The sequence below is a fragment of the Anabrus simplex genome, chromosome 1 (assembly GCF_040414725.1).
Source record: "Anabrus simplex isolate iqAnaSimp1 chromosome 1, ASM4041472v1, whole genome shotgun sequence".
Taxonomy (NCBI): domain Eukaryota; kingdom Metazoa; phylum Arthropoda; class Insecta; order Orthoptera; family Tettigoniidae; genus Anabrus; species Anabrus simplex.
Window position 1 is genome coordinate 967,393,767 of NC_090265.1, and position 144,179 is coordinate 967,537,945.

Below are 144,179 nucleotides of genomic sequence, written 5' to 3' on the forward strand. Positions count from 1 at the left end.
AGCTGGCCCGGCTGGTAGTACCTTGTGAGGGTCCCTACCAGGGTTACGGTGAAGATAGTCAACTGTTTGGAAGGCGGAAGACGACAATCAAGTCCCAACGGTGGATAAAGTGGATGAACTATCTTCATTTAGCAGCGTCTGTTCTTCAGTGAAACGGCTGCGAAAGGCGTCTGACTCCAGAGGAGCGACCTCTTGTTGAGCTCCAGGGCTTACAACCTTGGTTCTACTATCAGGAAGGAGTTTTCCGACCCATACTGGTTTGAACAACCAAGCATCATGGAATGTCGTCACAAAAAGGACACTACCTCAGGTAGTACCTCGTTGAGGGAATCTACCGCTCCTAAGAGCGCAATCAGGCCTGTGGATTCTGGGGAGCCTGAACCAAGATGCTTTGAGGACATTACTACACGTACAAAATTCAAGACGAAACAGATATACTACTTTGGGACGCTGAATGTCAATTCACTACTGAAAGTGGGAAAACACAAAGAATTGACGATGATGATAGACAAACACAACATAACCATCTTAGCCATCCAAGAAACAAGATACCTAGATGAAGACATAATGGACATTGAGGGGTATAGGATTTATAAAGGCAAAAGGGCTATGAAAATAGGTAAGAACATGCCTTTACTTGGCACAGCTTTTGTTGTTCATAAGAAGGTTGTTAGTTCAATCGTGGACTTCTTCAGCCCCTCTGAGAGACTTTCCATTCTAACTCTCAGCTGCGGTAACAAAGGATACAGACTGATCAATGTGCATGCACCGATCAATGAGGACAACAGACGTAATCCTGAGAAAGTAGAACAGTTTTGGGACGTTCTTGAAGAACAGTTGGAGAAAATACCATCTATTAGGCGACTTTAGCTCAGCTGGGAATAGAAACACAATTCAGATCAACAATTGGAAACTATCCTGCTCACAAAATGACTAATAGAAATGGTATAAGACTTGTCAATCTGTGTCGTACCTTCAATCTTCAGATAATGCCAACATTCTGCAAACACAAGCCAAGCAAACAAAAAACTTGGCGATCACCAGACAATGTGTGGGGAGAGAAACAGATTGATCATGTAGCAATATCCAGGAGAGCGATTAAGGAAATAATGAACGTTAAAGTGCAGAGAGGTGCCCAGTTTGATTCAGATCATTACCTCTCCAAGATCAAAATTAACTTCATTCCTCTCAATAAGGCCCTGAAATCAAGAAACAGAATTTATAAATACGACCTTGGAAAGTTAAATATCAATCAAAATGTCTTAGAACAATACCACCAGCAACTGACATTTGAATCTCATGAATGGACGAACATCGCCTCCAAGATCCGACAAGCAGCTAATACTGCAATCCTGACAGCTAAGAAGAGAAAGCATAGATGGTGGAATGAGGTGTGAGATGAAGTGCTGACCCAAAGAACAAATGCCTGGAAAAAATGGAACTCGACCCGAAGATCTAAAGATTTCGATGTGTTCCGTGAAGCTCGAAAAGAAGCAGCCAGAACTTTCCGAAGGGCCAAGCGACTATAGGAAAAACAGCAGTTAGAACAGATCGATCAGGATTTCCGGAAAAACAATTCTAGAGACTTCTATCAAGCATTCAAGACTAATTTGAGAGGGTACCAAGCCCCCAGCCTTTGTTTTAGGGATGAAAATGGAAAGCTGGGCTTGACCAACAAAGAAAACTGTACGATCATATCTCGGTACTTTGAAAACCTTCTTAATTGTGATGAACCAAAAGAAAGATTCTCTGTGTGCGACCCGATCCACAAACTACCCAACTCAACCCCTCCTTGTAAAGAGGAGATCAAACAGATTATAAACATCTTAAAGAATAATAAGGCAGCTGGTGAAGATTCGATAGTAGCAGAACTACTGAAGCTGGCAAATGATGAAACTCTACATGTACTAGTCAAGCTTTTTGAAGATATCTGGAGAACTGGGGTGATACCAACTGAATTGCTGTCAGCACTAATCCACCCTTTGCACAAGAAAGGTGATAAAAATAATGTCAATAACTATAGGGGCATCTCATTAGTATCTCTTCCCTATAAGATTTTCTGCAAAGCAGTTCAGAACAGAATAGAAGCTCACCTTGACCAACAGATTGGGGAATATCAAGCTGGCTTCAGAAAAAGCCGTTCGTGTCCAGAACAGATATTTAACCTGAAGAGCATCATCGGGTACAAGAAGACAGGAGGATACAGTTACGTGGTTGTGTTTGTTGACTTTCAGAAAGCATATGACTCCATTGACCGCGAGTCATTAATGAATATTTTGGAAGAGTTTAGAGTGGACGATACGTCAAGAAATTTGATCAAACAAACTCTAACCAACACAGCGTCGAAAGTAATTTATGGGTGAGATCTCAGAACCGTTTACAATCAGAAGGGGTGTCAGACAGGGAGATGGACTATCCCCACTCCTCTTCAACTGTGTTTTGGAAAAAGTCATTCGAGAGTGGAGGAAGTTGTTAGACCAAGAAGAAACAAAGGAAGATCAGTTCAGGCTTGGTCCTAAGCACAAAGGGGTGTACGTTGACTGCCTGGCCTTTGCGGATGATCTGGCAATATTTGCTAACAACATACATTCAGCAGTCAACAAGATCAATAGGCTGTCAGAAGTTGCTGAAAAGGTAGGACTCCAGATTTCTATTCCGAAGACAAAATATACGACAAACATCTGTGATGGACCTGAATGGATGATCACTAATCTTGGAAAAATTGGTCGAGTCAAGAATTTCAGAAATCTTGGTGAAGTCATCCAGCAGAATGGATTAGAAGAGGAAGCAATCAATGTCAGGATGAGGAAGTTAGACCAGGCATACCAAATGACAAAGAATATCTATAATAAAAAGTTTATGAGTATAGGGGCCAAGTTCCAACACTATAACACAGTTGTAAAACCTGAGGGATTATATGCGTTTGAAACTTTGACGTTAAGTTGTAAAGGTCAAGCTGACCGGCTGGAAAAAAGAGAGCGCAGGATACTAAGAAAAATCCTAGGTAATAGGTGGGTTGATGGACAGTGGCGAATGAGACCAAATGAGGATTTGTACAGCAAGACAGAACCTCTCACAGCGTCAATTAAGAAGAGACGGGTATTATTTTACGGTCATCTCTTGAGGATGACCGATGATCGGCTAATAAAAAGAATATGGAATTTTATTCAATCTAAGGCAACAAGGCCGAGATGGTTCCAGGAATGCGAAAAAGATCTGAAGCAGAATGGTATTTCAGACCAAGAAATTCATGACAGAAACGCATTCAGAAGATTTGGTGAACAACTATCAAGGTTTCCAAATGGCATCAAGTTCCAGAAGACGGAAAGGACCTTTTGTCTGATGAGCATAAACAGGCACTCGTCGTTGGGCTCAGAAGATACTGCCAGGATGTCAAAGCCGGAACAAGAACAAGACCTAGACACCGAAATGAAGTTGGTTGTTACCACGCAGTCCATAGAGGCTCAACTCGATGAATTAAAATAATAATAATAATAATAATAATAATAATAATAATAATAACTAGAAGACGCGTGCTGCTCCGCAGCATTTGTTATAAACAGGTCAGATAACTCGTCCTGATATGCCTGTCATAGTACTAGCCTATTGTTTTGTCTACCCTTTTCAATGGTATGCGGCAGTTCGTAGTCAGAACTTATCCAGTCTGACGTCATCATGCCGTCTATTTGGTGTACATCTATCCATATATTCGCTTCTTTATCCTGCTGTTCTTGATGTAAAGCTTGGTATTGTGTCATAGAAGGCAATGGTATTTTTAATCGCACTTCTTTTATATAGAACCGTTGTCTTGTGAGCTCATAGGTTAGTCACGAAGGAGCGTTTTTTGCAGGGCAGATGCATTGCCTTCACTCTTTCTAGTATAGCTATGTTACCCTTCGATAGGTATTCCCAGATACGAGTTAAGGCGTATGTCATTATGGGGTCTGTTTGTACGTAGACTGTTTCCTCTTAGCAGCATGTACGTTATTAGGAACGCTCTGCCATCTGTTGAATATATTTGGAAGCTGGGAAAGGTTAAAGAATCAAAGAGTATCTAGCAGGGAATAGTATTCTTCTGTGATCAGAGGAAGGGTATACTCTCTGGCAGTATTAAAACATGGCTGCTTGCAATGTCATTACTAAGAATCAGAATATTAATAAAAGTGTTAGTCGCTTAGCAGCCTGTTAAGTATAGAATGTATTGCGGGTTAGGATAAGCCTTCGCCTGCAATTATTGGAATGATAATTTAATGATTTTTTTTATTATTACTCAAAGTTGGCTGAACTTAGAGATCTATCAATGTCTCATGATTTACGGGCAGGTAATTCCGGAGGGAATAAAACAGAAATGAAGCAAATTGGTCCAGTAGAACGGACGGAGGGATTTACCAAATCTGTTTTACGAAACTATTTTAATATAATAATAATAATAATAATACTAATAATAATAATAATAATAATAATAATATTTTTAAACCACACTAACAACTTTTGCGGCTTTCAGGGAAGCAGAGATGTTGGAATTGTATCATCCAAGAATTCATTTACATGCCAGTAAATATTTTGATACGGGGCTGACGTATTTGAGTATTTTCAAAATACACCGAACTGAGCAGGAATTAGCTCAAATCAGTAAAAATCTGTTTTAGCGCGACTTACTGCATTTACCCTAAGGCTGTTGAATCCCCGATAAATCCACAATCAGCTGTCACTGATGATCTAAACTACGGAGAAATGAGAAGTGAGGCTGTTTCCCGTTCAACGCAGGGATTGGCTGCAGAAACAAAGATATTACTAGCAGCCTTTCTACCTGTACCACCTTCATACTGCGAAAGCCAAGGATGAGAATGAGATAGGTAAATGGAAGTAACAAACTTGTTCTAATCCATACCAGGAAATACAGTGTAAGATGAGCGCTATATCTCATCAGAGATGCATCTGGTCAGACGTGCAACGTTAAACAGAAAAGAGGAAACGATTCTCAGTCACGCTACGGTCCTATCAACTGAATTCCATCTTATGAAAAGTTCTTTAATAACTTTTAAATACCACGAGGAATGCTGACCATAGGATGCCGTCAGTTGTTAACTTGTTTAATTGTTCCTTCAGGTTCGTAAGCAAAATGAAATTCGTCGCGTCTCTTCTCTACAAGTTGTTTTACGTCGCACCGACGCAGGTAGGTCTTATGACGACGATGAGATAGGAAAGGGCTAGGAGTGGGAAGGAAACGACCATGGTCTTCACTAAGGTGTGAAAGTGAGAAATCACGGAAAACCATCTTCAGGGCTGCCATACAGTGGGGTTCGAATCCACAGTCTCCCGAATGCAAACTCACAGCTGCGCGTCCCAAAGTGCACGGACATCTCAACAGGTGGGGAGCTCTGTTCAATCAATCAGTTGCTACTGATCTGCGTTTAGGGCAGTCGTCCAGGTGGCAGATTCCCTATCTGTTTTTTTTCCTAGCCTTTACTTAAAAGAGTGAAAAGAAATTGGAAATTTATTGAACATCTCCCTTGGTAAGTTATTCCAGTCCCTAACGCCACTTTCTACAAAGGAATATTTGCCCCAATTTGTCCTCTTGATTTCCAGCCTTATCTTCATATTGTGATCTTTCCTACTTTTAAAGACACCACTCAAACTTATTTGTCTACTGATGTCATTCCAGCCATTTCTCATTGTGCATCTGTTCATTGGAAGCTGAATCGACAGTCGCTCAAGAAAAAAAGGAAAGAAATAAGTGCATGGAAGTTTTTTTTCTTCGCAGGTATACTTTTCTCAGAGCCGGGCTGAGTAGCTCAGGCGGTTGAGGCGCTGGCCTTCTGACCCCAGCTTGGCAAGTTCGATCATGGCTCTGCCCGGTGGTATTTGAAGGTGCTCAAATACGTCAGCCTCGTGTCGACAGATTTACTGGCATGCAAAAGAACTCTTGCGGGACAAAATTCCGGCACCTCGACGTTTCCGAAAACCGCAAAAGTGGTTTGTGGGACGTAAATTCAATAACAATGTTCTTCTTCTTCTTAATTCCCTCAGAAAATATTGAACCTTTTCATATATTGTGTGTTGTGAGTATACACAGGATTTGTATTCACGTAGGCCTACATATTGATAATAAATAAAATAAAGTCTGATGAAAAATGGAGTGCGAGGAAGATACAATAAGATGTGCTATTTTTTCTCTTGAGCGAATATATGCATTGTAAACAAATCAGTGAGACTAAAAGTACGCCACTGTTTTTCATTTAATTTTAGTCGGCTAATTATACCGACCACTGTTTACTTCAAGCATAGCGATGCTCTGAAGAAGTCCCTGTACCATACTGAGTTAATGTTAACATCACGCGACGGGGACGTTAGCTTCATATGTTCGTCGTCTGAACTTCCATTCCTATTCATTTGTGCTCCAGCACTAGCAACTGTCAACTCCATGAGGCTACAATTAGTTGGCCGTTTTCGTTGTCCAATATTGAAGTTTCTAGCTGTAGAAGGAAATAAAGTATTATCATGCTATCAAATGACCAGGTGCAAAGCCTATGTTAAGATTGGTGTGTATCGATGATTTGTGAGAGTAACCAAACTACAACTCACTCTTAATACCCGACCAGGTATATACAGTAGTAGTATACCCAATAAAATGGATAAAGAATTTGTATAAGCTAATTCTACGCAGATCTATCTCCGGTGAGATAACTGTGTGATGAGTACTTTGTGTATCATTATCAGTAGCGGCTCGTGGCTGAAATGGCAGGTGGGGCTAATATGTGGGTATTTTTTTTGCTATTTGTTTTACGTCGCACCGACACAGATAGGTCTTATGCGACGATGGGATAGGAAAGGCCTAGGAATGGGAAGGAAGCGGCCGTGGCCTTAATTAAGGTACAGCCCCAGCATTTGCCTGGTGTGAAAATGGGAAACCACGGAAAACCATCTTCAGGGCTGCCAACAGTGGGATTCGAACCGGGGGGTATTATTATTATTATTAATGTCTAAATTAAATTAAAGAACTTACTTCTTAGATAACTATTAAAGGAACCGCATGCCTCTTTTTACGAGATATTTTGCGTTTTTTAATTCTCCTTCGCAATCTGTAGAATCTGTAATATTAGCAACCATAATAAATTACCGCAAAAAGTTCTGTAATTGGTTTAAATTCTTGTAATTTTTGTTCGGTTGGTTTTATTTTATTGCCTAATAACTCTGTAATAGAATATTTATTTGTTGCAGTAGAATTTCTGTGTTCAACTTCTATTTATTACCGAGAAAAAAGTAGTTGGAATATTTTTAGAATCTTATATTAACTTGTATTTGTTAGAACTTTTAAAGCAACCTGCAAAAATAGAGGTACCTAGTTGAAATTGGGCAGTTGAAATAAAGTAAGGTGCTTTTCGTACCTATATGATAGCGACTTATCTTCTTTTTGAATAGTTTCTATGGGATGTTTAGTGCTACTGTATTTTGTTGTAAATGGGTATATTTGGCGTATTTTCCACTTTTCGATAGAATCCCCTTTTGGCGGTTTACCTAAAATGGGTCATTTCTGCGGAAAAACAGGCGACTTTTTTTGGAGGCTGCCGGGAGTAGAATTTCGGAAAATGGAAAAAACTTACTATTAAAAGTGATTTCTGACGACGGAAAATTTTATTTTAGAAATTTAAAAATCACTTGTATAGGCTAAACAATAGAATAATAGGAAAAAGAAACTGGTTATTTTCCTCTGAAACTTCTAAGTCTATTTATTTGCATGTATGTAAACTTTATCTTGACCATAAACAAACGTTGATGGATTTTCTGATGGATTGGTCCCGTACATATAATGTTTCAAAAATTCACAAATTCTCCAAATCTCATTTGACTGTCATGATCAATATGAATGCAAGGAGTAAATTATCCGGGAGAGTTGATTCACATCTAATGACACAAACTGTAAAAGAGATGGGCTATTGGGGGCAAGTACTATATCGAGTAGTGGCCACTGTGAAACTACTTCAAAGACTCAGATTACAACTAAGAAGTCACAAGGAAATGAGGTAGAGGTGCACAGGCAACCCACTGAAAATACCCTGAGGGGATAGGGTTGAAATTCAGCAGCAGAGCGAAGCGACTGAACCCGGAGGTGACAGCTCACACCTCACGATACACTATGTACTCCGCCTAACTCTGATGAGGTAAAGAAGTTTAAATGTTTGGCTTGTAATGGAGTACCTTGCAGAGTCTGATGACAGTGAAATATTACTTCCAGAAGTATGAGTGTTGTGTTTCAGGCAGGACAAACTATTTTCCTTACCAAATGTATGGCGAGATTTTAACTGTAATGGCAGAAAATCTGAACAATGTTGTGACGAGGTTAGCAAGGCACAGTACTTCTCAGTTATTGCCGACTCCACTCCTGATGTGAGTCACCTGGCCCAACTAAATTTTGTTTTCAGGTATTTAAAGGTTGATGGAAAAACAGTTGAGCGTTCCTTTGCTTTTTTTGCCGATAAAATCTCACAAAAACCGGGCGAGTTGGCCGTGCGCGTAGAGGCGCGCGGCTGTGAGCTTGCATCCGGGAGATAGTAGGTTCGAATCCCACTATCGGCAGCCCTGAAGATGGTTTTCCGTGGTTTCCCATTTTCACACCAGGCAAATGCTGGGGCTGTACCTTAATTAAGGCCACGGCCGCTTCCTTCCAACTCCTAGGCCTTTCCTATCCCATCGTCGCCATAAGACCTATCTGTGTCAGTGCGACGTAAAGCCCCTAGCAAAAAAAAAAAAATCTCACAAATCAGACGATTTGAAAGATAGCCTTGAAAAATTGCTTTTTTAAAATGCTATTTACTTTACGTCGCACCGACACAGATAGGTCTTATGGCGACGATGGGATGGGAAAGGCCTAAGAATTTGAAGGAAGCGGCCGTGGCCGCACTTGTCTGGTGTGAAAATGGGAAACCACGGAAAACCATCTTCAGGGCTGCCAACAGTGGGTTTCGAACCCACTATCTCCCTTCTTCCGTATTTTTTCGTCATATAAAATAGAGTTACAATCATTTTAATTTTAGGTACATGATCGAAATTCGTTTAAACGTTCGAGAGCAGGCGCAGACTTTTCTATCGATTTTCTAGTTTATAAATGATCAATCAATGAGTTTAAATCTCCTTGTCTGTTAAATCAATGAATGCGTACTTTCTTTCTTTCTTTCTTCCTTTCTTTTTTTGTGTTCTCAGCTGGTGGTGCTTTGGCGTGATTTTGTTTCAGCAGTTTTACTCTACATCACCTGTGAGCCGTATAATAGGGGCAAGAGGTGTATAATGGGCAGTGATGACGAAGCTAAAACGCCGCCAAAAATAGAAAATGAAGTATATGTGCACACATCTTTCGAAATGGGTAAATGTATATCCCTCGACTGGACCTGCACAGTACAATGTTTATAATACAAAGTGTTCGATTTGCAAACTCGAGTTTAGCATCGCACATGGCGGCAAGAACGACTGTGTACAGACAGCATGAACCGTTGCTTACGCTATTGTACAAGGCTGGGAAATACAAGGCTTCGCTGGTCGTGAAACTGGTTCCCGCTCGGGCTTGCGAATCGCATCGTTTTGCCGCTAGGTGCGCGCTTCTTAGACATAAAATTGCGCGGGTGAGGTACTCATTCAAACATTCACGAGCGTGTCAAGACGTATTTTTGTATTTTATGAGCTTTCTTTTGCTAGTGCGGGTGATTATAATTGAGTGATTGAAATTAATGACCGTATTTACGTAATGTAAACATCGCATAAACTTAAAAAAAAAAAAAAAACATGGTATACTGTAGTGTTCCTTATTGCAAATCAAAGATCTCAAAAGGGTGTGGTATTTCATTTCATAGATTTCCGAAAGACGAGGAACTTAAAACTTAATAGTGTTTGGCAATTTCTCGTCAGGGAAATAGACTGGGATCTCTGTGGAAACCTAGTGTACATTCCACTGTTTGCAGTAGGCATTTTAAAGACTCAGATTACAGTGTGAGTACAGCACTAAAAATCCTACTTCCGAACGTCATTCCATCCGTATTTCAAGACTTTCCCGGACACAAACAAACACAATCACATACAGGAAGACTAGGCCTACTTAACGGGAAGGTGAAGAGAATGACCTTCCACCTGTACTTATCAGTGAACCATTATATAAAACCACAGCCACACCTCCCTGTGGGTGGGGGCGGTAGAATAACACCCACGGTATCTCCTGCCCGTCGTAAGAGGCGACTAAAAGGGGCCTCAGGGGCTCTGAACTTTGGAGCGTGGGTTGGCGACCACGGGGCCCTTAGCTGAGTCCTGGCATTGCTTCCACTTACTTGTGCCAGGCTCCTCACTTTAATCTATCCTGTCCGACCTCCCTTTGCCAATTCTTGTTCTTTTCCGACCCCAACGCTATTAGGTTTGCGAGGGCTAGGGAGTCTTTCGTTTTCACGCCCTTCGTGGCCCTTGTCTTCCTTTGGCCGATATATTCATTTTTCTAAGTGTCGGACCCCTTCCATTTTTTCACCCTGATTAGTGTTATATAGAGGATGGTTGCCTAGTTGTTCTTCCTCTTAAAACAATAATCACCACCACCACCACCACCACAGCCACACAGTGTTCTATTAAACATAAACTACCAGTATACTGCACTAAATTAGGTTTGAAACTGAAAAGAATAGCCAGGAAATGTAGGAAGCAAAGAGCACTTATAGCAAAGCAGAAACATATTATTACAACTTTAAAAGAAAGGGAGCATCAAATCAAAAATGAAAAAAAATAAACATGGACTGGACAGGTCAGTCAACTAAATTTACAGGACTAGCTGAACAAGGTGATTTGAAAGCAAATTTCTAGATTGAGCAGATTCAGGCTTTTCTTTTTTTTAAACAAATGTGTAAATTCAGAGGACACTATAAAGGTCTGCATATTACTGTCCAACAGGTCATCTACAGGCTAATTTAACAAACATTTTAAAAAGCGCTTACAAATGATTTTATCCTTAACTCAGCGGTGATAATTACTTTATCCTATTTTCAAAATCTGTAGTTACTCTGTCATCAATTTCACTGGCAATGATAGCTGGATATTTGATACTTGTAGCAGAAGAAGAAACTAGCTGTGACAGTTGTCTACAGATAATATCATTTCCTGCAACTGATAGTCCTGCAGTATGCTTAATTCGTTTTCAAGACAGGGAAGGGTTAAGGTACCCTAACGCATTCTTCAGGGCTTTGATACAAATGTGTTACGATTTTGTTATTGAAGCAGTACACTATCTCCCAAGAAAACACTGTCTACCGATCTGTACCCTCTACCTGAAAGACAAGCTTTTAATGGAACTCATGTGCAGGACCTGCAATAACGAAACATTGCCACTATTGTTGCTGCAGAAATTACTCAAGCCTTTGTTGGACAGTATTGCAAGGAATATTTCATCAAAGTGCCAAAATATTTCGAATGGTGACCAAAAACTTTGAACAGAAAAGTGTTAAATTTAAGTTAGGCTAGGCAGTGATGTAAGATTCAAATGGTGACTCTGAACTGGAGACCCATTACAAATGCTACATTTTAAGTAATAGCTATTACGTTGGTATAAACTGACTATATATTTCCCAAACACTTTAAAACACCTTTGTAAATATGTATAAATTCGTGTTGACTGTCGGTCCATACTACGACGACTCATAACCTCAAGATACTGATGTAAATAAGTTTCCAACAGGACACGTTATATCATATTGACGGAATTATTATTATTGCACTACAACAGAACTGGATCACGAGCAACATTCAAAACACTTGGTTTCTCCGTAAGTATCATAATTGGCTATATATTAGCGAATTTCCACAAGCACTTGTCACAAAATCCATGCTGAACATAGGAAGATATTCAAAACTTGTGTCTAAGAAAAGCGATCCTAGCGGGAGAACTGAAAACTAAATTCGGTGACCTCACTTCTCATGGCTTATTTCCCAGCCTTGTATAACAGCGTAAGCAACGGCATGAACACTTCAGATAATAAATTAGTATTATTTATTCTAAAATGTTATATGTTATTCTTCAGTGCGTAAAGTGTTCGAATTACGTAAGGTGGCCGTTCTAAGTTAACTTCTTGTGGTTTCTTGTAGGTCACAAAAACAAAGTAAAAGATGTCAGCGCTTCGTCCAAGATTTCGCCTTCAGTTCTCCCCACCTTAGCAGAGGCAGAAATAATGACGATGTAAAAACTATTGCTGGCGAACTTTCATTAGTTTACCACACAGTACGACACAATCTCAGCCACAGGAGCAGGGACTGTGTGGTCAAACTTTCAAAAAATATGCCCAAAAATTCTGTTGTGGGCGAACAAAGGTTGAATTGTTTGTAAAGAACTTATTATCCCAAAGAAGTGAAAATTAATTTTTGGAAGTGTTTAATAACCCAAAAAAGTGTAGCACGTTCTTTTCTTTAGCAACATATGCCTCCAATCACCTGGACAGCAAAATGTTTTTAGTTGTAGTGTGATATTTTGACCCCTTTAGTGGAATCCAGAAAAAATTGTTGTATTTCATAAAACAGGCAGAAGAAAGTATAATTTATGTCCAAAGGTTATTAATTAACTCACTTAAGTCAAACAATTAGAGTGTCAGTAATATATCATCATACTGTGCTGGTGGTGTCAATGTGAAATACGGCGACCATTATTCAGTCATGAAACTGTTTAGTATTGAGAACGGAAAAATCCTTAAAGCCAGTTTGTTCTAACCACGTGCTTCATAATGCCATGCAACGTGCATGTAATTGTATATATTGTGTAGATATTTAAGTGTTAGCGTTAAAGATTAATTATCATTGTCCTGTTCTGCTAAACGAAGGGAAACATTAAACTAATATTAAGCTCACTTTTTTAATTTGTTGATGTTGAATGGACTGAAATCCTTCGTCATGTAAGTACTAGAAGGTTACCTCTTACACATGCCGTAGAAATGCTTTTAAAATGGGTAGGCTTTAAAACCATAGATGATTCAGACTGTCCAAAAGTTTTGAAACGGTATTTCAGCAATGAAAATCCAGAAGTAGAAACAATTGTTGAGGCTCAAATTAGTTTCTTTGTGAATATTGGAGACGTTTTCATTCAAACAGCAAAATATTTGGAGTATTCTGACCTTAGTATTATGGAGTCCCATGAAGCAGTACAATTACTTATTAGTAAAGTTGGACAGAGAATTAAAGATAGATACTTCGGTAGTGCTACTCAAGAAATGTTAGCTACTGTTCTCAGTTCAAATTTGAAATCTACAGTACATGTGGAAGCAATTTCCTTGAATTTTCTGATCTTCGTTTTCTTACATGCTTTTAAAGTGTTTAATACCACTGTGTCTTAAAACAAAATTAACATTCAATGACATACGAGTACATGACGTTGTGGAGTGTATCCAACTGAATTGTGTGAATGAAGATGAATTGTATGAGGAATTTTGTAGTTGTAAGGATGCAGGAACATGGGTTGTGTGTTTAGAGGTTAACGCTAACCAGAAATGGGTGGCGGTTCTCAGCAGCTTAAAATCGAGTAATATAACTTCTGAAAACTTGGGAAAGTTGGCAGGCTAAGTTATGAGCATACCAGGTAGTAATGCTCATACAGAGAGAGTATTTTCTCTTATGAATAACCTGTGGACAGATTTTAGGAATAAGAGCCGTTCAAAGCTGATCAAATCAAAACTGAAAGAATTTGCAAAAAGTAATTGCAAACTATTGTATGAAGCAAAATTTATTGTAAAATATATTTAGGTCTTCTTAAAGTATAAAATAAACTTACTTTTAACTTTTATTTACAAACACTGTATTGCTTTTTTCCTTTTTTGTGAAATTTTGCCCTATTCTAAATGTCCCTTATTTTGGTTAAGAATAATCGCCCTTATTTTCTTCCAAAATATTTGGTCACCCTACGTTCAACCCATTCTTGAAATTTAATATGCAGCAATGCTGCTGAATGCTGCACACCTGCCGCTTATTTACTTTACTTTCTTTCAGTCTCCACTCATCGTTGGGAAATGCTCAAATCTAGCCACCAACCACATCAACACATTGTGAAGCAATTGAGTGATACTCGTTGGTGATCAACGGCTGATGCTATATCAGCCTAACGAGAAGCTTATAATGAAATCAGAAAATTATTCCCCCATATTATAAGTGTGGGAGTGAAAAACCTTTAGCCAAAACAGAGGCAAAATCATTGCCAAGAATGTTCGACAAATCTGAGACTGCGTTCATGACTGTTTGTGGAATCGGCTATTGCAAAAGAATCAACAAAGTTAGCAAAAATGGCAACTCGAAGATGACAATAGATCTATTCCAATCTCTGAAACTCTTCGTTGATGATGTATTGTTTCCATCAAAATAACGGCATATTTGTAATTGTAAGTGTTTGAACAACCGAGCTATATTTAGTCGCATCAGGGGAGATATCATATGGCATTTCTTTTTGCAGGAATGGCCTTGACCGTGTTAGTCAGGCAGTTGGATTATTTTCTTGCCGGAAGAGAAGTTTTATCTTCTTGTCAGGTCTCCGTTAAGGAAAGCAGAACGCCACGTGATACGAAGGGAACATTTCTTGTGTAAAGTCTGAAGCCATCTGTTTTTAGTTTCAGTTTTAACTGTTAGGTTCTTCAGTCTGCCGAAACAAATTTTGAGTGACAAATTTACAAACTACGTGAAAATAAATTGGCTGTAGGGTGTCACTATTGTAACGGCCGCAGGGTTTTGACGGTTTCGTAGACTTACATATTAGAAATAAAAGACAAATACTATGTGGATAATAAATTTTATTCAGTAGAATAGGGTACACCTGGAATGTGGGTTATAACTCGGTGTAGTGTGGGTCTGTGATATGAGAAACACGAAACATAATTTAAGAGTTAAAAGCAAAGTCACCTCCGTACAGGTCATGAAGGTCCTTGGAGGAGTGGAAGGTAGAGGCTTCCACCATTGTTAACCTCGGCACGTGATGGAGTAGAGTGGTTAGCTCTACGCCCGGCCGCCTTTTCCCCCAGGAATTAACCTGGTACTCATTTTTAATGTATGCTGAGTGAACCTCAGGGCCATATGCACCTCTGGAAGTGGAAATCTCATTTCTTAAATTTTACGACTTCCTGACGGGGATTCGAACCCACGTCCTTCCGGGCGAATTTAAGAGTTGCTTATTGTAAATTGTTTTCGTTGTTTCAATTTCTCATAGTAACGCGTATTACGCTCTTTCCATTTCCTTTCTTGTATTCTTTCATCATTCACTTTTTTCGTTTCACCTCTTTCTTTTGCACGTTTTGCCGAACCCTAATAAAATCTTTCTTGTTATTCTATACAACCGACCACGATGTATTCACAACGACAACTAACCTCCAACGGAGCCAAAGTAGGTCAACACAGCGCCATCTTTTAACAGAGACGTCACATATTTCGCACAACTTTTACCTTATTTTGAAGCGATTTTTCCGTGGAAACTACGTTTCAGATTTTCATTTTTTGCAGCAGGTAGAAGTTAAATATGCTCGGCGAAATACGCGTTCTACCCCAACAGTAAAGCGTCTTAAAATTTTCTTTCCATGTACCCTTAGTCGAGGAACGTAAGTCTACGTTAAAAGAAAAGCACATGGTAACAGTGTTGTATACAAGGAACATAAAAGTTTATTGCTTCAACACATTTATACAATATGTACATGACATAGAAGGAAACTCTTCTTGAAGCTTGTTGAGTTGCACACGTTTAATGTTAATATAAAGGTAGTAGGCTGCGGGCCTGAATAATATTTACAAATTGAGATTCCTATATACATTCAATCCTGTCTTGATGAGACAGTCTGTTCAAATGAGAGAATGTTTTTGAAAGTCGAAAACTATTGGTCATGTATAATAACAAGTGGAACTTGTAGAGAGAGTTCGTATTAGCAGAATGCTAACAGGAGGCGTATAACTTGCAAGGAACTTGCGTCTAGTGTTCATAAATAGCAGAATGCTATAATTGGAGTCGGAGCACTGTAGAGGACTTGAGTGAGTAGCAGAATGCTTGGATGGGTGCTCGACATGGCTACGGGATGCAGGATGAGTGAGGCAATGTCCAGAGGTGAAACCTCACGGCTAGGAATCAGTCCACCTATTCAGAACACATTTTTAAGAGGGTACCTCCGTGTCTGACTTGCGGTGTAGTCTGGTCGTTGGACACTGTAGGAGTCCTGGAGAGGCGAGAAACGTTGCTCCCGTTCATAGCGCTGGCTGACGTCACCTGGCGATCACGTCAGCTCACTGCAGTCTGCCTCGTGGTCTCTGGAAACATCCATGTGTCGGGCGGGCTGCGGAGATAGTAGGCGCGGAGGACACACGCAACATACTTGGGAAAGAAACAACTTCATTTAATTAGAATGACATGTTTTGTTCTTGAAAGTACCATACTTCGAGTTCATGAGTATTTATACAGAAATAAACATAACCGTTTATACATGTCTAAATATTTGAGTGCGATATGATTGAATCTGATGATGTTATTCCTCTGTAATTGTCTGGATTAATTTTATCTCCTCTTTTTAAATAATGGATGGATTACGCCTGAGGTCCAATGTTCAAGGATTTTTCTATGATCCACATTTTTACTAGATGCTGATGTAAATTTATGATTGCTGGTTTCCCTGAATTTTTCCAGATTTCTGCAAATACTCGGTCTTCACCACTTGCCTTATAACTTTTTAGTCCCTTAATTGCGAATTCTACCTCATTGATAGCTGGAAGATCTATTAGATCTGGGATGGTTAAAACAGGTGTGGTCAGTATTTACTTCCAATATATCCAGTGGGTCATCGCAATTTAAAAGTTTGTTGAATGTCTATGCTAGGATCTATGCATTTTCTTGATTACTATGGGCTGACGTTCCTTATTTATATCTGAGCATTAGTATTGAGGGCTCATATTTTTTAAGGTATTTGTAAAAGATTGTATTATAATCTCGTGATTGTCTCTTGTTAAAACTCTCTTTTATCATTTGTAATATATTTTTAAGGTGTTTGCGTTTGGTTTGTCTGATAATTTTATGGGTTGACTTTAATTGATTTATTAGTTTTAAATTTTATTTGTCTGATTTTTGGGCTTGATGATTTATCCAAGCTTGGTCTCTTCTTTCAATTGCCTGGTCACATTCATCATCCCACCATCCATGCTTTTTTCCTATGATTTGTTGGAGCTAGCTCTTCTGCTATCGATTTTATTTTGGTGCTCAGTTCTTCTAATGTATCAGTGTTGACAAACCCTTTTCCTATTTTCCTATAGTACTCCCTATTATTTATTAAGGTTGTAGGGTAGAATTTGTTTCAATTTTTGTTTGGAGGTCTTTTCTTAACCCTTGGAGTTAATATTATTTTGATCTTAACAACATAGTGATCTGACCCTGAGTCTCCCCCCTTAGGACTTTGAAATTGTAGATTTCACGAAGGTGACATTTATCCATGCAAGCGTGGTCCAGTTGCCATTCACCTTTTCGGAAATCAGAATGTTTCCAAGTTTTTAATTTGTGAGGTTTCCTTTTAAAGTATGTTGATTTTGAGATAAGATTGTGGTTTCTGCATAATTCAACAAATATTTGACCATTTTTATTCGTCCTCTTATGTGCTGGCCATTTTCTAATGATATCTCGGTACATTCTTCCTTGTCCCAGTTGTGCGTTGAAATCACCAAGAAGAATTTTAACGTGTGATGGAGGTAGGCCAATGTTGATTAAAGTTTGATCCAGGAGATCCCAGAATTTTTGTGCTTCTTCTTTATCCTTTAGAGTGTTATTTTTCTGATTAGTGGGAGCATGTACATTGATAATTGTGTAGATTTTATTTGCAGATTTCAGAGTTAATGCTGCAAGTCTGGGGGATTGAGATTTAAATTCCATGACTGAATCTATGACTTTGAGATTCATTAGAAATCCATTACCAAACTGCGGACAGTGTTTCATCACTCGTTCTCCAGGGATTCCCTTATACAGTCTATACCCTTGTGATTCTATTGGGTCTTCATCACTATTCCTTATTTCTTCAAGGGCCATGATCAGAATTTTTTGTTTGTACATGATGTCAGTGACAATCTTTAATTTTCCAATTTGGCACAAAGAGTAAACATTGTGTGTAAGAAGAAAGAGATTTGTTTAGGTTTAATTCTTTGAAGTTTTTGTATAGATGCTAGCTGTTGAGTTGTCAGATGCTCCGATCCATCACGATATTCCGAATGACAGCCCACCGCATCCGAATGCTATCTTTTCTGTAATATATGATTGCTATCGGTGGAATTCTTCTTCAAAATACTTTCGACTGTCTAAGGTGTCACCTTGAGATTTACAATACTAAATGTTATTTAGAAAGGTGAAAATGAGAGATGAAGGATGATTTTACGAGACTGTGAACAAGGCTTTCAGCCTTATTTCAGCCTAGTTGCTCAGGACTGGGAGTAGGAATTTCCTCCATACCGCGAAAATATTATGGTTTTCCCGCCAATACTCGGGTAGCTGATTGCAGTGGTTTCCCACCGGGCGATGGGGTCGCCACATCCCTACGCCAATAGGATAATAATAATATAAATAATAATAATAATATAATATATTATATAATCAACTAGCAAGATACCCGTGCTTCGCTACGGTATTATACTGAAGTTTATAATTGAATGCTTATTGTTTTAGATATAATCGGAGGAAAACATGGCTGTTGAAAACAAAACCAGGAAAGATTAAAAATGTTCGGTTTATGATCAGAATAAGTACATCGAAAATCTACAGCCTGTTTCCAGTCATTCGACAGGGTCAGGAATGGAATGAATAACGCCCCATCTAGCGGCGACAATAGGAACTGTGCCGGCTGCCGAAGAACTCCTCTGGGGCAATGATCGATGAATGACAAATGAAATGAAATATTGGACAGTGTTGCTGGAATGAATGATGACAGGGAAAACCGGAGTATCTGGAGAAAAACCTGTCTCACCTCCCTTTTGTCCAGCACGAATATCACATGGAGTGACCGGGATTTGAACCACGGAACCCAGCTGTGAGAGAACGGCGCGCTGCCGCCTGAGCAACGGGGGCTCCTTATAAGTACATTATGAACAGTAAAATCAATTGCTCTCACCTACTTTTACACCCCACCGCCGTTAAGTTTATTTACCCCCACCCCCAAAGAAATTAAAAGAAGGCGTGTTTCTTTATTTTTAAAGGAGATTCCAAACACCAATGTTCACGTCTATTACCTTCATTTTTGAGATATAAGTATCCCCATGAAAATAATTTTTTTTCACTTCCTTTCACATTTCTCCCCCCCCCCCCCCAAGTGAATTTTCCGGCAAAAAAATACTTGTTTCTTTAATAGTAAAGGATCTTCTAAATACCAACTATCACGAGTCTAACTTCTTCAGTTTTCGATTTATGTATCCTCATGAAAGGAATTCAACTCCTTTTCACTCCCGCCCCCCAAGATGGTTTCTCCCCAAAACGCGGTTTTCTTTGTTTTTAAAGCAGATACAAATACCAATTTTCACGTCTGTAAAACTTTAGTTTTATTTAAATGTATGGATTCTCATAGAATTAAGTCAATTAATTTTTCAATTCTTTCACCCCCCCCCCCCCCGACCTCATTGGATTTTCCGAGAATACGTGTTTCTCTACTTTTAAAGCAGATTCCAAATATAAAAATTTCACGTCTGTAACATCTTCATTTTTGAGATATCAGTAGTCTAATTAAAAGAATTCAACAACATTATCAGTCATAATTACCCCTCTCCCCTCCAACCAAGTAGTATTTCCGAAAACTAAAAATATACGTTTCTTTCTTCTTAATAGAGTTAAAAATACCATTTTTCTCTTCTGTAACATGTTAAGCTTTTTGAGATATACTGTAGAAATTCTCATTTTAAAACCCCTTTTTAGTTCCCCTTAAGTGGAGTTTCCAAAAACAAATCACCTAAGTTTCTTTACATTTACAGGAGATTCCATATACCCACTTTTTACGTCTGTAACATTTTACGTTTCTCAGATATTCTGTAGATATAGTCTTTAAATAAATTCACCCCATTTTGTCACTCCGGTTTAACCGCCATTAATTGGATTTTCTAAAAACATAAAAGTACGTGTTTCCTTATTTTTAAAGGAGATCCCATATACAAATTTTCAGTTCTGTAATATCTTCAGTTTCTGAGATATATGGATCCTCATTAAAGGCATTCACCCATTATTTACCCTTTTGCACCCCTCCTATTGGGATTTACAGAAAACAAAAAAAAAATATGTGTTCCTTTATTATTAAAGATGATTCTAAATAACAATATTTACATGGATTCTCCGTGTTTCTTTATTTTTAAAGGAGATAGCAAGTTAGTTGGAATCGAGGTGCAGTAAAGCTAATGCAGTGAGGACTAATTTAGGAATGAACTCAATGGAAGAAGCGGTACGCATAAACCGGCTTCGGTGGTGGGGTCATGTGAGGCGAACGGAGGAGGATAGGTTACCTAGAAAAATAATGGACTCTGTTATGGAGGGTAAAATGGGTAGAGGGAGACCAAGACGACGATGGTTAGACTCGGTTTCCAACGATTTAAAGATGTATAGAACTAAACGAGACCACAGAACTAGTTACAAATAGAGGATTTTGGCGGCGATTAGTAAATTCACAGAATCTTACAGACTGAACACTGAAAGACGTAACAGTCTATAATGAAGATGCATGTATGATGTATGATGAAAGATGCGAAGTTGTGCTCAGTTTATTGTCGGATTGTCGGTGAAACGGTAGCCTTGAAAGCCCATATTTATGAATACCGGTATTTAAAACATATGCTTTGATTGTGTACCTATGGGTTAGGAATATAAAGAGCACATGTTGCGTTGTGGAAGGCAACAAATTATTAGAGATAATAATAATTCTAAGACACACTGAACACTTCTTTAACTGATATTTTATTAACCATGTGAAAGTCCATGCTATGATTGCTGTGAGATAGAACTTGCTTAGCGTTCTTCTATTTTATTTCACGTCTGACGTAGACGAGGTTGCTTAAATGATTAGTGCTATCAAGTGATTTATATATTATTTAATTACGGAGTTCACATTCAGACAAGGACGCCCATACCCGGGGGCAAGGTGTGCCGCTCCCCCCCCCCCCCCAGCCCTCAAGGAATGGCTAAAATCTAGTGTATTCAGGTGTTTTCCTTTCAAGAAAATGATTTAAAAGCCAGTATTACGTAGAAGCGGTAGTACCGTCCCCCACCAACAGACAGGGGATACCGTGGGTTATTCTACAAGTCACCATTTATGTTCCAAAATATTAAAAATACTATGTGCCCCCAGGTCTGCCCCCCCGCCCTACAAACTGACATATGGGTGCCCCTGCATTCAGATGCTGCATTTAGGGCGTGTTAGTGAAGTGTAGGTCATCAACATGATCAATCACCGACGATAATATCTTAATAATCACTGATTAAATAAATAAGGCTTAGGAACGTGTAAATAATGTTGTAAATACCTTGTACCTTGTGTTCTTGTGGGTACAGATTTGTATGAGCTATTATGTGACGTTTATTTTACCATATGAATTAATGTCTTTGTGGGTTGTGATATTTCCCGTGTTCCGGCACGGAGGAGGATCATTGTTATTTCCACTGTTTGTGTATGTTGGATATTCAGCCCGAAAGCTGGTTGGATCCTCAACAGGTTCACCATTAGCTGCCATAGATGGCCCAGGTGTCACTGAAGAGTCGTACTAGGTAAATGAGGAGTGAGGTAGTTTCCCGTTTGCTTTCCTCCCTGAGCCAGAAGTTGCTTGTTTATATTTTTATTAATCCGAAATCGCTACCTGCCTTACAAATAAGTGACCTTTGAGATTCAGGATTACAAGACAGTAAAATATATCACACTTATTATGAACGTAGGTTTTCGTGGCTCGTTGTATTAAAATAAAGAATTAAATGTGTTAACTGGATTAAAGCCACTATATATATTTATTTAATAAAGCTGAGCTTCCAGGCAAATTGCATTGGCCTTCATCAGGACATGTGAAGGCCTGCCTCCGACAGTGAGCAAAGAAATTCTTCGAAGGAACGTGGAAGTCATGACCGTACTATCCACGGCTTCCCCGTTAACTGGACTCAAGGATCGTCGTGCTGTGATTCACCGCCCTCTGTCGACAGTTTCGTGAGTGCGTCCCCGCTGTTCCATGGTGGTGTTATGCATGTACTGTATTTCTGCAGTACAGGTTTCCATGTATTTAATAACTTAAAGCTGTCTTCCCTGTTGATGTTATTTGGGCGCAGCTCTATCTCTATGGCTTCCCTTACAAGTCGAGTATGGAAGTCTTACAGGCGCGATGACCTTCGCCTGATCAAAGAGGATTTCATGGTCTGTACTGTAGAAATGTTCTGCTAAGGCAGACTGGCTTATGGCATTCTCCGTGGAGGATGAAAGAGCGACATCCTTTACCGACCTGATGTGTTCCTTCACCCTGGTGCTGACAAGCCTTTTCGTCATGCCAATGTATGAGCAACTTCATAGAACTTCATACAAGCCCGGTGTTTCAAGATGTGGTTTTTCTTTGAATGGTCGAAACAGGGATATGAGCTTCCGGTCTGTGGTGGAAACTGGAATTATATTGTACTTCCTAAGAATGCGCCCTATTCAATCAGTTATACCTGCCACGTAAGGAAGGAATAATTTTTTTCCTTTTTACTGTAGTTCTGGTTGGTACTAACCCTGTTAGGCTTCTTGATATTCACAGCTCGTGAAATGTCTTCTGACGTATAGCCGTTTTTCTTCATGGATGTAGTCAGTTATCTTCATGAACTTGAGCGGTTATCAGCGTCTGCAACGTTATTAGCCCTAGTAAATAACGTTCGAAGGAGAGCTGCTTCTTGGCAGGGGCCGTGATGTGAGGACTTATGAAGGTATCTTTCAGAATGTGTAGGTTTCTTGTACATTGCATGGCCTAATGTGCCACCATTCTGTATACTAATACATCAAGAAAAGGTCATTTACCTTCATTTTCTACTTCCATTGTAAACTTGCGATCTTATTCTTAATGAAATTTAGGTGCTCCAAAACTTCATGTAATGTTTTCCTTCCATGTGGCCAGACCGAAAATGTGTCATCCACGTAACGAGAGAAGCACTTAGGTTTCAATGGCGCTGTAGTTAATGTAGCAGACTCAAAGTGTTCCATAAAAATATTAGCAGCCACTGGTGATAGAGGTGAACCCATTGCTGCTCCTTCTGCCTGTTCGTAAATATCCCATTTGTAGTAGAAGTAAGTAGATTTTAAACAAACTGCTGCCAGATTTGTCAAGTCCTCAGACAGGCATTGTCTGATACAAGCAAGCGTTTCTTCTATTGGTATATTAGTAAAGAGTGACATAACATCAAAGCTTACCAGGATGCCACCTTCTTCCACCCGTAGCTCACGTAACTTCTGCAAGAAATGTTTCGAATCTTTAACATGAAGTTATGTCTTGCTTGTTTCTGGCTGTAACAGCGATGAAATATAGCAGGCTAACTCATGGGTCGCAGAACCAATGGCACTCGCGATTGGTCTTACAAGGGAACATACACAAAGGTGAAGTCGCCGATCGCGATGAAACTTAGCAAACACATTGAGGTACATGTAAAAACAAAGCCAGCATCAATTTTGGGCGCCAACATTCATTAACGCGTTAACTAAGGGGCCTAAAAGTTGCGACATTTCAAGTTCCGCGCGAACAGCGATGAATTCCTCCTGACCAATGCTTAGCCGGAACACTGCTTTGTGCCACACCTCTGCTCCTCCTCCCCGCCGCACGGCCTGGTTCAGCACCACTCGTTGCCCTCTCCCCGCGCTGCCGTCTGCTTAGCTGTCGAACAGAACCTGTGCTACACTGCGTACGCTATCAGCCGTCCTCATAGCTCTCCCTTGGAATTTCCACATTGTATGGGCAGTGTACATTTTATGAAATATTTATGAAAACGTTTGCGACGAGTCCTTAAGGGCAATGTCACTGAGCGTGTCAAAAATTATTTTTCATCTTCAAGCAAAGCACGGAAGTCACGGTGAAGACGGTCCGCTGAACTTTCGGGAGCTGCAGCTTTATGACGCGATTGAGGGTGAGTGTTAAGCAGTCAACTATTGTCAAATAGGTTTTGACGCTCACGGGGAGATGTCACACTGCGGACATAGGCCGTAATAACGTAGCTTGAAGCGTGGTCTTTTGCGCTGCATGTGAAATTGTAGGTTTATGATATGTTGATACCGATAACTCTGTCCGACTCGCTGGCTGAACGGTGAGCGTACTGGCCTTCGGTTCAGAGGGTCCCGGGTTCGATTCCCGGCCGGGTCGGGGATTGTAACCTTAATTGGTTGAATCCTACGGCACGGGGACTGAGTGTATGTGTTGTCTTCATCATCATTTCATCCTCATCACGACGCGCAGGTCGCCTACGGGTGTCAAATAGAAAGACCTGCACTTGGCGAGCCGAACCCGTCCTGGGATATCCCGGCACTAAAAGCCATACGACATTTCATTTCATTACCGATAACACTCTCGTTGTTTTTAAACGAACAGTTGTGTTCTCCGTTGTTCCTGTCAATACATATACACATAACAACATGTATTTTAGTTATTTGTTTAATTTTTTTTTCAGAGCTTATAAGTTGCTGTCTTGAAGGTGACAGTCTCTATTTGGAGGACGTTACAAGTTTGACGTACAAGTCTGATCAGTCGGAGGAAACCGAAAAGGATATTGAATATAGCGAGCCAGAACCGGGACGAAGCCAAGACAGTGCCAGTTGCATTAAGTAAGGCACAGTCCCAGCATTTGCCTGTGCGAAAGTGGGGAACCACGTTTACCATCCTCAAAGCTGCAGACTGTTGGAATCAAACCCACTGCCTTCCGAATGCAAGTTCACAGCTACGTACCCCAAACCCGTGGCCACTCGCTCGGTAGTTTTTCATATTGTACTTTAGCAGACCGATCTTAATTAAATACAGATAATTGCCATGTGTTGGGTGATTATTATTGCCTTATTTTAATATTAGCTGGTCCCATGGTATAGAGTATCGAGCCTGCCTCTTACCTGGAGGTTCTGGGTTCGATTACCGGCGTGGTCAGGGAATTTTTAACTGGATCTGACGGTTGTTTCGGGACGAGAACAACTGAGGAGCTATCTGATTGTGAGATAGCGGTTCCGGTCTAGAAGGACAAATATAAGGGCCGAGAAGATTCGTTGCGTTGACCAAGCACACTCCGTAATATTCGAGACGGTGGGCTTTTCAGCGGTTGCTTGGTAGACCAAGTATATCGGAGCTGTAACGTAATAGAGTTTGATTTGGTCTGCGTTCTGTTCTAAAATTTCCTATTGTAGAAATATTCGTCTAAATTTCCCAACTGTAAGCTTGTCTAATACAACTTTTTACTATCTGTTTTACCTCCCACCGACACAGATAGGTCTTTTTAAGGCGACGATGGGGTAGGAAAGGGCTGGGAGTGGGAAGGAAGCGACCCTGGCCTTATTGAAGGTACAGCCCCAGCATTTGCCTGGTGTGAAAATGGGAAACCGCGGAGAACCATCTGCAGGGCTGCCGATAGTGAGGTTTCAATCCACTATCTCCCGAGTGCAAGCTGATAGCCACGTGACCCAAACCGCACAGTCACTTGCTCAGTGTCTATCTTACAAGTTATTATAATTTTCCTTAGGGTAGGTTAGATTAAATCAGTGTAGATTTCAGCAAGAAATAATATATCCTTAAAATGATAGGCATTGAGATATGTTTCTATATCTGTAAAAACATTTAAATGCGTATATTTGTGAAGCTCTCAAAGTGCTGAAAATAATGGAAAATGCTGTTGTAATTAATGTCCAACTTTTTCCAGAAAGTCTTTAATCATTTTCCTGCACCATGAGCTGCAATTTTAGTGATCAGTTCTCGCTGAATGAAACTTATTCATGGGTATGAATTGAAGACCTTGAATGTTACTTATCAATGATGGAATACAATTAGCACAAAGTAGTCACAGCCATATGGCAGATATGGCTGTACAAACTACAACCTGTGACAATGCTGACAATGCACTGCTGAGATCGGTGATACATGTCCTGGAAACTTTGCAAGAAAGCTTCCTTTGGGATGGTGTTCAAAAGCCTCGTCACCTTTCGTTGGATGTCAGGAATATCGTCAAATCTCTTTCCTTTCAAAGCAAGTTTGAATCGTGGGTCTAGGAACAAGTCTGTATGACCTTTTTCCGACGAGGGGATCCTGGATAACACCATTCCATGCTTTGCCGTTTCGTTTCAGGGTCGTACCTGAGACACCGGGTTTCATCCTCAGCGACAATACAGTTCAAGCGCTTCGGTGTCACATCCGCCGTTTCGACAAAATCCTGTGAAGCCTCTAAACGTGAGTCAAGTGATGTGGCACGAGACGAGAACACGTTTTCTTCTTCCGTAACTTCTGGGTAACGATTTGTCTCACGGATTCACGGTTAATCTGCAGCTCATCCGCTATCATGCGCACAGTTAATCGCCGATCGTTCGTGATTAATGTCCTCACCTTCTCAATGTTTTCATCACTGACGGCGGTCGCCGGTTTTTCGCTACAGGGATTGTCAGAAACACCTTCCCGGCCTCCTCGAAAACAGGCGAAACACTCGTACACACACTCCAAGGACAGTGCTTGATCTTCATAAACACGTACCAGCATCGCATGCGATTCTTTCGGTGTCTTGCCAAGCTTAAAAGAAAACTGTACATTGATCTTTTGGCCGTTCATGTTCCTGTTCGCAGTTCAGAATCAACGCACTAAATACGCACTGTGTCAAACACGTCTTACACGGCACACACACGATGCTCAACTGAACAACGTTGGGAGCAGGTGGTCAAAACCTGCTGCTACGCAGGTGCAGCGTTGTGTCGCCAGTGTTCGCGGATCGACCGTTCTGACTTCATTCACCGAACTTTACTGTCAATGACAGTTAGTCATAGATTGTGCGTTGGAAGTTGAGGCTTACGTCTTCTTTTGCTACCGTTTTTTTCCCACACCTGTGGGGTCGTGGGTGCAAACTGCGTCCCACATGTTGATTCGGCCCTTTCTCACGGCCAGATGCCCTTCCTGATACCAAACCTATATGGAGGAATGTAATCACTATTGCGTGTTTCCATGGTGGTTGGTTGTGTGGTATGTTGTCTGAATATGTTGAGGAGAGTGTTGGGACGGACACATACTCCCAGTTCCCGAGCCAGAAGAATTAATCAGAATCGATTAAAATCCCCGAAGCAGCCGGGAATCGATCCCGGGACCCTCTGAAATGAAGGCGAGTACGCTGACCATTCATCCAACGAGTCGGGCAAGTTTAGGCCTACATATAGTAATAATATGGCATCAGCTACAGTGTACAGGCTTTTGTTCTAGGATTACAAATGAAAGAATGTAAATACCAAATTTATAGTACGTCAGTATCACTTTCAAAATTACGCGAATATCATAAGTGATAACACTATCATAAGCGAACCGTACATTACAGATATTCGATGTGGGAACAGAATGTCACTCGGCAGATGCCCTAGGTCAGGGATGGCGAACCTATGCCACGCGTGTCACTAGGTGACACGCGAACAGGATTTCGGTGACACGCCACATGAACATATTAAAGTCTTTATGTACGTCTTGTGCTACAGACTATACAATATCACATGGTTCGTATAGTCATAGTGTTTCACATGTAAGAAATAAATATCGAAAACCTGGCCGTCAGTCATTCGGTGAGTGAAGTTTGACGTGTGTGTGGTAGCCAGTAGCGCGTAATTATTCGTTGTGTGTTATTTATTGAATGTCGTTTGTATACGGACCTCACAAACATGTTTTCGGTGCCGAAAAAACAGAAACTTAACAAAAGTAGTAACTGGATTCTTCAAGAACAGTGGACAACGGGATTCAGAGTGATAGAAATAAACAATAACGCTTTGTGTTGCCTGTGACTGAAAACCGTCGTGTCCCGCATATTTAATGTAGGCCAAAAGCACCATTTCCGGACGAATCATTTAAATGTTCGTTCCATGTCAAATGAAGAAAGAAGAGAGCTCGTTTCACAGAAAATCGAAGAACACACAAAGCAAACTATTTGTTTTGTATCATCTTTCAGGCCAAGGAATATCAGTGCGGTTGTTTCCATTTGTCTCACTGCATATTAGAGCATGGGAAGCCGATTTTTGACGGTGAGTTCTTGAAAGAGACTTTCTTATCGACGTCCGATACATTAATTAAAGACTTTCCTAACAAACAGCAAATAATTAGCAGAATTAAAGAAATGCCAGCCAGCCGAAATACTGTCAAGGGTAAAATAATAAGAATGAGTGAAGATGTTTCGGAGCATTTAAAAGCTGATTCGGATAACTCCCAGGTGTATTCAGTATGTCTTGATGAAAACACGTATGTGACCTTACAAGAAAGGATTGCTGTTCTGTCTGATTTCCTTGTGAAAATATGATGAGGGGAGGGAGGAATTAGTAAAATTGTTGAGTTTACGAAATACGACAATAGGTAAGGATATAACTGAAGGATGTGAAGCAAGAACTTGTATTAAAAATGGGCTTTGACTTACAGAATAGCCTCAAGTATGGTGGGGATTAATAATGGGTTTGTGCAATTTCTTAAAGACGTTAAACACCTTACAATGAACGTTGTGAAGTCAAGAATCCGTCTTGGTTCGGACCTATGTCCTTCTTGTGTGTTACTGAAGACAAGAAGTTATGAACCTAATATAAATGACATGGGTACTAAATGTGAGATCGATATTTCACTCGAAGTTCATTAGCAATATTAGTATTTTAATTGTTATATCTAATAATATTTAATGACGAGGTGTGTTACAATGGGAGCTTATTATATATTTTTACAAGTAATGTTAGGTATTCTCGAAATACTTAAAAATGTATTTTTGATGTTTAAAAAAAATACAACCACGAAACATGCAGTCAAATGTATTTACGAGTAAATAAATCACTAAAAGAATAACTAACATATTATGAAACATAACTGGGAATTAAGAAACGAAGTCGTACGGGAGGGGGGGGGGGATAGCCATTCCTTAAAAGAAAATAACAAGTGGCACAGTAAACAGTTGAGAATAATAAAACAGACTTAAAATGGCACACTAGCTGGAAAAGATTCGCCATCCCTGCCCTAGGTAATCTAACTCTCGCCACACCCTTCCCAAAAAAACCTTCTCTGACTGTAGCAGTTGCTTATTAAGTTCGCTTCTGGAGTTATTCCACATCACGGAGCAAAGACAGTACAATCATACAGCCCTTTGCTTATCTCCACAGGATGACTGTTAATTTTATGTCTTGCGGTCCAATTTAATGCTCAGAAAGACATACGTTCAGAATAGCACACTGGCGGAAAATGAAATCCTAACACCAAGGAGGAGTTATGCTAGGTAGACGAAATTCGGGAGGCGTTTCTGCAAATCTGAAAGATGGCGCCTATTCAAAGTTGAGCGCTAGTCGACGAAGGGTGAAGCTAGAAACGCCACTATGACCTCCCAAAGCAAGTTTGCTGGAAAAATGTGTTGTACACTTCGTGAGCGCTAGTCATCTTCCGGTGTTGACGTTGTGAGGTAGGTGGGAGTCAAATATGCCTTTAAGAAGGCTAAAAAGGCAATATCAGCAGCTTACTGAGTTTGAAAGAGGTCGTGTAATGTACTGCGAGAAAGTGAATATTGCAGAAAGACTTGGCAGGAATATATCCATAGTGCATCGGTGTTGGTAAAATAAAAATGGCCACTGGAAGGCACTGTCTCAGAAAGACCGAGGTCCGGCCGCACACTGGCCACTACGGAGAGGGAAGGCCACCGTATTCGCCGCACGTCTATGGTGAATCGTACTGCATCTCCAGCAACCATTAGAGCTTCAGCTAGTAGCAGTGTGACACAGCGAACTGTAAGAAATCGGTTACTTGAGGGAGAGCTCCGAGCCAGTCGTCCCGTACCATACATGTTACTAACTCCGAATCACTGCCATCTTCAACTTCAGTGGTATCAAGCTACAGCTCATGGAGGTGCGGAGTGGAGATCTGTTGTATTGTCAGATGGAAGCCGTTTCTGTCTTGGTGCCATTGATGGCCGTAGGTTGGTAACCAGGTAACCAGGAGGCCAGGTGAGCGCTTGGAACCAAGCTGTCTGCGGCGTTGACTGCTATTTTGTGATATGGAACGTTCATTTTCCCGGTATAAGTCAGGGTTTCGCGATAGCTATCGTCGGTCATTTGTGAGGGGCAACTTGACGAAGAATCTCATTGTGTATTGTAATTCTTCAGCAATCAGCGAGGCATAACGTAAACTTCATTCGTGTGTACAGCATATTGTTTATACTCACATAAATAATTTGAAATATATTTTAACTTCTTGTCACATATTTCAAGTATTTTCCTAGGTTTCTTTTGGCAATTAAAAACCCGAGTCCTAGTAATTACCGATTAGCAATATCCTGTGCTTAATGTTGACCCTACTAAGATATCGCTCAGTGCTCCATAAAACTTGTCAACTGCATCCCCATCTGCGCTTGTGATAATATTGATTAGTGTCGAATTAATAATTAAAAACGATAATTGTATTTCTGGAAATATAGTCAAAGAAAGCAAATATTATGCCTATGGGACATGATTATGTCACGTACGTTGAAATGGAAATGGTAAAGTTTCCGACACGACTCTGCTCAAACAATATTCACCATCGACGAATCACGCTCATATACGACGAATATGGAATGTTTCTGGGCTAGCAAAATTAAGCTTGTCACTTAATCGCTGAAAACTGAACGACTGATGAAATCACCACTCTTCTCTGCATGTTCACGCACAAGACAAGAAAAAAACTAGATGTGGTCTTTTTCTCAGCTTCTGTTACTTTATGCTGTGGCTGCAATTTGAATAGTTTTATCAGATCCTACCCAGAATCCCCCTGTGGACGTGGTGGTGGTGGTGGTGTTGTTGTTAGAATAAATCCACGGTATTCCGTATTCGTCGAAATAAGCGACTAAAAGGGGGACCGGGACTCCAAAATTGGGACCGTGGGTTGGCGACCATGGTTCCCCAGCTGAGTATGGTATTGCTTCCACTTAACTGTGTCGCTTTCAACTTTCATATCAGACCTCCCTTGGTCAAGCCTTGTTTGTTCCGACCCCGACGGTATTAGGTTTGCGAGGTCTGGGGGGAGGGTCTTTCATGTTCACGCCCTTCGTGGCCCAGGTCTTCCCTTCCCTTTGCCGATACCTTCATTCTTCGTAGTGTTGGACCTCTTGCGTTTTCCTTCTGATTAGTGTTAATACAGGATGTTACCCATTTGTATTTCTTCTTAACAATACCGAGCTCGATAGCTGCATTCGCTTAGTGCGGCCAGTATCCAGTATTCGGGAGATAGTGAATTCGAACCCCACCGTCGGCAGCCCTGAACATAGTCTTCCGTGGTTTCCCATTTTCACACCAGGCAAATGCTGGGGGCTGTACCTTGATTAAGGCCACGGCCGCCTCCTTCCCATTCCTAATCCTTTCCTGTCCCATCGTCGCCATAAGACCTATCTGTGTCGGTGTGACGTAAAGCAACTGGAAAAAAGTCTTTAAACAATAAACACCACCACCTCCACCACCACTACTCTTACGCAGAATCCTACAGTCCCAAGTTTGATGCTAACTACTCAGCCATAGAGTTAGCCCTCCTGAACTTTCATGCTGTACTAATTGACCCACCAGATAGGTAGATAAATTTTCCTGAGTTTAAGTTGGTCTCTCTCAGAGCTCTTTTCCCAAAGTAGTAACACCAAAGTGTTGATGAGATAATATTCACAGCAGAAGTTATTCTTGACAAATCCAGTACTTTTATTGCTATCAAAACTTGGAATAGTAGCAGTTGAAATAAATAAATAAATAAAGCCGAAGAAATGAAGTGAATAGTGTGTCCAGGATGCACCAAATGTCGGTAATGAAGTATCTATATATATAAAAAGTAAGAGTTTTGTCTGTACATTACTCAGAATTTAAAAAGGATGGTATTTCTGTATCGGTCGTGTCCATAGTAGCAAGGAAATGCACTTTTTAATTTTCCGTAATGTCTGTCTGTCTGTCTGTCTGTCTGTCTGTCTGTCTGTCTGTCTGTACACGCATCACGAGAAAACGGCTCAAGAGAATTTAATGAAAATCGGTATGTAGAGTAGGGGGATGAGCCTCTACAATCTAGGCCATAAATAATTTTATTTACGCTGAGAGAAATGATAGTTTAGGGGAAGGACTAAAATTTAATTCTCAAATATTTATGTTATTAGTGGTTATATCTTCATGAAAATCGGTATGCAAAGTCAGGAAATAAGCCGCTATAATCAAGGCCATAAATAAACTTATTCAAGATGAAGGAAATGGTAGTTATGGAAAGGCCTAAAATTTAATTCTCAAATATTTATGTTATTAGTGGTCCTATCTTAATGAAAATCGGTATGCAAAGTCGGGAAATAAATCGCTACAATCTAGGATATAAATAATCTTATTCACGCTGAGTGGAAAGGTAGTTTAGGGGAAGGGCTAAAATGTAATTCTCAAATATTTGTGTTATTAGTGGTCCTATCGACAAATACTACATTACTAATGTTATATAGTATTAAATTTCCGATCATTTATGTCTTATACATTTTTACCGTACCGGCTATAATAACAGAGATATTCATGAATTTGGATTTTTTTTTTGCTAAGCCCGTATCAGCGCCAAGTCGCGAGAAAATGGGTAAACATAATTTAATGAATATCGTTATTTAAAGTCGGGGAATAAGGAACTACAGTCTCTTTTTTGCTATTGGCTTTGCGTCGCACCGACACAGATAGGTCTTATGGCGACGATGGGACAGGGAAGGGCTAGGACGGGGAAGGAAGCGGCCGTGGCCTTAATTAAGGTACAGTCCCAGCATTTGCCTAGTGTGAAAATGGGAAACCACGGAAAATCATCTTCAGGGCTGCCAACAGTGGGGTTCGAACCCACGATTTCCCGAATACTGGATACTGGCCCCACTTAAGCGACTGCAGCTATCGAGCTCGGTAAACTACAGTCTAGGCTATAAAATTTTTTCGTAAGACGCCCTAATATCACAGAGTCTAAAGAAAACTAAATTTAAAGGCCTACAATACGGAAAGCTTACAAGATTGAACTACAATAACATTACATTGACCATTGTTTGTTGTGATGTGCTTTGTGTCTTCTGTTGCCAGTCATGTCGGATGAATGGAATTACTGCTGTATACCGAGGTTTTTTTTTTTTAATTGCTTTACGTCGCACCGTCACAGGTAGGTATTATGGCGACGATAGAATAGGAACGGGCTAGGAGTGGAAAGGAAGCGACCCTGGGGTTAATTACGGTACAGTCCCAGTATTTGCCTGGTGTGAAAATGGGAGACCACGGAAAACCATCTTCAGGGTTGTCGACAGTGGTTTTCGAACCCACTACCTCTCGAATGCAAACTCACAGTTGTGTGCCCCTAACCACACTGCCAACTCGCCCGGTCATACCGAGTATAACAGCCTGCCTGAATATTGACGGGAAGTAGCTGGGGAGTTAGATAACTTTCTTCTTTAGCATGCCATTCCTCTGGTTCTTAAATTTTCTGATACTACTGGTACGAAACAAACTGGTTCATCATAGTATTACAGCTATTCAGTCCCTACCTGAGGCACTTATTAGAATGAGTAGTGTGTATATTTAACGGAACAATGGCAGAGGAGTGTTCACGGCTGTCTGCGGCCTGATCATTCCAGCTCTGGAAATTTGCACTTAGATCGGCACCGTAGTACTGTTCGTTAATAGTGAGAAAATGTGCGGTTTTTCATTTGAGCGAGTATTTTGTATGATAACATTGTTTTTAATCCCTACATTCCTACTGACAAGAGCCTCCGTGGCTCAGGCGGCAGCTCGCCGGCCTCTCACCACTGGGTGCCGTGGTTCAAATCTCGGTCACTCCATGTGAGATTTGTGCTGGACAAAGCGGAGGCAGGACAGGTTCTTCTCCGGGTACTCCGGTTTTCCCTGTCATATTTCATTCCAGCAACACTCTCCAATATAATTTCATTTCATTTGCCAGTCATTAATCATTGCCCCAGAGGACTGCGACAGGCTTCGGCAGCCGCCACAATTCCTATCCTTGCCGCTAAACGGGCGCTTCATTCATTCCATTCCTGACCCGGTCAACTAACTGGAAACAGGCTGTGGATTTTCATTCTTGCTGACGTTGTTGTAATGGCCTAAGTTAACTGTAGTTAGGAAAACCACAAAGATAGTGTTTCTGAGAATCCCGTAGCGAAGCACGGGTACATCAGCTAGTTAATAATAATGCTATTGTTTTTACGTCCCACTAACTACTTTTGATGGTTTTCTGAGACGCCGAGTTGCCGGAATTTTTGTCCCGCGGGAGTTCTTTTACGTGCCAGTAAATAATATAGTATTAAATTTCAGGAATGGATGTATATAATAACTTATCAAACTCCTATTTAAAAGTTTCAGATAGCCAATGATTTGACAGTCGTGTTCCCACTTCTTCTCTACCTGAAACCCATTATCGTTCACTTGCCTTGAAACACCCCTGTTCTAGAGCGCAAACACAGGTGAGACACACAACTGTGTCAACAGAGCACTACTATATAATGGAGACCGAGCAGATTCAATTTGCGTTCATCAAGATGCGTTTGCTGTGTATCTCCGCCTTCCTTCTGTGCAGCTTGTACGCTGTACGCGGTGAGTATAGCCATTTCGAGAATTATAAATACCCTCTACCGGTTGTTCTAATGTAATTATTTTATCATTAACAGGCTTTCAAATAGTCTGTAAGTGAGTGAGAGAAGGTTTCTGTGAAGGCTTCCTGTCAATTATTAGTGTTAAAATGTAGACGTATTGTAAAGAAGGGGATAGAATTTAGTGATGTAATAGATAAATATTTATTTGATACTGTAATAGGAGTTTAAATCGTGGCTTAGAAGTGATATTATGGATGTGGAAATTTTCTCACGGAGCTAGAGTGTTTATCGTAGAGACAGTAGGTCTATAGGAACGGTGTGAGGTAGAGTATTCGTACCGGTGAAAGACGAGTTTGCAAGCTACGAATATGTCGAGGATGAGAAACATGAAATTCGAAGTCAAGATCAGGCTCATTTCTAAAGATAACAGACAACTGGATGGTTTTGGAGTGTACAGAACTGGAAAGGGTAACGCTGGCGCTGACGCGGACTTATTTAATAAGATAAACAGGTATGTGGGGAAAGACACAGAAAGGATAATCTCATTTTAAATTTAATGTTTACTAGGAAGGAATGCGAATGACAGAAAGCATAAACAACTAACGGTAAATAAGGGAATCAGAAAGTGATGAAACCAACTAGAGGAGAAAATATTATAGACGAGGTGCTGACTGAACAGAAGTAATAACTTAGAACATGTAAACGATCACGGAGCAGTTTTCTCGTAGCTAAAAATAAATGCGATATAAAGGAAGGTTGTAAAAGCTGGACTATTAGACAATACCACATGGCTAATAATAGAGCCATGGGGGAGATTTTAAGACGTAGTTATGATCAGTGGAAAATGTAAACAGCCTACGGGATGGGTTTCAAGCAATTATTGAGGAGTATGAAAGCAGGTGCCGGTACGTACCTTTACAGGAGGTAAGGAATGGTACGGACGCATTATAACAGAGAAATAAAAGGATTGAGAAGGAGATAGAGATTAGCAAGAAATATAATTAGGGATTGTTGTGGAAGTAAGGATGAATTAAAGGAACTTGCAAGGATTATTTTTTAATTCAGCAAAGGATAATATAATAGCAAATACATATTTAGTAATCATATGAATTTTAAGGAAGAAATTGAAGGTTATGTATAGGTGTTCTAAGGCAGAGACAGGTGCCAGGAAGGACATTCCAGGGATCATTAACGAACATGAGGAGTGTATTTGTGAGGAATTACAGAAGGAAGAAGTATTCAGTCAGCAGTATGTAAAGACATATGAATTTAAGGATAATGTACGGGTAGAAGAGGTGACTAATACTGGCGAAGTACTGAAATTTACCTATGAAAATAAAGACATTTACATAAAGATACAAAAGTTAAAAGCTAGAAAGGCAGCTAGGATTGATATGTGTTTGAGGATATTTTAAAAAGTATGGGTTGGGATATAGTGCTATATCTGAAATAACTCAATTAGTGTTTGCATGAAGGAGCGATACCAACTGAATGGAGAGTTGCAATAGTAACCCCAGTGTACAAGGGGAAGGGAGACAAACATAAAGCGGATAATTACAGGCCAGTCAGCTGGACATGTGTTTGCACGAAAGCTCTGAAAAAACATTATTTCTGATTGTTTTAGACGCGTTTGTGAAATTACTAACTGGTTCTATAGAAGACAGTTGGAGTTTCGGAAAGGTCATTAAGTGAAGATCAACTTGCAGGTTTCCAGCAGGACATAGCAGATATCTGCGATTCAGGAAGTCCAACGGACCGTTTTGATGTTGATCTATCTAAGGCTTTAGTAGGGCAGATCATGGCAGACTAGTGACAAAAGTGAGGGTTATTGGGCTAGCCAGAAGAGAAATTTCTAGAAAATATAACTAGGAGAATTAGAGTAGATGAAGAATTACAAGTTATCCAGTAACGATTAAGAGGGGGTTCGCGCAGGCAGTATTATTGGAACTATATGTTTTCTTATGTATACAAATGATATGCGTTAAGAACTGAAATCACGTGTAAGGCATATTACAGCCTACTGTATAGTGTACTAAATAAGTTATTGGATTGCGAGCGGTTGCAAGAAGACCTGGATAATGGTGTGAGATGGACAACAGGCAATGCTATGATGGAATTTCAGGTTTATGTTTCATCAAGAGGGAAATACTCTCAGTTTTAATTACTGTGTTGATGGGTTAGAGTACCTCACTGTAAGTAGCTAGATGTTAATATGAGGAAATATCTTCACTGGGGTAATAACATAAATGAAGGTTATTGATCTCTTGATATCGTTATGAGGGTATTTAGGGGTTGTAGTAAAGGTGCAAAGGAGAGTACGGTTCCAGTGTATGGGACCCGCACCAGGACTACTTGATACGAGAACTGGGAAATATCCCAAGGTAATCAGCGCGATTTGTTCTGGGTGATTTCCGACAAAGGAGTAGTGTTACAAAAATGTTATAAACTTAGGGCTGGTATACCTCGGAGTAAGGAGACGAGCTGTTCGACTAAGCGGTATGTTCCGAGCTGTCAGTGGAGAAATGGCGTGAAATGACATTAGTAGTCGGATAAGCCTGAATGATAGAAAATATCATAAAACGAACATAAAGTTGTACTGCAAGAGGATAAATTAGGGTAAATATTTATTTATAGAGAGAGGAATAAGGGATTGGAATAATTTATCAAGGTAAATGTTCGTTAAATTTCTAATATTAGGTAAACATTTGATAGGGATCTGTCACCTAGGCGATAGCCCTAAATGCAGATCAATGATTGATTGATTGATTGATTGATTGATTGATTGATTGATTGATTGATTGATTGATTGATTGATTGATTGATTGATTGATTGATTGATTGATTGTACATGATAGAAGTCCTAGCTCCTGGTTAACTCATATCTTACCTCGTAACTCTTTTATGTTAAAGGTCTGAATGTATTAAGTGCAATAAGAAATACAGCTTAGTATAACTGAGTTATAGTGAAGCGGGGATGTTCCTGAACTGTGAATAAGAGGTCGCTGAGCTATAAGGAATGTGTCATGGGGGTACCATGGAGGGTTTCAGGAATTCCGATTCAGATTTATTCATTTGTTCATAAATTAGCATAACTGAAATATCCACCAGGGAATCGAACCGTTGATTGTACGTCATTTCGGGTTCGCTCGCAATAGCTGCATTTTTGTCGTCCGTTGTTGTTTTAGTGGAACAGGCCAGAGTAAAATGGAGCTTCCAGTGAAGTCTTCGTTTATTTCTGTCTGGGACAGTATGGATTTGCTGAATTATAATATTCGGAGGATTCATTACTAAGATAGCAGAGCTACAACAGCAATATTTGGCCCAGCCAGGAAAGCAATGACAAACTACCTCACTCCTTACCATGCCTTGTACTCCTCATTATGTCAGCTCCTACGGTGTCTGCCGTTTCACTATAACCGCATTAACCTTTGATGGCGCTATTTGAGGATCTCACCGGCCTCCGCGCTAATGATCTTGCACAGTGATATGAGTGAGATTTTGGGAGAAAAGTTAAATATTACTATTTTATTTTTCTCCTTGAGTTATTGCCCAATTTATTGGGGTCGCTACTTGATGAGGATTTGGCCTTACGAATAGATGCTCTTTCACTATTGCGTGTTTCTGTGGTGGTTGGTAGTGTAGCGTATTGTATTTTGAATATCAAGACGAACAGAAACACTCAGTCCCCTACCCAGCGGAATTTGTTTGTCGATCGCGATCTGTAATATATCGGGATATATTCCTCTCCATTGCTAGAGGCTAGAGGTCATATGCTCGTTACTGATTAATCCAGTTCAAGTACTCAAATGGATTCCAAGCTGACAGGATTAGAAAACCAAGAAATTAAAAATGTTTAAATCATGAGGGTGATGAGAAAGGGGAGGGGGGAAAGAAGGCGATTCCAAGTTTAAATGTGGGCTTCTTTTGCGTCATTTAACTTAGTAATTGGTGTAAGTACTTCATTATGAACAGCAACGCACTTGAGGACAAGAATATATTGAATAGCGAGGGGCTAATTACCAAGTGGACATGTTGTTGTGTTATCTCTGAACTCAGGAACATGTTTTAATGGTGCAGCATGGTCGTGTAAATAAAGTGCTGGGTGCACCCGAGAGGACTGATGGTGTCCGAATCTGAAGTCGGTCATCTATTTTTCGCTACTGCCTGTAAAACCAACTGTTGTGTACAACATTTCCATTCACGGTTTTTGAATAATAATGCCATTTGCTTTACGTCCCACTAACTACTTTTTAAGGTCTTCGGAGACGCCGAGGTGCCGGAATTTAGTCCCGCAGGAGTTATTTTACGTGCCAGTAAATCTATCGACACGGGGCTGTCGTATTTGAACACCTTCAAATACCACCGGACTGAGCCAGGATCGAACCTGCCAAGTTGGGGTTAGAAGGCCAGCACCTTAACCGTCTGAGCCACTCAGCCCGGCCACGGTTTTTGAGCAGGAGTGTGTCCGTCTATCTTTGCACTCCCTTGTAGTTATATAACTTTATAACCCAGGTGTTGGAGAACCATTTCTTTAACGTAACTCGCGTATATAGTGGTTAGCGTATCGATCTGGTGGCTCCACGTATAGAAGTTCGATTTCCATTGGGCTGAAGAACTTTTACTCCGTAATAAGAAGTACAGCTTAGTATAACTGAGTGTCAGGGAAGCGAGGATGTTCCTGAGCTGTGAACAAGAGGTCTCTGAGGCCATGGTGGCACCATGGTGGACCTCAGGAATTCCGCAGAAATGTCGAACATACAAGAACAGGAGGGATAGAAATGAAAAATTCCAAAGAAAGGTAAGTCGGTGGGTGAGGTAGGAGGGAAAAAGAACAAGATCGAGGGAGAGGGTTCTAGGGTTGGGTAAAAATTCAGATTAGCACCTGTGTGATAAGCAACCCACATCGGTAGGTTGAATGACCTATTTTTAAACAAACCGACATAGAGTTCCCCCTGTAATTAAGAGAGCTGGGTGGCCACGGGGTACTCGACAACCTCTAGCTTTGACGTGTTCTCAACCACTAAACCACTAACCCACCCTTGGCCCTTTCATCGAGAGACCAGAACCTCCATGATTTGTTCCCGGATGTTGATTCGCTGTCAAAGTCGCATGTCCACGCATGCGCTCTGATGCAGAACTGGAATTTAGGATTTTTTCATTTGTACCTTCTTTCGAGTCTTTAGAGTCTATGAAGATATCATAATGGTATGCTCCACTTAAATCGGTAGGCCTTGTAAGATCTCCCATTTCTGTACTGATCAGTTTCTCTTGCTATCAGGTAACCACAGGATTTGAATACCACCCAGTGCGTAACACTTGGTGAGTGCGCATCGAGGTGTTGGGGGGGGGGGGGGGCAACCATACCCACCACTTCCTTTATCCCACCCCGGCAGGCAGTAAATGGACCTCCCTCTAAGAACTGTCAGAATGCATCTTTAGATACTAGAGTTATAGACTCTCCGGTAAGCTGTAGCTGGGAAGGCAGGCGTTCGGTTTCATTGAGCTAATGTAGTTGGAAACTAATGCATTTCTTTTGCATCAAAGCTCTTGTTGAAAATGATGTACGTCGTTTAAAACAGATCCTGTTTCTCTCCATTTTCCCAGTAGCTGGGTTATGTACTGACTTGAAAGCATTGGAGTGCCATGGAAACGGCGTAGAAATTTGCGAACGATTCTGCCATACGATTTCTCATTTAGGTGAAATACTTCAGCTAGAAATATCCGTTGTCCAAACCATACCGATAGCTAACACAAATAACGTTCAACAAGTGTAGGAAAGCAACACTAATAACACTAATGGAGTGCGCTCAGCAAGAAAACCACTCGGAAACTAAATTTTCATTCTGTACGCTTACTACTTGCCATGCACGCTGCACTGCCTGACCGCGCACTCTATCCTGTCACTCAGGGAAAGAGCAAGCATTTCCCCAGTGCATATGCGCGGCAGCACCGGCTTAATTGCTAGTAACTTTTTGTGGCCTCTCCCTGTAGAATGATTAATTGTATTTCAACTTGTCTGTGTGCAAGGTACGATCTGTATCGCAGGGCTCAGTGGCTCAGACGGTTGAGGCGCTGGCCTTCTGACTCCAATTTGGCAGATTCGATCCTGGCTCAGTCCGGTGGTATTTGAAGGTGCTCAAATACGTCAGCCTCCAGTCTGTAGATTTACTGGCACGTAAAAGAAATACTGCGGGACTAAATTCCGGCACCTCGGCGTCTCCGAAAACCGTAAAAGTAGTTAGTGGGACGTAAAGCCAATAACATTAAGGACTGTATCGATATTAGTGACTGTTTGATGTAGTCAGGGTACGTATTCCGGTACATCGCCATATTGAACAGACTGAAAGTCAATGTAGGTAGTTCAGTACAGAACAAACAGGTACAGACATTACAATAACTAACACTGTTTTTTTATCTTTCTGTCGTATGGTACAGGAAGGTGTTAAACGCATCTTGAGGGCGTGTGCTGATATATTTCCCTTCAAATAAATTCATCAATATATTCGGTGTTTCTTATTCTTCTAGATGACGTAAGACGTATCAAATTCTGATGATGCTTCATTTCTATGTTTTTAAAGTACGTAAACTTCTAAACTTCTAAAACATATCGTAGCCGAAACTTTCATTTCCTGTTCAATTCTTGTACACCATGCCGCGCAATGCTTGACATCAGCTGCTTTTCCTTTCTCGCTTAAAATAACGTCCACCCTGTCTGCTCACAACAATTATGTGAGTGGTACCTCTTTGATCTCAACGTCCATTCATGCTCAACTGAAAGTCGATTTAACAAATTTCTCTCTGGTACCGAAACACATCGCCGTTGCATCAAGAGAAACCGCTGTGTGAAATATTTCAGCTTATAATTCTGGCTAGAAAGGTTCTGTGATCTAAGATTCAGTGTTGTATTAAGTAAATCAAATATTTCTCTCAGTGATATAATTATGTGCTAAGGGTGCGACAAAAATGTCACAAAGTGGCCTTTTCAGGTGCATCGACCACGTGTCGAAGGTGCAAATAAATTATTATTATTCTAAATAAAACCAATTCCCTTGTCAATCATATATTTGCACAGAATTTTAAATTACTTTTAGTTGAGCTTACCTCGACGTATTGCTGATACCTAGTTGTAATTTGAATAGATCCTAATATCGTAGCTGTATATGAAGTAGTCTGTATTTCCTTTTTTTTCAGGCTATGACTATAGTGATGTGCTGCGTAAGTCATTACTCTTCTACCAGGCACAGCGCTCTGGTAAGTTGTCGAACATGGATCCTCTAGTGTCATGGCGTAAGAACTCGGGTCTTAACGACAAAGGAAACAATGGAGAGGATCTCACAGGAGGGTACTACGATGGTGAGTTTACAACAACCTGCCAGAACCGTAACATTTTTTTCTAATGGTTACCAAATATTAACTTTGATATAAGCACTGTATGTTACATTGTTTCTAGCGACAGCATGGGGAAGACCCCCTGAAATAAGGGACAAAAACAATACTTCATCACTACGTTGTATCTCATTACACAGAGCGTTAGAAATGAATCTCCGCAGCAAACAGTGCAGCTACAGCCTATCCGAGTGCACAGTTCAGGTCTACTCAGGGTGAGATGCGAGTGGACAGCTATAGAAATTGCGCGACACAGTGAGTCGAGAGATTAAAAACATAACGGTTCTGTTATAATGCATTACACAAAGAGGGCTGTTAACAAAGCAATTAACAAAATGAGTGAACTATAAGCCTAATGATTTTTGTTAACTTATCAGGTTAAAGGTAGATGTTGAAAATATTTACCATGAGGTTCCAAGCAACGCGTTGGCATTTATCAAACCCTTTCACCAAAGTTTCACGACACACGGAGGTCACAAAATTTCTTATGGCTACTTATAATTCCACACTTGCTCTAGAAGTAGACTGGTAAGCTGAGGACTTGGTAGCACCACACAAAAAAGTCCGGGCTACGTGATGGACAGAGCCCTCGTGAAATTATTCGTCTCCCCGAATACATCAATTAAAGATGCGTGGAGCGATTGGAGGTATGAGCTGTGGCTCCATCTTGTTGGAAGAATGAGCACACAATTTCTGTTTCTTTCGAAAATGGCACCGCAGTTACGAAATTTACTTATTGAATCTCGCACTGTATCACGATGTGGTAGAACTGAGTGGGGAAACCTTTCGCGAAATCTTCTTTTCACCACGTCTGAGTATTTGTCATATTCCCGGAAAAAACAGTCCACTAAAGAGGTTGCTCCTCTGTAGTAAGTATCTTTAAGTCTCGCAAGCTACTGACCAGCCCCCGACCCCGACCTTCACTTTGCATTTTGCTTGGTTCGGCTGAGCGCTGCCATCACATGCAGTATCATTGCCAGCCAAGGTCACTGCGCAGACTCATTTTTAACACAATGTACTTCGTTATCATATAAACCAAACTAGCAAGATACCCGTGCTTCGCTACGGTATTATACTAAAATTTATAATTGAATGCTTATTGTTTTAGATATATAATCCGACGAAATTCGCGATCTGACTCGTTTTCTGCGAGAATCCACCAAAATTCCCGATCTGACTGGTTTTCTATTATTTTACGGCACGTTTACTCCCATTTTTCAATCTTCCTTTCCAGCAATCGATTTCGTACTTCCCGGGCTAGGCTCAGGTATTCCTCCCGGTCAGATGGGTCCGTAAATCTTTGCCATCTTTTCCTATAATCATTTTTAATATGGATAAAATCCTTCAGGAGATCCGGCGTGGTGTCATATTGGGTGCCTTGGCGGCACTGAACCCGCGGCCGGACTGCATTCTTAGTCATTACCCGTCCAGGAGCCGTTTCCAGCGCGGTCCGCACATTTGACGACGGTCCGGAATATTATTATTATTATTATTATTATTATTATTATTATTACTATTATGTGTTGCTGGAATGGCTGATGACAGGGAAAACCGGAGTATCCGGAGAAAAACCTGTCCCGCCACCGTTTTGTCCAGCACGAATGTCACATGGAGTGACCGGGATTTGAACCACGGAACCCAGCTGTGAGAGGCCGGCGCGCTGCCGCCTGAGCAACGGAGGATCCTTATAAATACATTAATAACAGCTAAAATCAATTGGTCTCACCTACTTCTACACCCCACCGCCGTTAAGTTTATTTACCGCCACACCCCCCCCCCCCCAAATTAAAAGAATGCTTGTTTCTTTATGTTTAAGGGAGATTCCAAACACCAATGTTCACGTCTATTACCTTCAGTTTTGAGATATAAGTATCACAATAAAAATAATTTACTTTCTGCACTTCATATCACAATACTCCCCCCCCCCCCCCCAAGTGAATTTTCCCGCAAAAAATACTTGTTTCTTTAATAGTAAAGGATCTTCTTAAATACCAATGATCACGACTCTAACTTCTTCAGTTTTTTATTTATGTGTCCTCATGAAAGGAATTCAACTCCTTTACACTCCCGCCCTCCAACATGGTTTCCCCACCAAAACGCGCTTTTCTTTGTTTTTAAAGGAGATCCAAATACGAATTTTCACGTCTGTAACAACTTTAGTTTTTATTAGATGTATGTATTCTCATACAATTAAGCCAATTAATTTTTCAATTCTTCCCTCCCCCTTCATTGGATTTTCCAAGAATACGTGTTTCTTTACTTTTAAAGCAGATTGCAAATATCAAATTTCACGTCTGTAACGTCTTCATTTTTTTGATATCAGTAGCCTAATTAAAAGAACACCATTTTCAGTCACTTTACCACCCCCCTCCACCCAAGTGGTATTTCCGAAAACTAAAAACACACGTTTCTTTATGTTTAATAGAGATAAAAAATACCTTCACTTCTGTAACATGTTAAGTTTTTTAGATATACTGTAAAAATTCTCATTTTAAAATTTCACCCCTTTTCAGTTCCCCTTAAATGGAGTCTCCAAAAACAAATCAAATATGTTTATTTACATTTACAGGAGATTCCAAACACCCACTTCTTACGTCTGTAACATTTTACGTTTCCAAGATATTCTGTAGATATAGTCTTTCAAAAAATTCATCCCAATTTGTCACTCCTGTTTAACCGCCATTAATTGGATTTCCCAAAAACTAAGAATTACGTGTTTCTTTATTTTTAAAGGAGATCCCATATACAAATTTTCAGTTCTGTAATATTTTTCGTTCCTGAGATATATGTATCCCCATTAAAGGCATTCAACCCATATTTCACCCCTTTTACACCCCTCCTATTAGGATTTACAGGAAACAAATACGTGTTCCTTTATTTTTAGAGGAGATTCTAACTACCAATTTTTACATCTATAAACTTTAAAAGTTTTGAGATATAGATACACTCATTTTAAAAAATCACCCCCATTTCACCCCCCCCCCCATTAATTGGATTTTCCACAAACAAAAAAATACGTGTTTCTTTATTTTTAAAGGAGATCCCAAACACCAATTTTCAGGTCTGTAATATCTTCAGGTTCTGAAATATAAGTACCCTCATTAAAGGCATTCAACCCATTTTTCACCCTTTTACACCCTTCCTATTGGGATTTTCCGAAAACTTCCGAAAACAAAAAATACGTGTTTCTTTATTTTTAAAGGGGATTTCTAAATACAATTTTTTACATCTATAAACTTTAAAAGTTTTGAGATAGAGATACACTCATTTTAAAAAATCACCCCCTTTTCACACCCCCCCCATTAATTGGATTTTTCCACAAACAGAAAAATACGTGTTTCTTTATTTTTAAAGGAGATCCCAAACACCAATTTTCAGGTCTGTAATATCTTCAGGTTCTGAAATATAAGTAGCCTCATTAAAGGCATTCACCCATTTTTCAGCCCTTTTCACTCCTCCTACTGCGATTTTCCGAAAACAAAAAAAATACGTGTTTCTTTATTCTTAAAGGAGATTCTAAATACCAATTTTTACATCTATAACCTTTAAAAATTTTTGTGATATAGATACACTCATTTTAAAATATTACCCCCCTTTTCACCCCCCGCTTAATTGGGTTTTCCAGATACAAAAAAATAAGTGCTCCTTGGTTTTTTAAAGGAGATCTAAACACCAATTTCAGGTCTGTAATATCTTCAGTTCTGAGATATAAGTAGCCTCATTAAAGGCATTCAACCCATTTTCACCCATTTTCACTCCTCCTATTGCGATTTTCCGAAAACAAAAAAATACGTGTTTCTTAATTTTAATGAAGATTCTAAATACCAATTTTTACATCAGCAAACTTTAAAAGTTTCGAGATATAGATTCACTCATTTTAAAAATTCACCCCCTTTTCACCCTCACATTAATTGGATTTTCCAAAAACAAAAAGATACGTGTTTCTCTATTTTAAAAGAGATCAAAAGTACCAATTTTGAGGTCTGTAATATCATCAGTTTCAGATATATAAGTACCGGTATCCTGATTAAAGGCATTCAACCCATTTTCCCCCATTTTCACCCTTTTCACCCCTCCTATTGGGATTTTCTGAAAACAAAAAAATACGTGTTTCCTTATTTTAAAGAAGATTCTAAATACCAATTTTCACATCTATAAACGTTTAAAGTTTTGAGATATAGATTACACTCATTTTAAAATTTCACCCCCCCTTTTCACCCCCTTACCGAAGAATATCCAAAAATCCTCTCTTAGCGAGCACCTACATCATAATGTGAATATATCCCCAAAATTTCATTTCTTTATGTCCAGTAGTTTTGGCTCGGCGATGATGAATCAGTCAGTCAGGACAAGCTATTTTATAATATATACTAGCAAGATACCCGTGCTTCGCTACGGTAATTATACTAAAATTTATAATTGAATGCTTATTGTTTTAGATATATAATCCGACGAAATTCGCGATCTGACTCGTTTTCTGCGAGAATCCACCAAAATTCCCGATCTGACTGGTTTTCTATTATTTTACGGCACGTTTACTCTCATTTTCAATCTTCCTTTCCAGCAATCGATTTCGTACTTCCCGGGCTAGGCTCAGGTATTCCTCCCGGTCAGATGGGTCCGTAAATCTTTGCCATCTTTTCCTATAATCATTTTTAATATGGATAAAATCCTTCAGGAGATCCGGCGTGGTGTCATATTGGGTGCCTTGGCGGCACTGAACCCGCGGCCGGACTGCATTCTTAGTCATTACCCGTCCAGGCGCCGTTTCCAGCGCGGTCCGCACATTTGACGACGGTCCGGAATATTATTATTATTATTATTATTATTATTATTATTACTATTATGTGTTGCTGGAATGGCTGATGACAGGGAAAACCGGAGTATCCGGAGAAAAACCTGTCCCGCCACCGTTTGTCCAGCACGAATGTCACATGGAGTGACCGGGATTTGAACCACGGAACCCAGCTGTGAGAGGCCGGCGCGCTGCGCCTGAGCAACGGAGGATCCTTATAATACATTAATAACAGCTAAAATCAATTGGTCTCACCTACTTCTACACCCCACCGCCGTTAAGTTTATTTACCGCCACACCCCCCCCCCAAATTAAAAGAATGCTTGTTTCTTTATGTTTAAGGAGATTCCAAACACCAATGTTCACGTCTATTACCTTCAGTTTTGAGATATAAGTATCACAATAAAAATAATTTACTTTCTGCACTTCATATCACAATACTCCCCCCCCCCCAAGTGAATTTTCCCGCAAAAAATACTTGTTTCTTTAATAGTAAAGGATCTTCTTAAATACCAATGATCACGACTCTAACTTCTTCAGTTTTTTATTTATGTGTCCTCATGAAAGGAATTCAACTCCTTTACACTCCCGCCCTCCAACATGGTTTCCCCACCAAAACGCGCTTTTCTTTGTTTTTAAAGGAGATCCAAATACGAATTTTCACGTCTGTAACAACTTTAGTTTTTATTAGATGTATGTATTCTCATACAATTAAGCCAATTAATTTTTCAATTCTTCCCTCCCCTTCATTGGATTTTCCAAGATACGTGTTTCTTTACTTTTAAAGCAGATTGCAAATATCAAATTTCACGTCTGTAACGTCTTCATTTTTTTGATATCAGTAGCCTAATTAAAAGAACACCATTTTCAGTCACTTTACCACCCCCCTCCACCCAAGTGGTATTTCCGAAAACTAAAAACACACGTTTCTTTATGTTTAATAGAGATAAAAAATACCTTCACTTCTGTAACATGTTAAGTTTTTTAGATATACTGTAAAAATTCTCATTTTAAAATTTCACCCTTTTCAGTTCCCCTTAAATGGAGTCTCCAAAAACAAATCAAATATGTTTATTTACATTTACAGGAGATTCCAAACACCACTCTTACGTCTGTAACATTTTACGTTTCCAAGATATTCTGTAGATATAGTCTTTCAAAAAATTCATCCCAATTTGTCACTCCTGTTTAACCGCCATTAATTGGATTTCCCAAAAACTAAGAATTACGTGTTTTCTTTATTTTTAAAGGAGATCCCATATACAAATTTTCAGTTCTGTAATATTTTTCGTTCCTGAGATATATGTATCCCCATTAAAGGCATTCAACCCATATTTCACCCCTTTTACACCCCTCCTATTAGGATTACAGGAAACAAATACGTGTTCCTTTATTTTTAGAGGAGATTCTAACTACCAATTTTTACATCTATAAACTTTAAAAGTTTTGAGATATAGATACACTCATTTTAAAAAATCACCCCCATTTCACCCCCCCCCCCATTAATTGGATTTTCCACAAACAAAAAAATACGTGTTTTCTTTATTTTTAAAGGAGATCCCAAACACCAATTTTCAGGTCTGTAATATCTTCAGGTTCTGAAATATAAGTTACCCCTCATTAAAGGCATTCAACCCATTTTTCACCCTTTTACACCCTTCCTATTGGATTTTCCGAAACAAAAAATACGTGTTCTTTATTTTTAAAGGGGATTCTAAATACCAATTTTTACATCTATAAACTTTAAAAGTTTGAGATAGAGATACACTCATTTTAAAAAATCACCCCCTTTTCACACACCCCCCCCATTAATTGGATTTTCCACAAACAGAAAAATACGTGTTTCTTTATTTTTAAAGGAGATCCCAAACACCAATTTTCAGGTCTGTAATATCTTCAGGTTCTGAAATATAAGTAGCCTCATTAAAGGCATTCAACCCATTTTTCAGCCCTTTTCACTCCTCCTACTGCGATTTTCCGAAAACAAAAAAAAATACGTGTTTCTTTATTCTTAAAGGAGATTCTAAATACCAATTTTTACATCTATAACCTTTAAAAATTTTTGTGATATAGATACACTCATTTTAAAATATTACCCCCCTTTTCACCCCCCGCTTAATGGGTTTTCCAGAAACAAAAAAATAAGTGCTCCTTGGTATTTTAAAGGAGATCTAAACACCAATTTTCAGGTCTGTAATATCTTCAGTTTCTGAGATATAAGTAGCCTCATTAAAGGCATTCAACCCATTTTTCACCCATTTTCACTCCTCCTATTGCGATTTTCCGAAAACAAAAAAATACGTGTTTCCTTAATTTTAATGAAGATTCTAAATACCAATTTTTACATCAGCAAACTTTAAAAGTTTCGAGATATAGATTCACTCATTTTAAAAAATTCACCCCCTTTTCACCCTCACATTAATTGGATTTCCAAAAACAAAAAGATACGTGTTTCTCTATTTTAAAAGAGATCAAAAGTACCAATTTTGAGGTCTGTAATATCTTCAGTTTCAGATATATAAGTACCGGTATCCTGATAAAGGCATTCAACCCATTTTCCCCCCATTTTCACCCTTTTTCACCCCTCCTATTGGGATTTTTCTGAAAACAAAAAATACGTGTTTCCTTATTTTTAAAGAAGATTCTAAATACCAATTTTCACATCTATAAACGTTAAAGTTTTGAGATATAGATACACTCATTTTAAAATTTCACCCCCCCTTTTCACCCCCTTACCCGAAGGAATATCCAAAATCCTCTCTTAGCGAGCACCTACATCATAATGTGAATATATCCCAAAATTTCATTTCTTTATGTCCAGTAGTTTTGGCTCGGCGATGATGAATCAGTCAGTCAGGACAAGCTATTTATATATATAGATTAATAACAGCTAAAATCAATTGGTCTCACCTACTTCTACACCCCACCGCCGTTAAGTTTATTTACCGCCACACCCCCCCCCCCCAAATTAAAAGAATGCTTGTTTCTTTATGTTTAAGGGAGATTCCAAACACCAATGTTCACGTCTATTACCTTCAGTTTTGAGATATAAGTATCACAATAAAAATAATTTACTTTCTGCACTTCATATCACAATACTCCCCCCCCCCCAAGTGAATTTTCCCGCAAAAAATACTTGTTTCTTTAATAGTAAAGGATCTTCTTAAATACCAATGATCACGACTCTAACTTCTTCAGTTTTTTATTTATGTGTCCTCATGAAAGGAATTCAACTCCTTTACACTCCCGCCCTCCAACATGGTTTCCCCACCAAAACGCGCTTTTCTTTGTTTTTAAAGGAGATCCAAATACGAATTTTCACGTCTGTAACAACTTTAGTTTTTATTAGATGTATGTATTCTCATACAATTAAGCCAATTAATTTTTCAATTCTTCCCTCCCCCTTCATTGGATTTTCCAAGAATACGTGTTTCTTTACTTTTAAAGCAGATTGCAAATATCAAATTTCACGTCTGTAACGTCTTCATTTTTTTGATATCAGTAGCCTAATTAAAAGAACACCATTTTCAGTCACTTTACCACCCCCCTCCACCCAAGTGGTATTTCCGAAAACTAAAAACACACGTTTCTTTATGTTTAATAGAGATAAAAAATACCTTCACTTCTGTAACATGTTAAGTTTTTTAGATATACTGTAAAAATTCTCATTTTAAAATTTCACCCCTTTTCAGTTCCCCTTAAATGGAGTCTCCAAAAACAAATCAAATATGTTTATTTACATTTACAGGAGATTCCAAACACCTACTTCTTACGTCTGTAACATTTTACGTTTCCAAGATATTCTGTAGATATAGTCTTTCAAAAAATTCATCCCAATTTGTCACTCCTGTTTAACCGCCATTAATTGGATTTCCCAAAAACTAAGAATTACGTGTTTCTTTATTTTTAAAGGAGATCCCATATACAAATTTTCAGTTCTGTAATATTTTTCGTTCCTGAGATATATGTATCCCCATTAAAGGCATTCAACCCATATTTCACCCCTTTTACACCCCTCCTATTAGGATTTACAGGAAACAAATACGTGTTCCTTTATTTTTAGAGGAGATTCTAACTACCAATTTTTACATCTATAAACTTTAAAAGTTTTGAGATATAGATACACTCATTTTAAAAAATCACCCCCATTTCACCCCCCCCCATTAATTGGATTTTCCACAAACAAAAAAATACGTGTTTCTTTATTTTTAAAGGAGATCCCAAACACCAATTTTCAGGTCTGTAATATCTTCAGGTTCTGAAATATAAGTACCCTCATTAAAGGCATTCAACCCATTTTTCACCCTTTTACACCCTTCCTATTGGGATTTTCCGAAAACAAAAAATACGTGTTTCTTTATTTTTAAAGGGGATTCTAAATACCAATTTTTACATCTATAAACTTTAAAAGTTTTGAGATAGAGATACACTCATTTTAAAAAATCACCCCCTTTTCACACCCCCCCCCCATTAATTGGATTTTCCACAAACAGAAAAATACGTGTTTCTTTATTTTTAAAGGAGATCCCAAACACCAATTTTCAGGTCTGTAATATCTTCAGGTTCTGAAATATAAGTAGCCTCATTAAAGGCATTCAACCCATTTTTCAGCCCTTTTCACTCCTCCTACTGCGATTTTCCGAAAACAAAAAAAATACGTGTTTCTTTATTCTTAAAGGAGATTCTAAATACCAATTTTTACATCTATAACCTTTAAAAATTTTTGTGATATAGATACACTCATTTTAAAATATTACCCCCCTTTTCACCCCCCGCTTAATTGGGTTTTCCAGAAACAAAAAAATAAGTGCTCCTTGGTTTTTAAAGGAGATCTAAACACCAATTTTCAGGTCTGTAATATCTTCAGTTTCTGAGATATAAGTAGCCTCATTAAAGGCATTCAACCCATTTTTCACCCATTTTCACTCCTCCTATTGCGATTTTCCGAAAACAAAAAAATACGTGTTTCCTTAATTTTAATGAAGATTCTAAATACCAATTTTTACATCAGCAAACTTTAAAAGTTTCGAGATATAGATTCACTCATTTTAAAAATTCACCCCCTTTTCACCCTCACATTAATTGGATTTTCCAAAAACAAAAAGATACGTGTTTCTCTATTTTTAAAAGAGATCAAAAGTACCAATTTTGAGGTCTGTAATATCTTCAGTTTCAGATATATAAGTACCGGTATCCTGATTAAAGGCATTCAACCCATTTTCCCCCATTTTCACCCTTTTTCACCCCTCCTATTGGGATTTTCTGAAAACAAAAAAATACGTGTTTCCTTATTTTTAAAGAAGATTCTAAATACCAATTTTCACATCTATAAACGTTTAAAGTTTTGAGATATAGATACACTCATTTTAAAATTTCACCCCCCCTTTTCACCCCCTTACCGAAGGAATATCCAAAAATCCTCTCTTAGCGAGCACCTACATCATAATGTGAATATATCCCCAAAATTTCATTTCTTTATGTCCAGTAGTTTTGGCTCGGCGATGATGAATCAGTCAGTCAGGACAAGCTATTTTATATATATATAGATAGACTAGCAAGATACCCGTGCTTCGCTACGGTATTATACTAAAATTTATAATTGAATGCTTATTGTTTTAGATATATAATCCGACGAAATTCGCGATCTGACTCGTTTTCTGCGAGAATCCACCAAAATTCCCGATCTGACTGGTTTTCTATTATTTTACGGCACGTTTACTCCCATTTTTCAATCTTCCTTTCCAGCAATCGATTTCGTACTTCCCGGGCTAGGCTCAGGTATTCCTCCCGGTCAGATGGGTCCGTAAATCTTTGCCATCTTTTCCTATAATCATTTTTAATATGGATAAAATCCTTCAGGAGATCCGGCGTGGTGTCATATTGGGTGCCTTGGCGGCACTGAACCCGCGGCCGGACTGCATTCTTAGTCATTACCCGTCCAGGAGCCGTTTCCAGCGCGGTCCGCACATTTGACGACGGTCCGGAATATTATTATTATTATTATTATTATTATTATTATTACTATTATGTGTTGCTGGAATGGCTGATGACAGGGAAAACCGGAGTATCCGGAGAAAAACCTGTCCCGCCACCGTTTTGTCCAGCACGAATGTCACATGGAGTGACCGGGATTTGAACCACGGAACCCAGCTGTGAGAGGCCGGCGCGCTGCCGCCTGAGCAACGGAGGATCCTTATAAATACATTAATAACAGCTAAAATCAATTGGTCTCACCTACTTCTACACCCCACCGCCGTTAAGTTTATTTACCGCCACACCCCCCCCCCCAAATTAAAAGAATGCTTGTTTCTTTATGTTTAAGGGAGATTCCAAACACCAATGTTCACGTCTATTACCTTCAGTTTTGAGATATAAGTATCACAATAAAAATAATTTACTTTCTGCACTTCATATCACAATACTCCCCCCCCCCCCAAGTGAATTTTCCCGCAAAAAATACTTGTTTCTTTAATAGTAAAGGATCTTCTTAAATACCAATGATCACGACTCTAACTTCTTCAGTTTTTTATTTATGTGTCCTCATGAAAGGAATTCAACTCCTTTACACTCCCGCCCTCCAACATGGTTTCCCCACCAAAACGCGCTTTTCTTTGTTTTTAAAGGAGATCCAAATACGAATTTTCACGTCTGTAACAACTTTAGTTTTTATTAGATGTATGTATTCTCATACAATTAAGCCAATTAATTTTTCAATTCTTCCCTCCCCCTTCATTGGATTTTCCAAGAATACGTGTTTCTTTACTTTTAAAGCAGATTGCAAATATCAAATTTCACGTCTGTAACGTCTTCATTTTTTTGATATCAGTAGCCTAATTAAAAGAACACCATTTTCAGTCACTTTACCACCCCCCTCCACCCAAGTGGTATTTCCGAAAACTAAAAACACACGTTTCTTTATGTTTAATAGAGATAAAAAATACCTTCACTTCTGTAACATGTTAAGTTTTTTAGATATACTGTAAAAATTCTCATTTTAAAATTTCACCCCTTTTCAGTTCCCCTTAAATGGAGTCTCCAAAAACAAATCAAATATGTTTATTTACATTTACAGGAGATTCCAAACACCCACTTCTTACGTCTGTAACATTTTACGTTTCCAAGATATTCTGTAGATATAGTCTTTCAAAAAATTCATCCCAATTTGTCACTCCTGTTTAACCGCCATTAATTGGATTTCCCAAAAACTAAGAATTACGTGTTTCTTTATTTTTAAAGGAGATCCCATATACAAATTTTCAGTTCTGTAATATTTTTCGTTCCTGAGATATATGTATCCCCATTAAAGGCATTCAACCCATATTTCACCCCTTTTACACCCCTCCTATTAGGATTTACAGGAAACAAATACGTGTTCCTTTATTTTTAGAGGAGATTCTAACTACCAATTTTTACATCTATAAACTTTAAAAGTTTTGAGATATAGATACACTCATTTTAAAAAATCACCCCCATTTCACCCCCCCCCATTAATTGGATTTTCCACAAACAAAAAAATACGTGTTTCTTTATTTTTAAAGGAGATCCCAAACACCAATTTTCAGGTCTGTAATATCTTCAGGTTCTGAAATATAAGTACCCTCATTAAAGGCATTCAACCCATTTTTCACCCTTTTACACCCTTCCTATTGGGATTTTCCGAAAACAAAAAATACGTGTTTCTTTATTTTTAAAGGGGATTCTAAATACCAATTTTTACATCTATAAACTTTAAAAGTTTTGAGATAGAGATACACTCATTTTAAAAAATCACCCCCTTTTCACCCCCCCCCCCATTAATTGGATTTTCCACAAACAGAAAAATACGTGTTTCTTTATTTTTAAAGGAGATCCCAAACACCAATTTTCAGGTCTGTAATATCTTCAGGTTCTGAAATATAAGTAGCCTCATTAAAGGCATTCAACCCATTTTTCAGCCCTTTTCACTCCTCCTACTGCGATTTTCCGAAAACAAAAAAAATACGTGTTTCTTTATTCTTAAAGGAGATTCTAAATACCAATTTTTACATCTATAACCTTTAAAAATTTTTGTGATATAGATACACTCATTTTAAAATATTACCCCCCTTTTCACCCCCCGCTTAATTGGGTTTTCCAGAAACAAAAAAATAAGTGCTCCTTGGTTTTTAAAGGAGATCTAAACACCAATTTTCAGGTCTGTAATATCTTCAGTTTCTGAGATATAAGTAGCCTCATTAAAGGCATTCAACCCATTTTTCACCCATTTTCACTCCTCCTATTGCGATTTTCCGAAAACAAAAAAATACGTGTTTCCTTAATTTTAATGAAGATTCTAAATACCAATTTTTACATCAGCAAACTTTAAAAGTTTCGAGATATAGATTCACTCATTTTAAAAATTCACCCCCTTTTCACCCTCACATTAATTGGATTTTCCAAAAACAAAAAGATACGTGTTTCTCTATTTTTAAAAGAGATCAAAAGTACCAATTTTGAGGTCTGTAATATCTTCAGTTTCAGATATATAAGTACCGGTATCCTGATTAAAGGCATTCAACCCATTTTCCCCCATTTTCACCCTTTTTCACCCCTCCTATTGGGATTTTCTGAAAACAAAAAAATACGTGTTTCCTTATTTTTAAAGAAGATTCTAAATACCAATTTTCACATCTATAAACGTTTAAAGTTTTGAGATATAGATACACTCATTTTAAAATTTCACCCCCCCTTTTCACCCCCTTACCGAAGGAATATCCAAAAATCCTCTCTTAGCGAGCACCTACATCATAATGTGAATATATCCCCAAAATTTCATTTCTTTATGTCCAGTAGTTTTGGCTCGGCGATGATGAATCAGTCAGTCAGGACAAGCTATTTTATATATATATAGATTAATAACAGCTAAAATCAATTGGTCTCACCTACTTCTACACCCCACCGCCGTTAAGTTTATTTACCGCCACACCCCCCCCCCCAAATTAAAAGAATGCTTGTTTCTTTATGTTTAAGGGAGATTCCAAACACCAATGTTCACGTCTATTACCTTCAGTTTTGAGATATAAGTATCACAATAAAAATAATTTACTTTCTGCACTTCATATCACAATACTCCCCCCCCCCCCCAAGTGAATTTTCCCGCAAAAAATACTTGTTTCTTTAATAGTAAAGGATCTTCTTAAATACCAATGATCACGACTCTAACTTCTTCAGTTTTTTATTTATGTGTCCTCATGAAAGGAATTCAACTCCTTTACACTCCCGCCCTCCAACATGGTTTCCCCACCAAAACGCGCTTTTCTTTGTTTTTAAAGGAGATCCAAATACGAATTTTCACGTCTGTAACAACTTTAGTTTTTATTAGATGTATGTATTCTCATACAATTAAGCCAATTAATTTTTCAATTCTTCCCTCCCCCTTCATTGGATTTTCCAAGAATACGTGTTTCTTTACTTTTAAAGCAGATTGCAAATATCAAATTTCACGTCTGTAACGTCTTCATTTTTTTGATATCAGTAGCCTAATTAAAAGAACACCATTTTCAGTCACTTTACCACCCCCCTCCACCCAAGTGGTATTTCCGAAAACTAAAAACACACGTTTCTTTATGTTTAATAGAGATAAAAAATACCTTCACTTCTGTAACATGTTAAGTTTTTTAGATATACTGTAAAAATTCTCATTTTAAAATTTCACCCCTTTTCAGTTCCCCTTAAATGGAGTCTCCAAAAACAAATCAAATATGTTTATTTACATTTACAGGAGATTCCAAACACCCACTTCTTACGTCTGTAACATTTTACGTTTCCAAGATATTCTGTAGATATAGTCTTTCAAAAAATTCATCCCAATTTGTCACTCCTGTTTAACCGCCATTAATTGGATTTCCCAAAAACTAAGAATTACGTGTTTCTTTATTTTTAAAGGAGATCCCATATACAAATTTTCAGTTCTGTAATATTTTTCGTTCCTGAGATATATGTATCCCCATTAAAGGCATTCAACCCATATTTCACCCCTTTTACACCCCTCCTATTAGGATTTACAGGAAACAAATACGTGTTCCTTTATTTTTAGAGGAGATTCTAACTACCAATTTTTACATCTATAAACTTTAAAAGTTTTGAGATATAGATACACTCATTTTAAAAAATCACCCCCATTTCACCCCCCCCCCCATTAATTGGATTTTCCACAAACAAAAAAATACGTGTTTCTTTATTTTTAAAGGAGATCCCAAACACCAATTTTCAGGTCTGTAATATCTTCAGGTTCTGAAATATAAGTACCCTCATTAAAGGCATTCAACCCATTTTTCACCCTTTTACACCCTTCCTATTGGGATTTTCCGAAAACAAAAAATACGTGTTTCTTTATTTTTAAAGGGGATTCTAAATACCAATTTTTACATCTATAAACTTTAAAAGTTTTGAGATAGAGATACACTCATTTTAAAAAATCACCCCCTTTTCACACCCCCCCCCATTAATTGGATTTTCCACAAACAGAAAAATACGTGTTTCTTTATTTTTAAAGGAGATCCCAAACACCAATTTTCAGGTCTGTAATATCTTCAGGTTCTGAAATATAAGTAGCCTCATTAAAGGCATTCAACCCATTTTTCAGCCCTTTTCACTCCTCCTACTGCGATTTTCCGAAAACAAAAAAAATACGTGTTTCTTTATTCTTAAAGGAGATTCTAAATACCAATTTTTACATCTATAACCTTTAAAAATTTTTGTGATATAGATACACTCATTTTAAAATATTACCCCCCTTTTCACCCCCCGCTTAATTGGGTTTTCCAGAAACAAAAAAATAAGTGCTCCTTGGTTTTTAAAGGAGATCTAAACACCAATTTTCAGGTCTGTAATATCTTCAGTTTCTGAGATATAAGTAGCCTCATTAAAGGCATTCAACCCATTTTTCACCCATTTTCACTCCTCCTATTGCGATTTTCCGAAAACAAAAAAATACGTGTTTCCTTAATTTTAATGAAGATTCTAAATACCAATTTTTACATCAGCAAACTTTAAAAGTTTCGAGATATAGATTCACTCATTTTAAAAATTCACCCCCTTTTCACCCTCACATTAATTGGATTTTCCAAAAACAAAAAGATACGTGTTTCTCTATTTTTAAAAGAGATCAAAAGTACCAATTTTGAGGTCTGTAATATCTTCAGTTTCAGATATATAAGTACCGGTATCCTGATTAAAGGCATTCAACCCATTTTCCCCCATTTTCACCCTTTTTCACCCCTCCTATTGGGATTTTCTGAAAACAAAAAAATACGTGTTTCCTTATTTTTAAAGAAGATTCTAAATACCAATTTTCACATCTATAAACGTTTAAAGTTTTGAGATATAGATACACTCATTTTAAAATTTCACCCCCCCTTTTCACCCCCTTACCGAAGGAATATCCAAAAATCCTCTCTTAGCGAGCACCTACATCATAATGTGAATATATCCCCAAAATTTCATTTCTTTATGTCCAGTAGTTTTGGCTCGGCGATGATGAATCAGTCAGTCAGGACAAGCTATTTTATATATATATAGATTAAAGCGTCGAGAGGTGCCCTACAGTGGAACTGGAGAGGAATGATCGAACGGTTTGACCTCGAGACAAGATAACATTTTATGTTTATCTTCAGAGACGTACTCTACGATAGCTTCCGATCTTTCCGGGCAGTTTCTCCATATTCGGTGGTTCTTCGCAGTCGTCTTCATTTCCACATAGCTGTCTACTCCCAGGTATTCACTGTTCGTTTGATGGAGATGTATCTCGGCCGTGCACATGGTGTATCTTCTGCTATTGTTTGTATGAATTCTCAATAGCGCATTCCATATTCTCACGAGAACATACGTCGCTTGCATATCCTTCCACGAGATTTTCATTATCCTACGGAAGCATCACATATTAAATGCCTTCCGGTGCTCGATTTATGCCTTCTGCAATGTCCAGGTTTCAGATTAATACAATGCAACACTCCAGGAAAATTTATGTTGCAATCTAATTCATGTGTGGAGACTTAATTTACCAGCACCAAGTAGTGAGCAGTGGTGGTGATGGTTATAGTTTAAGAGGCACAGGCTCCAGTTTCACACAGAATTCTAACTACTGGGAAGTAATTTTTCATTTCAAAAGTCCCACATGCATTGGCAGGGATTCGAACCGCACTCGCCTTCTTATGAACTCAGCTATCACGCCCCTGCTGGAAGTTCGTGACGATCATGTCATTCATTCTCAACTCTCTCCTTTGAAAAATTTTGAAAAATTGTGCATCTTTCAAAGGCTGTCAAATACTCGAATTCGAGATGGCTTTCTTTTTCATGCTGTTATTTTAAGTCTCAGCAAAATTTCCAATGGATAGACGCTTCCTCCTTTGGAATGATAATGCATTATTCCACGCTTCCCGGTGCTTTCTATTCACATACCACTCTTGTGAATCCATGACAAGACTAGATATGTTTCAAATTATAGGAATAGGAGGCTGTGTTGTGAGTTTAGTCTCCCAAGGATGTAGACTTACTACACTTGATTGGGTTTGAGCAAAGTAATGTGTCGATCATATTTGAATGACTTTCTAACCTTCAATAAGTAAGTTTCCTACTTTCTTAACAAGAATGTATTAATTTCTCAGCATAACTCAGTGAAACGAAAATACAAAAGGTGTAAAGTAAATGTCTGTGCTGAAAATACTGCCAATGTTAAAATATACTATTTTTCATCCCACCAACAGATTTCAGTTACGCGTTTCTATTTACTGTGTGTTTACATTATTTTGCTGTGCTGAATGAAAATTGTATCACAGGGGTAGAGAAATAGTTTGAACTCTATAGATGTTGTTGTTGGTGTCATCAGTCCACAGACTGGTTTGTTGTAGCTCTCCATGTCACCCTATTCTGCGCTAATCTTTTCATTTCTACGTAACTGCCACATGCTACATCTGCTCTAATCTGACTTTCATCTTCATACCTTCGTCTATCCTTACCATTCTTACCCCCCTACACTTCTCTCCAAAACCAACTGAACAAATCCTGGGTGTCTTAAGATGTGTCCTATCATTCTATCTTTCTTTCTCGTCAAATTTAGCAAAATTGATTTCTTCTCATCAATTCGATTCAACATCTCTTCATTCGTGATTCGATCTATCCCTCTCACCTTCAGCATTCTTCTGTAACACCACATTTCAAAAGCTTCTATTCTCTTTCATTCTTAACTAGTTATCGTCTATGTTTCACTTCTATACAATGCCACGCTCCACACGGAAGTGTTCAAAAACATCTTTCTAATTCCTGTATCAGTGTTCGAACTGAGCAAATTTATTTTCTTAAGAAAGGCCTTCCTTGCTTGTGCTAGTCTGCATTTTATGTCCTCCTCCCTTCTGCCATCGTAACAATATTTATCTACTTCCTTTAAGACTTCATTTCCTAATCTAATATTACCTACATCACCTGACTTCGTTCGACTGCAATCCATTGCTTTTCTTTTGGACTTATTTATTTTCGTCTTGTACTCCTTACCCAAGACTCTGTCAATACCATTCAGCAATGTCTACAGATCTTCTGGAGTCTCAGATAAAATAACAATTGATGATGATGATGATGATGCTTGTTGTTTTAAGGGGCCTAACATCGAAGGTCATCGGCCCCTAAAAATAACAATTATTATCCAGAATATACCGGGTACGTTATTTTAATGAACCTATAATGACCAACTGGTTCCATATCGTGGGTTTAAAAAAACATATTGTAATTATTTTTTTCATATTTACATCACCCTACGTAGTTCTTTCCGCTCCATTCACTGCTGATATCCATTAATGTGTACGCGGTCATTATGATTACTCAGTTTTTTATTTGCATTTTCTTACTAAGTCTCGAGAGAGGAATTTCATTAAAGTAATTTAATACAATTTCAGCTACAACAGCGCTTATTCTGAGAGCAAAGTGCTTTTCTTGTTCACCAAATATATTTACTATCTCAGTCTGCTTTACTCTCGCCGAGTTTCACGAGAGTTGTGAAGCACAGAGTAGTGACGTCATGGATCACTTAGCTGATGGCATATGATTGTGGAAAGTTGATATGAGGCTATTGATTATCAGTTAAGGTTTGATCATATGTTTTGTTTGCAGCTGGAGACTTCGTGAAGTTCGGATTCCCTATGGCTTTCACAACTACGATGCTGGCATGGGGTGTCATTTCGTACGAGAAAGGATACACTAAAGCTGGACAACTGGATGAGGCTAGAAGGGCCATCAAATGGGCTACAGACTACTTCATCAAGTGCCATGTGTCCGCCAACAAGCTGTACGGTCAAGTTGGCCAGGGACAAGTCGATCACGACTACTGGGGTCGACCTGAAGACATGAAGATGGCGCGCCCGGCATATTACATCGATGAGAGTCGCCCAGGTATTTTACTCATTTGTCCAAAAATCTGATTTTGCTTTAAAATTTTCTAAAAGACCGAATGTGTAGGTGTTAGGTGCACAGTTATTACTGTGTAAAACGATATTGTTGACACACACTCTTCTTTCTGCCATGCTGTACGACGCGTTGCAATCATGGATCTCGGAACGTACTTAATCTGCATTCTAATGTATTTTCATTCATGCTAGATACCGACTTTCAAAACACTGGATAGGATGAAACTTTGTCACCCCTGTGTCTATTGCACACGTGATAATCTTGTTGAAGAATTCCCACCCCTAAACCAGTGAATGAATTCCTTGAGAACGTCTTCCGTTAGATCAGAAAGAAAGTAGGCAAGTTTAGAGTTCCCGTAACTGTTCGAGGTGGTGATAGTGGTCGGTCTATAGATAATCTAATAAAGGAGAGAGTCCCATGTGTCACATGGAGACTCTACGAATGAGATGTAGAACAAACACAGCGATCATTTGTAAGGATGTCGCCAGTATCCAAATATACACAAATAGTGACGTAACATAAATCACAATGCACTGAAGGTGGATGAATAATGTAACCGATAGCTCGGAATTCCTTGTTTTCATACTACCTAGGATTGTGGTCAAATTAAGAAACTTCACTTTAGACAAATGTGAATAAGCTAAACAAGGGATATTCATTAGACTGAGGGAATTGGCTATGCGATTAGGGTCGCGTTGTTGTGAGTTTGTATTTGGGAGTTGGTGGGTTCAAGTCCTACCGTGGGTTGTCTCCGTGGTTTGCCATTTTACACCAGTCAAATGCTTGGACTATGCCTTAATTAAGGCCATGGTCACTGCCTTCCAAATCCTAGCCCTTTCCTATCTTTCGGACACCGAAAACCTTCGATGTGTTAATGTGACATTAAGCCACTATCAAAAAAGAAAGATATCCATTAAGAGTACTTCATATAATTTTGAAAATTCCTATTTCTGTAGATGCGTATATGATAGGAACTTAAGGTTAAGGCAGAACTTTAGGTTGACTACTTTGCAAATTACATTTGAAATATGACGTAAATAAAATATCAATGACTGAGAGAAAATCTTGATGTAGCAGTTGCTGACTATTGACTTCACATTATTTTATATTTTAGTGAGCAATATAAAGGAACAATGTTCTCTCTTATGCTGACATACGAAGCACGCTACAGAGTTTGCTGTTTTCTAAGAGATGAGGAAGATTTAGGTGGTCTCCTCAACCGAGTGCTAGCTGTAGTCCGAAGTAAATGAATTGGAACGCAATTATTAACACAGTAATTAATGTACTCACTAACATCCAATATGAATCCAATCGAAGGGTAAGAGACCTTTAAACAGCTTATAAAGAGGTATTGTAATTCTCTCACCCAGAATAAACCCATCCACTTTCGGAGGATATGTGATTTTTTATTAAAATATTGCTCCTGCTGTAGAACGCAGTAAAATGATGAACATACAGTATATTCTGTCATAGGCTGGAACGATCTCGACTTGAATTAGGAGAAATTAAGGGAGTTTAGATAGAAACTTCGTAGAATAACGCGCAGGAGCAAAAGTGTGAACTTGGAGCACCGGTGCAATGCGCAGTTTACGGGCAGTGCCCGAACCTTGAAGCCAAGTTTTCGCATCATTTTAACTCAACGTTCGTTTCAAATAGGATGCTTAGAATCCATTCCGACGAGAAATAATGGATATTTGTAATAAACAACGAATGATGTAAAATGTGATGCTTGTTGTTTTAAGGGGCCTAATATCGAAGGTCATCGGCCCCTTGTAAAATCTAATGTGTGTATGAATGTATATTACTGTTGAGTAAAGTAACGGCAAACTACATACCTCGCTCCTCGTTAAGTCTTGTACACCTCATCAAGGCACCGCCATGCTATTTCCTATAACCGCATAACCTTTGGGAGTGCCATTTAAGGATCCAACCAGCCTCTGGGTTGAACACTTAACAGATTTATTAACATAACTCCAAGTCTGATTTGTCTAATTATTCTTGTTTTATCTTAGACCAACACTTAACTTACTTACAGAAGAACGAGTCTAATAAACTAAGTCAACTTTTCCTATCTAATTTAATATATTTAACTCTTATATCTGTATAATTCTTTGTAGTTATGATCGTTGCTGTATTTTCACCTACCTAATAACTGATTGTTATTAATTGTTGCTTGCTTTCAGGGTCAGATTTAGCCGGAGAAACTGCTGCTGCTTTGGCCGCTGCGTCCATTGTGTTTTCTAAAGTCGACGCCAAGTACTCCCAAACTCTGCGCAGCCACGCAGCTCAATTGTTCAGCTTCGCTACAAAACATCGCAAGGTTTACTCTGATTCGATCACCGACGCTGCAAATTTCTACCGGTATTATATTTGATTTACTTTCTGCAATTTATATTAAGTTTCTTTACAAGTAAGTGAGTTGTCTAGAAAGTTCTGAAGATTTTCTTGCGTGCAAGGAAATGCAGCAAGGTTTGAATATTCAAAGCAAATCTTGTTCATCAATGTGTCTTCCAGGTTGTCCATTACTTTAGTCTATCTTTCCATTAAGTAACAGTTAGTCCACGTAGAGTTGGGTGGCGTTGGGGACGACGGGGTTCAAAATGGTTTGTGACAGTTTTGAAAGCGTCATATGATTTCCATTCAAGTTGTTGAACTCGCAAAATACCTCAGATAATTCCATCAACCTTTTTTGCAGGTGACAAACTCTTCCGTAGGCTTTCATTGTTTTGATAAAACAGTCTTGCTATTCGCTATTTCTGACTTATTTTGTTGAATGGTTTGTTTCTTTAACTGATTGCAGCACTGTATTGAGTTGGCAATGTGACTGTGCTGTAGCTCACAGGAGGGAATGTTTTTTGAGATTGCATAATACACCTTATTTTAATGAATATTTTGCAGAATACATCCCCACTGTTAATTCATACGGTTAATTGTAGTTCAGACGGTAAAGCAGTGGTTTTCTGAATCCAAAACGGTCGTTTTGACCCCTGCTCATTTCGGAGGTATTTGAAGTGACTCTAATATAAGCCAGCCTTGTGTCGTTAGATTTACAGGCATGTAAAAAGTATTCCTAAGGAACAAAATTCCAACACCTTAGTATAGAGGTGATTAGCGGGACTTAAAGCCAATAACATAATAATAATTCATCAGCAGTATGCTCTTCGTACACGTCAGATACTTCGTTGGTTTTTTTCAAATAGTATCAAACGCGGAAATTACAATTTCTTCTCATCATATTCGAAGTTCAATAAAAAGACACAATTCCTACCGACCGCGCTCGGACTTAGCTGAGAGATACAGCCAAACAAGTGAAGACTTACACATTCTGCAGGACTACTGTAAGATACTTTTTCACAAAACATGAGTAATAATATTTACATGATCTATGTCCAGGTTAGAACACGATAATGCAAGAACTATTTGATATTACGCATAGAAATTATTAAAATTAAGTGTAAGAAAGAGTAAAACTATTTTCACTACACTTGTCCTGAAGATGTTGCTTATACTGCATTCAAACGTACTGTTACTACTGCTTCTACAAATGAAACAATATGTCTGAACAGCACTTTGGGGTGCACGCTTTGGAAACATGAAATTGATCAATTCACCTTTTAGTTAATATCACAAGGACTTGTTTAAGCTCTTATCTCCTTTACAAAATGTCTTCACATGTCTCGTAACAAAGCACTGCATATTTTTAGCCAGCACGATTACATACGAGACGCTAAATCATCAATTCCCAAACACAGCGTTGGCAATGGAAAGAGTTGGGACGTTTCTGACTAGGAGTTACATTAGAATATGCATATAATTGATAACTGTATTGTATCAGTAGAAGTGATTGTATAAAATAGCCATGTTGAAGACCATCTGTTCTCAAAATTCACCGAACTTAACTGCTTTAAGTTGAATAAGGGAGAACTAACGAAATTCAGCAGTAATATTACAATAGGACTTGGCATGATGAAATAAATTGAAAAATACATCCTTAAACGTATTTGTATATACTAAATACCACCGATATCATTGCTACAAAGCATCAAAGACTCGACTTGCATCAACAACACCGAACAACTCTTAAAGTTAGCTAAAAAGAGGGCTGTTTTCTCCACGGTGATTGCCATCGTCTTGGGGACCGGATATGGCACTTGAATAATAATAATAATAATAATAATAATAATAATAATAATAATAATAATAATAATAATAATAATAATAATAATAATAATAAGAGGAGGATGATGAAGAAGAAAATAATATTTTAAAACATATGTAAGAGATCGAAAACATTATGCGATTGTTATGTGTGATTTGATAACCGTATAATAATTCTGACAAAGAAAATTTTATAATGGAGATCAAATTCAATGCATAATGACAGTTCTATTAATAGATCCAGGAATTCAAATAGAACAGATGACATGCTGGTACGCTCCACTAAGAGCAGCAACCGTATATCTTCAAACCATAAGTGTTTAGAATGGGAAAATGGGTACCTTCTGGTTATTTGTTTATTTCGTGTCAGAAGCACTTACAATGATTGAAGTTAATATGGTGATATATTAGGAAAGTACACAACCATTAAAAGAAATCATACTAATAAACCTTTAATAAGGAACGTTACGTACAGGAAAGACAGATTAAATGCTGTATTTATTTATGAACACTTGCTCTATAAAGGTCCTGTCATTGTAACTGAACCCTTGACTTAGAAATTGATAATTTATGAAAAAGTAGTAGAGAGTATAGTTTATATTATTTTAATCAGTCTAGCTTGAGCAATCGGCGAGTGCGGACGCGTGGTGTGGTGCGTGTCGTGAAATGTGGTGGGAGTGGAACAGTACCGGGCCACAATTGGGAGGTGGCACTGGAAGCAGAGGAAGGAGTTCAGGAATGGTTTGGTAAAAAAAGAAGAGATGGTAAAGATGGGTGAGGCGGTGCTGGTAGCAGCAGTGTTAGCTGTGTTTCTGGTCATTGGTGGGGGGTGGGAATTATATTATTTTAATGACTGGGTAGTATTATTGGAATTGAGTAGACTTGATTCAAAGAGGATTACATTCTAGGCACTAATAAGTGTCTCAAGGATAAAGATTTATTTGCAATGAGAATCTATCCTCTCGCTTTGCGTCTGAGAGAGATATAGGATATGAAAATGGAGAAATGTCGCTTAAGACAGGCGTTAACCAGCTGATGAATTATGAACAATTAAACCATGATTTCACTCAAGAAGCTCTGTGTTATTTTAGGGACAGAGTCTCTCGTAATTAGAAAATTCTGTAACTGATATGCCTATTAGATCTTGAATTCCCTCTCTGATTCACTTCGTAGGAAACATCAGATTTCAGAACAATATGGCGACTTGAACAACTACTCAGTATACATCGAGAACAACAGGCTGTGGATTTTCATTTTCAGTAAAATTTTAATCAAACGTTGTGGCATTATTAGAATGATTGTGGTGAGGTCCGGTTCCTCAGTGATCAGCCTATAGTTCATAGGGTCCCGGGTTCGTGCATTTTAGCCGCGTCTGATTAATTCATCTGGCTCTGGGACTCTGTTTGTCTCAATACACACATTTTGCATTCACACACACACATCACACCACGCTATCATCAACCACAAAAAATAAAGCAGTATGTATTATTAATTTATCGACAGCAATAGCAATCCCTCTTAGGTTTTACATCAAGAAGGGCATTTGACCAAAACCTGGACGAAGTCTACATGTATCAGCAGAATATGGGAAGGGTAGCAGAAGGAGAGAGCGGTTATGGTGAGGAAACGAAGTAAAAACTTTGTGAAAGTCAGTTTTACTAGCAGTGTATATCATTTTACGTTGGCATAAAGCCAAAAAGACTGTCATATCTACAAAACCATAATGCAGTGTCGAGAGATTTAATTTGCAACTCGTACGCGATGTACTCGTACGCGTACATGAAGGTTGTCATTTATTTATTTATTTATTTATTTATTTATTTATTTATTTATTTATTTATTTATTTATTTATTTTTAAATTTTTTTTGCTATTTGTTCAGGGCGCCGGCCTATAGAGATCTTTTGCCCCTGTATTTATTTTACATCCTACTATGTTCCAGATCCTCCGGCTACGGCGACGAGCTGGCGTGGAGCGCCATGTGGTTGTTCAAAGCTACCAACAATAAGAACTACCGTGAGATGGCGGAACAATTGTACAATGAATTCGGTCTGCAGTACGCATCTGGTCTAGGCTGGGATGAGAAGAGATCCGGAGTCGATGTGAGTAGGCCTACTGTGCATAAGTGTTACGTAGCTGACTTTCAGTTGAAAGCTCAGCGCACTTGGCATGTGATGTCAGGTTATAGACCGAAATAATTGTATAGAAAGAAACGACTAATATACATTAGGAGATGAACATGTGAAGCAAGTGAAACAGTGAGAGGAATAATGTTTCTCACTACTTATATTCTCCGGAAAGCCTAGCGTTTGAAAATTAAAAATCCCCACAGAAACCAAATACTGAACATACACTTGTTCTTCAATTGTTGAGCCATTTATTTACATTGATATTGTTTGATTGTCCCTTCACTGTGCACCACCAAACCCAGTTTTATTAGAGAGGCACAAAGAATATGGGGCCGGCAGAGTTTGCATCGTTCAATGTCAAGTGCTTATGAAAGTTCATTTTTCCGTTAATCAAAATCGAAATGCTTTTCTAAAGATTCAGTTATTCAAATAACGACCAAAATTGTCAGTTACATAGTAAAAGTAAAGTCAAAGTCATCTCCCTACAGGCCATGAAGGCCCTTGGAGGGGTGGAAGGTAAAGGCTTCCACTATCCGTAACCTCGGCACTTGATGGGGTAGAGTGGTTAGCTCTACGCCCGCAGTTACATAGTACTGTACATATATTCGTGTGTGTTCAGGAAAAATCAATATCTGCAGTTTTTTCACAACGGTGTGCCCAACTAAGAAGCGCGATTGAATTTATTTAGCAGATGAATTCGTTCTTTCGTCCTCCCAGAATCTCTTCACCCTCTCGCTGTGTTTTTGTATGTACGAGTACTTAGAGGACACCTGGTCCCTATGTGGATGAACTAAATTAAGAGAAAACATTTCCTGCCATTTAAAAAAATGTTAGTGAAGAACGGAGACATGTCTGTAGAGATAAACAAAAACGCCTTCTACACCCCTTCGATCCAGCCGTCCGGCGAGTACAGTCAGCTTTGACCAGTAGTCTCGACGCAAGCGAGTACCGTTCACATACCACACCCGTACGGAACTTCTGGGGGACGTAGAATGGGGTTTTGTCTCTATCTCATAATAAATTATATCCCCGTACTTACTTACTAGTTACTACAGACGGAAGAGTAGAGGAAAGCCGGGGCGTATTTTATATAAAGGTATTAACGATATAGTTCATAAAGATTTGGCACCACCTTCTTAAGTGACTATGACACGTGTTTCTATGAACGAATACATCGAAGTCATCTCTTAGATATAGGCCTAATCCAAGATTACAACCCAATTAGCTCAGAGACGAGGCAGACACTACAGGGAAATCTACGGATATTGTTAGACGCAACTATTGGAGGAGCTTCATCACAGGCCTAGGAACTGGATCATTCCTTCCGAAGAGGCTTGGCTAAATTTAGTGACCTTTCTTAGTGTTTTTCTCATTTGCCTCGTGCAGCATTGTTGCAACCACCTTCAGAATTTCTTTAACTGATAGCAAATATATGACGTTCGAAAAAAATGGAATGTTCCTGAAGAAGAGAAGGTTCCAATTGACGAAGCATTCTACTGTTCTTCATAGATGTAGCAGTCGGAGTCCACACGACTACGGAACTCTCTGTATATGTGGGTCAGAACGGGCTTAAACAGAGGGCCAAAAATAATGCAGATCTGCCTACGTGCTAGGCGCTCCCCTGAAGGACGAAGACGTTGGGTATGAGGGTGACTCGCTCATCTCTACGTGGTTGGATGCGGATTTCAATACTTGCTAATAAGCAGAGGGAGACCTGCAATACAATGGAAATACTGCTTTTTAATGTTGTTAGGTGGAGCAAAGAGTCACGATACCAACATTGAATAGGAATATGAAGGTGAATAAATAATTCACAGTCGATAATGAAACTAGATACCCGTACTAAGTGGCTCAGACGATTAAGGAGCTGGCTTTCTAACCCCAAGTACTGATTTGTCCGGTGGTATTTGAAGGTGTTCAAATACGTCAGCCCCGTGTCGGTAGATATACCGGCACGTAAAAGAACTCCAGGGGAATTAAATTCCGGCTCCTCGGCGTCTACGAAAATCGTAACCGTGGAACGTAAAGCCAATAACATAATATATAATAAACGCTTTTTACTATTTGTCTTAGCACCGACACAGAAAGATTTTACGGTGACGATGGGATAACTGAGCACTTGGTTTGTGACTGGTGCCGTTGAGGCTAACTGGGCGAGAGTATTGAACCGGAGATTTAGTGGTATGGTAGCCAATTCACTGCCATTCGCTCCCCTGACACACTATTAGACAGGCTGCCAAATATGCCAAAGGGGCTGGATAAACAGGCGGAAAGAACCTCGAATAGAACCGTGGCCCTACTTCACGCCACGAAGGCGATTCCTACATAGTGCACTCTACTGTATATACAGTTAACGTACTGTCACCATGTACGGAAGTAGCCTAAATGAGACTAATATCTTGTAGTACGCTTGTGTCCGGCTCAATTAATGCACGGGCAGCGTCGCGGCTTTCGGTTCAGTGAGACCTAGGTTCTATTCTCTGTCAGGTTGGGGGGTTTTAGTCGCCTCTAATTCATTTTGCATGCTTGGTGATTGGATGTTTACCAGGTGTATGCATACGTTTTTGCCAGTTTTGTGGTAATTTTCAAGGGAATTTTTTTTTGTTTACTCAAAATATTGGCCATCTACTTCTACATCGACTTATGAATACCACGCCATTAAAACTGCTTGTCTTCTGCGGCAAACCATTCGTCGAGCCATTATCCAACTTCCTCGAAATTGCTGAAGTGCTGCTCTGAGAGCGGGTGCCCCATTGATGCGATAGATGGTGCCAGGACGGGGCAGTACGGCGGGTGCGGAAGGATGTCATATCCAAGCGATTTCAAGGTCCCTTTCACTGGTTTTACTGTGTGAGACGGCGCATTGTCGTGTAACAAAATCACTTTGCCATGTCTTCTGGCCCATTCCGGTCATCTTTCGATCAATGCGTGATTTAAATTAATCATTTGTTGGCGATAGCGTTGTGCATTAACGGTTTCGCCTGCAATTGCTCGTCTTCGCACTTCTGTGGTCTACCAGAGCGTGTACTGTCTATCACATTGAAATCACCACGTGTAAATGGTCGAAACCATGTCTCACATGTTCTAATCGAAGGAGCGTGTTCACCATATGTTTCTACCAGCAAACGATGACTTTCCACAGTCTTTTTCCTTTGATTAAATAAGAAAAGCAATGCGTGCCGCAGATGTTCTTTTTCAGGCACAAAGGTCGACATGATCACTGAACAATACAACACAGACGCTAGCGTTTCGCGGACTCAACATGAGTGTGTTAATACCAGACGAACAAACAAACTTATATGTCAAACTAGCAAGATACCCGTGCTTCGCTACGGTATTATACTAAAATTTATAATTGAATGCTTATTGTTTTAGATATATAATCCGACGAAATTCGCGATCTGACTCGTTTTCTGCGAGAATCCACCAAAATTCCCGATCTGACTGGTTTTCTATTATTTTACGGCACGTTTACTCCCATTTTTCAATCTTCCTTTCCAGCAATCGATTTCGTACTTCCCGGGCTAGGCTCAGGTATTCCTCCCGGTCAGATGGGTCCGTAAATCTTTGCCATCTTTTCCTATAATCATTTTTAATATGGATAAAATCCTTCAGGAGATCCGGCGTGGTGTCATATTGGGTGCCTTGGCGGCACTGAACCCGCGGCCGGACTGCATTCTTAGTCATTACCCGTCCAGGAGCCGTTTCCAGCGCGGTCCGCACATTTGACGACGGTCCGGAATATTATTATTATTATTATTATTATTATTATTACTATTATGTGTTGCTGGAATGGCTGATGACAGGGAAAACCGGAGTATCCGGAGAAAAACCTGTCCCGCCACCGTTTTGTCCAGCACGAATGTCACATGGAGTGACCGGGATTTGAACCACGGAACCCAGCTGTGAGAGGCCGGCGCGCTGCCGCCTGAGCAACGGAGGATCCTTATAAATACATTAATAACAGCTAAAATCAATTGGTCTCACCTACTTCTACACCCCACCGCCGTTAAGTTTATTTACCGCCACACACCCCCCCCCCCCAAATTAAAAGAATGCTTGTTTCTTTATGTTTAAGGGAGATTCCAAACACCAATGTTCACGTCTATTACCTTCAGTTTTGAGATATAAGTATCACAATAAAAATAATTTACTTTCTGCACTTCATATCACAATACTCCCCCCCCCCCCCAAGTGAATTTTCCCGCAAAAAATACTTGTTTCTTTAATAGTAAAGGATCTTCTTAAATACCAATGATCACGACTCTAACTTCTTCAGTTTTTTATTTATGTGTCCTCATGAAAGGAATTCAACTCCTTTACACTCCCGCCCTCCAACATGGTTTCCCCACCAAAACGCGCTTTTCTTTGTTTTTAAAGGAGATCCAAATACGAATTTTCACGTCTGTAACAACTTTAGTTTTTATTAGATGTATGTATTCTCATACAATTAAGCCAATTAATTTTTCAATTCTTCCCTCCCCCTTCATTGGATTTTCCAAGAATACGTGTTTCTTTACTTTTAAAGCAGATTGCAAATATCAAATTTTACGTCTGTAACGTCTTCATTTTTTTTATATCAGTAGCCTAATTAAAAGAACACCATTTTCAGTCACTTTACCACCCCCCTCCACCCAAGTGGTATTTCCGAAAACTAAAAACACACGTTTCTTTATGTTTAATAGAGATAAAAAATACCTTCACTTCTGTAACATGTTAAGTTTTTTAGATATACTGTAAAAATTCTCATTTTAAAATTTCACCCCTTTTCAGTTCCCCTTAAATGGAGTCTCCAAAAACAAATCAAATATGTTTATTTACATTTACAGGAGATTCCAAACACCCACTTCTTACGTCTGTAACATTTTACGTTTCCAAGATATTCTGTAGATATAGTCTTTCAAAAAATTCATCCCAATTTGTCACTCCTGTTTAACCGCCATTAATTGGATTTCCCAAAAACTAAGAATTACGTGTTTCTTTATTTTTAAAGGAGATCCCATATACAAATTTTCAGTTCTGTAATATTTTTCGTTCCTGAGATATATGTATCCCCATTAAAGGCATTCAACCCATATTTCACCCCTTTTACACCCCTCCTATTAGGATTTACAGGAAACAAATACGTGTTCCTTTATTTTTAGAGGAGATTCTAACTACCAATTTTTACATCTATAAACTTTAAAAGTTTTGAGATATAGATACACTCATTTTAAAAAATCACCCCCATTTCACCCCCCCCCCCCCATTAATTGGATTTTCCACAAACAAAAAAATACGTGTTTCTTTATTTTTAAAGGAGATCCCAAACACCAATTTTCAGGTCTGTAATATCTTCAGGTTCTGAAATATAAGTACCCTCATTAAAGGCATTCAACCCATTTTTCACCCTTTTACACCCTTCCTATTGGGATTTTCCGAAAACAAAAAATACGTGTTTCTTTATTTTTAAAGGGGATTCTAAATACCAATTTTTACATCTATAAACTTTAAAAGTTTTGAGATAGAGATACACTCATTTTAAAAAATCACCCCCTTTTCACACCCCCCCCATTAATTGGATTTTCCACAAACAGAAAAATACGTGTTTCTTTATTTTTAAAGGAGATCCCAAACACCAATTTTCAGGTCTGTAATATCTTCAGGTTCTGAAATATAAGTAGCCTCATTAAAGGCATTCAACCCATTTTTCAGCCCTTTTCACTCCTCCTACTGCGATTTTCCGAAAACAAAAAAAATACGTGTTTCTTTATTCTTAAAGGAGATTCTAAATACCAATTTTTACATCTATAACCTTTAAAAATTTTTGTGATATAGATACACTCATTTTAAAATATTACCCCCCTTTTCACCCCCCGCTTAATTGGGTTTTCCAGAAACAAAAAAATAAGTGCTCCTTGGTTTTTAAAGGAGATCTAAACACCAATTTTCAGGTCTGTAATATCTTCAGTTTCTGAGATATAAGTAGCCTCATTAAAGTCATTCAACCCATTTTTCACCCATTTTCACTCCTCCTATTGCGATTTTCCGAAAACAAAAAAATACGTGTTTCCTTAATTTTAATGAAGATTCTAAATACCAATTTTTACATCAGCAAACTTTAAAAGTTTCGAGATATAGATTCACTCATTTTAAAAATTCACCCCCTTTTCACCCTCACATTAATTGGATTTTCCAAAAACAAAAAGATACGTGTTTCTCTATTTTTAAAAGAGATCAAAAGTACCAATTTTGAGGTCTGTAATATCTTCAGTTTCAGATATATAAGTACCGGTATCCTGATTAAAGGCATTCAACCCATTTTCCCCCATTTTCACCCTTTTTCACCCCTCCTATTGGGATTTTCTGAAAACAAAAAAATACGTGTTTCCTTATTTTTAAAGAAGATTCTAAATACCAATTTTCACATCTATAAACGTTTAAAGTTTTGAGATATAGATACACTCATTTTAAAATTTCACCCCCCCTTTTCACCCCCTTACCGAAGGAATATCCAAAAATCCTCTCTTAGCGAGCACCTACATCATAATGTGAATATATCCCCAAAATTTCATTTCTTTATGTCCAGTAGTTTTGGCTCGGCGATGATGAATCAGTCAGTCAGGACAAGCTATCTATATATATATAAAATAGCTTGTCCTGACTGACTGATTCATCATCGCCGAGCCAAAACTACTGGACATAAAGAAATGAAATTTTGGGGATATATTCACATTATGATGTAGGTGCTCGCTAAGAGAGGATTTTTGGATATTCCTTCGGTAAGGGGGTGAAAAGGGGGGGTGAAATTTTAAAATGAGTGTATCTATATCTCAAAACTTTAAACGTTTATAGATGTGAAAATTGGTATTTAGAATCTTCTTTAAAAATAAGGAAACACGTATTTTTTTGTTTTCAGAAAATCCCAATAGGAGGGGTGAAAAAGGGTGAAAATGGGGGAAAATGGGTTGAATGCCTTTAATCAGGATACCGGTACTTATATATCTGAAACTGAAGATATTACAGACCTCAAAATTGGTACTTTTGATCTCTTTTAAAAATAGAGAAACACGTATCTTTTTGTTTTTGGAAAATCCAATTAATGTGAGGGTGAAAAGGGGGTGAATTTTTAAAATGAGTGAATCTATATCTCGAAACTTTTAAAGTTTGCTGATGTAAAAATTGGTATTTAGAATCTTCATTAAAATTAAGGAAACACGTATTTTTTTGTTTTCGGAAAATCGCAATAGGAGGAGTGAAAATGGGTGAAAAATGGGTTGAATGCCTTTAATGAGGCTACTTATATCTCAGAAACTGAAGATATTACAGACCTGAAAATTGGTGTTTAGATCTCCTTTAAAAACCAAGGAGCACTTATTTTTTTGTTTCTGGAAAACCCAATTAAGCGGGGGGTGAAAAGGGGGGTAATATTTTAAAATGAGTGTATCTATATCACAAAAATTTTTAAAGGTTATAGATGTAAAAATTGGTATTTAGAATCTCCTTTAAGAATAAAGAAACACGTATTTTTTTGTTTTCGGAAAATCGCAGTAGGAGGAGTGAAAAGGGCTGAAAAATGGGTTGAATGCCTTTAATGAGGCTACTTATATTTCAGAACCTGAAGATATTACAGACCTGAAAATTGGTGTTTGGGATCTCCTTTAAAAATAAAGAAACACGTATTTTTCTGTTTGTGGAAAATCCAATTAATGGGGGGGGTGTGAAAAGGGGGTGATTTTTTAAAATGAGTGTATCTCTATCTCAAAACTTTTAAAGTTTATAGATGTAAAAATTGGTATTTAGAATCCCCTTTAAAAATAAAGAAACACGTATTTTTTGTTTTCGGAAAATCCCAATAGGAAGGGTGTAAAAGGGTGAAAAATGGGTTGAATGCCTTTAATGAGGGTACTTATATTTCAGAACCTGAAGATATTACAGACCTGAAAATTGGTGTTTGGGATCTCCTTTAAAAATAAAGAAACACGTATTTTTTTGTTTGTGGAAAATCCAATTAATGGGGGGGGGGTGAAATGGGGGTGATTTTTTAAAATGAGTGTATCTATATCTCAAAACTTTTAAAGTTTATAGATGTAAAAATTGGTAGTTAGAATCTCCTCTAAAAATAAAGGAACACGTATTTGTTTCCTGTAAATCCTAATAGGAGGGGTGTAAAAGGGGTGAAATATGGGTTGAATGCCTTTAATGGGGATACATATATCTCAGGAACGAAAAATATTACAGAACTGAAAATTTGTATATGGGATCTCCTTTAAAAATAAAGAAACACGTAATTCTTAGTTTTTTTTTTTTTTTTTTTGGTAGGGGCTTTACGTCGCACCGACACAGATAGGTCTTATGGCGACGATGGGATAGGAAAGGCCTAGGAGTTGGAAGGAAGCGGCCGTGGCCTTAATTAAGGTACAGCCCCAGCATTTGCCTGGTGTGAAAATGGGAAACCACGGAAAACCATTTTCAGGGCTGCCGATAGTGGGATTCGAACCTACTATCTCCCGGATGCAAGCTCACAGCCGCGCGCCTCTACGCGCACGGCCAACTCGCCCGGTAATTCTTAGTTTTTGGGAAATCCAATTAATGGCGGTTAAACAGGAGTGACAAATTGGGATGAATTTTTTGAAAGACTATATCTACAGAATATCTTGGAAACGTAAAATGTTACAGACGTAAGAAGTGGGTGTTTGGAATCTCCTGTAAATGTAAATAAACATATTTGATTTGTTTTTGGAGACTCCATTTAAGGGGAACTGAAAAGGGGTGAAATTTTAAAATGAGAATTTTTACAGTATATCTAAAAAAACTTAACATGTTACAGAAGTGAAGGTATTTTTTATCTCTATTAAACATAAAGAAACGTGTGTTTTTAGTTTTCGGAAATACCACTTGGGTGGAGGGGGGTGGTAAAGTGACTGAAAATGGTGTTCTTTTAATTAGGCTACTGATATCAAAAAAATGAAGACGTTACAGACGTGAAATTTGATATTTGCAATCTGCTTTAAAAGTAAAGAAACACGTATTCTTGGAAAATCCAATGAAGGGGGAGGGAAGAATTGAAAAATTAATTGGCTTAATTGTATGAGAATACATACATCTAATAAAAACTAAAGTTGTTACAGACGTGAAAATTCGTATTTGGATCTCCTTTAAAAACAAAGAAAAGCGCGTTTTGGTGGGGAAACCATGTTGGAGGGCGGGAGTGTAAAGGAGTTGAATTCCTTTCATGAGGACACATAAATAAAAAACTGAAGAAGTTAGAGTCGTGATCATTGGTATTTAAGAAGATCCTTTACTATTAAAGAAACAAGTATTTTTTGCGGGAAAATTCACTTGGGGGGGGGGGGAGTATTGTGATATGAAGTGCAGAAAGTAAATTATTTTTATTGTGATACTTATATCTCAAAACTGAAGGTAATAGACGTGAACATTGGTGTTTGGAATCTCCCTTAAACATAAAGAAACAAGCATTCTTTTAATTTGGGGGGGGGGGGGTGTGTGGCGGTAAATAAACTTAACGGCGGTGGGGTGTAGAAGTAGGTGAGACCAATTGATTTTAGCTGTTATTAATGTATTTATAAGGATCCTCCGTTGCTCAGGCGGCAGCGCGCCGGCCTCTCACAGCTGGGTTCCGTGGTTCAAATCCCGGTCACTCCATGTGACATTCGTGCTGGACAAAACGGTGGCGGGACAGGTTTTTCTCCGGATACTCCGGTTTTCCCTGTCATCAGCCATTCCAGCAACACATAATAGTAATAATAATAATAATAATAATAATAATAATATTCCGGACCGTCGTCAAATGTGCGGACCGCGCTGGAAACGGCTCCTGGACGGGTAATGACTAAGAATGCAGTCCGGCCGCGGGTTCAGTGCCGCCAAGGCACCCAATATGACACCACGCCGGATCTCCTGAAGGATTTTATCCATATTAAAAATGATTATAGGAAAAGATGGCAAAGATTTACGGACCCATCTGACCGGGAGGAATACCTGAGCCTAGCCCGGGAAGTACGAAATCGATTGCTGGAAAGGAAGATTGAAAAATGGGAGTAAACGTGCCGTAAAATAATAGAAAACCAGTCAGATCGGGAATTTTGGTGGATTCTCGCAGAAAACGAGTCAGATCGCGAATTTCGTCGGATTATATATCTAAAACAATAAGCATTCAATTATAAATTTTAGTATAATACCGTAGCGAAGCACGGGTATCTTGCTAGTTTTATATATATATCTAGATTCATACACTGCGTACTGTTCGCTGGCGCCATCTCTTAGTGAAACCGTAAAAGACTTATGCATACACTTACTATGTTCGTCTTAATACAAAATCCTTCACATACATACATAAACACACACAACACACCACACTACAAACTACGCAGAGACACAATTGTGACGCATTCCGCCACATAGGATTGGCGTCAGGAAGGGCATTCGTTCGTAAAACCAGGCTAAATACACATGTAGTGATGATCCTTAAATTAATAGTGCACCATCCCGCGTCCAGGTTGACTACACGAGTTTCCAGACTAGCTCTTGATAATAATTTCATCTGCCGAATATTCTTGGGTTGTGAGTTCCGCGTGAGAAAGAAACACCGACGGCCTACGGTAAATACCAACCTACGTAGATGAACGTCTTCAACACGCTATTAGTCGGTTACCGTATATTTTCGACACCAAAATTTATCGCAAAAATCAGATTACCGTGGCTTGCCAAGAACATCGTACATGACATCATCATGATCGCAACGAAAATCAGTCATTCCAAGCCTATATCTAGTACTTACTCTAAGCAGACATTGAATGAATTCAATATTATTCTACTCAACTTTTATTCATAAATTGATTTATGGATGAATTTGAATAAACGTTGATTACCTTGAAAATCATTTATACAGTATAGCAGGTTTCCTATTCAATCAGTTTCTCAATAAATATATTGATGTTGTCTTGAAGAAATAGGTTTGGGAAAACCTCTGATAAATAAATAAATAAATGAATTTAGGCCTTATTCATCTGACTCATAATCTTAGCCTATCGAAAAATTGTATTCTAACTAAGTAGTTTCCAAGGGATTGAGATGAAAAGAAAATAATTAAATTACATAATAAGTAAAATTACTCAACATAATTGAAAAAGTTGGATAATTGCAATAATTATGATTATTATAATGTTTGTAATGAAAGAATTATTTGGATGCATCCGAAAGTTCTAAGTAAAATAAACTATATTCCTACTATATACAATTCAAATTAAAGTTCAATTGGAAAATGAGGAAAACGCAAGGAAAATGGCCAATAATTAATGACTCAATTAATTAATTAATTAATTAAGATCTGGAATCTCTGAATATTTAGCTAAGTTGTTTCTCGAAATCATCAAGATTCAATTGCCTGAATTAAATTCACATACAATTACAGAAATGTATATCACTCGGTTGAAAACAGTTCATCTCAATGTCCACGCACAGTAGAAAAATCGTGTGAAAAGATTACTATTTGATCCTTAGGTATTTACTCTATTCGAAGTTTCAATTTGTTCAATGTTTCATATTTTGTACCACTTAGCCTCCGTATAAGCAAAACTAAGTCCACTTTAAGTCGTAAGCATTTTCAAATTATTTCCATCGTAAGGATTACATTGCTAAATTATTCAATTATTCCTTTAATTCATGGTTAAATTTCAGCTAAAGTGCGTATATGACTTACCATAACATTTCCAAGTATATTACGATTAATATTCCAACGAAATACCATGTGTGGAAAAACTGACACATAGGAAGACTCTATCCTCATCTAAAATCCACATATGAAAGTCTAAGTTACCAGTGAGGACTAATATTGCTCCAAGAGAAAACAAATAAATCGTAAGCTGACTTGCCGTAAGTGAGAATATATGGAAACAGTCGTAGTTATGTCAGTGAAGGTCTAAATGTTTATGTAAGTGATCTCTCGGCTCTTCGAAGATCCTGCTTATTCAATTAATTCTTTAGTGATGGCATTACGATCGTATTCTAAACTGTATCATATATATATTAGGGAATAAAATAGCAATCAGAAACAGTACGTTTCACCTCCGACACCTTAGCATGTGCAACCCACACATACTACCATTTCTCGAAGAAATACTATGACCGACACCTTAAATAACAGTAACTATCACCATCAAAATACACTAGCAATTCATATGCTAACTATATTCATTATTTAACACTTCCATTATCGCGTAGCATTTATAATTGAAGCACTCATTCCATCAAAACACAACATATATACTATCACCTGCACATATATATATTCATTACCATTACTGTCATAGTATCAAATAAATAGTACACTGTAACCTTAAAATTGTGCCATCAAATTTCCTTGTAATACTCCCTAAATACGATCTTTACGCTTGCTATTAGTCAAAACCATCATGTATATAAATATTAGGTTCCTCATAATACTCTAATATTTCACTGACAACAAATTATGAAAAATATCAATCACTTCTCCACTCTCATATTGACAGATTTACGAACGGCATTTCACTGGTACTTTAACGCCTATGTTTGGAATTTACGGTAACTTTGGATGAATACCTATTTCCTTGTGAACACACACACGTATATTAATTACGCACACAAAATGTTACTACATATATTATACATTAACCCAAAGAATAAGGTTTTCTACTTACGATACGACTTAAATGGGGACTTATCTTTGCTTATCGGATCTGGCTTCCATCTCGCTGTTGATCGTCATGGGATGGTAGGTCTTGCTCCCTGGTTCGGCTTAAGTAACAAGGAATCATCTCGTCATCACAGCTGACTACTATCCTCCTGGATCATCCATCTCGTCAAGCGTTACCATAGCCAGAGTAGTCCTCGCCTCAGCTTCTTAGAACATCATGACGGCCTCCATTGCATCAAGGACAGAATAATACAAGGCATTAGTGGATTTATACATGGTAATCTGCTTAGTAATGCTAATGTGGTCAGTATATTTGTTTTCTGTTCCGCTTAATTTGCCTATAAGACTCTAAATATCGTCTTGTTTCAAACTGCCTTGCTCGCCGAAACGTTATGAATTTTATGTGCTTTAAGGATTACACTCTGTTCCGTCTACTTCAGTTCTCTTGATGTTATGCAGTATCGGGCAAATAAAATGTTCCGAGCCCAACCGTGACGTAGTGAAGCTCCAACTTGACGTTTCTTATCAGCTGGTCTTTTATCTCACGTATATGTCAAATACAGCTGGTGTTCGGCGGGTTATCGTTAACTTGATCTTATCTCTAACAGTAGACTAAATTCTCCAATTATTACTGGGTTTCTTTACGCGATTCCGTCTTTCTTGGTGTAGTGCTCAATTAAGAATCCTTTCTTTAATGGAAGATTTTTTTTCAATAATTGATTTAAATAATCCGCTCTCGTCATTCTTTCGCACTGCCTTCTAAAAAAAAATTCCTTCTGTGATTGCCGGTTGAATTTATCATCTCTTCAGTTCATACAGCTGTTAATTGTTTTTATTCTGACCCGCTAATAGCCGAAGCGCCATTTTTGTTCCAAATATAGTAACTATAGAATGGTGAAATGGCACAATAGGGTAAAGGGCGAGGAAGGAGGAAAAGAAGGTGTTGGCTTGCATTTGAGATATGATGGCTTCGATCCCATTGTTGATAGCTTAAAAATAGGCCTCTGCATTTTGCAGTTTTCGTAGGAAAATGCCACGCACGGCATTAAGAACGCGGATAGTAACTTTCCAGTGCTAGTATTTTCTTATATCGAAATCGTCGAAACGACTTACCTGTGATAGTTGAACAGATGCAATTCCTCCAGAAGAAACGAGGTCAGTGAAAAATTCATACCACTTACATGATGTTGCCATATGAGTGGATCCAAGCTGATTTTCAGCTCACTTGGAAATGATAGCAGAAGAAAATATCAAGGATTATTTAGCCCATGGTTCCAATGGCCAATCCAGTATAAGAATATCATGAACTTCAATCAATCAATCAATCAATCAATCAATCAATCAATCAATCAATCAATCAATCAATCAATCAATCAATCAATCAATCAATCAATCAATCAATCAATCAATCAATCAATCAATCAATCAATCAATCAATCAATCAATCAATCAATCAATCAATCAACAGCTGTTTATCGCCATAATTTTATCTTTTTCGTGTTATCAGTTTTATTTTATCCTTCCTACGTCCACTTGATGATATACTGTAGAAATTCACCAGAATAGCGCCCTGAAACACCTTCAACAATAGATTTGACCATAGAGCATACAATGAACAGAGCGTGACTCTGTTATTCTGATGAAGCGGACAGCCGATATATTGAGAGACTGTGGCCCAAAGAGATTAACTGAAAAATAAAACACTACATTTCCGGGCTGAAATTTGTGTTATATGTACAGGTTACAAATATTCGGGTATTTCATTAGTTTATACATAGTTATTAATTTTGCAGTTATCCACTAAATAGTCGTAATAAATGCTACATGAGATCCATATTTCCTCTAGATAAATTCTGCATCCCTCGTTATATTAATACAGAAAATATTTGGATTAAATATTAAATATTAATTTGAATACGATCTAGATACTGTCGAAACTATTTATTCTCGAAATACTGTATAAGCTCATTTCTCTAAAATGTTATGCAGACGACAAAGTATCAGATAAAATAGGAACTGTGGTTTTTGTGTTTGTTCGGTAGAGAAGTTTTGGGAACACACCCACCATCTTCAAATTCATGGACCAGCTCGGACTATGTGTTAAGTGAATCGTCCTTATTCATATAAAGAAATGACTTCCTCTTGAATGAATTACGACTTCGTTTTTTTTCATTAACTGGTGTATAAATGGCAACTAACTGTCCACTCTTTTTTACAGCTTCTGCTCGCAGAAGCTACTGGGAAGAAAGTCTACAAAGACAAACTGAAGGGCTACTGCGACTACATGGTGAACTCTCAGCAGAGAACTCCAAAAGGACTCCTTTTCCTTGGAGAGTGGGGCTCTCTTCGCAATGCTGCCAATGTAGCGTTCATCCTCATGAAGGTGAGTTTGGGTAGGTCTATTCTGATTTATACGGTCATATTTCTTTTATTTTTGGTCGCATAGAGTGTGTTAAATTCTTCAAAAACAGTTATTTTATTTCTAGGTCCTTAACTCGTTCATAAATATTTCCATCAGGCCTAAAACTTTTCAGATTCTGTATTGTCAGATTAATACTAATGTTCATGTCCTGCATGCTTTTCAGGCCATTCCGTTTGCCCACTAGTTCAACGACCATTCAAATTGTTCACTTCTACTTCTCTTCTATACTTAATGTTACCGGATCGAATCATTGCACAGTAGATTTAAATGCGAAATATCTGTGCAAGTAGATTTACTATGGCTTTAAAGAACTCCCTTTGTCAGCGCAATATTCCGACATTCCGGCATGAAGAAAGAAGGCACGCACCAAGAAGGAGTTGTTTTGCTGCTAAACTCGGCATGCAGTTACAGCGCAGTCAGATAACCGAATGATGAGTGTAGTGACGTGATTAATTGAACGGTCTTACCACGAGAGACCGTGAACGTGCTACTACCCGTGGCATGTGTAAAGGCTCGTCCAGGTCGGCGGATTCAGAGTGGGTCTCGGTCCACAAGTGGCCACGGCTGGTCCGTGGTCCGACAGCTCTGCACAACAACCGGCCAACCGAGCAGAGGAAGGGTGGCCACGGGTCTACCGTGGCTCTACGCCTCTGTATTCGCGAGATGGAGAGGGGCTGGTCCCCACCGTCAGGTGTCCTGAGAATGGTTTTCCATTGCTTTCCATTCTCCTGCACTACGGCGAATGCCGGGACAGTTCCTAGTATAGGCCACGGCCGCCAACCCTCTCACCTTCTCCGAACATCTCCTTCACCGTAACAAATCTCCTGGCCTGAGAGACGGCGTCACCGTCTAGAAAGCCCGCCTCCCCCCCTTCAGGGAAGGAATGAAAACCTAGTTGTAGGTAGTAAAAAGAAGGTTTTGCTAGTGGAAAGCTTGTCGATCTCTTGACATGCCTCCACGACACAACTGAAGATATTTTGCCAAGTTATCGAATTGAGATGGGGCGCATTGTCGGAATGGATGAGGCTGGATGATCGTATTTATGAATCGCTCGTCACCTAAGCCATCCTGACCAGACTGTTAGGGTGCGTTGGTACCAGTGGATGCACCAGGGCACGTATACATAGCAAGAAGTGCGCGTAGGACGCCCTCAACTAAAACATTAGGAGAGAGGATCATCTGATTTCCCGGTAAGAACGAGCAGATCGAACTGTTGAGGTGTCTACTACCCAAATACGTGCAGTACCATCTGCCCGAGCAATTTCCAAACGCTTGGCTGAAAGAAATGTTATCTCACGGCGCCCATTACGCCTGCCATTGACTCCTATCCACTGTCGTCTCTGTTTAAAGAGGTACGGTGAACGACAAACCCAGACCAGTATGAACTGGAACAGGTTGTCTTTAGTGAAGAGTTGAGGTTCTCTTCACGCATTGACAACGACCGTGTCCTTGTCTGGATGCCTTTTTGTGAGCACCTCAAGCCTACCTTTACTATGGAGTGACACACCGACCTCCATTCTATAGTCCAAGTACTTAGTAAACGTCCATCTGAGTAACCGGCGGGACGTGGTCATGTAGGTAGGGTAGGAGGTCTGCTTAGCGCTCTCTCTCTCTCTTAAGGCGACACTCCGGATATAAAAAGATATTTTTACCTGATGCATGTATTTTAACGAAACTTTGTGGGAATGTAACCTACATAAAAGTAGAGATATCACGAACATTTATTTCATATAAAACTAACAGTTTTTCCAAAATAATTTTCTTTTGAAATTGTTATTCCATTTTTTCATGAAATGTAATTAACATGTTAATGTAAATTCGTAATTAGGAAGATAAAACTTCTTTTAAAAGCACTACGTATCGATTTTTCTGTACATAATCAAGGAGATATGTCGTACTAAAGTTTGTATAATTTTACGTTCTAAAATTTTGGACTTAAAATCCCTACTACTTGAAAAAATTCTGCAATCAAGAATTTCATACGCAGGTTTCTTAATATAGCTGTGATACATATACCATACAAATTTTGTTACATTTGGTAGAATATTATGGGAGAAAATGGGATTTAATTTTAAAATTACAATTCGCAAACAAAGCATTGTTACAGTGATAAATTGTTTGAATTCAGCGGAATAACTTCGTGACAAGAAAAATAATCCTTTCAATTTCAGTCATAAAAATCACATAAATGACCAAAATATCGATTTATATCTCCGGAGTGTCGCCTTAAGCGGGGATCAACACCTTCGACCGACCAAAAATTCGAGTTTTAAATTTATTTGTCATTTAATATCTTTTCTCTTTATAAAATTGCAAGATTTTTGTTAATGTCGCAAATACTTTCGAAGTAATGACCAAAAACGTGAAGCCCTGTAACCCAAGCAAACCCTTTATCGGCAAGTTTGTTGCTCTTTTCCTGTAACTTTCGTTTTTCAGAACCGTTTCCCTGATATCTCTGAATTTTGTTAAGATATTAAAATGAGATTTTACATGCATATTTCATTGAGAGGAAGAATAAGACATACTAGAAGTATTGAGCTAGCTTCAAAGTTAAGTTTTAAAAAATTCAAATGAAAATCACAGATTGACTACCTGGAAATAAATTCATGAACAAAGTATTTACGCTTGATGGACTTCACTGACTCTAATACATGTTGTAGCTATAATGTTACTAATCATAACAAAAAAAGAATCATAGGAATATATTCATGTCGTTGGAAATTATCAGGGAAACGGCAAAATAGTGGCCATGATACACCGCTATTATGTCCGGCTCCATGGTTAAATGGTTAGCGTGCTGGCCTTTGGTCACAGGAGTCCCGGGTTCGATTCCCGGCAGGGTCGGGAATTTTAACCTTAATTGGTTAATTTCGCTGGCACGAGGGCTGGGTGTATGTTTCGTCTTCATCATCATTTCATCCTCATCACGTCGTGCAGCTCGCCTACGGGAGTCAGATCGAAAGACCTGCATCTGGTAAGCCGAACATGTCCTCGGACACTCCCGGCACTAAAAGCCAAACGCCATTTCATTTTTCATACCGCCATTTTGAATAAATTAATGGCAGAGGTTCGTATGATTTCTAAACCAAACCGTATTTCTTGGCTGCATGAATCTGAATAGGGAACATGCATGATCCGGGGTTTTAATTAAAAATATGCTAATCTGATACAAAATTACATGCAGAATTCAAAAATGTGATCAGAATGTACAAATAATAACTCCAAACATGATAAAAATCTACGAAAATGTCATGTCACGCAAGTACGCGATCTCATTGGCCTGACGTCATCGTACAGGTTGACTGAATTAGCAGACGAAATAACACGTAGTGTGCTGTGAGAAGCAGGATACACTTCGCGTATTTCTACTTTACGTTAGTGTCTAGTATGGTTAAATTCGAGGTCTATACATTGGATAATAATCTGGTGGTATATTTTAGACTTAAAATGAATCCTGCGCAGACAGTGAGGCAGAAAACTTATAAATGGTGTAGAGTTCCGATGTGCAATAACACATCGCATACCATCCCAAACAAATTGTTTATAAACGTTCCAAAGACGCTAAAACTAGGGAGAAATGGATTTTGGCGAGCTGGAGAAATGCTGGTGATATATCGGAAAAGTCTACAGTTTATTTTTTTGAAGATTTTAACGTAAGATGAATTTGTTTGAATTTTCAAATAACTTTTCCATGTCAGCTGTTCTAGTGGTAAAACTTTAAATTTTAATGTATGATGCTTTATTTAAATGCTTCAATTACATCTTGGAATATGAAAGTAATAAATGGTGCATTAAATAATGCTGATTATTAAAGTATTCTCCAAACCTAACCTATGTTTTGGGTGATCCATGTCAAGATAATAAATCAAAGGGGTTATGAACCATTTTGACAGCTCTAATTCTACCAATATATCTTGGCATGGGACAGTTATGTATGTCTTTATTGAAGAGCTTAATTGGTAAAAACAAAGGGTAAAAATACCGCGCGAGTTGGCCGTGCGGTTAGGAGCGCGCAGCTGCGAGCTCGCATCCGGGAGATAGTGGGTTTTGAACCCCACTGCCGGCAGCCCTGAAGATGGTTTTCCGTGGTTTCCCCATTTTCACACCAGGCAAATGCTGAGGCTGTACCTAAGGCCACGGCCGCTTTGTTCCCATTCCTAGGCCTTTCCTGTCCCATCGTCGCCATTATGTGACGGTGTGACGTAAAGCAAACAGAAAAAAATTAAAGTCACAGCACCCAAAGACATTCCTGTATTGAGCGCCTAAAATGTCACCAGGACACTTTTCTTTCCTGATATGCTCAGCTTGTTAAAAGCCAAATGTAATTAATGTTACTGGCTTCACGCCCCGCTAACTACTTCTACGATTTTCGGAGACGCCGATGTGCAGGAATTTAGTCCTGCAGGAGTTATTTTTACGTGCCAGTAAATCTACCGACACGAGGCTGACGTATTTGAGCACCTTCAACTACCACCGGACAGAACCAGGATCGAACCTGCCAACTTGGGGTCAGAAGGCCAGCACCTCAACAGTCTGAACCACTCAGCCCGACTTGTGAAAACTAGATGAAGTCATATTTACCTTTATCATGTTTAACTTTTTCCCTCCACAAAGATATTTAATTCTCTTTCATGGGCCCCGGTAGTGGGTAGGCCAGTTGTCCCAACCATAAATATATATTTTTTGGGGAATGATAGATTATAGCCCTATAGTACTATGATCTTTCTTTCTTTCCTTCTTTCTTTCTTTCTTAATCAGTTTATCCTTCAGGGTTGGTTTTCTCTCGGACTCAGCGAGGGATTTCACCTCTACCACTTCAAGGGCAGTGTCCTGGAACGTGAGACTTTGAGTATGGTGATGAAACTGGTGAGGAGGGCCATTACCTCGCCCAGGAGGCCTCACCTGTTATGCTCAACAGGGGCCTTGTTGAAGGATGGGAGGATCGGAAGGGATAGACAAGGAAGAGGGAAGGAAACGGCCGTGGCCTTAGGTGCCTGGAGGAGAAGTAGGAAAATACGAAAAACCACTTCGAGGATGGCTGAGGTGGGATTTGAAACCCTTCTACTCAGTTGACCTCCCGAGGCTGAGTAGACCCCGTTCCAGCCCTCGTACTATTTGTTTTCAACTTTCATGGCAGAGCCGGGAATCGAAACCGGGCCTCCGGGAGTGGCAGCTAATCACATTAACCACTACACCACAGAGGCGGACTAGTACTATAATACTACCTATATGTTTATGTTAGTGCTGAAATCCGATTTCTTACTTTACTAATGCTGAAAGCCCGAAAATGTAATGTTATTCTTTAATAGGGGAATCAGTCTAGAAGGAAATGTTGAAAGTGATGTGATATCTATCCAGGTTCAGTTGTTATCCTAATACTATGGGTTACAGTACATTGCACGTATATAAAAGATGCCACTTACAAACTTGTTTTTTATCCGCGAAATTCTGCGGCCACAAAAGTCACTATTTTTCAAGAATGACGACGTCTACACATGATAGATTGTCTGATTGTGCTGTTTTGAACCTTCTTTCTGTCATTTTGAAGTTATTCGCGATCATGAATAATAAACAATCGGCTTTTAGCAACGGCTGATGCATAACGGCTGGTTGAGCTCCATGCGGTACTGGATCGTGACGTCACAGCGCGCCGCTTACGTCAGAGGCCGTTTCACTCGCCTTGCGGAAAGGCACTATTAAATATTTTTTTAATGGTAGAAAACAAGGCAACATACCACAATGTAATACGTTTACATACTATTTCATTGGTGTACTTTTCAAAAAAAATATTTTTGAAAATGATGCATGTTCCCAATTAGAGAACATGATGATGATAACAAATTTACAAATATACTCCATAAACCCATATTTGTACAATATACATTTTAGCAATAAACTTGCACAGTTATAATATGGTAGGAAAGTGATAATTAGCTTGTAAACCAATTTGTAGTGAATGCTATAATTTAAAAACGATCTAAATGCATAACACTGATGCACTCTTTACTTCGGACAGTGTAGATAAACCTCAGTGTATTAACTAGTCATAAAATATCTATGACAATGTTCCTTTCTCTTTGTACTCTGGGACCTAGAAATTTTCAGTCGATTACTTGTTTTAGTACGTGCAGGACTCTTCTTGTAAGGATAGGCTGTCACTGAATATGATCTTACTTTACATTCCAGACAGCTGACCTCGGAATCAACAGTGCAGCTTACAGAAAGTTGGCAAAGAGCCAAATCGACTACATGCTGGGTAATGGAGGACGTAGCTACGTAGTGGGATTCGGTAACAACCCACCGACACACTACCATCACCGTGCCAGGTATGCATCTCATGTTTTCAACTTGTCTGAAGAGGGAGACTGTGGGGAGATGAACTGCATTCTTCTTCGTGCCAATATTTTTTATGTTCGGCTCCTTGACTGAATGGTCGTCGTTGCGACCTGCGTTTCTAAGGATGCCGTGTTTGACTCCTGGTCTACTTAATTCCACAGGCTTTAAGAGTGATTTTTTTTTTTTGCTAGGGCCTTTACGTCGCGCCGACACAGATAGGTCTTATGGCGACGATGGGATAGGAAAGGCCTAGGAGTTGGAAGGAAGCGGCCGTGGCCTTAATTAAGGTACAGACCCAGCATTTGCCTGGTGTGAAAATGGGAAACCACGGAAAACCATTTTCAGGGCTGCCGATAGTGGGATTCGAACCTACTATCTCCCGGATGCAAGCTCACAGCCGCGCGCCTCTACGCGCACGGCCAACTCGCCCGGTCTTTAAGAGCGAGTGTTTGTGTTTGTATTAATGCATACAACACACTACACTACAAACTACCAGAGAAAATGAATGAAAATCCACAGCCTGTTTCCAGTCATTTGACCAGGTCAGGAATGGAATGAATGAAGACCCCAACTAGCGGCGAGGATAGGAAATGTGCCGGCTGCCGAAGCCTGTCGCACTCCTCTGGGGCAATGATAAATGAATGACAGTTGAAATGAAATGATATTGGAGAGTGTTGCTGGAATGAAAAATTGCAGGGAAAACCGGAGTACCCGGAGAAAACCTGTCCTGCCTCTGCTTTGTCCAGCGCAAGTCTCACATGGAGTGACCAGGGAAAATTCAAATAAAAATAACCCTCAACATAGGGTTGGAATATAGAACGGTATGCGGCCCTAAGACTGGGCCAAGTTCACAGTGTGGTACTAATCCAAAGTAACTGAAAATAAAGCCAAGAAAGACAGAACATAAAAAGAAAGGAAGAAATCAAATGCGATTCACGTACTGTAGATTTCAAAAAACATAATGCGTTCATGTAAAGCTGTGGTTTCGAACTTGAGTGTTTGGATTGGCAACAACGGGTTCCTTGGTTGAATCTGGCATTGCTTTCACTTACTTGTACCAGGCTTCTCAATTGTATATTTTCCATTCGACCTCCCTTGTTCAAATCCTGTTCTCTTCTGACCCCTGTGGTAGTACTTTCAGATATCCTTGGAATATTTAATTTTCCTGCCTTTTATGACCCTTCCTTGTCATTAGTCTGCCATTGCCTTCCTCTTTCTTATCTGAGTAGAGTGACTGGACAACTATATATCGTTTTAAAAGTGTTTCTCCTGAAAACGATAACCATAACCACCCATTCTTTGCCAACAAATTATTCTTCAAAGGTTTGGATTTCTTCCTTTATCTTCTCTGATTCAAGTTAAGGAGATAGTAGATATTATTTCCCTTAAAACAATAACCACAACCACTAGCACTTCTTTTTTAGCCGCCTATTTTGTCTCTTCCCTCCCTTTGGTCTTAGCCGATACCTAATTCCTCTATCTTATAAGGGCCGATGACTGAGATGTTAGGCCACTTTAAAGAACAAGCATAATCATCATCATCATCAATTCCTCAATCTCTTCGTGTTTCTCCTACGACTGAAATTAAACCAGTCATTTACCACAATGAAAACTGCACCACTGATATATGTGCATAAGAATGAAGTTTAGACATCAGGTATCTGTAATGTCTAATGAGCCATCGTATGGTCGTCCAGTTTGCCTTTCCTACAAGGTCCAATATGAGGCGTTTCCAATACATAGGGTGAATTCCACGAATTTATGTTTTGAGGAGAAAACATGTGATTCTGGTGGCCTCAATAAAAAACTTACAACACATTTTCCAGATAAAAGTATTTATTAAGAAGACGTACAAGTGTATAATTTTCTGTTTCCTGTATTCTATATTTTTAAAATAATTTCGATGACTGATAACACATTAGAAAATAACATAAATTTTCTCGAAAAGAATCTTCTCCTATTATAAAAATCAAGCGATATGACATTCATAGTCAATGATGCTTGTTATTGAACAGAAGATTCGAAGTCACACTTCAAGATGAAAAAAAAAAGTCGTTGGGGGAACTAGATAATTGGTCTCCCGCAGGGTAGTGCCTTAAACCAATTCTGTTTTACACTAATTAACACTAACGATCAAACTATTGGATTGTATATCAAGCATTCCCTGTTTGTTGACAACCAATGTGTTGGAACTTAGTCAAGATCATTTTGGGAATTATAATCCAGTCTGCAGAACTGCCGCAGTGAATTGTCCACATATTACAGGGACAACTGTCTTAAGCCGAATCATAAGAAAACGCAGGTTACACTTTTCCATCTACGTAATCATGCTACAAGACATAAATTTACCATCAGTTGTGGAGGAAGACAACTTGAGTTCACCCCTCTTGTCAAATACCTTGAAGTTCAGCTTGATCGGTCTCTTAAAGAACATTGCCATGCGGTCAGTATAAAGGTCAGGGACAGGAGTAGTTTACTACGCATGTTAACAGAGTCAAGCTGTGCTGCACATCCAGCAACTGTACGAACTACAGTCTTGGTATATTTTTCTCTGCAGCCGAATATGTTTATCCTGTGTGGGTCAACTTTGTACATTCCAAGAAAGTGGATACTGCTTTGAACGATACGTGCCGTGCAATTTCTGGCTGCCTCAAACCAACAAACGTCGGAAAGCTGCACCACACTTGCGCCATATTTCTACCTTCAATCCGACGGCAAGTAGCAGCTGAAACTGAGAAACTCAAACAAGAGGTGGACAACCGCCACTCTCTCTGTGGTCATGAAACAGTACAACATCGTCTCAGATCACGGAGGAGTTTCATTAACAACACCAGGGCAGCTCCAGCAACACCAAGTGTTCTTAGGAATCAGTACTGGCAGCAATAGTCCACACTATCCGAGTGGAATCGGCCAACAAAAGGAAACTCAACTTGAAGACTTCATTACAGTCAGTATTAAAGCTATTGTGGCTGCTTCATACTGGAGAGCTTTGAGCATCATTTGAGGATACTTAGATACGATCATAATAATAGTCAATGATGTCGTCATCCCTGTTGTCATTCTCTTGTTTTTATTCCTGTGTTAATTTTGAGCGTTGATGATACCGAAAAAAGGTCTACTCCAAGGTAAAGTGACATAAACTCACGCAGGTCTTTTAGTTTTGCAGGAGGTTTGGTTATTAGACAGTCGTACAATTTTTGCAGATTATTTTCATTTGCAAGACGGAATTTCTCAATACCGTAAGTTCCGTTTTGAAGTTTAAATGGTGTTTTTATTTCTAAATTATATTCGCTGGCATACTTTGACTTGAGCAGCGGTAGAGGAAGGAGTAGGTACCCTCGAAAACTCACAGGAGGAGAGCTGTTGAGTTCGCCCTTCATACTCACAGCCACGTCACCCAAAACGTTTACTCAATATTCTTTAATACATATATTGAAAAGGGGAGAAGTGTGAATTCAATAAAGTTGACTTATATCACTGTTCTCTACGGCTTATAATCCAAAAAATGACATTAGAAAACGTTCATCAAATGTTGAGTTCATCCTCTTCCTTCGCAGTGTCTCATACCGGCTGTAACGAGATTCAACTTTTAGGAATGATAGAAGGGACCGTGTTTTAATAAATAAACATATGTGTCGTAAATCAATCAATCAATCAATCATCATTGATCTACAATTAGGTCTGTCACCCAGGTTGATAATTGAGGTACTTTTTGTCGCGATTAGGAATGAAACTATTACTTCTGAATTTAACTGTAATTATTTACATTGTATGGCAGACTCGTTCTTCCGACCTCACTGGACTTGACTTTTGTGTAGAGGCACTTGAAGAGAGTGGTGTGTGAGACCGAAGTTGAATCGGAAGAAGAGCTCGTCGTTCGGGATCTTGTAACTGCTTACTATCAACAGCACATGTGTGGGGGTTTTGAACGTGTATGACAGACAATGGCATGTCGTTGCAGAGCGTTTATTGAAGCAGGAGGCAGGAACTGTGAATAGTTTTTTTTAAGTATTAAAATAAAATTGAAATATAATCATTTCATTCTCAACCACTCAAAAAGTACCTTCATTATCTATTTCCCATTTATGAGCATTTAGTGAAACATGTCTCTTCTATCATCCCTAGAGAAAGTAAGCAATAATCGCATGGCCTCAGCTACCGTGTGTAGACATTTTAATTTGACGCCATCTGGATGTCTGCTCGGCAATTTCGACGTTCCGTTTTACCCTAGGCCTACTAGATGGCAAAGTACACCGAATCTCTCTTGTGCGTCTATGGCCGATTTTTAATTAATTTTGTTAGGTGAACACCAAATGTATCACCATACATATCGACATCCTACGACATGGAGTGTCGAATGGACTTTTTCCACCCCTTCAAAAATCCGTCTACCTCTGCCGTATCTGAACCCGCTATCTTGGAATCCGGAGTCCCACACTCTACCACTGATACACACAAACTGGCACATACTCGCTCACACCATTGTGCTCTCGTTGAACTACGGAGCTCAAGAGCACAGTGGGGGCTCTTTGCCAACAGTGATGTTGCTAATACTTTATTTCACCGGGCGAGTTGGCCGTGCGCGTAGAGGCGCGCGGCTGTGAGCTTGCATCCGGGAGATAGTAGGTTCGTATCCCACTATCGGCAGCCCTGAAGATGGTTTTCCGTGGTTTCCCATTTTCACACCAGGCAAATGCTGGGGCTGTACCTTAATTAAGGCCACGGCCGCTTCCTTCCAACTCCTAGGCCTTTCCTATCCCATCGTCGCCATACGACCTATCTGTGTCGGTGCGACGTAAAGCCCCTAGCAAAAAAAAAAAATACTTTATTTCTGATTTTATAGAGCTCTGTTCTTTGCCCACAGTTCCTGTCCAAATGCTCCAGCCACCTGTGACTGGAACACGTTCAACGGTGGTCAAGCTAACGTCCACACCCTGTACGGAGCACTAGTTGGTGGACCTGATGCTAATGACAACTACTCGGACGTCAGAAACGATGCCACCCATAACGAGGTGGCCGATGACTACAACGCCGGCTTCCAGGGAGTTGTTGCTGGCCTTAAAGCACTTGGTTACTGAGGACTACCTGCTCGTCTCTGGAAAACGTTCGACAACTGTACACAGTACTTAAAAGCAGTCTATCAATGCATTCTGCTCGGACTAGCGTCCTGCTTCATTTTTCAAACCAGAACACATTACAGTTATGAATATATTTTATAAAAATAAATTATAAATACATTACTACATAATTGTGGTTGTTTATAAAAAAAATCCAATTTTTAATAAATACAGACAGTTCCCGAGTTACGTAAATTCAACACACATAAAATTTTAATTACATAAGAAATTTCCGATATAGGTAAAATTTACGAGTGGAACTTACATATGAAGTAAGCAGTAATATTACATTTCTAAATTCTATTTTGAAAGCTGTGTAGTGAGTGAGGCTAATTTGGCAACGCCGCATATGCTGTACGAAACATGCTGGGGAACGCTGTACCTGGGATACCATCCGCGTTGTAAGAATATAAGGTTCTGTACCCTAGTTAAAAAGCATAATATGTAGTAGAATATTTTTGCATTTAGTTTTACAGATTATTTCTGTTTTTCGCATTTTTCATACGCGTTTATGACAAATCTCAGTCTATGGTAAAACTTCTACGTGCGTAATTATTTACAAGCCCAAAGATACCTGGAATGGCCTATTTACGTAAGTCGAAGACTGTCTGAAATTGTACTCGTCCTTTCTTATATAACAGTCATTAGAGCCTGGACTCATAAGTCCGGCTCCATGGCTAAATGGTTAGCGTACTGGTCCTTGGTTACAGAGGTACTTGATTCGATTCCCGGCAGGGTCGGGAATTTTAACCATCATTGGTTAATTTCGCTGGCACGGGGACTGGGTGTATGTGTCATCTACATCATCATTTCATCTTCATCACGACGCGCGGGTCGCCTAGGGGCGTCAAATCAAGAGACCTGCATCTGGCGAGCCGAACACTCCCAGCACTAAAAGCCATAAGCCATTTCATTTCAGTAATAAGCAATAAAATATATTTTCCTCTATGATCAAGATCGGAAAAAGCAATAAAAATGGAGACAATTCATATTGAAGGGGACTTTATATCCGAGTTTCATATTAAATATCTCAGTACTATATATTTTCTTAGAATAACACATATATGACATTGTAGCCGTACAAAATATAAAACAAATGTCTGGCACTAGAAAATAAATTTACGAATAAATATACATTCAAAACTAAAATTAATCAAGTCACAATTGAAGTTAATAGACCTCAAGTCGAGCCTTGATGATAGAGGAATCAAACATGTGCTTTTGAGGGTAGGTGATCTATTTATTAAACAAGTAACGACACAAAAATATCTAATCTACCGCTTATTAAAAATGAAATAAAATACGATATTTACTCGATTAACAAATACGCCATTAGGTTTCTCTTGGCTTAATCATAAGGCTTACAAAACATTTGCTGTGAGTAAATTGAGTTTCTTAACTGACCTGCCCAAGCCCAAGGGAAAACTCAGTTTGAAAACGAGTTGCTACAGAACAGTAGCCTGACGAACAGCTAGATTGTCTTTCTCCTTCTATTTGACGATATTGTTGTCTTGAAGATGTTAAGTAATAATCTCAACACACCAAATTATAAAAGACGTAAAACGTGCAAATGGGTAAATCTGTGCCCTTTGATACCAGCACGCTAAAATTTTTGATAAGCTAAAACTTGACTTTAAATACTTCAGCTACTCCAAATAATCACAGAACTGGTTGCTCTCTCTACAGAGAAATTAGATGGCCTACTTATTACATGTTTTTCAGATGAAAAGGTAAGTATAGGACTGAGGTATGGTCCAGTGACAATGGCGAAATTCTTGAAGTTGTTCCACCTCCTGTAGGAGCCTGACAAACAGTCCTCAAACGCACATAATGTTGGCGAGCGTACTGATGGCAATTCTTAACAAATATCGATACCAAACCAGTACCAGACAAACAGTTCAGCGAAATTCCAGCGTAGTCCAGTTCGTCAAAAGACACGATATTTGCACATTCCAATTACCTTTCGCTTGTTATTTCCAACACTAGCGGACCAATAGCAAAAGGTATTATCCTGAAAATTTTAGTCCCTGTGCTCTGAAACATACGAAGCTACTGAATATCACGATATTATAAGTTATAATTTTACAATGTACATGCTACATATAAATTAAAAACAAAACGCTAAAGAGATTCTTTCACAAAACTCAAACTACTGAACTGTCAGAGGAATACCAATCACAGTGTCATTTAAAGGAGCGTTAAGAGATACAGCAGAATGCGAGTGAATTGTGCAATTCTAGTCTTTCATTAATCGTGTTATTACATAATAATAATAATAATAATAATAATAATAATAATAATAATAATAATAATAATAATAATAATAATAATAATAATAATTTATTATTAAATTAAATAATTTTGTAATTTGGTTACTAAATAATTTTGTTAGTAGGAAATGTCGGCTAGCCCGCTCTAACGTAGTGTAGTAGAAGTAACATGAATTTTAGGGGTTCTAATGGCCGAATCCCTAATGTTTATGCAAACCTCATAACACTACCATCGTGCGGGTAGACTTTATTTATTACTCGCTTCGGTAAGTTTGCATTCTAACCTATTACTGCATAAACATCCGGGCCCTACTAATAACACAGCGTCTGTTTTGTTTCTCTAATTTATTTCAGGATGACCAGTAAATATGTGCGCACACACACACAATTATATTCAACGATGAATGACCACACTCACTAATTGCTGTCTACTTACAAGTCTCCGTTCTTTTCACACAGTGGGGAGTCCCAGCTCGTTTGAATTAGCTAAGAGGTTTTTAATCCTATTCACTGGTTCGCCTTACTTTCACTTCTCTAAGTCCATTCCCCTCGTACAGCAACTGCGTACAGACAGGTTTGAACACAGGGCTACTCGCCACACAACAACACACGATTGTTCCTTGGTTCGATTCCAGAGAGAGCCCAGTAATTCACACAGTCAATGCAGTGAACATCTAAACAGCAACAGCTAAACAGTATTCAACAGCGACTATTTTTTTCGCTAGTGGCTTTACGTCGCACCGACACAGATAGGTCTTATGGCGACGATGGGATAGGAAAGGCCTAGGAGTTGGAAGGAAGCGGCCGTGGCCTTAATTAAGATACAGCCCCAGCATTTGCCTCGTGTGAAAATGGGAAACCACGGAAAACCATCTTCAGGGCTGTCGACAGTGGATTCGAGCCCACTACCTCCCGAATGCAAGCTTACAGCCGCGCGCCTCTAACCGCACGGCCAACTCGCCCGGTACAGCGACTGTTAACAATGATCCAATTACTCACAATAGCAACTTCAATCGCTGACTCACGGCGGTCCTCACACACACACACACACACACACACACACACACACACACACACAGTACTCTAACGCAGTACACAGTCTTCTGTCCCATATGCCGTCTTCAGTCCATTTACCCGCTGGACACTCCGACACAATAATCACAACTCCTCGTTCAGACCTTGGGCGGGACACTAGCGACAGCCAACACCTCTGTTGCTCTCAGCCCAGCCACCGAACCCTAACACACTGAACCTCACACTGACTCCGAGTCCAGCAGCAACAAGGACTGATAATCCGCGGCTAGCCTCCTTCTTTGTAGCTCGGGTGATGTGTACCACAATGTTCGTGACGTGCTTATTGACGGAATATTCTCGTTGCACCTCCTAGAAACTGACAAGTAAACCAGTCGAGGAGAACAATACACAGAAAGGCCAGTCCCGTCCTACAGGCCGGCTGGGAACTCCCCGGTCGTCTGACCCATTATCCCCTTCCAGGAAGTAACGAAACGGGCTACTACAGGGCTGGCACTTAACTGCGTTGGAGTGACTTATTTAGTATTAATTACGATAGGATTAATCGTGATTATATTGTACAATAATGGTTTAGTGTAAGAAAAGGCCTAATGGCCTTAACACGCCAATAAAGACATCTATCTATCTATCTATCTATCTATCTATCTATCTATCTATCTATCTATCTATGCTACCTGACCAAAAGTATACGGACACCTATCTGACATTGCACTTAGGTTTGACCCGCGTCACGTTCCTTATTATTGAACATTAATATGGAGTGGTTCCACCCTTCGCCTTTATGTTGGCTTTAACTCTCCTGGGGACACTTCCAATTAGGTGTCTGAAAGACTGCGTAGGAATGGCAGCCCATTTTTACTCAAGAGCCGAAACTATAGAAGGTAGTGATGTGAGACGCTAGAGTCTGGAGCGAAATCGACGTTCTAACTCACCCTAAAGGTGTTCCATTGTGTTCATTTGGGGACTCTGGGCAGGCCAGTCCACTTCAAGAATGCTATTGCCCACAAACCATTGCCTCACAGATCTCTATGACAGGGTGCATTGTCATGTTGATACAAACATTCATCGCCTCCGAACTGATCCTCTTCTGTATGCAATACACAATGGTTTAAAATGTGCTCGTATCCTTCCACATTTAGAGTTTTCTCAAGCGCGATAAGGGGAACACATAATAACCATGAAAAACACCCGAATGCCACAACAACACCTTCTCTGTACTTCACCGTTGGCTCTACACATGACTGCAGGTAAAGTTCTCGGGGCATTCGCCGAACATAAACCCTTCCACCGGTTCGTCACAGTGTATATACGGATTGATCACTCCAAATCACTCTTTCCGAGTCATTCACCGTCCAGCAGTGTCACTCTTTACACCACCTCCAGCGTCTTCATCTGTTTATCCTCCAGAGTCGGTTTTTCCCTCGGACTTAGCGAGTGATCCTACCGCTACCGCCTCAAGGGCAGTGTCCTGGAGCTTCAGATTCTGGGTCGGGGCATACAACTGGGGAGGATGACCAGTAACTCGCCCAAGCGGTCTCACCTGCTATGCTGAACAGGGGCTTTGCGGGGGGATGGAAAGATTGGAAGGGATAGACAAGGAATTGGGAAGGAAGCGGCCGTGGCCTTCAGCTAGGTACCATCCCGGCAGTTGCTTGGACGAGAAGTGGGAAACCACGTAAAACCACTTCCGGGATGGCTGAGGTGGGAATCGAACCCACCTTTACTCAGCTGACCTCCCGAGACTGAGTGGACCCCGTTCCAGCCTTCGTACCACTTTTTCAAATTTCGTGACAGAGTCGGGAATCGAACCCGGGCCTCAGGGGGATGTCAGCTAATCACACTAACCACTACACCACAGAGGCGGACATTTTCCATTTTCAAAGTTTGTAAACCTTAAGTTTTTGTAGATTGTTTTTCATGTGCTAAGGTTGTATACACTCCTACGTCTTCCTTCTTCCTTAGTTGTTAAAAAAATCAGGAATTTTGTGTATATTTCTCTAGCCAATTAAAATCGGGGGTGTGTACAGGCATTCTCCCTAGCTCAAGAGAGTACTGGAACCTTCCCCTCTGAGATGCTATAAAAGCTGGGCGCTTTAGGGCCGTATTGTCATATTCATCACTCCGGTCTACTGTGTGTGCGGCGTAATGGGAGGCAGGGGCTGCAGGCCCGCATTCGGAAGGCTCAACAACTGAAGGTAATGGCAGACATTTCTAAACATGTGATAGCCCCAGGCAGATACATTGAGGAGAAGGTTTCAAACTCCTTTGATTAATGTAAGGTTCAAAAATCACTGTTTAAATGTAAACTTTCGGCAAGTCTGAGGACTTTGTTCAAAATCGCTGCTGGGAAACATGTAATTTAGGGAATAACGAGTGTTCACCCCATTCAACTTGGTAAGGAGTGACTAAACCTCTATATTCTTCATACTGATTTGGTACTTAATATTTCGCATCTAGTCGCCCCTTTGTAGTATAGGCTTAGCCTCTGCAACTTCGGGGCATAAAATTTATCAATCAATCAATCAATCAATCAATCAATCAATCAATCAATCAATCAATCAATACTGATCTGCATTTAGGGCATTCGCCCAGGTGGCAGATTCCCTACAGTATCTGTTGTTTTTTTCCTAGCCTTTTCTTAAATGATTGCAAAGAAATTGGAAATTTATTGAACATCTCCCTTAGTAAGTTATTCCAATCCCTAACTCCCCTTCCTATGAATGAATATTTGCCCCAATTTGTCCTCTTGAATTCCAACTTTATCTTCATATTGTGATCTTTCCTACCTTTAAAGCCGCCACTCAAACGTATTCGTCTACTAATGTTATTCCACGCCATCTCTCCCCTAACAGCTCGGAACATACCATTCAGTAGCTCGTCTCTTTTCTCCCAGTTCTTCCCAGCCCAAACTTTGCAACATTTTTGTAGCGTTACTCTTTTGTCAGAAATCACTCAGAACAAATCGAGCTGCTTTTCTTTGTTTGTTTTTTTCGAGTTCTTGAATCAGGTAATCCTGGTGAGAGTCCCATACACTGGAACCATACTCTAGTTGGGGTCTTACCAGAGACTTATATGCACTCTCCTTTACATCCTTACTACAACCCCTAAACATCCTCATAACCATATGCAGAGATCTGTACCCTTTATACACCTTGGTACTTACAATGATCCCCAAAAGGAACTCTCACCTCATCATCGCAGTAATTAAAACTGAGAGGACTTTTCCTATTTGTGAAACTCACAACCTGACTTTTAACCCCGTTTATCAACATAGCATTGCCTGCTGTCCACCTCACAACATTATCGAGGTCACGTTGCAGTTTCTCACAATCTTGTAACTTATTTATTACTCTATACAGAATAACATCATCCGCAAAAAATCTTATCTCTGATTCCACTTGTTTACTCATATCATTTATACATTTAAGAAAACATAAAGGTCCAAGAATATTGCCTTGAGGAATTCCCCTCTTAATGTTTACAGGGTCAGATAAAGCTTCGCCTACTCTAATTCTCTGAGATCTATTTTCTAGAAATATAGCAACTCATTCAGTCACTCTTTTGTCAAGTCCAATTGCGCTCATTTTTGCCAGTAAGCCCCTATGATCTACCCTATCAAATGCATCAGACAGGTCAATCGCAATAAAATCCAACTGACCTCCTGAATCTAGGATATCTGCTATATCTTGCTGGAATTATACAAGCTGAGCTTCAGTGGAATATCCTTTCCTAAACCCAAACTGCCTTCTATCAAAGCAGTTATTAATTTTACAAACATGTCTAATATAATTAGAAAGAATGCTTTCCCAAAGCTTATATGCAATGCATGTCAAACTTACTGGCCTGTAATTTTAGACTGTATGTCTATCGCCCTTGCCTTAATCACAGGGACTACTATAGCAACTCGCCATTCATCTGGTATAGCTCCTTCAAGCAAACAATAATCAAATAAGTACTTCAGATACGGTACTATATCCCAACCCATTGTCTTTAGTATATCCCCAGAAACCTTACCAATTCCAGCCACTTTTCTAGTTTTCAACTTTTGTATCTTACTGTAAATATCATTGCTGTCATCCCTTGGTTACTCATATCATTTATACATCCCTTGTAAATTATTGTGTCGATGATTTTGTCTATTGTACCTGATTTCTGGACTTATAGTACACCCTTGTTACCCTAGATGACGAGCTCTTTAATTGTTATTTGTTGTTGCTTGCTCAAATTATCTATCAAATTTTTAAACTTCGGGAAAAACGAAAGAAATAAAATTTCAAAATGTAGTGCTTTAACTCATGTCCTGCTCATTTCTATGTCCACCCATTCACCCCTGAACCTTCTTATATCTCTCTGTTCCACAACATTTCGGTAACAGTCCCCACAAGAAGAAGTCTAACTGTGTTAAATCCGGTGATTTGGCGGGCCAATGAACAGGCCCTCCTCGTCCTATCCATTTCCCTGGCAGTTCTTCGTTCAGATGGTTACGAATGGGAAAAGTAGACTGTGGTGGAGCTCCATCCTGTTGCAACCACATCGTCAAACGATCACCATGGAAGGGTACATCCTCCCGCAGCAGAGGGAGCTCCTGACGCAGAAGGTCCAGGTAGCGTGGGGCCGTTCAATGACCCTCAAAGAAATAGGTCCACTCAGGCGATCCCCAAGATTCCACACCAAACATTCACTCCCCCATCGTACTTGATGGGCCGCCTGTCGCACCCAGTTAGGAGAGTCCGGACTCCAGTAGTGCATGTTGTGGCGATAGACGTTCCCATTATTGTGGAAGCGAGATTCGTCCGAGAACAAGGATATGAGATACGAATGCTGCATCATTGTCCAGTCTGCCCAAAAGCCACCGACAGAACTCTATTCGAGCTTCGAAATCCCGCCCATGGACTCTTGGTGTAGCTCAAGATGGTATGGGTGAAATTTATGTTCATGCAGTATTCGCCAGACGGACGGCTGACTGGTGTTCACCTGTCGTGCAGTCGCCCTTGTACTGATGTGTTGATTATTATGAGCTGCCTCTAGAACGGCCTCTTCTGTTTCACCCGATGTTACAGGCCTATCGCGGACTAATGTCTGGTTTGAAATCACGCCTGTTGTCCTTAGGCGTCTTTCAACAGGGCGGAATGTCGTAGCAGCCGGATGTTACCTGTCGGGATACCGTTCCTGGTACAGACGTAGTGCTTCGCACGCGTTTTGTCTTGCTTCCCCATAAACGAGGAACATTTCAAGGTATTCCTCTGTGGAAAACCTGCCGAATGACAGCAGAGATTACAGTGCATTCAGCGGAGTATGCGCAGGGCACAAGATGATCAACGGCGTCATTCTACCTTTTGAATGTGGCAAACGTGGGCCTGTGTTTACGTATTCAATCATCGTACCGATGCAAACATATTTGAACGATCCAGGATTCGAGCCGCCGGCAGCAAATTCCTTCAATTGCTGGGGGAACGCGTAACCACATCCGCTACGCTACACTGCTGGAAACGTGCTAGTAGTATGATTAGAGCAGAGTACATACGCCATTAATTACTGGACTGTTACCTAGTTTTATACATTGATTCCTTTCTTCGTTACACCCGGTCACGAGGCACGACACATTAACATAGTTACATGGTAAGAGGACGTTGGTACATGATTTCAAGGTGTCATGTTTTGCGAGCGGATGATACAACATTTCGCTAGGGTTCGGAATCGTATGCAAAATGTGCTCACTGAACATTAGTACCATACAGTACGTCTGCAGGTGAATAGCACCCCTATTATTAAAACCATGTGCACGTTAGTTGGGTTGCAGCAAGCGATATCGGTAGGGGCCGCTGAATCACACTGTATTGTCGTTTCTGCAAGAGGCCGGCACTACAGGCACAAGTTTGCAACGCTCTCGTAGCCGTTTCCTTCGTTCTGCAGATGTACTTTTGGTTTTATTCTATCCCCTATTGAGTCTAGTGTTCTCCTGCATACATTTTCTACAGGCTTTTACCCACTTATCTATATATATAAAATAGCTTGTCCTGACTGACTGACTGACTGACTGACTGATTCATCATCGCCGAGCCAAAACTACTGGACATAATGAAATGAAATTTTGGGGATACATTCATATTAAGATGTAGGTGCTCGCTAAGAGAGGATTTTTGGATATTCCTTCGCTAAGGGGGTGAAAATGGGGGTGAAATTTGAAATGAGTGCACCTATATCTCAAAACTTTAAAAGTTTACAAATGTAAAAATTGGTATTTAGAATCTTCTTTGAAAATAAGGAAACACGTATTTTTTGTTTTGAGAAAATCCCAATAGGACGGGTGAAAAAGGGTGAAAAGTGGGTTGAATGCCTTTAATCAGGATACCGGTACTTATATCTCAGAAACTGCAGATATTACAGACCTGAAAATTGGTACTTTTGATCTCTTTTAAAAATAAAGAAACACGTATTTTTTTGTTTTTGGAAAATCCAATTAGTGGGAGGGGGAAAAGGGGGGTTAATTTTTAAAAAGAGGGTATCTATATCACAAAACTTTGAAAGTTTACAGATGTAAAAATTGGTATTTAGAATCTTCATTAAAAATAAAGAAACACGTATTTTTTTGTTTTCGGAAAATCCCAATAGGAGGGGTGGAAAGGGGTGAAAAAGTGTTGAACGCATTTAATGAGGATACTTATATCTCAGAAACTGAAGATATTACAGACCTGAAAATTGCTGCTTTGGATCTCCTTTTAAAATAAAGAAACACGTATTTTTTTGTTTTTGAAAATCCAATTAATCGGAGGGTGAAAAGAAGGTGAATTTTTAAAACGAGTGTATCTATATCTCCAAACTTTGAAAGTTTACAGATGTAAAATTTGGTATTTAGAATCATCATTAAAAATAAAGAAACACGGATTTTTTCAGAAAATCCCAATAGGACGGGTGAAAAAGGGTGAAAAAAGGGGTTGAATGCCTTTAATCAGGATACCGATAAATATATCTCAGAAACTGTAGAAATTACAGACCTGAAAATTGGTACTTTTGATCTCTTTTAAAAATAAAGAAACAGGTATTTTTTTTGTTTTTGGAAAATCCAATTAATGGGAGGGGAAAAAGGGGGGTGAATTTTTAAAATGAGTGTATCTATATATCAAATGTTTAAAAGTTTGCACATGTAAAAATTGATATTTAGAATCTCATTTAAAAATAAAGGAACACGTATTTTTTGTTTTCTGTAAATCCGAATAGGAGGGGTGTAAAAGAGAATAATGGGTTGAATGCCTTTAATGAGGATATATATATCTCAGAAACTGAAGATATTACAGAACTGAAAATTTGTATATGGGATCTCCCTTAAAAATAAAGAAACACGTATTTTTTTGTTTTTGGAAATTCCAATTAATGGCGGTTAAACAGGAGTGACATATTGGGGTGAATTTTTTGAAAGACTTTGGAATCTCCTATAAATGTAACGAAACATAGGTGATTTGTTTTTGGAAACTCCTCTTAAGGGGAACTAAAAAGTGGGTGAGATTTTAAAATGAGAATTTATACCGTATATCTCAAAAAACTGAACATGTTACAGAAGTGAAAAATGGTATTTTTTATCTCTATTAAAAATAAAGAAACGTGTATTTTTAGTTTTCGGAAATACCACTTGGGTGGAGGGGGGGGGGTAATAGTGACTGAAAATGGTGTTGAATTCTTTTAATTAGGCTACAGTTATCTCAAAAATGAAGATGTTACAGACGTGAAATTTGATACTTGGAATCTGCTTTAAAAGTAAAGAAACACGTATTCTTGGAAAATCCAATGAAGGAGGGAGGGGGGGGGGGAGGTGAAAGAATTGAAAAATTAATTGACTTAATTGTATGAGAATACTTAAATCTATTAAAAATTAAAGTTGTTAGGGCCTAGAGACGTGAAAATTGGTATTTGGATCACCTTTACAAACAAAGAAAAACGTCTTTTGGGGGGCAAATCATCTTGGGGGGCGGGAGTGAAAAGGAGTTGAATTCCTTTCATGAGGACACATAAATCAAAAACTGAAGAAGTTACAGAGTTACAGTCGTGATGGTTGGTATTTAGAAGATCCTTTACTATTAAAGGAACAAGTATTTTTTGCCGGAAAATTCACTTGGGGGGCGGGGAGGAGTATGAAAGTGAAAAAAAGTGAATTATTTTAATCTCAAAACTGAAGGTAATAGACGTAAACCATGGTGTTTGGAATCTCCTTTAAACATAAAGAAACACGCCTTCTTTTACTTTTTTTGGGGGGGGGGGAGGTAAATAAACTTTACGGCGGTAGGGGTGTAAAAGGAGGTGAGACCAATTGATTTTACTGTTCATAATGTATTTATAAGGAGCCTCCGTTGCTCAGGCGGCAGCGCGCCGGCCTATCACAGCTGGGTTCCGTGGTTCAAATCCCGGTCTCTCCATGTGACATTCGTGCTGGACAAAACGGAGGCGGGACAGGTTTTTCTCGGGATACTCCGGTTTTCCCTGTCATCATTCATTCCAGCAACACTGTCCAATATCATTTCATTTCATTTGTCAGTCATTAATCATTGCCGCAGAGGAGTGCGACAGGTTTCGGCTGCCGGCACAATTCCTATTGTCGCCGCTAGATGGGGGCTTTATTCATTCCATTCCTGATCCTGTCGAATGACTGGAAACAGGCTGTAGATTTTCGATGTACTTATTATGATCATAAACCGATCATTTTTAATCTTTCCTGGGTTCGTTTTCAAGAGCCATCTTTTCCTTCGGAGAACGTTCTTAGATTACAGTAGATTCTCCTGGCATATAAATAAAAATGTAAACACATTTGAAATAAATGATAGGAATGAGATTGACCGTCCAATTTTTCGCCTCCATAATAAGGTCAATAATGCACGGAAGTATGTCATTCGTATGGCCAGAAATCCCGCACACTTGCCTACGCGCGACAATGGTGCTGGTCACATTCTCAACACGGAACGATGTAATTTACCGGCAAGTAGCGGTCTTGCATCTTGCTGTGGGGTCCAGAAATCTATAATAATAATAATAATAATAATAATAATAATAATAATAATAATAATAATAATAATAATAATAATAATAATAATGTTCTGGACCGTCGTCAAATGTGCGGACCGCGCTGGAAACGGGTCCTGGACGGGTAATGACTACGATTGCAGTCCGGCCGCGGGTTCAGTATCGCCAAGGCACCCAAGACGACACCACGCTGGATCTCCTGAAGGATGTGATCCATATTAAAAATGCTTATAGGAAAAGATGTCAAAGATTTAGGGACCCAACTGACCGGGTGGAATACCTCTACTTAGCTCGGGAAGTACGAAATCGATTGCTGGAAAGAAAGATTGAAAAATGGGAGGATACTTGCTATAATCTATTAGAAAACGAGTCAGATCACGAATTTTGGCGGATTCTCTCAGAAAACGAGTCAGATCGCGTATTTCGGCGGATTATATATAAAACAATAAGCATTCAATTCTAAATTTCAGTATAATACCGTAGCGAAGCACGGGTATCTTGCTAGTTAGTAATATATTTGGACATTATTTTCATGTATTCCGAAATTCGATATTTTTTAGTTACAATAAACTTTCAGTAGATTTTTACGATTACATTTTAATTTTTCTGGCATTTTCTGATAGAGCTCATTGAGAGAAATCAAAATCTCACTCGCCTCTGTGCGGTATTGACTTTCGACTACCATACAACAACTAATTTTGGCAACCATCTTGTGAATGCTTCATGCGCATTAGGTCGTGGTCACGTCTTATCCTTTCGTCTTTCTAGTGTAAAATAACATGAAAACCATTCCCGTATAGGCTACGTAATAGTTTTTGACTTACAATACCTTTTTGTGTTTCATAAAAAGCGTTACATCGGATTTTCGCAGGAGACTCCCCATCCCTAGTTTAAAAACGTTTCACGTCAAAAATTTTCAGTTCAAAATTTTACGGATTTGTTATATTCCACTTCATATGTTATCGATTTCTCTTAAAGTTTATACGTATTACTAGCAAACGAAAATAGAAACAAACATTGGGCAGCAGAGAGAGAGAACCTGTTGCATATAATTTTAAAATGAAATTATATATATATCCAACTCTGCCTGCTGTCATTTATTGATGGATACAGTACTTTTGCATCCATCTCTTGGCACAGGTCAGAGTAAAGTGTAGCTTCCACCGAAGTCCCTGTCCCATCCATGGCTGTGACAATATGGACGCTGCTGGGGTATGGGTAGTGCTGAGTAATGACATTCAGAGCACGACTAGTGCATCTGAGTGTTATGAAAGGTGCTGCTCATAGGGAGAGTCGCACTGCATTGTTACTTTCTGACCCAGTGAGGAAAGCAATGCCAAACTACCTCACTCCTCATCTTGCCTAGTACACCTCATTTTGGTGCTGCCATTGGTTTTTGGGGTTTTCTTATAACCGCATAACTTTTGGTGGTGCTATTTGAGGATCCAACCAGCCTCTGGGCTGATGACCTAACAGACAGACATATATCCAAATTGCCTGTGATTGTATAAAATCGTGTCCCATGATTCAGGTACCAATTTCGGCCATACGCCTAACTCAGTATGACCCGAGGACGTGCAGCCGCGATGAGGATAAACTGGTAATCGAACCAATAAAAACAATGGAAATATATAATTTACCGTTTATATTAAAAATATAACACGCACTGAGTGATATTAACTAGTGCGCCACCAGGACAAGTAAGACTTGATATTGTTTTTAATTTAGAACACATCTATAGTTTCGGAACTGTACGTGGGTCCGTCAGCGGTACAAAAACATAGAAATAATTTCTATACTGCTGATAATAAGAGTTGGTGTGTGACATTTCTTAGAGGGAGGTCCGTTTTCTGCCTGCCGAGGCGGGATAAAGGGAGTGGCTGTGTGGTTGCCATGGAAACGAGGGTGGGGCGACTGCGGCTGCCATGGAGATAAAACTTCAGGGCAGCTCGTCTTGCTGGGAGTTGCCAAACCTGTCACTGTCACTGATAAGAACCTGATTGTTTGTATAAGAGTGATCGCAAATGGGACGACACCGCCTGGCCAGGTAGTCTACAACAGATCACAGCGGTCAGAATGAAGGAGGGAACAAGTGAGCCGGAAGCGAGGTGTAAGAGCAAGTAGAAAGGAATGCTGGAATGTGGCAACATCGTGAAATGGCACGTGCAGTGCTCCTCCCTCCAACCTTACCTGTCAGACGCCAACTTTAGTTAAGTCTAGTATAGACTACATGTGCGACAAACGTGTAAAGAGAAGACCAGTGTATCTAGTAATGACGTCGGCATGACCCCATCGGGTAATGCAGCAGCGGAGGTACCGAAATGGCTGTGCCGCGCGCCTAGCAATTACTGTAGGTCTGGACTAGGGCGTAGTACGTTGTGTGCAGTGTCATTTGAATCGTCTCAATGATTTATACCCCTATACGCGAAATGTACTATAGATAAAAATTGTGGTGTGAAAGAGTGAGAACATGTTTCTCTTTCGCAATACGGATATACTTGGTGAACCACCAGCCCCTTGCGATCCAGTTTTATGCATCCCTTCATATTTACTGCAATTCTGAAAGACATCTGTCCCTCTCCCTAAACCGGGGTAATATAACGAAATGTGTGTTTACAGGCTAGAAGACAGCAGGAATCGTGAGCGCCACTATTAATTCATTATGTGCACCTCGACACTTGACCTACGGTGCCCACTTCCCAGCCTATACAGTACCGTGCTCCCGGTCTGTGCGTCCACCTTCTTTTCTAAAGTTTTTTTCTGCGTATCTGTACTCGTTTTATGGGTTCATTCGAGGTACCCATATTATTGGAGAGGATTGCCAAGTCATCTGCAAAGGCCAGGCAATCAAGGTGAATTTTGTTTATGGGAAGTCCACCAACATTGATCCCTTTAGTTTTAGTTTTCCATTCTTGAACCACATTTCCAGAATTTGATTGAGTAGTAGTGGTGATAATCCATCGCCTTGTTTGACCCCTGTTGTAATTTCGAATGGCTCTGAAATTTCTCCTAAAAATTTAACCTTCGCTGTTGTGCTGCAGGAAGAACGGAAGAACGCAAAATGAAGCACAGCGAGAGGATGAAGAAAGTTTGGGAAGCCAAGAAGAAACGTTGTGCTAAATCACTTCACACGCGCTCCTTGGTTCGGCATAACGAATCAAAAAATAATCATCATCATCATCATTATCTAAAGGCTTCGCCTTGTCGCTGCAATCTCTCTGCGATCCTTTTCATCTCTCCATAACCTTGGCATCCCATCATCTCAACTACCTCTTCAATGATCTTCTTCCGTGGTTTCCCTCTGCCATTCTTTCCCATCACCTTGCCTTCGAACAAGTTCGTTATGAAGTTATTATGCCGGAGAATGTGACCGAAAACTGACGATTTTCTCCTTTTTATCGTTGTTATTAAATGTCTCTGGGTGTTTATTTCTCTAAGCACTGCTTCATTAGTTTTCTTCTCAATCCAGCTAGTTCTTGTCATCTTCCTCCATAGCCACATTTCCACTGCCTCTAGTCGTTTCACGTCCTAGTTCAAGAGAGTCCATCCTTCACAGCCGTATAGCAGCACACTCCAAATGAACGTTTTGATAAATAATTTCTTTTGTTCAGTATTTAAGGATTTATTAGTTAAGAGCTGCTTCTTCTCCTCAAAGGCTTTCTTACACAGGGAAATCCTTCTTTTTATTTCCACAGGTTTATTTAATAATAACATTGAGGGAAGAAACTACAAACTACACTCACTTGATTGAAGTTTAAATAGAGAAATTTAAATATAACATCACAATCTTTGAGATAATTTACCAGCCGCAGTTCTGAATTGTAATTACCACACGAAACATGTATTTGTATATTCCTTATATTTAATAAAATATTACTTGTTTTAAATCCGCAGCTGAAGCAAGAAATCTCTAGTAACACTGTATCGGACGAACCGCACGTTTTATGTTGCTACCTTTTTAAATGTTGCAGTGGATATCAGAATTCATCTCCCGATGTATTATAATTTCACAGGAAAATGAAGATGGATAGCGATCACAACAAGTCTTGTTGAAGTTTACAAAATGTAGGTAGTACTCAAAAACTGTACTCACATAACGGTACGGACAGTTGGCAAAATTACTTACAGTCCTTTGCTAATCGTCTCCACAAACAGTTACATTATGCATAAAATGATAAGACAAAACAGTGACTCCCTCGACGTCAAGTAGTTTTAAGATTTTGGATTTACGGGATTCATCCCGTAACGAGAACCATCCAAGTGTCTACGGCTCCATGGCATTCCTTTACGCGATTCTTCCGCGCTCACGGCTCGCTCCAGAGTGGCGACGAAACAGGCAAAGCGCCCCAATACGAGCTAGAGCAGTGCTATTCAAACTTTTTGGTTGGCGTACCCCCAAAATCCAATTGTTTTACCTTCGTACCCCCGAAGTAAGAATATATTGCGATTACAACAGAAACAATGAATGACTGTTGCTGGATGCAAAATAATATTGACCATAATAATAATAATAATAATAATAATAATAATAATAATAATAATAATAATAATAATAATAATAATAATAATAATAATAATAATAATAATAATTGTACCGGGCGGTACACCTCCGCTCCGCTAATATAAACATTGCGCCAGTTGAAACTCCTCTACTGGAGGAAGCCTAAACTTTAACTACTGTGTTAATTCTCAAGTTTCTCAGAAGATGTCCCTACTTGTAAATTTTGAAGTTTTCTGAACTGTGTTGTTTTCGATGTAGTTTTGTTTTGCCTGTAGTAAGAAGTGTGGACATTCTCGTCTAGATGGCACTACTGAAGGACTACAATTATGCACCCTAGTGCGAAGTGAAGGAACTGTATTTTTGGAGAAATTTTGGGTTCATAAGTTTGTTCTTTGTTAAATTTCTTTCAGTCATTGTTTAAGTTGGCAATATTAACCCTTTCTTTCCGCCAGTTTTGAATTTGACCAATAAGGAATTTCTGTAATTAATTTTCCACCAATAAGGTGTTTCTTCTTCGTCTAGTGTAGTAGTTTTTGCCATTGTCCAATAAAATGCTTGTGGGCGGGTGTTATTATTCACGAAACGCCTCGAACTTTCCACGAGGGTATATAAACTGCTGATTTTCGGATCTCCGGGCCACTTCAGTAACATCTATCATTGTGTAAATTATGTAGCAGGGGGCGGGAAGCGCCTCGTTCTTCGGGCAGCAGTTCAACCACCAGGTAATGGCCTTTTAATAACTTCTTTTCTTGCTAGCTCAGCAGTTTAACTCTCGGGGCAGGTCCTAAGCCTTTTACCATGTAACTTTCCTCTAAATGTAAAGACACTTGGTATCTATTCTATCTTTTTAAATTACAAATTGGGATAGAGAGTGCTTAACCCTCTCGAGCTCCCACTCATATTGCTTTGAGGTGAACTTATTTTCACAACCGTTTCTTCCCTTCTAATGTAATGTAAATCGTTTTCTTATATAAGTCACCTCTTTAGGATGGGATTAGCCCTTGCATTAACGGCCTAGTGCCAAGTAGGTTTTAAATAAAGTGTATTAGGAGTGCAAGGACGCCTCCTCTCAAGTTGGTATTTTAGAGGCCATGTAATTGACCTGTTTCTTTACTTAATAGGCCTCAGTAGGTTGGGTACTTTTACCCCTGTTTTCATGTAGTTGGAGGACAGCTTGAAAGTAGAATTTGGTGTGGCCTTTGATAGGCTTGAACTTTGAGAGCGTGTTGCTCTTTCTTAAAATTTGGTTTCTGTGTGCCTCGAGCAGGCTTTTCTGAGTAATAGAGAGCGAGTGCTCCTGGGCATGATTGGGGTTTTCGGCCCCTTTCTTAAACCTTATGTGTAAGTAAAGTTGGGCTCATTGCTCAAGAATTATGTGTCTGGCTCTCGGAGCCCAAATCCTGTAACACTGTAATTGTACATTCTCGATTGGTTGCTTTGCTACTCTGTACCTGCCATTCTTGTTATTTCTTGATTTTGCAAAGAAAATATAACCTTGTTAAATTTTATCTTAACTTTAATTTCGTAAATTGAGACCCGTTCACCCCAGCACCTTCTTTCACCTCTGCTAATCCACCAAACCACGGTAACAAGTGGTAGCAGAGCGTGGTTGAATGGGTCTCAAATTAGCCCTTTTTGACGGCTAAAAATTGCTTGGCTCTCGAACTCTAACAATTTTCTCTGTCGCTGGACTTTTCCTTTTCTTTGTTCAAAATTGTTAAATTTTGTCATCATGCCCGGCCCTCGCGATGTCCTCCATCTCAACTATTTGCGCAAGGAGGAGTTGATCTATGAATTAACTATTAGAAACGTGCAATCTGGAGGCATGGTTGCGGTAGACACCAATAAGCTTAGAGAGTCCCTTGATTTGCCGATTTCCATCCCAACCTTGGGAGAGAAAGAAATGGACGACTCTCTCTCCACGATCACTGACAATACTACTGAGCTGGCATCTGTAATTACCTTTTTTGAAGAAAATGACACGTCGGCTAATCAAATTAAACGTGTGCAAGCTAGGCTATTTCATTTTTCTAATAGAGTTAACGATCTGTTGTCTCTGAAGTTGAATGACGTTCAGAGGAAGGAAGCTAGTGTTGTTCTCGAAAGTCTTTCGGAATTGTCCAGTAAGGTTACCCAATTGTTAACTGGGGAAGTTCCTCCCAATACCGACCAACCTGCTACGATAAACGTAGTTCAAGAGGAGGAGTCTTCCAAAGGAGAAGGAAATAGGAAAGCTGTTGGAGCGCAACAAATCTCTGCCCCATTAGATAACGAACCCGAGCGTCATACCCCGTTGAATAACGCACGTTCTGAATTAGCTTCCTCGCCACTTAAACCTCTACCTACTATGTCACCAGGGTTCAGTAGTTTGCCTCATCCATTAGCCATGCTGCTTAGAGGTATTTCGAAGTTTTCTGTTAACACTACCAGTGAAGTTATTTCATTCTTAAGGTTTTTAGTTGAATTTGAGGATCATGCCCTTGTCTTTTCTCTTTCTCCGTGTCAAATTTTGCAAATCATTTATCCCTATGCAATTGGTGTTCGCTCAGACAAAATTGTTAGGGCAATAGCGGAACAGTCATCTATTGAAGACTTTCATGCACACCTTCTTGCAAATTTCATTCCTGCTCGTGCGAGGTCATCCCTGATTCAGAAGTACTATTATCGTGTACAGCGGTTGGATGAAAACTTGGCAGATTTCATCCAAGATATTAAGTTCTATACTAGGGTATTTGCTCTTCATTTTCCCGAAGACCAAATCGTTCACGCTATTGTGGAAGGTATTTCACCATCCTATAGGTCATATTTGTGTTTCGCGGCGTGCCCGCAAACCTTCGCTGAACTTGAAGCATTGGCTGTATCGGCCGAAGGAGTTAGATACGCCGATTCCTTGCGTGTCGCGAAAGAACCCCCTCCTTATTTTAGTAATCCTCGGCCTCCACCTCGCCGACCAGTCACACCCCGTAAATGTTATGCTTGCGGGTCGCCTGACCATCTTCGCAATAAATGTCCATTGATCAAATCGAGTAGGACAAATAGTGGAGCAGGTTCATCACAAGGCTGTTTTAAATGCGGCGCGATCTCCCATATTGGCAAGAACTGCCCTAATACCAACAGCACCCCCGGGTGCAACTTCCAACAACAATCAAAAGTGACTAGTGGCTTCGGCTGAGTCGGCGAACCCACCTTCCCGAGGCTCAGCCCCAAGTAAACATGTTGAAGGATCGGGGAAATGTCAGTCTTCTAATCTATCATTTGAAGGCCCTAAGGAATGTCTTAGGATTGTGGCGGACTCCCCCGCACCCGTACCTTTTCTCAAAATTGTTTTAAATAATGAGCATATAACAGCTCTATTAGATTCAGGCAGTGTTTGTTCTATTATTTCGGCTGGATGGTATTCAAAATTGAAATCTGTTTGTAAACTTCCTGACTATTGCTCATCTTCTGTTCAATATGTTTCGGCTAATTCTTCTCCATTAGAAATTTTAGGCTCCTTAAATGTCAAAATTCGTATTTCTAAATTTACTTGGAAAGTTAAATTGTTTGTGGCTAAGCATTTGTCTTGCCCCATTATATTGGGAGCCGACTTCATGTCCCATACTGGTCTTGTGCTCGATCTTCAGAGTAGGTCGTGCACTTTCAAATTTGCTTTTAATTGTAAAATCCCCTTATTGAAATGTAATTCTGCACCATGTTCGTCTATTTCGCCTATCCAGGACGAGATGTTGTTAGATCTTAGACATCTACCTGAGGAGCAGGCTGACAGTATTCGTAAGTTGTGTCAGTCGTTTCCAGAGGTGTTCTCTGATACTCTTGGTGTTACTGACCTGATCGAATACAAAAATGAGGTCACGGATTCGATTCTTGTCCGTTTTCCACCTTACAGGCTATCTCCACCTAAAATGAAGGCATTGAAAGAAATCATCGATCAAATGTTAAAGGATGGTATTATTAGGCCCTCTAAGTCGGCGTATTCTTCGCCTATTTTTCTAGTCCCGAAACCCCAAGGTGGCTTCAGGCCTGTCATTGATTATAGGGCTCTTAATCGGAAGGTGGTGTTACAATCTGTGCCCTTCCTGACCTTCATTCTTGTTTTTCATGGTTTCGTAAAGCTAAGTTCTTTACCATCTTGGATCTGAATCAGGCCTATAATCAAATTCCTCTGGCTGAAGAATCTAAACATCTTACAGCGTTTGCCACGGATTGGATTGTATGAATACAACCGCGTGCCTTTCGGGCTCCCCACGGGAGCAGCTGTACTCACTAGACTGCTAGATAGGGTCTTCTCCGACTTCAAATTCGAGTACTTGTACCACTATCTTGATGATGTCGTCGTATTTTCGGAGACTTTTGAAGAACATCTAGATCATCTAAAGGAAGTTCTCAATCGCCTTCGTAAGGATGGGCTAACTGTGAAGTTGCCCAAGGTAGCTTTCGCTAAGCCTTCCATGTCATTCCTAGGGCATATTGTCTCGCCCGATGGTGTTGCTGTCGATCACTCTAGAACACAGGCCATCCGTGATTTTAAACCTCCCAAGGACATCAAAGGTATTGCCAGGTTCATTGGTATGGTGAATTTCTTCAGGAAGTTTATCCCTAACTTCGCTAATAGAGCGGCGCCCTTGAACCTTCTTCGTAGGAAAGGCATCAAGTTCGAGTGGGGGCCTTCGCAACAAGCCGCTTTTGATGACCTGAAATTAGCTCTCTGTAATGCCCCTGTCGTTGCTATGCCAGATTTCTCGAAGAAATTCATCGTCCAAACCGACGCGTCGTCGTCAGCAGTAGCTGCAGTCCTTCTTCAAGAGACTGAACTAGGGAGGCGACCCATCGCCTATGCATCTAGGACTCTATCGGCTCAAGAAGCCAAGTATTCCATCTATGAGCTCGAAGGTTTGGCAGTCTTATTTGCCTTAGAAAAGTTCCGGCTCTATCTGGAACATGTCAAATTCGACCTGGAGACAGATAATCAAGCCTTAAGCTGGGTCTTAGGTAGGCCGCGTCGTACTGGTCGTATAGACCGTTGGGCCATCCGAATTTCTGCCTTCCAATTTGACGTTAGGCATATCAAAGGTACTGAAAATGTTGTCGCAGACGGACTCAGCCGTATGTTTTCCAATGACGTCGCGACCCATGAACCGGTCGATAGTTCATCACCTCCCGAGTCCATACTATCTGAGGTTAATGCCATCTTAACAGATGCTCCCATGCTCTTTAGGGACATTGAGAAATATCAACGTGAAGATCCGATGCTGGCTCCGATAATGAAAACCCTTTCTTCTGGGGAACATGTTGTCCCTTATGTCTTGAGGAATGGTGTTCTATGTTGCCCTTCGAGGCATGATAAAGTGATGAAAGTTGTCGTTCCAGCCGTTCTTGTACCTATGATCCTCAAGTACTATCATGAGACCCCATTAGGGGGGCATCTAGGCATCTTTAAAACTCGTGAAAAGATTCGTGAAAGATTCATCTGGAAAGGTATGGACGGTGAAATCCGTGAACTAGTAAAGGCTTGTAAATCTTGTTTGCTTAGTAAACCAACCATGTCCACCAAGGTAGGCCTTTTGTCTTCTCATCAAGCGTCGCGACCAATGGAATGCCTGTATATTGATTATGTAGGACCCTTCCCCCAGTCAAAAGGAAATGCCAACAAGTTCATCTTTGTATGTGTAGATGGTTTTACAAGATTTTCCTGGTTATTTCCGACTAAGCTGGCTACCGCTCAGTCCACCATTACTTGTTTAAATTCAATCTTTGCTTCTTTTGGTCCGTGTCAATATATTGTGTCTGACAATGCTAAGGCTTTCACATCTAATCTATTTCGTAAATTCTGTTTTGACCTGTCCATCTCTCATGTGACAACTTCTGCTTATTATCCTCAACCATCTCTGGCTGAACGGGTTAATCGTAATCTGAGGTCCGCGTTGATTGCCTATCATCATGAAGATCATTCTAGGTGGGACACGTCCCTGCATTGGTTAGCTTTTGCCTTGAATTCGGCGGTTCATGAATCTCATAAGTTTACTCCAACTTCTTTGATGTTCAAGTTTGTCCCCAACACGCCGCTCTCTAACCTCTGGTCTCTGAGTGACATTCTACCCGAGACAATAGATCCAGATAATATTAAAGATCTTTGGAAGAAGGCTAAAGCCAATCTTAAAGTGTCTCATGAAAAAGTTAGGGAAAGATATGATCGTGGACGGAGACCCACCAATTTGAAGGTAGGTGACCAGGTGATGGTCAAAAGTTTTGTTCCCGCGGGCAAGCTTGCCCCCAGATTTCATGGGCCGTGTACTATTCTCGATTTCCTTACACCCGTTACCTTATTGCTAAGTAATCCAGCCACCGAGAGGATATTTAGGGTTCACCTGTCGCAGGTGAAACCTGTGTAGCTTCCGCGCTAACGTAGCTGATTTTATATTTGCTTTAACATTTTTGAAGAATTCGGAAGGTTATATTTATTTGGTTGCATTTTGAGGCCTTCTGCCCTTGGAGTCAGATCCTTTGTGTGTAACCATTTATTGTAAATCTTCCCCGACCAGTTAAACTGCCATCCTGTCCTTACCATGGCCATTACTACGCTCCCGTCTCCTGCTCAACAACACACAGTGGTTATATAATGAAATAAATATCTCCAAGCCGCTGGCCCCTTAGCCTCACCACAATGAATGTACCCTAAAATCATTCTGGTCCAACAAAATTCTGCCGCCGAGATCTTAATGTTTCAGTGCCCCCGCAGCAGCGTGGCGCCGTACCGCCACTGAGGTGGGATATGGGCCCGCCCCTCTCCAGTGAGGCCAACTAGTGTACGGCGAGCCGGAGCCCTCCTCCCAGCCAAGGCTGATGTGCGGCGCACAACCTGCTACTTGCCCGCGGCCTGTATACGTTCGCCGCGGGTGCGGCGTGCTCAACACCACTACTCCTCTCATAGTGCGGGCGAGCGGTATCTCAGGGTACTTGAGGGGTCCGAGCGGCCCCCTCTGGACACAAGCAGCAGCGGCCGGTCTGGCCGTCCAACCTTATCAACATTAAATGTACTTCATCAGCTACAGGGACATTTAATATCAACAATTACTACATTTTTGAATTTAACGACAATATCTGGTGGACTTAGAAAATTTTTCTTCACTTTCAAGAATTTAAAGCTTTTTCTTCTGAATTCAACTTCTACAAGCATAAAGACATTACATCAAAAGTAACCACAAAGAATTTTGAAACTGGATCCAATCATTTAAGAAAATTTGGTTGTAAATACTTCCGCAATTAACTTCTATATCAACATCATAACTTGGACCTTATTTTAAAACAAAAGTTTATGTTCTTCTGTGATACCCCTTGGAGGGACTTTTTTGGGGGGGGGGGGAGGTCTGTACCGGGCGGTGCACCTCCGCTCCGCTAATTTAAACACTGCGCCAGTTGAAACTCCTCTACTGGAGGAAGCCTGAACTTCAACTACTGTGTTAATTCTCAAGTTTCTCAGAAGATGTCCCTACTTGTAAATTTTGAAGTTTTCTGAACTGTGTTGTTTTCGATGTAGTTTTGTTTTGCCTGTAGTAAGAAGTGTGGACATTCTCGTCTAGATGGCACTACTGAAGGACTACAATTATGCACCCTAGTGCGAAGTGAAGGAACTGTGTTTTTGGAGAAATTTTGGGTTCATAAGTTTGTTCTTTGTTAAATTTCTTTCAGTCATTGTTTAAGTTGGCAATATTAACCCTTTCTTTCCGCCAGTTTTGAATTTGACCAATAAGGAATTTCTGTAATTAATTTTCCACCAATAAGGTGTTTCTTCTTCGTCTAGTGTAGTAGTTTTTGCCATTGTCCAATAAAATGCTTGTGGGCGGGTGTTATCATTCACGAAACGCCTCGAACTTTCCACGAGGGTATATAAACTGCTGATTTTCGGGTCTCCGGGCCACTTCATTAACATCTATCATTGTGTAAATTATGTAGCAGGGAGCGGGAAGCGCCTCGTTCTTCGGGCAGCAGTTCAACCACCAGGTAATGACCTTTTAATAACTTCTTTTCTTGCTAGCTCAGCAGTTTAACTCTCCGGGCAGGACCGAAGCCTTTTACCATGTAACTTTCCTCTAAAATGTAAAGACACTTGGTATCTATTCTATCTTTTTAAATTACAAATTGGGATAGAGAGTGCTTAACCCTCTCGAGCTCCCACTCATATTGCTTTGAGGTGAACTTATTTTCACAACCGTTTCTTCCCTTCTAATGTAATGTAAATCGTTTTCTTATATAAGTCACCTCTTTAGGATGGGATTAGCCCTTGCATTAACGGCCTAGTGCCAAGTAGGTTTTAAATAAAGTGTATTAGGAGTGCAAGGACGCCTCCTCTCAAGTTGGTATTTTGGAGGCCATGTAATTGACCTGTTTCTTTACTTAATAGGCCTCAGTAGGTTGGGTACTTTTACCCCTGTTTTCATGTAGTTGGAGGACAGCTTGAAAGTAGAATTTGGTGTGGCCTTTGATAGGCTTGAACTTTGAGAGCGTGTTGCTCTTTCTTAAAATTTGGTTTCTGTGTGCCTCGAGCAGGCTTTTCTGAGTAATAGGGAGCGAGTGCTCCTGGGCATGACTGGGGTTTTCGGCCCCTTTGTTAAACCTTATGTGCCGGGCTGAGTGGCTCAGACGGTTAAGGCGCTGGCCTTCTAACCCCAACTTGGCAGGTTCGATCCTGGCTCAGTCCGGTGGTATTTGAAGGTGCTCAAATACGACAGCTCCGTGTCGGTAGATTTACTGGCACGTAAAAGAACTCCTGCGGGACTAAATTCCGGCACCTCGGCGTCTCCGAAGACCTTGAAAAGTAGTTAGTGGGACGTAAAACAAATAACATTATTATTATTATTATTATTATTATTATTATTATTATTATTATTATTATTATTATTATTATTATTATTATTATTATTATTATTATTATTATTAAACCTTATGTATAAGTAAAGTTGGGCTCATTGCTCAAGAATTATGTGTCTGGCTCTCGGAGCCCAAATCCTGTAACACTGTAATTGTACATTCTCGATTGGTTGCTTTGCTACTCTGTACCTGCCATTCTTGTTATTTCTTGATTTTGCAAAGAAAATATAACCTTGTTAAATTTTATCTTAACTTTAATTTCGTAAGTTGAGACCCGTTCACCCCAGCACCTTCTTTCACCTCTGCTAATCCACCAAACCACGGTAACAATAATAATAATCGTTGTCATCGGCATCATCTTCCGCAGATTATTCCGCTTGTTCAGGGTCCCCGTACGGCTGCACGCACTGAAGTATGAGATAGTTGTGGCCGGGGATTTAAGGTCAGATGCCCTTCCTGACACCAGGGGATTTTCATCTGAAAATTTCACCACCCTGTTCTCCAATAACATTAATGTGAATTATATATATCGTCGTTGGGCGAAAGAAACCTCATAACTGCTTCGAGTAAAGTTTACAGATGAAGGGCAAAACTGAGCTGTTAGCAATGGCCAGAGAACTGTTCCCGGCCCAATTATTCGACCATTGGAGTCCTCTGTCCCCTTCTCAGGCAACGCGGCAAGCCTTCACAAAATATGGAGAAACGTGGTTTTCTCGTGAGTGGAATTATGACGTTTTCATTGCCCAGAAATGATGTATATCCACGAGTGTAATTATTAATGCAACGATTACTATTGTGCTACATACTAGGGTTGGGCACCATGTCCCTGTTTCGGCACAATGTGCCAGTGCACAGTTATGTTCCGCTGTTCCAGAACACCGAGTGTCAATTGTTCCGAAACATTCTCAAGCGAGCCGGAGGACACTGCCTCGCTGTCCCATCAGAAGCGCCACTACGCACTGCCCTTCGCCTACTACCTTAACTGTGCAGCGGGCGCACGGTACGCGGGACTGTAACTGCGCAGTGTAGAGAGAACTTCGAGAGGCAACATTACATGCTCCGCGCTAGTGGGAACTGTGAATGTGCCTGCACGGAACGTGCTGTGTGGTGTATGCCTGTGTGTAGTTATGGCCATAGTCCAGTATAAAGCTGCAGGGAACGTGAACGAACAGTCGGAACACTGAAATTCGCGCCCACTAATCACGTTTAAAGGCTGCTTTTAGGTTAAGATTTTTCCGGTCAATGTAAAATACACATAACACGGTTACAATGGCAGTGCAGGTGTTTAAAAGTAACCAATTCAAGATTATTTTCACCAGTTGAATGTATTGGCCTGTATTGTGAGTAATTAGTGAGTAATCAATATCTCGAAACTTTCCCTCAACACTTTCTCGGGGATTGACGTTAAACATTAATTTGGACTTTAAGGAAACTTTTAAGCCCAAGAAAAATATGGACCGTCGCTTTGGAATTAAAAATATAACTGGATGAATACATTGTTGTACTTTCGTCCTGTTAGGCCGGGCGCACATTGAGAAGCAGTTGGCCGCAGAGCAGGGAAGAGCAGAGCAGGACAGCGCGAAGCTTACGAAACTGCGAAGTGGACGTGAGCGCACATTACCACGCAGGGTCTCGTCGGTTTTCAGAAATAACATGTTTTCTTTAGACTCTGTGATACTGGGGCATCCAGTATAAAGAGGCTCTTTTTTTCTTTTTCTTCAAGCATTCGCGATTTTTCTAATTTTGTTAGTCATCTTCACAATTTCCCTTGTGCTGATGGCAACGCGGTTATTCAGCGTAAGACAATCGCAATAAACACAACCACCTTCGCCAGTTTACAAAACTGAACAATATTTCTATGTTACCGATGTTCGGCGTTCATATGGTCTAAGCAAAGAATTTAATTCATGATTATTTTTTATATTTTTTACGTCGCACCGACACAGATAGGTCTTATGGCAACGATGGAATAGGAAAGGGCTAGGAATGGGAAGGAAGCGACCGTGGCCTTAATTACGGTATAGCCCCCCCCAGCATTAGCCTGGTGTGAAAATGGGAAACCACGGAAAACTATCTTCACGGTTGCCGACAGTGGGGTTCGAACCCCCTATCTCCCGAATGCAAGCTCATAGCAAGGCGATCCTAACCGCACGACCAACTTGCATGGTAAATTCATTAATAGGATCACAGTGGGGGAGAGGGAAAAATATTTATTTACAAATGTACTGCTAGATTTTCATCTAGGTGTCACAAGACACAAGATACTAAAATCAATCAACATTGACAATCTGTTGTGAACGCGTTTGCATTTATATTTGACAAGACATGATAAATGATTTTCCATACTTATCTCTTCACATAAATGTGATGATGGATGACGGCGACGGAGTCGGCGATGATGCTCTCCATAATCAGCATTTGATCTTTGTCTTAAATTCTATATGTTGCGAGAACTTGGGTCACGGATTGTTTCATAGATATATGAGGATTACATTATTTTGTTTGCTGTTTGTTTAACGTCGCACTAACATATGAAAGGTTTTCGGCGACGGAAGGGTGGAAGATTGGGAAGGTAGCGGGCGTGGCTTTAATTAAGGTACAGCCCCAGCATTTGCCTAGTGTGAAAATGGGAAACCACGGAAAACCATCTTCAGGGCTGCCGACAGTGGGGTTCGAACCCACTAACTCCCAAATGCAAGCTCACAGATGCGCGACCCTAACCGCACGGCCACTTGCTCGGTGGATCACATTTTAGGCCTTTCTCTAAACTACCTTGTTACGCAGCGTGATTAAAATGATTTATAGCCTAGACTGTAGTGCCTTATTCCCCGAATTTACACACCGATTTGCATTAAATTCTGTTCAGCCATTTTCTCACGAACATACATACATACATACATACATACATACGTACATACTGCATTGCAGTCCACATGATTCACATAGTACCTGCAAAACATGGTGAGACTTAATGGCTGTGGTAATGTTCTCCTCCATTTCTTAACTAACTGCGTGACACGTGCGCAGGAAACTGTGTTTGGAAGACTGCGCGTGGTAGGCGGAAGTAGGTGCAGAACCGGCCTGCTCTGCTCTGTCCTGCCCTGTCTGTCAACTTGCGATGGTGCAATGATTTGTGTGGATTACAAAAATCTGCTCTGCGCTGCACTGCTTTAGCTGCTTCGCTCTCTGCACTTCGAATTCCTTCCCTCTCAACTTCCATTTACTTTCTTCAATATCTCGAAAATTTCCCTCAACACTTTCTCGGGGATTGATGTTAAAAATGAATTTGGACTTTAAGGAAACTTTTAAGCCCAAGAAAAACATGGGTCATCGCTTTGGAATTAAAGATATAACTGGGTGAAAAAATGTTGACACTCCAACACAGGGCGGCACACAGCCGGTATCGACAGGCAGACACAGCCAAGGCCAACTAATCTATCTAGTGCGGCCTTGGCACAGCACGTTCGGTTCAGGCACATTCCAGCTGAAGCGGAGCATGTCCTGTTGCCTCTCGAAGTTCTCTCTAGGACGCAGTTACAGTCCTGTGTCCTGTGTCCCGTGTCTCGGCACTCTGTACCGAAACACTCCGCCTCAAGCTCCTAATGTTGCGGAACAAGTGAATGTTCCGGTCTGCCCAACCCTACTACATACACTGATACTGAAAAAAATGTGAAGTGAATGAATGGATTTCTAAACAAAAAATTGGAAAAGCATGAGTAAGCATTTTTACATACCGGTACCTAGGTTTGAACTGACACACATTTTGGAATGCATAGTTCGAAAAGGGGACTCTGTGTAGTGGTAGGTGCCTAAATACCAAAACAAGATTTTATTGAAAATGAGCAGGCTCAACTCTTTTCTGCACTACTCACTGAAAAAACAGTTAACAAAGAAACCCATGGCACAACAGCCCTGGAAGGGCCATGGCCTACCAAGCGACCGCTGCTCAGCCCGAAGGCCTACAGATTACGAGGTGTCGTGTGGTCAGCACGACGAATCCTCTTGGCCGTTATTCTTGGCTCTCCAGACCGGAAAACAGTTAGCAGCACACTATAAATTTGCGTACCCCTTGAGACGATCCTGCACTTTGGATACCACTGGTATAGAGGACAAAGCTCCAATCGGCGCTTCAAATGTTTCCGTATACTGCCGCTAGGTTACAGCACAGGACGGAACATAGTAATACAAAGTAAGATACCCAGTATCCCGGCAATTATACAGAGAATGTAAGACACATATTGAATGAATATAACCATTCAATAAGTGAAGTTTCACGAGTGGTGAGGCACGTGACACAAATAGATACACCTTGCTGGCCGATAATAACGCTACAGTTATTCTACTCTAAAATTTGCGGTCGTGATTATTGCTGGATACCAAATAATAATAATAATAATAATAATAATAATAATAATAATAATAATAATAATAATAATAATAATAATAATTATGGATTATTATTTATAATTATAATTATAATTATTTTTTTTGCTAGGGGCTTTACGTCGCACCGACACAGATAGGTCTTATGGCGACGATGGGATAGGAAAGGCCTAATAGTTGGAAGGAAGCGGCCGTGGCCTTAATTAAGGTACAGCCCCAGCATTTGCCTGGTGTGAAAATGGGAAACCGCGGAAAACCATCTTCAGGGCTGCCGATAGTGGGATTCGAACCTACTATCTCCCGGAATTATTATTATTATTATTATTATTATTATTATTATGATTATTATTATTATTATTATTATTATTATTATTATTATCATCGTCGTCGTCGGCATCATCTTCCGAAGATTATCCCGGTTGCTTACGGTCCCTGTACGGCTGTACGCACTGAGGCCCAGTCCGACAGTTTTTTTAACAAATATATTTACCGTGGAAAAAGTGAGTTTTCACTGAAGTAGCCTGGATATTCTATCAGTTGCAGGAAATTCTTCTTGCCCTTCTTCTCTTTACTATTCTTTACTATTCCTTACCACCTTTGAAAGTACATACCTGTTTTCACATTTTTGAACTATTGCTTTAAACCCATTCCAGAAGTGGTTTACATTTTTTATTTATAGTTTTCCACAGACCATAATTACTGTTTAAAAACTCCTGCATGCCCCTCTTATCAATCACATGGTATTACTTAATAGTCCTTTTATAACCTTCCTTTCTATCACATTTCTAACTACCGTACTTCTAAGACAGATCAAGATCACATACCACATATTACTTCAGTTGCTCTACATTTCCTATAGTTTTATCGGCACTACGTCAGGAATATTTGTCCCTCTAGTTGGGTCCATCACTTTCTGATTCAGATTAACTTATTTACCATTCGTTGGTCATGCTTCCTGCCATTCACATTACCTTCCTATAAATCGAGATCAACCGCTACTATAACGTTTCTGTGTCGTTCCCCACATGGCTGATTATCGTAACAAATAATTCTGCACCATCTCCTTCCTGGTCTGTGCACCCCAAAAGAGCCATTTTGCCTCTTACCGGTATCTCTAGATATGAGCCTTACGCCCAGATTAGCCTTTACGGGTATACATCTTTCAGAAATTGGCTGAAAGACATCTCAGCGCATTGGTCTATCATCTCTTGACCATCAGCTGTCAGATCTATTTAAATGGGGAAAACTAATCTGCTGTCGACATCTTACTGTAAAATGTTTGTCTGTAACCTTGACCTTTCGCTACCTGAATAGGATGCAGGCTAGTTTTCATCGGATCATTGATGTAGTGAGTAAATGTCAGAGAACGACCTTCCTTAGCACCTTGCAACAAGAGAGAACAATGATTGTGGTCGAGATACAGGTGCAAGGACGTCCTTATATCTGGTAAATTGTGTGTGCCACATACTAAGACATGTACATTAGTTACAGGCATTTGTAGGACTCACTGATAAATTACCATAACGAGAAACAAATTCAAATTAAAATGTCACGAGATTCAATCTATGTCATTCACATGGATCATATGTATAGTGTATCAGAGCTGTATTAATTCATAGCAATCGTTAATAAGATTATATTTCCAATATATTGCCATGGGTTTTACGACCCACTGACTAAGACAGGTCTTATGGTGACAATGGGATAGGACATAGCTAGGACTGGAATGGAAGCGACCGCGCTCTCAGTTAAGGTTCAGTCCCAGCATCTGTATGGTACTGAAATAGGGAAAGCACGAAAAACCCTTTTCAGGGCTCCCAAAAGTGCGGTCCGAACAACACAGCTAACTCATTTGGTGATTTCATTTGATTTTCTCAAATGGAAATTTAACTCTATATTTCCACTTTGCTGTATAAAATGTAGATTAGATTTTTCCTATCAGATGTACTATCGGATCTAGATCAGGCAGACACGACCTGAGATCTACTAACTTCAATTGCGATGTGTTCGTTTATACTTCTGAGCGTATATGTATTCACAAGTTTTTTGCTATTGGCTTTATGTCGCACCAACACAGATAGGTCTTATGGCGACGATGAGACAGGAAAGGGCTAGGACTGGGAAGGAAAGCGGTCGTGTCTTTAATTAAGGTACAGTCCCAGCATTTGCCTTGTGTGAAAATGGCAAACCACGGAAAACCATCTTCAGGGCTGCGGATAGTGGGGTTCGAACCCACTGTCTCCCGAATACTGGATACCGGCCGCACTTAAGCGACTGCAGCTAACGAGCTCAGTATTCAGAAGTTTATCTGCCTGGCACCCGACTCTGACATTATATTATTTACGGTCGTACTGTTTGTTTTATTCAACGTAAGAACGAGAGACAGTAGTCATTACTGTACCGTACCCAGGGGTAAATACCCTCTAGGACGATGCCTCCATTCCTGTATGAACATCCGACTAACTCAGGGTTGGGCAGAGTGTGGGTTGGTTGTCGATTGGGTCAGGATAAAAAGTCGAAGTTCTACACTAAAATAGCAATCAATAACAGGAAATGGAGGTATAACACGAATGAGAAACAATCATAGGGGGTAAGATGGATTTATTAACAAATATCCCCGATCAAATCACACGAAAATAATTAAATCAAGAAAAAATATTAATTTATAAAAAAATAAACTCAAAATGTAGAAATAAGTTGAAATTAAAAACGTTAATTGAATAATAGTACAAATTTGACATTAAAAAGAAAAACAAGTTCAACAAAGAACATTAATATAAATCAAGATTGAGCTTCTTCGTATAGTCCAATGTTTATGTTGTATGGCAACAAGTGTACGCAAACACTGCCATGTGGTATTTACGTATGGAGTTTCACACTATCGCATCCCAACGATACGGTTTCAAATTAAGTTACTCGCGAGAGTCGTCAAACTATTTCCGTAAAGTAAAAGTTACATAATAAGAAAAATTACGACGGAAAGAAAAATAATTAAGACGCACCGGACGCTATGTAAGGTATGCAAAATACTAGGGGCAAATCCTACACTATATTTACAGTAATTCAAATAATCAAACTAAACATATATATACATCGGATATCGAGTAAAGTCTTAAATGCTACACTGCTTCTAATGTGAATCCCGGTTCACTACAAAAGATCTAGACAGAACTAGATAAACCAACAATACTTCAGCACTCGGGCTGTTCCCTTTAAAAACAACGAGACAAGGTATACAATCACAAAATAATAATGTAAACACCATCCTGTAAGGGAAAAACATATAAATAACCCTTAATATCATGAAGAAAGCAATGGGCAACATTGCCTCCTTCTGCTGCGTTTGAGCGCTCAACAGCGCGGTCATCCGTCATGTACTTCCGGGTAGATTACGAGCTGTAAAAAAATATTGAACTCCACTACGCTAAAGATTGGATTTTGTCTCCCAAGGCCGCCACAAGGAAATACTGTCTCTTTCACACATGCCGATAACACAGGCCACGAATCAGCTTGCCATGAGATAACGCCCATCATCGGCTACACGGAAACTCACGTATATTTATTCCTTCTTGGCATGCTTGGGCCATTTAACAACATCAGACTCAATAGTCTGGAATTAACACTGTCCATTCTGATCACAATATACACTCAGAAGACACTAGGCAGGCACACACACATCTGCACAATACTCTTTATCTTGTCAGGCATACCATCAGCCTGTACCAATACATTATAATTCAGCATGCAATTATTATCTCATTATTCCTCATGAATCCCACTGGCCTTTCCACATAACGAGACGCAGTTCGAGTCCTTGGCAGACCATCAGGCAAACAGAATCCAACTTAACTTCAAAGATCTTAATTTAACAACGACGTTCTGCACCTCCTTCTGGCAGCTTCTGTAAAACCATGCATCATGCAAAATAGCTGTACCTGTCTCTCTGAATAACCGAAATAAAATGAATTGATACGTGTTTGACGTAATATAAAAATGAACCTGTCGATCTAGCCCTTCTAGCCTATATACAAGGAAAACTCGGAATATCCTACGCTAAATACTATATTTACAACAATAACTGATCCTATCAATCCCTCATTTTCCCAAACATCTACTCATAAAGCAAAATGAAAATAAAAAAACATGCATTTATCTCGTATCCGAATCTATCATCGTAACAAAGTTAAACAAACACATGCCGTCAGGCTTACTTTATATGAAAATTAAAATTCTATCTACACTGCCCTAGTACCTTAACATAACTTACATATCATGCCGTAAATAATACATGCGTCTTACTTTACATTCTACATGACTCTCGGGAAACCAGGATAGCAGCTTACATCCCCACTACTTATGGGTTTACTCCATGTTAATCACAGCATTAACATGTGGGAATGCACTTCCTTCCTCTGCAGGCGTATCCATCATCTTGCTGGAAAATAATTCACTGGAACACAGAAGACTATTATTGATAACCTCTTCACTGCTTAATGCTGCGAGCCGAGATACCCTTTCTTTTACCAGATCAGCTAACACACTGATTCACATATATATAACACACTTCACTTAAAGGGTAAAAACTCAGTTTAAAAAGCAGCCCACGGTTCGGTACGGAAGTTCCACGCGAATACGCGCCCGTCGCGAAATAGTGAAACAATAGCACGTTTCCACTACACTTGTTACTCAGCGGTCACTAAACACCGTCTTTATCAATTGAAAGTAAACTCTGCCAAAATTGTACTATTTCATTTGCTCAAGCACAGTAAATATTGCGACTGTACAATTTGAAGTATCAATGAAACTCAGTTACTGTTACAGGAATGATACCACGTTAATCACGATCACCAGCCACAGAGTTAATACATCCGCACTGTGGAAATCTTTACCACGGAGATACAAAGTTGGTGCATCCGCACTGCTCAAATTTCAACTACGGAATACAGAGTTAGTACAACCGTACTGCTCAAATCTTTGCTACGGACTGACGCTCTCCAGAGCTAGGGTTACTGAGGAGGCTTCGGTACGCCAATAATGTTGGGGTTCCCGGGTGTCTGAACCAACCACCAATCAGAGAGTTCGTCATGTATGATGACATAATACTTATTGTGATATATTTACAAAACACAGCTCAAACACTAGCAAATCTCTTCCACCAATTTTTATAATACATTTCCAAATATACCTGACTTCAGAAACTGTGGAAAACCGATCTCTTACAGAAACTGACTTTATCCACAGAGCACGTTGGTCATCCTGGAATTAATATTTGGCGCGGTGTAGCCTCCAGGTTTGCCAAATCCCTAAGTTCCCATTGGCTGAAATATCTTGCTTGGTCAGCATCTAATACACGTGTCGATCCTTGCCAGCGCTTGGGTACGCTATCCTTTCTCACGGTCATACGGAAATATGAAGCAACATCCAGCGACTTACAGTCTTGCTCAACATCCGGTATCAACTATCTTAGGGTACGATGCTTTCACATATTAGACTGTAACTTTTCTGAATAAATTTCACATGTTTGGTCAAATAATATTCCAATTATTATTATGGGCCGGTAGGATACGGCTCAATTACAACACTGGAATTATCATGCGATTACTTCCCATGTTCCTATTACCTTCCCTTGCACTTCATCCTATAGCCTACCATCTTACTTGCTTGTTTACTTTCTCTACATAATAGTCTGTATTCTTGTTCCGCGTCAGGAATCAAATCACCCCTCAGAAATCCACCTGGATCTCTTCTTTCTTTTTCTTCTTGTTTCGTATAGGCTGACTAAGGACCACGTTATTCAACTATTGCGTTTGGGGTGGGTTTTGATGTTTGCGCATCCTCTGGCTGTGTTGTTTCTTTCCTCTCCTTTGTCTTCCTTCTTGGTGGTTTGTCCTGAAACCTCTTTTGTTTAAGCATCCTCCTGAAAGATGTCCGGTCTTTCAAGTCTCTTACTGTTCCTCCCAGTTCCTTAGTCTACTTCCATCAACCATAGTAATTTGGTCTTCCTTTTTTGCCAATAAACGAGAAGCTGGTTTGTCAACCTGGGATAATGCATCTTGTAGACGTGTCCATAAAACGCTAGGCGTCTCTTCTTGACCACGTCCGTGATTTTTTCACAGTATTTATAGAGCTCTCGGTTGGATGGCCTTTTCTATTCATTCCCTTTCTTGACTGGTCCTAATGTCTTCCTCGATATTTTTCTCTAATAGATTTCGAGCTTATCCGTGAGTCCCTTCCTGTTGAATATTAGATATTCTGAAGCATATAAGGCTTCAGGGTAGATGACTGTCTGGTAGCGCTTCAGTTTAGTGTTTCAGGAGAGGCACTTTTTATCGTAGCTGTTCTTTATTTTTTTATTTTCATATAATTTGCTTTACGTGGTACCGACACAAATACATATTATGGTGACAATGGGATAGGAAAGGGCTAGGAGTGGGAAAGAAGCAACCGTGGTCTTAATTAAGGTACAGCCTCAGCATTTGCCTGGTGTGAAAATGGGAAGTCTTGTAAAACCGACAGTGGGGTTCGACCTCACTAGCTCCCGAATGCAAGCTCACATTTGCGCGACCTTAACCGCACGGCCAACTCGCTCGGCATCTCTTCTTTTTCTTGGCTGGTAGTCATGAGCATTTCTAGGAATAATCATAATTCATTGTTATTATGCATTTTCTTATATTTTCTATGTTGCACGGGAAAAGTCAATTCGACACTCCATGCCACACGATGTCGGCATGTGAAAGATCTCTGGGGGACACAGTTTTTCTTACCAGACAGGATTAATTGAAACAACTATAGAGTGCCCAACATAAATCCGGTCTCTCTGCTGTTACTAGGCGTTTCAGTCTGGGTGAGACAGTCCCCGAAAGCAATCTCTTCCTGGAATGTTCCCGGATTTAATAATCTGTCCCCATAAACGCTTGGATTTTCAGTGCTCAATACTAGCATAGTTTTACTCGAGAAACAACGTTCTATGACATTCCAATTCATCACTTTTTTATTTTATTTTTTTTGCTAGTTGCTTTACGTCGCGCCGACACAGATAGGTCTTATGGCGACGATGGGTCAGGGAAGGGACTGGGAGTGGGAAGGAAGCGGCCGTGGCCTTAATTAAGGTACAGCCCCAGCATTTGCCTGGTGTGAAAATGGGAAACCACGGAAAACCATTTTCAGGGCTGCCGACAGTGGGGTTCGAACCCACAATCTCCCGAATACTGGATACTGGCCGCACTTAAGCGACTGCAGCTATCGAGCTCGGTCATCACTTTTTTTAAAAAAATACACGTGCAGTGTTTATGGTTTGTCTTTAGTTGCTCCCTGGTTGCGATCCCTTTGCTTATACTCCTTGCACTCATGTGCAATGTGCTTTCTGGATACAAAGGAATATCAGTTCCGCAGCGTGTACTGCAATCATCGCTTAGTTTGAAGTTTCTGTAAACACATGGCACACCTGCATGTTGATGAATGTTATTAGAATAGTTTATACGGTTTTAAAACATCTAAAAAGGGAAGGATTTAGTAAATGATTCGATGTTGAAGGAGTTCCCTTTTACCCGTCGAGGTACAAATGAATCTGCTACCGTTTGTTCTTTATGGCAACCGAAACGGCGAGAAAAGCATGAAAGTAGTAAAATGAAGTATGTGGTATTTAAGCAAAATAATACAATATTTTACATATGTAAGTGGAATAAATAGATTCTTCCTTCAAAATGTGCGAAAAATATGTAGCCGAATGGCAAACTAACCACAGAAGTAGTTTCCACTTGTGTACACCTGTCCTCGAAAATTGCGAAAAAAAATAATTTGGCAATCTTCTGGTAGTGTAAAACAGAACATCGAAATTGACACGTACTGTAGACAGCCAAGTGTTCAAATAAAAATGTTTGCAACCCTGTAGCTGAGGTCATACGATGCAATAGTAATGTATTGGTTTTACGTCCCACTAATGACTTACGGTTTTCGAAGACACCAAGGTGCTGGATTTTGTCCTGTAGGAGTTATTTGGCGTGCCAGTAAATTTAGCGATACGAGGCTGACATATTTGAACACCTTCAAATATCACTGTACAGAGCCAGGATCGAACCTGCCAACTTGGGCTCCATCGACAGCTCATCACGGCTCACGATTATTATTATTATTATTATTATTATTATTATTATTATTATTATTATTATTATTATTACAGTAGAGTCTCGATTATCCGACCTAAACGGGATCTGGAGTATGTCGGAAAATGTCGGATAATACAGAATTACTTTGAAAATTAACTAAAACAAACAGGAAGGCCGTACCGTATTACTAAAACAATAACATGTTTTACAACACTCTATTTATTGAATTATCAGTTCAATTGTACAGTACATGCAGTATTGAACGAAAACATTCCAAGTATCTTACGAAAAGAAACTTGCCAACAATCATGGATGAAAGAAGTTTCCGCCGATATTTCCTCTTCAGTGTTTCCAGCACACCTTGGTCCACTGGCTGGCATAATGACGTCACGTTAGGAGGGAGGAACATGAATTTGATGTCACCACTTCTAAGTTGCTGTTCATTTGGGTGTGATGGAGCGTTGTCTAGTTGAAGAAGAGGATTTCTAGGGAGAGTGTTTGAAGCTAGAATTTTTTCTACATCTGTAACAAACTGTGTAACAAAACAGTCCTTAAAGATGCCAGCAGACATCCAGGCAGCCTTCTGATTCGTGTAATGGACTGGAAGAGCATTATCAGAAATATTTTTAAATGCCCTAGGCTTCTTTTCTTTTAAGTACCCAGTAACATTACTACAGGCAAGAACAGTAAATCTTTCCTTACTACGCTTGTAGCCAGGTGCAGACGTCTCGGCTTGGGCTGCGAGAGTTTTTGATGGCAGCATCTTGAAATTTCGCCCAGTCTCATCACAATTAAAAATCTGATAACCGGTTAATCCTTCAGCAAGTATTATTACTTGACATTCCTTTTTAAATTTCACAACCTCATCGGATTTAGGTGACAGTTTTTCTCCACAGATATTAAGCTGCCTAATGCCGTACGGTTTTTTCCACCGATGAAGCCAGCCAGCACTGGCAGTAAATTTAGGGTCCTCTTCATTAAACTCCTTCTGGAAATACATCGCCTTTTCTTGCAGAATGGGGCTAGATATTGGCAGGTCCTTTATTCTCCACCAAAAGTTCAAAATTAAGTCTACCAGTGTCGGATAACACGGAATGTCGGATAAGCGAAGGTCGGTTGAGCGAGACTCTACTGTATTATTCTTTCTTTCTTCCTTTCTTTCGTTCTTTTAAAAATCCATTTACCCTCCAAGGTTGAACTGAGGGAGGGATCCCACCTCTACCGCCTCAAGGGCAGTGTCCTGGAACGCGAGACTTTGGGTCTGGCGGATACAATTGGGAAGGAGGACCAGTACGTCGCCCAGACGGCCTCACCTGCTATGCTGGACAGGGACTTTGTGGAGGGGATGGGAAGATCGGAAGAGATAGACAAGGAAGAGGGAAGGAAGCGGCCGTGTCCTTGAGTTAGGTACCATCCTGGCATTTGCCTGGAAGAGAAGTGGGAAACCACGGAAAACACTTCGAGGATGGCTGAGGTGGAAATCGAAATCCCCTCTACTCAGATGATCTCCCGAGGCTGAGTGGAACCCGTTCCAGCTTTCGTACCACTTTACCAATTTCGTAGCAGAACCGGGAAACGAACCCCGGCCTCCGGGGAGTGGCAGCTAATCACTAACTACTACACCACAGAGGTGGACATTGTTGTTATTATTATTATTATTAATTATATCATTAATGAAGACGTTTCGTTCTGATCATATATCTACAATTTTGCTTTATTGATAATTTATTACTCTTAAGAATCTTACACCTGATTATTGTATTTTATGTATAACTGGAACACTAATTGTTTCATTAAACTTAATCTGAATCTGGTTTATTACTTGCTTCATTCGTCAATGTTCGTCCAATTTTTCCACAGATGGTTTTTGAAATCAGTAGAAATTCTCCTTCACCCCTTTATCATCAAATGATTATTTACATGTGACATGTTTTAGTTTCGGTTTTGACCACTATGCTCATTCTTATGGGATATTTTCTTTTAACGTACGTGTTATTCCCAATAGTGTGGACTACACTGATCGTTGGAAGTTGATACTTCTCGGTCTGTAATACAAACAGCAACGATATAAAATCTGAAAATCTAGAAGTACTGTAGTACATGATTTGTTTGCCTGTCGAACAGTTTATTATTTGAAGTACCCACTTACATTATCTTGCATCATATATATATATAACTGGAGGCTCTATTAACAGCATGTCAACCATTTGCCTCAATCTTCCTCATCTACCTGACAGGTAGCGCCAAATATTTCTCCGTCCTCGCAGTGCGTAATACTGTAGATAGCAGACAATTTAATAGTGGTACTTCAAACTTTATCTAAGACAGCTGATGGTGGAGCTGTTTGGGTCGCAATATGCGTAAAAACCTCAGATGCAATCTTACTAATTTAATAAAATAAGAATGTAGTGTCTGTCCGTACATTTGTTTATACAGTAGTATACACGATGTGGAGACAATATCCATTATTTTTGAAAGATTCGTCACTCCGCCGTTCTGTTAAAATCGAATGAACGCTAAAACTGCTAACCTATTCTTTACAAAACTTGCATTATTACATCCAGAATTTCCCTACTCTAGGTTTTATCTCAGTCTATTAAGTACCTCGGCTGTTGCATTGATCACCGACTAAATCCGGAAGAAAAATTCATAAGTTGGCGAGAAGCAGGTTTTTCGAATGAAGAAATTACTCTGTGAACCTCAGCTTAATTTAAATCTACGAATGAAATTTATTAAGTGCTATGTTTGGGCTATTTTCCTAGTGGAGTAGAATGATGGATTCTCAAAGCAGCAAGGATCTAGGAGTAGGAAGGAAGCGACCGTGGCCTTAATTAAGGTACAGTGTTCGAGAGACACGTAGTTTCTAACCCCACTATCGGTTCTCCTGAGAATGGTTTTCTGTGGTTTTTCATTTTCACTTCCAGGCAAATGTTGGAACAGCCCCTATTCATAACTCACAGACGATTGCTTCCACCTCTTTACCCAATTTCATTCACCGTTATACATTTCATCTTCAGGAGCTCCTCAACAGGGGTTGAGTATACAAACTGAGGGCACAGGCGTCTGTCTTCAAGGTACATTTATCAATACAGTAAAGTGTACTTCATTATTAATTTCTTTAATTGCATTTGTGGCTGTTGGTTATGTTGATGGTAACCAAACAACCGAGCTCGATAGCTGTAGTCGTTTAAGTGCGGCCAGTATCCAGTATTCGGGAGATAGTAGGTTCGAACCCCACTGCCGGCAGCCCTCAAAATGGTTTTCCGTGGTTTCCCATTTTCACACCAGGCAAATGCTGGGGCTGTACCTTTATTAAGGCCACGGCCCCTTCCTTCCCACTCCTAGCCCTTTCCTGTCCCATAATCGCCATAAGACCTACCTGTGTTGGTGCGACGTAAGGCAACTAGCAAAAAAATAAAAAAAATAAAAAATGAACGAGCCCTCGATTATCTGGGATGATGGTTATGTTGGTGAGGGCTATTGACTTTTTATTTACTTGTTTTTACTAGTGATGAAGTTAAATACCCACCCGCAATACATGTTCATTCAGGGTTGCGAAGCCATTATACTGTATACGCTCTCAGTCAAGGGACGAAGATTGGCAATGGGGAGACTAATGAAAGGAAATGCACAAAATAAATCGATATGCGAAAATAAAGAATGAAATAATTCTTAATCATATTATCCGAAAGGAGGTCCAGATGAGAATACTGTGGTAGCAAAACTCTCACAGAAATGTTATATTTGTCTCCAGAGCATGCTGATCATTTCCGACTAACTGATGTGTTTGTATGCTCACACACGCATGTTAGCAAGTAAACAGTGAGCACTTGTACACATGTGTACACTCAGATAGAGTAAACACAGCCCAATGTCACTTCGGAAGAACATAGAGATCTCTCTAACTCCTACATACGATATACTGTAATAATGTACGTACACAATATTGGGTTCAGCCTCTGACATACTAACTGTACACTTAAACAAGATTCATAGTGTTCCATTAGCATACTATAATCTATCAGCTTCATTGTCCGTATTGATAATTTAAGCGCACGAGTACGAAGGATGAGTTTTCCACCTAATCAATACTTTATTTTACAAAATGTTTAGAATTATTTACATAAAAACAGTACCGGTTTCGACCTGTAAATAGGTCATCATCAGCTGTTGGTGAACCTGCTTAGTAGCGATTGTACATAATAGAACTTACTACTGTAAAAACTAATTAGTCACTTAAAATAAGGCATTCATTAGGCGAAAAACTCATCCATCATACTTGTGTGCTTCCATTACCAATCAACATAAACTGTAAAATGCTTAAAAAAAAGTAAGTCGATTCAAGTATCTCGGCTGTTGCATTGACCACGGAGAAAAATTCAGAAGTAGGAATCAGTTAGCGAGAAGCAGGTTTTCCGAATGAAGAAATATTACTCTGTGAACCTCAGCTTAATCTAAATCTACGAATGAGATTTATTAAGTGCTATGTTTGGGCTATTTTCCTAATGGAGCATAAACCGGAGACTTTTCAGATGTGATTATATCGACGTATGTTGAAAATACGTTGAACGGCATGGATGAACCGAGAAATCCTATACTCTGTAGGATCTAAGAAGGAGTTGCTTTACATTATTGAAATAAGAAAAACAGCATATCTTACGCACTTTTTCCGGCATGAAAGAAATTAATTGTGTCTGTTCATAACGAAAGGGTGGAGAGAAGGGGATGGTGGTGATGATTATTGTTCTAAGAGGAAGTACAACTCGACAACAGTGTTGCCAACTTCTATTTTAAAGATCCGCTAAATACTACTAAAAATCCGCTAAAATTCCGCGAAGAAATCCGATATCAATTAATGAGCAATAAAATGAGCAATAAAATGAGCAATAATAATAATAATAATAATAATAATAATAATAATAATAATAATAATAATAATAATAATAATAATAAATGTCTGCACTCACGTGATCTGTGAGTTTCACTGGGATTAACCGCGTGCCTGCGAGCCGGCGAGCGAAAACTTGTAGGCGTTTTAGTGCCGGGTGCAAACTAGGTCAATCCCCTACCTCAAGGGCCACACACAGAACAGGCCAGTTCTTTAAACGGTCTTCCTTCACAGCATAAATATAAATGCTACTCTCTCACAGTTTCATTATCTGTCGTAATTCGTAAACTAAGAGATAAATACCCTTTCCTCACGCATTAGAAGTTTATGATACCATTATCTGATAACATCAAATCCAAATAACATGTTTTCCTCATGTGACTGCTAGCTCCTGACTAGAAATACAGAATAGCTTGGACACAGACTGGAATCCAAATTTGTAAAGAACGTAAAATGGATAAAACACTAAATTCCGCTATAACAAATCTAGAATTCCGCCAAAAAATCCGCTGTCCGCTAAATGATATATTTCTCCGCCGACAATCTTCTAATTCCGCCAAATTTAGCGGAAAATCCGCTAAGTTGGCAACACTGTTCGACAACCATCCTCTATTAACAGTAATCAGAGAGAAAATGTGGAAGGGGTCCCATACTAAAAAAAATTAAGGTATAGGTCAAAGAAAGTCAAGGACCATAAAAGGTGTGAAAAAAAAGCAATGTCTGGACTCAGTCAAGGGTCGCGTGGTCACCAACCCACGCTTCCAAATTAATAGATCGTGATACTCCTTTTAGTCACCTCTTACGACAGGCAGGAGAAATCGTGGATTTTATTCTACCCGCCCTCCCCATTGCTGAAATCTAGCTGGGTGAGTCGGTGCAGTCAGCTGATGATGGCGTAGGGAGAGAAAAAGGCAGGAGAAGGATTTCTTGGCCTTTTAATATACTACAGCGGACAGATCTGAATCTACAACAGCTAATTAGAACAGCTCAGGACAGAACTGCATGTGCCATATCGTCAACACTACAAGAAGAAGAAAATATAAAATCCTAGTTCAACTTTGATCTCAACACATAAAAATGAAAATCCACAGCCTGTTTCCAGTCAAACGACCGAGCCAGGAATGGAGTGAATGAAGCCCCCATGTAGCGGCGAGGATAGGAGCTGTGTCGGCTACCGAAGCCTGTCGCACTCCTCTGGGGCAATGATTAATGAATGACAGATGGGATGAAATGATATTGGAGAGTGTTGCTGGAATAAAAGATGACAGGGAAAACAGGAGTACCCGGAGAAAAACCTGTCCCGCCTCCGCTTTGTCCAGCACAAATCTCACATGGAGTGCCCGGAATTTGAACCATGGAATCCAGCGGTGACAGGCCGGCGCGCTGCCGCTTGAACCACGGAGGCGTAGGATCTGAACACATATATACGCTAAATCATCGACATTTTAACATGGAACAGTGGTAGATCATCTGCATGAATAACTTTGATGTTTGCAGTACAGGCATTGTGAAATGGTGCACGGTCGAATCTTAATCCTCACGCCGGCTAAACAAAAAGCTACGGAGGAACATAAATACTCGAAAGAAATTAGTATTACATCAATAGTTCTCTACAAGAGCGCTGGTAGGTCAGAATTGCTGATAAATATTAGTGGAAGCTACGTTTACAAGGGAACAGTTTGTGTAGGGCCAAACAGATTTCAACTAAGCCTAGGGGAATGGCTCATTCTATGGTAGTAAACATTTTGCCGCAAATGAACGATACTTCTATGATTAATTGTTGAAATATAGCTGGCTGACTCGGCTGATCATTGCGTATGCACTGTAGAAATATACTTATAGTTCTACTTTAATGTTACATAAAACTCTTCATACCGAAAATGAGATTTTAACATCACATATGGTATATGAATACCGGTATATCAATATATTAGAGTTTTATTACTTCTGTACGGTATAGTTAATAAAATGGAAGCTAATATGTTATGCAGTGTGGAATGTTGATAATTTAAATAGAAATAAACATGCTATTCATATAATTTTATGAGAACAAAAAGGAAACTGTAGTATTCCTGTTCAGAATAATTCATTGCGTTGTGCTGAGGAGAGACTATATAACAACAGCAGGAGCGCAGCAATGTTCTAATGTCCTAATTGATCATCCTATCAAATTTCATCGTAATCGATGCCTTCGACATAGCCTACCACGTTCTAACTGCAGCCGCCTAAGTGTGGCCAGTATCCGGTATTCGGGAGATTGTGGGTTCGAACCACACTGTCGGCAGCCCTGAAAATGGTTTTCCGTTGTTTCCCATTTTCACACCAAGCAAATGCTGGGGCTGTACCTTAATTAAGGCCACGGCCGCTTCCTTCCAACTCCTAGGCCTGTCCTATCCCATCGTTGCCGTAAGACCTATCTGTGTCGGTGCGACGTAAAGCCACTAGCAAAAAAATAAAATAAAATAAAATAATAAAAAAAGCTTCACTCCCAGGAAGTGTGAACTAACCACTCATTTTCAATGAACACTTCACAGTTCTCACAGTTCTTAACATTCACAATTCATTTGATTCGTCTGTCGCTCGCTCACTCGCTCTCTTTCCGTTCCCACCATCTGCGTCATTCATTACTAGAGCTCGGATTATATGTAAATACATATTCTGTTCTCATGCTCGTAACTACAAAAAAAAAAAAAAAAAAAAAAAGCTAAAATATCGGCGAATTACACTAAAAGGACCATTATTCCAGGAGTTTCTTTTTTTTTTCTTTTTTTTTTTTTTGCTAGTTGCTTTACGTCACACCGACACAGATAGGTCTTATGGCTACGATGCGACAGGAGAAAGCTAAGGGTGGGAAGGAAGCGTCCGTGGCCTTAATTAAGGTACAGCCCCAGCATTTGCCTGGTGTGAAAATGGGAAACCACGGAAAACCATCTTCAGGGCTGCCGACAGTGGGGTTCGAACTCACTACCTCCCGAATACTGGATACTGGCCGCACTTAAGCTATTGCAGCTATCGAGCTCGGTATTCCAGGAGTTTAAAGTTACATATTTTTACATATTTCGGTGCATAATAAATACTTTGATAAATATTACATATGTTAAATATTTTGAAGAATACATGCGCATTTGAAAGAAAACAATACCTTTTTCACTAATTTTACATCGATTTCAATTTTTTTATTAAACGTTTGAAAATAGTTCAAAAAGCCTGTACGTCTCTAATATCTAAAAATAATTGAACAATTTAAAGTGAGGTATTCTCTCAAAGAACCGCATCCCTTAGCTATATTGACGGTGCAAGTCTTGGGTGTCTCGACTGGGTCTAACCATCTTCCCTTGCACAAACGTTGTCACATTGTTCTCTCAGATTTAGTGACTCTTCTTTTGTGATCCCTTCGCTAGTCCTCGATTTAATGTCACATGTCAAGAGCGCCTTTTATTGCTCAAGCTTCACTTCCATAAAGGGCTACACTACATACAAAAGTCTACAGACACATTTCTCTAATAAGCATATTTGTGTTTGATGAGTTCAAATTTATTCTCACTTGATAAGGACCTTCCTTGCTTGAGCAAGTCTACAATTGAATATTTCTTTGTCGGCAATTTGAAATACGCGCCAGTGACTTCGCTTGAAGTCCCAACAGACAGAAGGCATTCCGATGGCGACAGAGAATTTGGAAAAATATTTAGTTATTAGTTGTGCCTGCAAATGAAAAATTAGAAATTGAATAACATCTGCACTTTTTTAACTTTTTTCGGTTTTGTCTCCTTTTCTGTGTACAATAATTAATCAAATAAAGCTTGAATATTAAGTTACATACTTTTGTATTTATTACATATTTAACTACCGTACATGTTTTGTCAATTTTAGCTACACATTTATGTACATATTTCTCATTTTTGTATTATATATAATCAGGGCTTTATTCATTACCCCTTCACTCCCAGACCCATCCTGCCTGTCACCTGTATTCTTACACGTATCTCCTTCTTTATATTATGAGACAGGCTTCTTGGTTTATCTTTTTCCTTGTCCCTATCAACCATAATACATTCAGATGCTGTAAGCCACCCTGTATAAGCGGATAAGCTGTTGGGTGTTCATAAGTACATATGTCTGCCATCTGTTGGTAATATTATTAAGTGTTATGAAGGTTTATTGAGTGAGACACTATGAACGAAGTCGCTGCTGAAGGACATTTAGTGAGCAGTCTCATCAGGCTTCATTTTTTCGTGAACGAACTATTTCATGTGAACGATTCTCAGTAAAGAGTGTGAATGAGTGAAGTAGTTCATAGGAGTGAACTGGTTCGACCCATCGCTAGCTAATTGGTGCTGCAGTCTTGTGGCGAAAGGGATAACTGTTATAGTTCGTCTATATGTCACAAGATGCCACTGCCTTATCGTTTGTCTTGAAGTGTGATCGAGGTCCGCGCTATAACCAGGCCCCGATTTCAAGTAGTTAGCGCCCTGGGCAAACAACCTTTAGCACCCCCCGCTCGTTTTACAAATTAAAGATCACATTTTTCAAGATTATGAGTTTTTAAAACAATATCAAAGGAAATGCTATATGACCGGGCGAGTTGGCCGTGCGCGTAGAGGCGCGCGGCTGTGAGCTTGCATCCGGGAGATAGTAGGTTCGAATCCCACTATCGGCAGCCCTGAAGATGGTTTTCCGTGGTTTCCCATTTTCACACCAGGCAAATGCTGGGGCTGTACCTTAATTAAGGCCACGGCCGCTTCCTTCCAACTCCTAGGCCTTCCCTATCCCATCGTCGCCATAAGACCTATCTGTGTCGGTGCGACGTAAAGCCCATAGCAAAAAAAAAAAAAAAAAAAAAAAAAGAAACGCTATGTAACTAACACTACGGTACTTGAGTTAGAATCATGAAACTTCGCGCACTGATTTAAAATACATTTTTCTTGGCTATAAAAATTAATCAGTTAATTTACATAAAAATGATTTGGAAAAACTATTTTTTCCATACAGAATACATTCCCAGTTGACTGTGAATACAATAACCAATCTCATAAAACAACGTCTCCATTAGGAAGAGCACTCGTAAACATGTTTTGAGACAATGTTCTTTTACCATCATTGTAAGTTCGCAGAGGTTTCGAAAAATCCACCTTTACGTTTTTGTTTTGGATAATGTTTAATAATATTCTCAACCACTGAATTTAACTTGACGTTCCAAGTAGCAGGATCATCTATAGAAGAAGAATTAGATAAGGTTACCTCAGGTTGTGATTGTGAAATAGTTCCAAACGGCTGCTGGACAACTTCATGCTCATCGTTCAATATAATACTAACACAGGGCTGATCAGTCTGTATATCTAGGCCTTGTAAGTCTTCTTGTGTAAAGTTAAATGGGACCGATGACGAAGTCGAAGGTTTTGTTAAAGTCGTCTTGGCATACCGATTCCGAGGTTGGAGTTGAACGAGTCAAAGTAAAGAGTTTTCCCATTTTAGGCACTTTCTTAAGTAGTTCAAGTTCGTCATTCTGCTTTTTAGCAGCGCGTTTTTTTTTTTTTTTTTGTATTCTGCACCACTTAACTTTTCACTCTTGGTTAAATACTGAAAATCATGTAAGAATTACACGAGACAATGAGTTGGCTAGGTGAGGTTATCAGGTTGATGGTGAGCGGATGTAAACAACAATACGCACACGAACCGTCACGAGCCAATGACAGACAGGGCTGTCTTGATTAACAGGGTTGCCAAGCCATCAACTACAGTTACCCACCCAGCATCCGCACGAGATAAATAATACCTTTCTTTTTGTTTGCAGTTATTAATTTTTCATAAAATTTAAATATGTAGATTAAATTCCGGTTTTAAAGTTAGAATAGTTTAAATTGTTTTATATAGTATAATAAAAATTGAAATAATTTGTGAAAAGTAAAAGTAATTTGAGTGTAATGAATTTATGACATAATTCACGCAGGCCATAATTACTCGATCCGCCGGCCGCCGCCCCTCAAAAACTGGCGCCCTGGGTAAATGTCCAGTCCGCCCATTTGTAAATTGGGGCCTGGCTATAACCAGAGTTCTTTGGAGCTGTATTTCCCACATTACCCGACTAGATTACGAATAATACATAATTAACAGGTTTCAAACGACCAATATGTAACAATGCATAATAATAATAATAATAATAATAATAATAATAATAATAATAATAATAATAATAATAATAATAATAATAATAATAGCCTCCGTGGCTCAAGCAGCAGCGCGCCGGCCTCTCACCGCTGGGTTCTGTGGTTCAAATCCCGGTCACTCCATGTGAGATTTGTGCTGGACAAAGTGGAGGCGGGACAGGTTTTTCTCCGGGTACTCCGGTTTTCCCTGTCATCTTTCATTCCAGCAACACTCTCCAATATCATTTTATTTCATCTGCCATTCATTAATCATTGCCCCAGAGGAGTGGGACAGGCTTCGGCAACCGGCACAATTCCTATCCTCGCCGCTAGATGGGGGCTTCATTCATTCCATTCCTGACCCGGTCGAATGACTGGAAACAGGCTGTGAATTTTCAATAATAATAATAATAATAATAATAATAATAATAATAATAATAATAATAATAATAATAATAAATGACCTGTTTCATTCTTGTGAATATAGTTCTTTTGCATCCATCTCTTGGCTCAGGTCAGAGGAAAGTTTGACTTCCACCGAAGTCCCAGTCTGATCCATGGCTGTGACAATATGGAAGCTGCTGGGGTATGGGTGGTGCTGAGTAATGACATTCAGAGCACGACCAGTGCATCTGAGTGGTATGAAGGCGTTGCTCATAGGATCAGTCTTGCTGCAATAGTATATTCTGGCCCAGTTGGGAAAGCAATGGCGAGCTACCTCACTCCTCATCTTGCCTAGTACTCCTCATTTTGGTGGCACCATTGGTTTCTGCAGTTTCCTTATAATCGCATAATCTTTGGTGGTACTA

The 144,179-nt window shown here is 39.5% G+C and overlaps 1 protein-coding gene across 1 annotated transcript; it reads left to right on the top strand.

Moving 5' to 3' along the window:
* Nucleotides 1–34,632: 34,632 nt before the first annotated feature.
* LOC136857831 (endoglucanase E-4) lies at nt 34,633–94,305 on the top strand. The gene is made up of 8 exons (XM_067136794.2): nt 34,633–34,748; nt 41,939–42,100; nt 61,047–61,325; nt 63,524–63,701; nt 67,440–67,599; nt 82,518–82,682; nt 88,908–89,047; nt 93,922–94,305. The coding sequence occupies exons 1-8, from the start codon at nt 34,658–34,660 to the stop codon at nt 94,133–94,135; spliced, it is 1,389 nt and encodes a 462-aa protein (XP_066992895.1). The 5' UTR covers nt 34,633–34,657; the 3' UTR covers nt 94,136–94,305.
* The last annotated feature ends 49,874 nt before the right edge of the window (nt 94,306–144,179 follow it).

Excerpts from the sequence above, each read along its gene's own strand:
- LOC136857831 (XM_067136794.2), top strand. The coding sequence starts at position 34,658 with ATGGAGACCGAGCAGATTCAATTTGCGTTCATCAAGATGCGTTTGCTG. Across the intron at positions 34,749-41,938 it reads CAGCTTGTACGCTGTACGCG|GCTATGACTATAGTGATGTG; the intron begins GTGAGTATAGCC and ends CTTTTTTTTCAG. Across the intron at positions 89,048-93,921 it reads CACTACCATCACCGTGCCAG|TTCCTGTCCAAATGCTCCAG; the intron begins GTATGCATCTCA and ends CTTTGCCCACAG.